Source organism: Thamnophis sirtalis, unplaced genomic scaffold (genome assembly GCF_051295495.1).
Source record: "Thamnophis sirtalis isolate CommonGarterSnake01/CBP01778 unplaced genomic scaffold, rThaSir2_p1.2 scaffold_1, whole genome shotgun sequence".
Classification (NCBI taxonomy): domain Eukaryota; kingdom Metazoa; phylum Chordata; class Lepidosauria; order Squamata; family Natricidae; genus Thamnophis; species Thamnophis sirtalis.
The window spans coordinates 154,612,598-154,756,776 of NW_028261381.1; the positions used below are offsets into that span (position 1 = coordinate 154,612,598).

General features: G+C 42.0%; 2 protein-coding genes across 2 annotated transcripts; one reads left to right on the forward strand and one right to left on the reverse strand.

The window, feature by feature from the left end:
* Window positions 1-2,256: 2,256 nt before the first annotated feature.
* RTRAF (RNA transcription, translation and transport factor) lies at window positions 2,257-14,573 on the forward strand. Its single transcript, XM_014058870.2, has 8 exons — window positions 2,257-2,442; window positions 4,863-4,990; window positions 7,913-8,012; window positions 9,234-9,320; window positions 9,412-9,500; window positions 11,144-11,212; window positions 12,990-13,038; window positions 14,211-14,573. The coding sequence occupies exons 1-8, from the start codon at window positions 2,382-2,384 to the stop codon at window positions 14,363-14,365; spliced, it is 738 nt and encodes a 245-aa protein (XP_013914345.1). The 5' UTR covers window positions 2,257-2,381; the 3' UTR covers window positions 14,366-14,573.
* A 664-nt stretch (window positions 14,574-15,237) lies between these two features.
* NID2 (nidogen 2) lies at window positions 15,238-96,070 on the reverse strand. Its single transcript, XM_087728419.1, has 21 exons — window positions 95,787-96,070; window positions 92,143-92,448; window positions 76,046-76,272; window positions 69,063-69,772; window positions 55,443-55,592; window positions 53,663-53,908; window positions 51,233-51,433; window positions 48,452-48,682; window positions 43,809-43,952; window positions 41,197-41,325; window positions 37,484-37,627; window positions 36,236-36,355; window positions 34,369-34,599; window positions 31,493-31,714; window positions 30,132-30,301; window positions 28,753-28,882; window positions 25,410-25,581; window positions 22,270-22,427; window positions 18,907-19,030; window positions 16,849-16,961; window positions 15,238-15,607 (listed from the first exon to the last, which is right to left on the reverse strand). Exons 1-21 carry the CDS (start codon window positions 95,985-95,987, stop codon window positions 15,597-15,599), a joined length of 4,140 nt encoding a protein of 1,379 aa, XP_087584545.1. The 5' UTR covers window positions 95,988-96,070; the 3' UTR covers window positions 15,238-15,596.
* Window positions 96,071-144,179: the final 48,109 nt, after the last annotated feature.

Genomic DNA, 144,179 nt, shown 5'->3' on the forward strand with positions numbered 1-144,179 from the left:
ACAATTGTACCTAGAGAGATCAGATTACTGTAGGACAAGCAATGGTATTCCTTGTGACACTTTATGGGAGACAAAGTTGGACTTGAAAGAACCATAATAGAAAGACTATTGGCTCTGTTGAAGTTTGATGGTGGAGAAGACTTCTGAGAAGTGTATGGACAGCCAAGAAAACAAACTGGTGGATCATGAAACAAATCAATCCAGAGTTCTCATTCAAGACACAATTGACTAGGCTCAAATTATTCTACTTTGGGTATACTATGCAAAGACCTAGCTTTTTTAGAAAAGGCTCTAATGATGGGAAAGGGGGAAGGGGGTGGGGAATGCTGACCAGTAGCAAGAGGGATGGACTTACCGGTAGTTATAGTAGCAATGGATGCATCATTTGAAGATCTGAAGGAACAGGATCATGAAAAAATATGTACATCATCACTAAAAGAAACCTGATTTCATAGCACATAACTGTAATATTTCATTTATTTGAATTTCTTCTGTAATACAGCCCTCTAATTCATTTTATTTATGTTGCTTTAAGTTCTTGGTATTTTTTAATGAATGTTCTAATTTGCATTTTCATATGAAATGCATCTTTACCCATTTAGGTGTCCAGAATAGGAATAACTAACAAGTAATTTTGGTGAGAAAACAGATAACAAAATAATTCTTCTGCTATTACAACATTTGTAAATTACTTTTAGGAAAGGAACACAACACATTGGAAAGTAAAATTCAATGATTAAATTAGAAAAGCACAGTAAAAAGTGAACCCTGCAATTAAGCAAGATAAGCACTAAAAAGAAAATACATATAACAGGTATAAAAAGCCTTCAGGGTATGTTTATATTATGTGTGTGTAAGTTAGTTTGCTTTTTTGTTATTGTTTTGTTTAACTAAAGACCAAGAAACAAACTAAGTTACAAATGTTTTTAATTAACTTTTGGGATTCTGATCATTTAGCTTTTAAAAATTAGCCAAAGGAAACTTAACACAGAGAAGTCACCCAGATTCTCACCTAAAAAATTCAGTGAGCAATAAATAGGAACACCATACAACTAATATGTTCATACCGGTGTAGCAAGTTAACCCCCACCCTTCCTAGAAAAATGAAATATCCTGGGAAATATTGAAAAGGCATTATATTTCCCTGGATCAGAAATGGAGAAACATGTTTTTAGGCAGGAAGAAGACTCACTCTTAATAGTCCCTTTGTCAATGGGCAAGTCTATTCTACATAACAAAGATCTTACCCCCCTTAACTCCAGGGTGATGGGATTAAGGCATGATAGTATTAGCCGTTTACCTATCTCACCACAGGGCACCTGGGAAGAAGCAATGTTCAACCAAACGTGGACTCATAGCCTACAGAGCTGCTTCTCCATGGCCCTATGGGAGTCTGACAACCAATCAGAATACAAGATCAAGATCAAAGGGCAGAGAGGGCATAAAACCAGGAACTTTCAGCATCTCGGTCTCTTTTCTTCTTCACCCAACATCTGGAAGCATGTGATCCCTCTTTTCTGTTCAGGAGCTCAAGCCATGTGGTCCTGTTCACCATTAAACCATCTTTCCAAGCAGCCACCATGTTTCCAGTGTCGTTTTCCCCAATTGGAATTGAACCCAGAAGGGCATTTCTTCCAACACTGGTACAACTCCCATTATTCTCCTGTATTATATAACCTATACTTAAATTTATTCAACAATTCGTCCCCATGCATTAACAAGTCTTCCTTCAAACTTGGCCACTTTTAAGACAAGCGGACTTCAATTCCCAGAATTCCCTAGCCAGCGTGCATTCTGGGAGCTGAAGTCCACGTGTCTTAAAAGTGGCCGAGTTTGAGAAAACATTGCATTCATATTTCGGACACAAGGCAGTAATAATCCACGGCTAACGTTTTTGCTCCCCGCATTTCTATTCTTTCCTGGGTTGGATTTCTTTTGAGTTTTTGCAAGAAAGGAGACGGCGTGCCGGGCTCTAATCATAGCTGAGTTGCAAATTCTGTAAGGCCAATTCTGGCCCAAAACAAAAGCTGCCCTAAGAACGGAAACACGCGTTAACAATCCCAGTTTTAAAAATCTCCTTTCCCTTCCTGTCCAAAGGCTTGCCTTCTTTCTTAACTGGCTACTGATGTTGTCAGTCAAATCGCTTAACCAATCATTTTCGCCTTTTTCCTCCCAGCGTATTAGTCCCGCTCACCAGCCGTGACGCGCACCCTTGAAATATAGTGATTGGCTACTGCCAACGCTCCCTCTAGTCCCGCAAGCGAGTCGCGCAGGCGCTCTTCCTTTCTCGAGTCTCCTCTAGCCGCTTGTTGGTGATATAGAACTGCTCCTTGATTCGACGACGACTCGGCTCGAAAGACTCTCGCCTAGAGAGCAACGCCATGTTCCGGCGGAAACTGACGGCGCTCGACTATCACAACCCAACTGGGTTCAACTGCCGAGGTGAGGGAAGCCGTTACCTATAGGCCGCGATACGTACCCACCGTCTCATTCATGGCTGTTGGCATTTTGATACGCATGCGCGAAGCGCCCCCTTCGCTTTCTGGATAAGATAATGGTTGCATTGACCACGCCCCTACGGCGGTTTTTTTCCCCGGCCCCTCCCCTTAAAGCTCCTTTCCTCTCATGATGCCCTCCAGGTATATGCAACTATAGTTCCCATCACTCTTAATTAAGCCAAGCTACGGGCGTTAGTTCATAAAGAAGAAGGCTGTAGATTTTGGGTCTGGCTAGTCTAAAGAAAAGTAGAATTGGGGGCCACATGATAACAGTATTGTAATATGTGAGGGGCTGCCACAAAGAAGAGAGGGTCAAATTATTCTACAAAGCACCAGAGGGCAGGACAAGAAACAATAGTTGGAGAGACGGATGAAAAAGAGAAGCAGCCTGGAATTAAGGAGAAACTTCCTAACAGTGAGGACAATTTACCAATGGAACAGCTTTTGCCTTCAGAAGTTGTGGGTGCTCCATCACTGGAGGCTTTTAAGAAGAGACTGAACAGCCACTTATCTGAGATTGTATAGGTTCTCCTGCCTGAGGCTGTCTAGGTTCTGCTTGAGGCTGGACTAGAAGACCTCCAAGGACCCTTCCAACTCTATTCTAATTCTTTGTAATCAGCCATATTTGGAGAGTACCAGCTGAAGAAGCGCTTTCTTAAGTGCTCACATTACCGCGAGTACAAAAGTTAGGATTGTATGGAACATAAGCATTTGGTACAGTATATCACAGAAGTGAGTACACCCCCCCCCTCACATTTTGTAAATATTTAAGTATATCTTTTCATGTGACAACACTGAAGAAATGACACTTGCCTACAATGTAAAGTAAAGTATATCAGTTTAAATGGGCTGTCCCCTCAAAATAACACAACATACAGCCATTAAGTCTAAACTGCTGGCAAACTATACTTAAATATTTACAAAATGTGAGGGTGTGTACTCACTTCTGTGATATACTATATTGCCAGGGTACCAGCCTGTGGTGGAGTTGAGTTTCCCCAAAGGAGGTTGAAATTAATTACTATAAACCCTGTAGTAGCAGCTCCTGAAACTACAGTGAACCCTCAGGGGAGCAATTCCATACTTTTCCTGCAGCTCCTTATGACTTCTTGGAGATCAAAGGAGAAGGAACTCTCATTTGGGAATGTATGACAGAGAAAACTGGAGCCGAAGTTGCTAAAGTCTTCTCTTTGAACTGGTATCACAGGCAAAATGGAGGTGGGAGAGAGATTTGATTTTGGTGGGGTTTTTTTTGTTACTTAACTATGTTGTGGTTATTTTAGAACATAGAGCGGGTGTTCAACCTTGGCAATTCTCCAGCCAGGTTACCAATACTGATTCTATATAGCTTACCAAACTCCATCTTTAAAGAAAGCTGTATAGAGATAGGATTCAAAATTGTAAGCTGCCTTACAGAACAATAATATGACTGCATTGCATGAATAGAATAGAATAGGAATAGAATTCTTTATTGACCAAGGGTGATTGGACACACAAGGAATTTGTCTCTGGTGCATAAGCTCTCAGTGTACATACAAGCAATAAGTGATAAATCATGATCATAGTCATTGTAAAAATACATTCATCATTTGTTTGCCATCCACCTCGCTGCAGTACTCCCCCATTGCCCCCCCCCCCCATGCCAACTGGCAGAGCCAGGTCTTCAGGCTCTTAGGGAAGGTTAGGTGGGGAGGGCTGATCTTGGGGGTGGGGGAGAAGTTCCAATTGCTGGAGTTATGACAGAAAAGGCTCTTCTGGATCCCACCAGCCAGAGTTCTTTGACTGGCAGGAAATGCAGCATGCATCTTCTGCCAGCATGGGGGAGTGACTGTCCCATCAGGGTGAGATGGTTCTTCAAGTAATCTAGACCCATGTCATCCATGCAGGGCTTTATAAGTAATAACCAAGCCTTGAATAGCACCCAAAAGCAAATCAGCCAGTGCAGTTCCCAGAACAGCAAAAAACCTGTCCATGTCAAATTTTCAGCAGTTATAGCTTCCAGTTGCTCTTCAAAGGTAGCTCCATTGCAGTAGTCCAAGCATGAGATGATCAGGGCTTGAATGACTATGTGCACAGAATTCTGATCCAGGAAAGACATACACTTGAGAGGTCAATGAAAAATTGAAGTAGAATTCTGCATTAAACCTTCTCTAAATAGATCAAGAAACCATTGGGTTAGGCTGTATGTGACATTATTTACAAAAATGCAGGAGGGTTTTTCAGAATTGAACTGATGATGATTGTTCTTAATTGTTGTTTCTTCTAGGTACTAGAGAGTGTGATCATACAAAACTTTTATAATGACTTTTAATTTAAGGAAAAGTCTTTTTTTATGATGTGACTTGTATTTATTTGTTATTGTAGATGAAACAGAATTCAGAAACTTTATTGTTTGGCTTGAAGACCAGAAAATCCGACACTATAAAATAGAAGACAGGGGGAACTTAAGAAACATCCATAATGCCACAGAATGGTCAAAGTCCTTTGAAAAGGTAGTGTTGTTTTTAAGTGCAATTTCTAAGCATGTGGATGGGATCTGTTTTACTTATAACAGCACATTACATGCTAATTAAGTTAGACTATCTAGGACTAGAGGATGAAAGCACAGAAAAGTAAAATTAAGGTATTTTCACTGGCTGTAGCATTTTTTTGGTACAAAATTATAAAAGTTGGACATACTAAATTGGTTTATACAACTACATTGTCAGTTATAATGTAGGTCTACAACATACTTAAAAAAAAATCAGTAGAATTTAGTGATAAGAAAAACTTATTTTCCCTGATATTGCTAGAATAATCCATATAATTACATAATATTTGCTTAATATGTGATTCTTCCAACAATTGGTAGTCTTCTACATTGCTGATTTTAAATTGGAATATTTCCGTATCATGTTACCTTTACTGTTAATAGCCATGAGAGTTGAGAATATTTTCATATTTGAGAACAATGCATGCGGTTTCTATAATCCAGCAGGAGTCTAGGAATCTTCTCTAAGTAATTTAATAATGCTTGTGCCTTAGAATTAAAGAAAAGTTTTAATAGAGTAAATAATGTTAACATATTGTAAGTCAGAGTCATTGTACATTATTTTCTAAAAATCTTGAAAGAAAGAAACCCCCAGTTTGCATTCATCACCTTCTCACAATTATAGATTTCTTCCTTTATTCATACACCTCTCTTGTTATAGGAAGATATTTAATTTTGTGATTTCGGTTAATTTAAATATTTTTTTATGCTATAGCAGTGATGATGAACCTTTTTTAGCTTGCGTGCCAAAAGCTGGAGGAGTGCAGGGGGGGGGTCGTGCGTGGGTGTGCCACACCTATAATGCAATGCATGACACACCCCAGCGGGCATGGGCGCATGACAGGCGCAACACCCCAATTTTTTGCATGGTTTTTTTTTCCCTCCCCAGGCTCTAGAGGCTTTAGAGGAGCTTGGGGAGGGTGAAAATAGCCTCTCCTGCCTCTCTCCCCCCCCCCCCCCCCAGGGAGGCTTCAGGAGCTTCCCTGAAGCCTCCGGAGTGCAAAAAATCCAGCCCTACAGGCAAACCAGAAATTCAGGGACCTTCCGGAGGCTTCCCTGAAGGCAAGCTCTTGAAGCCTGGGGGGTGGGGGGGGAGGCTATAAAGCTTCTGGAGCCTGGGGAGGGTAAAAAATGGCCTCAAAAAAGGGCTAAAGTCATCTGACAGGACAACGCCCGTGCCCTGACAAATGGCTCCTCATGCCACCTGTGGCACGCATGCCATAGGTTTGCCATCCTGGTGCTATAGGATAGATCAGTAAAAATTGTTTTCAGCATTAAGGCTAAAAAGGTCAACTTACAGAAATCATTAGCTCTACAGAAGAAACCCAGTTTATATTTTTCTTCCATCCAATATTTTCTTTTAATCAGTCTTGGAAGGAAACCACGAAAATAGTGGGTATAAATTGTAAAAATCCATTGTGAAGTAAGAAATGTGTGAGAGGGACCAACTAAGAATTCACTATGCTAACAAGTACCATATTTTTCGGAGTATACGACGCACCGAAGTATAAGATACAACAAGGTTTTGAAGAGGCAAATTTAAAAAAAATGTAGGTAGGGAGATAAAGGGATAGAGAGGGAGAGAAAGAGAGAAATAAAGTAGGTAGGGAGAGAGTAGTTAGGTAAGTAGATAAAGGGGTAGAGAGAGAGAAATAGAGAAATATAGAGTAATACAGTAGGTAGGGAGGGAGAGAGTGTAAGTAGGTAGAGGGATAGAGAGAGAGAAATATAGTAGGTAGGTAGGGAGAGAGAGTAGGTAGGTAGGTTGATGTTACCAGGTGTATTTATCCATGTGCTAAAGAAGGAAATCACTGACAATCTGCAGCACCTAAGGCTTTGTTTCTGCTGGCACAGCACTTCATCAATGTAATTCTAATCGATCAGTTAAAGAGCTTTCCAAAAAGGAAAAAAAAAAGTTTTTGCACTCTGCAAACCTCCCAAAAAATGGCCTGTTTTTTTTTTTTTTTCTTTTTGCGAAAACATCCTTTTTTTTTTTTAAAGGCCTTGGAGAGGCTTAAAGAGTGCTCCGGGGGGAGGGCAAAAATGAGCAAAAAAACAGCCCGTTTTTTGCGAAAACGGGCCATTTTGTCAAAAAAAATGCATGCATAGTCTTATGGAGGCTTATAGAATGCTGCTGGGGGGTGGGAAACGACCCTTTTTTGCTCATTTCTGCCCTCCCCAGCCCCCAGGAGCTCTCTGAAAGCCTTCGAAAAGCTATGCACGGCCATTTTGGTGAAGGAGGCTGGGCTTCGGGAGGCAAAAAATGCTGTATTTGATGTTTAAGACGCACCCAGATTTTCAGCCACTTTTTTGAGGAAAAAAGGTGTCATATATTCTGAAAAATACGGTAATTAGGAATTAGAATTGGGACCGATTTTGGAGGCACAGCAGTAATGAAAAAAAAATATTGTAGCAGAATTAGAATATAAACAACTGAGAGTTAAAAATAAGTATACTGCTTTGCTCCATGGCACTGTGAACATTTGGAACTGTGTTCAGGATCTTATTACCCAATGAAGCACACTTCATAGCTAAGAAAACATTAGATGAAAGGAATGAACTGTTCCTATTCATACTGCCTTTTTAATATTATGATTGTGGCATAAATAAGATCTCAAGGAAGTATTTTCCAAGCTATTTGATAATAGCTGGAAATAACTTTTATATATCAATAATAAAATTAGCTGCTCTTGATACAAAAAGTGCTTAAATGTCTCAGATCAAGTATGATAGCAACACGTTTTTGTTTTCCTAGAAGTTTCTTTCATGCTGAATTCATAATCCAGCGCTAGATTCTGTTAAGCTGTTCACCCAAGTGAAACCTATAGCTTTTAAGATTTGTTGTTAATTGAAATATTTAATTTAAAATTGCTTTTTTTAACAGTACCTTAAAGATGTGAATTGTCCTTTCACTATACAAGAACGGCAAGAAGCCATTGATTGGCTTTTGGGATTGGCAGTTAGGCTTGAGTATGGAGACAATGGTATGCTGGACTTTTTAATCTTCTCTTGCCTAAAATGTGATAGTTTATTCTTTAATTTAAAATTGCAATCATATTTTAAAAAGTGAGTAAGAAAGAGATTTACAGTTACGCTTCAATTAATTTCTTGATTTACACGTACTCTAATTTTAAGTACCTTAAAAACTAGAAGCTTGTATAATTAATATACATAGTAGAAAAATCTTTGTTTCTACCTGATTAATTCAAAGTTTGACTCCAGTATGACTTAACTGATATCTGAATGAAGCTGATTAACATCAAAGCATTAACCCAGGGGTGTCAAACTGGTGGGCTGGATACCCAGGCTACGCCCATCCCAACTCCACAAAGGAGGGAAACACAAAACTTAACAGCAACATGACGCACCAAGTTAGACATCCATGCATTAACTCAATCAACCTTTTAGAGTTGAGATGAGGCTGATTATGAAAATGCAATTAAGATGCAAGGATTTGTCCTTGAAACAGACACAGGTGAATTTAGATCCTAGCTTTCAGATACTAACAGTTTAAAGTGCTAAAGCAGTGATTTTCCACCTGGGCAACTTAAAGATGTATGGACTTCAATTCCCAGAATTCCCTAGCCATTGAAGTTCACACATTTTAAAGTTGCTCAGACTGGAAAACACCAGTCTACAATCAGGCATTTTGATCTGCCATTTCGCTACAGAAAGGTTAGATTGGGGAATACTTAATCCTGCCTCACTCATTTCTCTGCAACTGTTTCCCCATCAGCTCCCCCCACCCATGCTCAGAGGACAACTAACTAATAAACTGTAAAAGATAGATTAACAATTTCACTTCATACCTATTACTTTTTTGCTTCAAACAACTTATTCACCAATTTGCAATTATTTTGCAGATACTGTGAACCAGATTTCTATTAATGCTACAGTTTTGGCCTTTGATTTTTTTCTGAATTTGGACAGCTTGTTTAGTCTTTCTTGCTTTTTTACAAGGTTTTTTGCTGTCGCTGAACATGATGATAGATGCTATTTAGAATTCATTATTAGTAGCAATTAACAAGCATCTACAATGAAATTTTTGAACAATGTAGACAGCTGCTGCTGTTATGCACATGCTGTTCTCGGGAATTAGAAGAATGGCATAAGACTTATTTCTTTTGCTTTCTTTAATTTTAAGCTTGTTCTTTATATTGTGACCTATAATTATGCATTCAATGAACTGGCTTTTCTTTTAACAGCTGACAAATATAAGGACCCTACACCAGAAGGGTCTAAAAATGCAGATAACGCAGCCAAAAATGCAGAACCCCTGATAAACCTGGATGGTGAGTAAAGATACGGCTTAATTTTTTCTTAGTGTGAAATGTGCATCAAAAAAAAAAAAATCAACCTGTACTTATGTCCTTTATTTCACAGTGAATAATCCTGATTTTAAAGCTGGCGTGATGGCTTTGGCGAATCTTCTTCAGATTCAACGTCACGATGACTATTTGGTTATGCTTAAGGTTAGCTTATTAGAGTTATTCCACTAGTTCTCATTTAAATTCTTCTTTAAAAATGATTTGTGTAAATTTGCTTAAAGTTCCCTTGTCCATCACTTTTAGTATTTATTTGACAGCAATGAAAAGTTTGAGGTGGACATCGTAAGCCTATTGTCTAAATGCTGCCTTGAAACTTAATACCCTTCTGAAATACCTGCTGTTCAGAATATGTGTTTTTAGAAGTTTCTCCTTTTCTAGAATCTTTTTTTAGTTGTGTTTCCTGTATTTAACCTAAGCACGTTTCAATAACAGGATGATCATTTTTTCACTAGTTAGTTGTATCTAAGACTATATTCATAGTGTTGTTCTTTACTCTTTTTTTAATCCAGTTTCTGAAAAAAAGTTTAGCTCAAATATAGGAGAAAAACTACCAACTATAAGAGCAACTCAGTTGAATGACAGTTTCAGAAGACTCTCAATTAGCTCTTTAGAAGGAAAAAATAATGCATCTAGAGTCTAAGTAAATACACAGAGCTTGAATTTCAGTTCTAGAGTTGTGTGCTTTTGCCAGTCCCTGCTTTGGTGAAACTTACGCCTGCTTGTTGATTCATCTTGGTTAATGATTTGGCTTATTACATTCAATACAGGTTTTGCACTGATTTCAATTAAGAATGGTGGGCCTTTGCAACATGGCATCTTTGTTATGAAGGACACAAATTGTAGGGTTTTGAAGTATCTTTCACAGCTTCAATACTAGAATGTTGACTATTCCTACTCTACTAATATGTCTGTAATGATTCATCTATTGCTTTGGAATGAGGTAGATGGTCAAGAGTATTAGCTAGTGAGCCCGCAGTATAACAGACACAGTGGCGATCAAAAGTAATAACTCTCAGCATGTTCTTCAAGCACGATAGAGGAGTTGTTCAAGTACTGTAGAGAAAAAGCAGGTAGAGAAACATTAAATATGTTCCTACTAGATGTTTTATACCTGTTTCCCTACAGCATTAAAAGAGTTCCTATATATACTGTAGGTTCTATTAAACATGTGCTTACATTTGTTCAATGGGGTTTTTTATTATCTTCCTCCAGTATGCATGTTCTGAAATAGCAATAGCACTTATACACCTCTTTACACTCCTCTTTAAGTGGTTTTCAGAGTCAGCATATTGCCCCCAACAATCTGAATCCTCATTGTACCGACCTTAGAAGGATGGAAGACTGAGTCAACCTTCAGCCACTGCAGCTGCCATGTTGCTTTCCTACTCATGCAGAGCAAACATGCTATGCAGATAAATTAATTATGTCACTGGACTTAACCCACACATAGCACTTAGATCCAAGGTGCATTTCTATATGAAGTCTTATCTAACATTAAATGTTGAACTACAGTAAAAAAAAAAAAAACCCACCCCAAATAGAGCTGGAATCAAATGTGAATATACAATTGCTGACTCAGTTTCTACTTTATCTTAATAACGTACTTCTGCTTTTTCCATCCCTCCCTCTGCTGAATTCTAGTTCATAAGCTGCTTGAAGTTAGAAATGATGGTGTTTTCCTATATAAAATGCTCTATAGCAATATGTATGATTGCAGTGCTGTATAATTTGTGTATGTCACACTCACATAAGCACACCAGTACATCTACTTTTTTCCTATTTCTCAGGCAATTCGCATTTTGGTTCAAGAACGCTTAAGTCAGGATGCTGTTGCAAAAGCAAATCAGTCAAAAGAGGTATTTTATATTTTAAATGCAAGAAATTATGGTTTATTTCATTTCTTTAAGCAGGATGCTGATGGCTGCAAATCTTAAGGCTGTATAAAGCTTTGGAAGAATGTTTTGACTCAGCAAAGGTTTAAACAAAGCATCCTTTCAAAAAGAAATTTCAAAATGCACTTCCCTGTCCTCATTCTATCAGAAAGCAAATCATGTCTCTTCTGCATGCAAGATATGTTGTAGCTCATCAAGTAAAGAATAGCTGCCTTATACTAGCCCCTACTAAATTTTTTACAAGGATCAATATAGATTAAGAAGAGCAACAGTCCACACAAGCATATAGGAAAGCTATGGAATAGAATACAGGGCGGGGCATAACCTTTTCCTAGGGGGTCACAGCAACACTTGTAATAACAACACAAATAATTCATACACCATTCGAAAGCCCATCAAAAACTGAGTTTATTGACACGATTTAATAGTCAGTATGACCACCATTAGCCCTTCGAACAGCATTCAAACGAGGTGGATAAGAACACAACAAATCTTCAAACAGTTCCGTTCGATTTTCCAGATTTTTCAACACAGTTTCCAAATTCATTCTCAAAGTTTCAACCGAATATCGATTTTGACCTTGCTCCTGAATCATCAGAGCTTCCACTTCATCCTTAATCCTTAATTATGGCCCCAATGTTCTCTGCCGGATTGAGATCTGGTGAATTTCCCGGCCAGACGTCATTGCCCCAAAATTCGACATTGTTTTCCTTTAACAATTGCTGAGTCGCATTTGCATTTCCGAATCGAATTTTCCAGCCATTCTTAAAGCAAATTTAACATTTAATAGCTCATTCAATTCAGTTTTTTATGGGCTTTAAAATGAGGTGTCGTGGAAGTTGTAAACTGCTGTCGATCTTGCTGTGACCCCCTAGGAAAAGGTTATGCCCCGCCCTGTACTTCTGCAAAGGAAGCCTCGGTATTTGCTTAAACTCAAGTCTCCTTGTTTTAGAACAGGGGTCCCCAAACTGTGGGCCGTGGCCTAATCACCACTGGGCTGCATGAGTGGCCATCCAGTGCATGCACATCTCGCGTGCACCTCATTACGGGAGCTCGTGGCCCCCCATGCAAACCTTGTTGCGGGCGCTCATTGCCCCATTCATGTGAGACTCACGGGCTGTTGCTGGGGGCCCTCACATTGCCGGCAGTCGCAGCCCCATGCACAAGCATCACCATGAATGTCACAGGTGCACCCCCACACATGCACAAAAGAGAATGAGAAGCTTCTCAAAATTGAAGTAGAGAGATCAGAATGAGCCATATTTCTTTGTTTTCTCAATCTGAGAGCAAAAAATCTGTTTGATACCCAAAGACCAGGTTATAGGAAGATCATTTGGGCCATTGATCCACATGGATAATTTTATAAGTTCATTTAATTGAGTGATGAAAGATTATTTATGAGAGAGCGTTTTTGTGGAACAATTTTTTAAAAAATTTCTATGTATTTTATTTTGAATTTCTTAACATCTGAAGCTGTCCTGCCCACAGTATGTAGCTGGTATTGTTCAACTAAAGTTTTTGTAGGTGTGGATAGGAAAATCCATACAGGATGATCCAGGTACTTGGTAATTAGGAATGTTCTTTTGAAAGACACAATTTAAGCATAGCAAGTTACCTTCAGTGAAGATAATTACTGCAAAATCAGTAGGATGTGCCAGATTCAAATTATACAAAGTGATTTGTTTTCCACTTGTGCATAACATTTTGTTTCAGTGATGAGTTTCCCGTCTCTTTCTTTAAGGGTTTGCCTGTCACCTTAGATAAACATATTCTTGGCTTTGACACTGGAGGTAAGTGATCCTCTCCTTGCTTTCTCTCAAAGCTTTTTCCTCTGGCCTTCCAACCTGATCCCATTTACCATTTCATTTGTTCAGGACAATCCCTTCTTTTCTTCATGATTGTGCTTCTTTAGTAGGATGAGTTCCTTATGTGCAGAGGAAATAGGTTTTATTTTTAGGAAAATGTGCACATTTGCCAACAAGATTAAGGAATATTTATTGTGTCAGAAACTGTACCACATTTGCTTTTCAATTTACTGTGAACAATGTATTTAATTTAATGACTAATATACCATAATTTAGTCTGGCATTTCCCCATGAATTTTCATCATAATACTTCTCTGATGGGGAAACGATGGCTCAGCAATTAAAGCTGAGCCACCCAGGTTCAAGATCCATGACGGGGTGAGCTCTTGTTCTTGATCCAGCTGCTGCCCACCTAGCAATTTGAAAGGATGCAAATGTGAGTAGATAAACAGGTACCACTTTGGTGGGAAGGTAACAACATTCCATGTGCCTTGGCATAATCATATGGGAAGTGTTCTCAGACCATATTGGCTCCCTCAGCCAAGAATTAGAGATGTGCATCACCCCCTAGTGGTGGACGTGACTGGATAGGAAATTTTATCTTTATCTTTTATGCTTTACTGAGTACTGCCAGTAGAGATAAAATCAAGTAAAAACAAAGAACATTAAAGAAGAATTAAAATGTTGAACGAAAGAGATTTGTTTTCAAGGCCTTTTTAAACACAAAGTTAAACAACTGTATTAGAAACAGCATTCCAAAGAATTGGGTAATAATAAAGAAGGCAAGCCTATGGCAGCTGTAGGCAAACTGCAGGAACCTAATATATGTGTCATCACCTTAAAATTAGGGACATTTCATATCCCCATGGCAGGGGTGGAAATTCTGTGTGTTCTATGTAATCTTCAAGTCTTGTTTTTTTTTGTAGTTCCCCCATGACCTCACAGCATCAAAATCTCAAAACTGCTGAATAATAGCAAAACGAATCACATTTTACAGGATAGAAAACTAAAGTAAATTTATACACTAAGACACAATAGGTTTAAAGCATCTATAAAAGGATGCTTGTTACAAAGGGTTGTATATGAATTGACTGAGGTCCACCACTTAAAAGAGTTTTGAACTGAGCTCTGTTTGCCTTTTCTTACTTCCTCCTCAGATGCTGTCCTCAATGAAGCTGCTCAGATCCTCCGACTACTGCACATAGAAGAGCTCCGTGAGTTACAGACCAAGATAAATGAAGCCATCGTAGCTGTTCAAGCGATTATTGCGGATCCAAAAACTGATCATAGACTTGGCAAAGTCGGGAGATGAACAAAATTAAAAAAAAAAAAAGCTTTTGGCTCTCCTGTTGCTGGCATGCAGTTAAAGGACTCCTCCAGATCTAGCATGCAATTCCAAAAGGATACAATTCCCATGTTTGGAAAGAAACCAGGGCAACTGCCAGCACATCCACTAAATATTTTTCTTTGCATAAATAAAGCTTGGATTACCCCTCCTGTCATGGGAGGTTGTCAAGTACCACAGTGGCCATTTTCCCATTTTTTATTTGTTCATAAGAAATTGCACATGTCTACGAGTTTGTTTCTATGTGCTTTTTGGAGCTAGGGGGAAATTGTGTGTGTGTGTGTGTGTTTTAGTTAACCAGATTGCGGTACAGTTCCTCATGAATCTGAAGTGTTTTACCTGCACCTCCTCAGTTCAGTGGTTTATGCTTAGGAAAAGCATTCCTGGCAGATTGTCAAATACAAAAACTCAAGTGGCCTCATAAAAAAATTCAGCCTTTTTATTGAATTCATGGAATAGCCTATAAAACATTAGCTGTTACCGTCAGATATTAACACACACGCAAACAGTTACCATCAGATATTAACACACACGCAAATATTCTCATGCAGTCCCAGAATATGAAGAGTGGAAGGTAAATCTGAAACATTTCAGCATATTCTTACATAAATCTTAAAAAGTAATGCACCAAGTCAGAAACAACAAGAGGTGGCAGAACATTAAATTTTCTAAAATACTTTCAGCAATTTTGCATGACTCCTAAGAACAGGCAAAGAAACTCATTTTTTCCCCCATTCTGCTTCATATAGTGTTTCCAGAAGTCATTCTAGACTCTTCCCTGTTTGAGTTAAGATGGTTTATCCCCCCACCCCATTCCATTTTTTAAAAAGATTCCCCCCCCCCCCCCGGTAAAATAGTGATGGAGTAAGGCTATATTTATATGGTCATATTTCTTGTACAATGTTGCTCCAATCACCAGAAGAATATATTCCCCTGTCATAGCACCATTTCTTTTTGGCAATATATAAAATTGTTTTCATTGTGAAAAAAATACAGTAGTAAGGATTTGAGGTATAACTTAAAAATACTAGATAATTTTGTTCTAAGTTAAACCACTTAATTCCCTCCAATACATATTAACGGTCCCGATACAGCCGGAGGAGACTTTTGCATGGTGTGCAATAATGATAGGAAGTGGAACTCTTCTTCCAGCTGCCGTAGTGGAATTTATTTCCTCTCCTTCCCTCCACTTAATAGCTTATTTTCTTCCTGCGAAAATAAATAAATGTGATTTCATAAGGGCTGCTGCCGGCTGACAATGATGGATCACATAGACAATATGTGACCAATAACCAATAGTGCAGTTCTTGCTTGCCATTTCCTATTTGACCCATGAGCTTCCTTGTGCATAGACTGCAAAACAAATGTTTGGGTCTACAGGCACCAGCATCTCATCAAGGCTAGAAGGGACTCCATGAATGATAACAGACTACAGATAGTCCTCGACTTACAACCATTCATTTAGTGATCAAAATGTGTTTAAATCATCTTTAAAATTTGGACGCTTGGCAACTGGTTCATATTTATGGCATTTTTGTGGTCATGTGATCACCTTTTGTGACCTGACAAGCAAAATCAACTGGGAGGCCAGATTCACTTAACCATTTTATTAACCGCAGATAGTCATTTAACCACTGTGGCAAGAAGGGTTATTAAAGGGGGGTAGAATTGATTTAACTGTCTCGTTGGCAATACATTTTTTGGCTCAATTGTGGTTGTAAGTTGAGGACTATCTGTATTCTTTCTCAGCTGCTGTGTCCCGCTTGGAGCAGGTCAGGATTGGCATAAAAACAAGAAAAATAAGACAGTCTTGTATTCTAATCCATCTGTCTTTTCCTGTCAGGTGAATTAGAGACTTAAGAGACTCAGAATAATTCTCCAGTTTTTAAGTGTGCCTCCCGATAAAATAATCAGACATTTTCAAAGCACTAAGACAGCTTTTTGACAAGTGTTTATGAATGTTCTCCTTTTGCTATGAATTTGTCAAATGTTTAAAACAGTTCCAAGAGAAGAGGTTTGTTTTCACAGATTTAAGTGACGGACGTAAAATATTCAGACTCTCATCCTTTTCAATTGTAGAGATGCCATTTTCTCCATTACAAGGTAATCCTGGCCAGCCAGGGATCACAGGAATTGGAGCATCCCAAAACCACATAGCTGTTCAGGAGGCCATTTTGATTACTCTAAGCTTTCTAAACTGCAGGGAGGGAATGCCTATTACCAAGGCAACTAAGACATGGTTTTCAAATCCGGTAATGTTAGCTCAGACTATTGCAGATCAGCAAGATGAATAAATGCAGGGCTGTTTCCTATAACGCTAATGGTTCTGATGCACTCCTGAAAAGAAATTTCCATGAGCAAAGATGTGGGGCTATTAAGTTCTCCTGCTCCCTTCACCCTCCTCCCCTTAAATCCTGCCCTAACATTTACAGTTAATTCCTAATTTTTACCTCCTGGACAGTATGGATGAACTACAGTTATTCCATAGAGATGTGTCCGCTGATCTGGAAGATACTCGCCCGTAAAAGCACCATTATCTTTGTTCACAGCTATAACACCATCCCTGTTGAAAGAAATTGAATGGCACATGAGGTTTGTGTCAAAGCTAAGCAGAGTCAGACCTGTTTAATATTTGGGGAGGACAGCATCAGAGATTCCAAGGGCAGGAATGTTGGGGAGTGGGGGGGGGAAACTAGATGAAAGTGAATAAATCATATTGTTGTCAAGAAAGCTACATATCCTATCAGGTCACCAGGAAATCAATTTCATTTGTGGGTGGGGTTTTCTTTTTCTTTTTACCAACCTGAATTGCATTAAAGAAATGTGGCACTTGCCCAAATCAGAAGTGGATCGAATCCAAATCTAAATCTCTTTTGCAGATAGTTAGATATTCTTAATTCTGAGGGACACAGTAATAAATGCAATACTGTACACTTTCCTCCATCTTTGCCCCTTAAGCAGAATTCTAATATCTAAAGTATGAAGGGGTATAATTGACATACTGTATGGTTATAATTTTATGAGGTTTCTTTTTCTCACAGAGCCAATAAGCAAAAGCATAGGTCATTTGTTCCAACCACCTCGTCCTCTACATTTTGTAGGTTTCTTGCCCCCAATCTGTATGATACCCAGGACCAGTTTTAGAGAAAACATTTTTTTCACGGACTGGCAATGATTGGGGGGTGGGGGATGATTTCATGCATTACCTATATTTCACATATGCACGGATGAAACTTCGCTCACTTGTGTGGCCTGTTCCTAACAGGCACTAGACCAGTACCCGTCTGAGAACCAGGGGTTGGGATCCGTGCCTGATAGAATAGGTAGGTAGGTAGGTAGGTAGGTAGGTAGGTAGGTAGGTAGATGATAGATAGATAGATAGATAGATAGATAGATAGATGATGACAGATAGATGATAGATGATAGATAGATAGATAGATAGATAGATAGATAGATAGATGATAGATAGATAGATAGATAGATAGATAGATAGATAGATAGATAGATAGATAGATAGATATAGATGATAGATAGATAGATAGATAGATAGATAGATAGATAGATAGATAGATAGATAGATAGATAGATAGATAGATAGATGATAGATGGATGGATGGATGGATGGATGGATGGATGGATAGATAGATAGATAGATAGATAGATAGATAGATAGATAGATAGATAGATAGATAGATAGATAGATAGATAGATAGATATACAGTATATTATGATATACTAGCCAATAACCTGGCATTGCTTGGGTATTTATTTATAGGGGGAAAATGTCCAAACCAAATATAATTTCTAATGTTGAATTTTCCCCCTTACCAGACAGAGCCCCCTTGTGGAGCCCCCTTGTGGAGTACTGTAAAATCGTTACTCCACTGTGCTGTACAGTAGAAGCCATTTTATGGCAGTATAGTAGAAGTGATTTAAAGGCACAACAGGCTGCATCTTAACAGACCCTGAGGGGCGTTATGGGTGCCTTACCCTCACAGTATTTGTCTCCTGAGAGTAAGTCAACCGTGTACCAAGTTTGGTTGAAATTGCTAGAGGCGTTCCAGAGTTATGCTGGAATACACAAACACACACACACACACACACACACACACACACACACACACACACAGATGTATCTAGATGTGTCGTTTTTACATCAATCATAAAATAGAGATATGAGGGAGAGAAAGCCAATTGTTTCTATCACCCCACCCTTACCACCAAATTGAAATCTCTCCTTCCACAAAAAAAGGGAACAAACCCAAAATCCTAACCTATAATTTTGCAAATTTCTTCAGTAGGGTTACCTCAATTCTCTTTGTCCTGGCAGGACTACATTTTAAGGAACTGCTCACCCAATTATTTTCTATATATGGTTTCTGGGGAAAGCCCACTTTGTATGCAATTTTTCTTCTCTGAATACATTGCCCTCATAAGAACGATATCACACACTTGATGGAGTGGATTGCTAGATGTGTCTTTTAATTTGAAACTTTAGATGATCCTACCTTCTCCAATCTGTATGATAGAAGTGATTGACATAGCCGACGATGCTGAAGGGATAGTTGAGGTTATTCTGAATGACCCGCCTTCCTGTTCCATTGGGTGATACACACTCCAGTTTCTTGGTTCCTTTTCAAAGAAAGAGACATAGATCAGGAATCAAATTCTGTCTACATGTTTCTCTTACTTCAATGGATAATTGCAACTGCATCATCTTGATTATAGAATTAGGTTTATTATGTTGTGATGTTGTAAAGGAATGTCCAGAATGTGAACAGACATTCCTTTGGGAAAGGTCATTTGATCCATTTGTGGGCACTGTTGGAAGAGCAACCTTATGAGATTGAGGGTTGGCAATGGTCATCAATATCATCCTTTTCTAGAAGATGTGCTAGGAATCAATCCTTTTCTCACAAACAGAATGCTCATTCCCATATTAAAACTGACAATGGCAGTATCCGTTGTATTGCCAGCCCTTTGCATGCTATATAGTAATACTAGCTGGATACCTGTGCTTCCCGACAAAACTATGCAATTGGGCAATGCAGGAGAAATCCAGTTCACTTCGGTTAAATCCATTGGCTCAGTGGCAGTCAGTGATTGAAACACATAAGGGAATATCGCTCCCGCTGCCTTGAGTCTAGCAGCTTCCATAGGTGGAAGGTGTAGACATTTTGGTGAGGTACCAACGTTTAGTATGTAAGAAGCCCCAGACCGCTCCTGAGTGAAGGAGTGGAACATCTGCCAGTTTGAATTGAAGTAACGGAATGTGAGGCAACTGACAGTTGGATCAGAGATCTTTTCAGGTGGGGAGGGGGAGTAGAATTTCTAACTCCTTAGCATCAGACTGTGTTAATATAAAGAAACTGGCAGTTGGAACAGAGTTCTTTTCAGGTGGGGAGGGGGAGTAGAACTCCTTAGCATCAGAGCATGTTGAGATTGAGATTGAGAAGTTTATTTATATGCCGCCCTTTTCCCTGGGGGGACTCAGGGCGGCTTACAACTCGAAAAGGGGGGGGGGAACAAACATTTAACACGTAGGACAGTACGTCATTAAAAACACAACATTCATACCATTCGGGTGGGTTACAGTCTTTAGCCCCAGGCCTGACGGGATAGCCAGATTTTGAGGGCTGTGCGGAAGGTCTGGAGGGTGGTGAGGGTGCGAATCTCCACAGGGAGATCGTTCCATAGGGTCGGAGCTGCCACCGAGAAGGCTCTCCTCCGCGTGGTTGCCAGTCGACATTGACTGGCAGATGGGACTCGGAGGAGGCCTAATCTATGGGATCTAATAGGTCGAGTGGAGGTGATTGGCAGTAGGCAGTCTCTCAAGTACCATGTTAATTACTGTAGAAGAAATACTAATGATCTGATGGTCATTTTGAAAAATCCTTTCTTAGTGGGCACCTAGAAACCAAAAGGAACATACGTGCCAAATTTCAAGTTTGTAGGCTTTATGGTTCTGGAGATTTCATGATGAATGAGTGGTATTTGGCTTTTATACATATAGATCAGTGATGCCGAACCTATGGCACGCGTGCCACAGGTGGCACATGGAGCCATTTGTCAGGGCACGCGAGGCGCTGCCCTGTCAGCTGGCCAACGGGCATGCACGTGCTGGCCAGCTGAGTTCACCTCTTTTTAAAGCTATTTTTTGCCCTCCCCAGGCTCCAGAGACTTTATAGGAGCCTGGGGAGGGTGAAAAGAGCCTCCCCGCCCCCTTGCCCCCTGGAGGCTTCATGAGCTTCCCTGAAGCCTCCGGAGCGCAAAAAATCGGCCCTCCGGGCAAACCGGAAGTTCAGGAACGGACTTCCATTTTGCTCAGAGGGTTGTTTTGACTGCTCCAGAGGTTTCAGGGAAGCCTCCTGAAGGTCCCAGAGGGCTTCTGGGGTGGTGGGGAGGCTGTTTTCGCCCTCCCCAGGCTCCTATAAAGCCTCTGGAGCCTGGGGAGGGTGAAAAAGTATGCAAAAAATGGGGGGTAGCGCCTGTAGTGCGTGCATGCGCACTGGAGGGGGTCATACATTGCATTATGGGTGTGGCACACCCGCACACGACCCCCTCTGTGCTCCCCCCACTTATGGCACACAAGCCAAAAAAGGTTCACCTTCGCTGATATAGATTATGGTCTAAGACTCCCCAGGAAGCTTCTAAGGTTCTGTTACTTCAATTAGAAAGGCATCATGGTGGGCAAAAAAGGCTTTTTGGTACACTTTTAGCAAGCACTGCATATTGACCAAAACAGTTTGATCTTTTCTCCTTTTCAGAAAAAAGTATAACAACCTTTACACTTACATAGGCAGATTCTTATCTGTTTTCATTAAGATTTGCATCCAAGTAGCATCAGTGTGATTGCTGATCATGGGTACACAATCCAGCACAGATCTGATTTTGAAGCTATTCCAAGTTATATAAACAAAGATTGACAAAACTTTGATTCTAATTCAAAGTATTGAAAATAGTAGCAGAATAATGTTGATAACTCCTTTCAGTTTCTGATGCCAATATAGAGGGAACTGGAGCTGTTCAGTCACAACATTATATGTGGGTTCACACAACACATTACACTAAGGTAAAATAAGTGATTGCATTATGTATCAGGATATAGGATCCCAGTCATTGATTTACAAAGTTCTGAACCACTGGATTAAACCGACATATAGTTATTTGGTTTTACAGTTGAATAATCATACTCATTTTGATAATACAGATTTAGAACATCCTATTTCAGCTCAATTGGAAGTTAACATTTTTAAAAAGCAAAGTGTAAATTTGGGTTCTTCAGTGTAACTACAGGATGATGGTGGTGATTATAATTCTACAAACTAGGAAATGTGAATAGCTCTGTGCGTATGACTTTATGTTAATCTCTAACTGTCTTGGGTAAAAATGGAACATGTGAGATACAATTGTTTTGACTAAGGATGTCCAATTGCCTTAAATTTCTCATTTAGTGTTTCACACATGCACATTCCCTCTAGCATTTGATCTCAAGCCCACTTTTTATTCAGCTTCATTCTCCTGTACAAACTAAAGCATTAGACAAAGAGCTCCTTTGCATCGTGTCTTCCTGAAGAACACAAGTCCTTCACTCTGAAAACAAGGGAAAATGCTTGCACACAAAGCCTGTAAGAGAAAAGCCCTCCAAAGCTCCTTTTTGTCTCTACACTGGAGAAGACAAGCATAAAGGGCCAGGCACTGCAAAAAAAAGAGACTGGGCCCCTTGGGCTCGTGTCTGATTCAAAATATTGTCCACCTTTTCCATACAGCCATTGATTAGCCTTCAATTGATTTTTAAAAAAAACTAAAACAAGAAGTGGGATACTTTATGCAGAAATCCCGTTCCTTTATCTCAAGAAAATCCATGTTACCTGCATCTGCCCAGCAAATCAGTTTTGAAAAATGATCAAAGGTCAACCCATTTGGCAGCCCAATGTCTTGGTTGACCAAAATCCGTCTGTTTTCTCCAGTCACTGTTGATGTCTCGATTTTGGGAGCTTCCCGGTTCCAGTCTGTCCAATAAAGATTCCTAAAAGGCAACCAAGATTGGCCATGCTTTAAAAGCAGTTAAGCAAAGGGAGAAGAGAGAAAAACCACGTGGAATCTGACAACGACATGCCTCTTCCCAAGAGAACAATCTCATGTTTGGAGATAAGATAATTCACAAAAGTTGTCCTAGGCTACCATCTTGATTTACATGACACATCATCCATAAGGAGTATCCATAAGGAGAAGAATTTTTTCAGGAATAATTAGGAATTTCACATCAGTTACTTTGGGTTTGGTTTTAATTGTTTTTATTACTTAAGGCAACCTTCCCTAACCCAGTTCTTTCCAGAAGGGATGGACTGCAGATCATGTAAAGGAGATTGCTTTAGCATGATTTAGCCAAGGTGGCGCAGTGGTTAAATGCAGCACTGCAGGCTACTGCTAGATCAGCAGTTCAGCGGTTCAAATCTCACCGGCTCAGGGTTGACTCAGCCTTCCATCCTTCCGAGATGGGTAAAATGAGGACCCAGATTGTTGGGGGCAATATGCTGACTCTCTGTAAACCGCTTAGAGAGGGCTGAAAGCCCTATGAAGCGGTATATAAGTCTACTACTGCTATTACTTTTACAGAAATATTGTTTAAGTTTGTCCATGGCTCTAAATACGTACAAGATGAGTGGGAGAATGGAATGGAATTGTTAAAAAACAAACTTTTAATGATGTTCCCACCATGCTATTTATATCATCTGAGAACTTAATGCACTTCATTAGCATAATAGACAATTCTCAGTTTCAATCTGTCATCTCAGGCCCCCCTTTTAGATGACACAGTAATCATACTTGTCTATTTTAAGAACCTATGCTCATTATGAAATCATCCATAATCCTAAGGCATAATATGATTTGTTTGATGTTTAGCACAATGAATAAACTGGCCACTATTCAATTCAGCAGATTTGGACAATTTTCAACTGGTCTTTGGAAATATTGCTAAGGGGGCAATTGGCTTCCAGTTCTAGAGGGTTTTGGAAGAAACGGATTACTTGAATCCTTTTCAGTTGGAATTCAAGCAAAGGTACTTTACCAGGTCAGCACTGATCGCACGTAAGGATGATCTTGGGTGCAACTAGGTCCACCCTGACCTTCCTTGATCTCGCTGTGGTTTTTGACACATGATATATCCTTCTGGAGGAATCCACAGTGCTCCTCACTTTCTTTCAGGGCTGGTTCTATTCAATATAGAGTGAACCTATGGCATGCATGTCACAGGTGGCAGGCGCAACCATTTATTAGGGCACACGAGACATTGCCCTGTCAGATCCAGTGAGCATGTGTGTGCTGCCAGCTGAGTTTGGCCTTCTTTTAAGACCATTTTTTGCCTTAGCATGAAAAATCGGCCCTACGGGTTAGTTTGGGAAGTGACATCCGGTTTGCTCATAGAGCCATTTTTTTGCTCTCTGGAGCCTTCAGGGAAGCTCCTGAAGCCTCTGGAGGGCCTGGGGGGAGAGGCTGTTTTTGCCCTCTCCAGGCTTCTAGAAAGCCTCTGAAGCCTGAGGAGGGCAAAAAAGCATGTCAAAAGCGGAAGGGGGAGCGCTGGTCATACGCACATGCATGGGGGGGTCGCACATGTATGTGTGCTGGGGTCATGCACATCATGACCCCCCCTGCACTCCCCCCGCTTTTGGTACATGATCAAAAAAAGTTAGCCATCACTGGTATAGGGGGAAGAATGGTTTAGTCCTCGGCTACTGTTTGCTGGGTGCTGCAGAACTCTATTCTCTCACATTCCTCTTTTAACATCTACATCAGGGGTGTCAAACTGGAGGCCTGTGAGCCAGATGTGTCACAAGCAGGCCACGCCCACCCCAGCTCCATGAAGGGGTAAAAACATTGCAAAACGTCATGTGATGGCAACGTGATGCCGCAGGTTTGACACCAGTGATCTACATGAAGCCTCTGGGTGAGATCATCCGTCAGCACAGGGTGAAGAAGTATCATCAGTACATGACTGTGATTCACGAGGTTTTTTTTTTACTAGTTTCTGGCAAACATATCATTGCAGTGAATGGATTCATTTAACAATCTGTTGCATTTGCTTAATGACTGCCACCTTCACGTAACGGAGGCAAAAAAAAAAAGTCAGAAAAATACTTCCAGTCTCTGTTCTGATCTAGGCTTCCTGATACAGTAAAAAGCACACACTTAGACCCCAAAACCCTCTTTTTATTTCAAAGGCTGTGAATTATGTTCATTCACAGCCCGTAATGAGCCCCAAACAGTTGTAACGAGTCCTACAGTAAGATGCCAAAGTCTTTCGGGATAAGGCTGATAAGCATCCATCTTTATCTTCCTTGAAACGTTGCCAATGACTTAATTGGCAATTAGCTTGGCAAGGCTACATGGAGCAAAGAGTCAAAACGGAGCTTCAGAAGGTAAACTGATCAGCATGAATCAAGTTGCTTCCTGCAAAGGCTCATGTGCCTTTATGTCCTATGGGAGGGGCCAATCACCTCCAAGCCTTACTCCCGAGTCGTCCCTTCTGTCTTATTTTTCTTGCTTTCTGGCAGCTCTGTGCATGCACGCACTGGGAATGTAGGGAGCCTGTTCCTCTGCCTCGCTGCTGTCCGACTTTGGAGGCTCCAGAGGCAGCACATAACTCCAAGATGACCCAGGCCCCCTCTCTGCCTCCAATGCAGAGCCCTCGTCCGAGCCTTTCCCAGACTCCAGGACTGGCCCATGTTCCTCCTCAACCTCCTCACTGTCTGACTCAGCTGCCAGCTCTACAGGCTGCTGGCAGACCACAACAGTCTCATGGGTACCTCAACTTACAACAGTAATGACATGGCCAGATTTCTGGTTCTAACAGCATCTGTAAGTCAAGGACTACCAATAATGCCAACTATGTTCAGTTGATCCAAGATAGATGTACAGATAAATGGATATAAACTACTTTTTGTTTTGTTTTGTCTTTTCCTTCTTTGCCCAAAGCTGAGACATCATCAAGACAGACCCAGCCACTTACCCATGGATGGGATCCACTGCAATGGCACGGGGATTCACAAGGTCACTGGCAAAAAGCACTCGCCGTTCTGTGCCATCCAGCTTGGCACTCTCCACTTTGTCCAAGCCACTGTCCGTCCAAAACATGGTTCTTCGGAGATGGTCAATGGCAAGACCTTCTGGGCTAATCAGCCCTAAAGGAGGGGAAACAAGCAAAGCATTTACCAGACATTAGGAACATTAAATCATTGGGCTTGTTTAAATAAATCATTCAATAAAGAAATAATTTTGGCACAAGCTGCTATACAATTTACTGTATAGTTTCTTGTTCAGTGTGGTGTTTAATGCTCCTCACTCTTCACAGATCTTTGACTGTGGCTGCCAGTATGTGAGTGTATTGGATCTGTGTTTTCTCAAACCTGTCCTATGTGTAACATCCATAAATGCCTAAATCAGTGTTATGTGCTATTTAGGATGTTGGATTAGAACCAGAAAGACGTACAAGTCCATCCTTAGTCATAGAAGCTCAAAACACCTGTCTCTATGCCTCCTTTTGGCTGTGTTCATACAGCATGCTTCATCTATTCAACCATGAAAAAACAAAGCAAGGTTAAAATTAACCTCAACGTTAAATTGAGCAGGTTGTACATATGCAGTTGCTGGGTCTTCATCCTGATTACCTGCAAGATGTGAACACAGTGAATTATCTGTCACAATGATTCAAAAAGAATTTACAGAATAACAGAGTTGGAAGGGACCTTGGAGGTCTTCTAGTCCAGGGGTGTCAAACTCATGGCCCATGGGCCAGATGCATCACGTGCTGTCCCTGCCCCCAATTGGTTTAGCAAAGAGCAGGAAGTCCCGATATGCCACGTTATGCCGGTGTGATGACATGAGTTTGACACCCGTGTCCCAGGCCACCTTCCTGCTCAAGCAGGAGACTTTATACCATTCTGGATAAATGGTTGTCCAATCTCTTCTTAAAATTCTCCAATGATGGAGCACCCACAACCTTTGGAGGCAAGCAAGCCAACTGATTAATTGTTCTCACTGACAGGAAATTTCTCCTTAACGTTAGGTTGGATCTCTCTTTGACAGGTTTCCATCCATTACTTCTTGAACTGCCCTCAGATGCTTTAAGGAATAGGTGAACACTCCCCCCCCCATCCTCTCTGTGCTCAAATGTTGGGAAACTGCTATCACATCCCCCCTAGCCCTTCTTTTTGTTAGACTAGAATGCCTAACTGTTCATTGTCCAGTTCAGCCTTTAGTCCCCTAATCATCTTTGTTTCCCTTCTCTTTACTCTCAACATACAGATAAACTTTAATTGACTTTCCTGGTGTCTCAGAATGATTAGTTAGCAATTGCTTGTACTAATAATACTAGTAATAATGGTAAATCAGTAGGCCTGTTGATGAGCTGTTTTGTCAATAGTGTTTCCATTTTGTCTTGGCTGGTGGGTGACTGCCGAAAGTTGTAGAAAAAAATTAATAGGCATGAGTTATATTATGTTATAAAATATTAAATTCACTGATGCGTCATATGCAGAGCTCATCACCCCTGACCCCACTTTCTCTCTCTTCTTTTTAGGGAAGTGACTCACACTGAGATGCCAGATACCTGGAACAGCCCAAGACATTGTCAAAGGAGAAAGCCATCTCCATCAATTTCCTCCTCCAAGTTCCTAATTACTATTAAGTCAGCTGTCCTTTGGAAAAGAAATCAATCAGAAGCAGTCCTGGTCACCATTATCACATTATTTACACCTCCGGGTTTGGTTGGGAAGGGAGTGTTTGTGGCAGGCCAGAGACCCAAAAGAAAAGATGGCTGCAGACTTTGATTTACTTTGGGATGCTATTGGGAACCCTGACAGTTTGCTTGTACAAGACAGACAGGACTTGAGCAGAGCTCAAACACACTAAGTGGATTCGCTGAATAACCTCAGCATTTGCTTAACAGCCGTAACAAAAAAAGATTGTAAAATCAGGTCGGCCACGTGATTTATGACTCCAAGTGGTCCATTATGTTCACAAATTGAGGACTACTTGTAATGACAAGGAAGCTGTCTGTGGGTCTTCCTACGGAAGTTTGGCTTAGTGACAGCAGCACCTCACATAGAAAGTCCATACAGAGAGAAGTAAGGACAGCTGAGAAGATTATAGGAAGCTCACTTCCTGTCGTTCAGGATACTGCTTATAAGCGCTATGTGCTTAGAGCTCAAAGCATTGTTAAGGACCCCACACAGCGACTTTATGGTCTCTGTTGCTCTCCTCTGGGAGGAGGTTTTGAGGTATTTCTAGCAAGACTACCAGATTCTGTAACAGCTATGCCGTCCGTCTGGTAAATTTGCAAGGTTCGTTTTTCTTGCCACCTACATGTATACATCTGAACTAGACACAGAGGTGTTTCTCTGTGTCATAGAATATATGTGGATATATGCAGAATTTTGTATTTATTTGTTTGATTTGTCATGTCTCTGTAGTGTATATTGGAGGCGGTGACCTTTTGAGAGCTGTATGTAATGAAATTTCATTTTAATGTATGTCAATTAATATACATTTGTCTGAAACGGTATAAGGTTTCCTGCCTAGGCAGGGGGTTGGTCTAGAAGACCTCCAAGATCCCTTCCAACTCTGCTATTGTATTGTATTACATTTAAAGTGACAATAAAGTTATTCTAAGACGAAGTTCTACCAGAGGATCATCCCACGTGTCCCTACCTGTCATCTGATAAAGCAAACAACTTTACCTCAGCTTCTTGAATGGAAATAACAATATAAATAAATCTCATGAAAGTGTACATTTAATAACTGACTAGGGCTGTTTAATCTGTCTCTAGAAATGATTAACTAGAGGCCAAAAGACAATGAGACAAAAAGGCAATTCATATCATAATGGAGAAGGGTGCTTTTCTGTTTATTGCCCTTATTAGTGTGTTTAATTTGGGCACATGTAAACAAAAAAAAGCTACTCTACTATTATGAGTACACATGGCTAAACAAATATTTTTGCTTTGCCTCAGAGCAGAAATCCTCTGAATACATAAGGGTGGCTTAGAACCAATAGCGCCAATAAGCTGGCTGGCTGGCTGCTTTACAATGTATTTTCTGTTCTGCTACCCCAAAAAAATCTTTTCACAGAGTATGCGAGGTTGGCTTTTTGCCACAACACCTTTGCGTAGCTACTGCACGTGCTGAATCCTGGAGATGAATGCTTTCGTTGAGAAAATACACATACAGCTATATACAGGTTTTCTGTTGAAGCAGAATGGCAGAAACCGTGTCAATTTAATGTGGTTTGGGCTGAGAAAACTCCTTCACAATCCCAACTATGGATATTAATCCAGGGAATGTCCAATTCCTACCTGAACTAATGACAGTCTCTGGATCTGCACTCTGCTCCAAACTTGCCCGGCTAATAGTCCGTGCTGCAACATCTGTCCAGTAGATCATTTTCTCCCTGCAGTCATAGTCAATGCCTACCATGATGGAACCCTATAATGAAAAACACAAAACATATACGAAATAATGACCAGTTCTACAATTATCCCAATTGCCTGTTCATGGAAAAAAACGCTTTGCTCCTAATTATGCAATTTTGGATTATTATTATATTATCTGCTGTCTTCTTTTATGATTTTTGTAGATCTTAATGAGCAATGTAGCTGAAGACTATTTTGGACATAGTGGACTTCAGCTTTGTTTAAATTATAAATGCATCTGAAGTGTCATTTTGGGCACTTGGCAACCAGCTAAACTTTACAGTTGTTTGCAGTTGCAGTTGTTCATGTGACCACCATTTGTGATTGCTATAAAAATGGTCATAAGGGCAAGTCTGATCACATGATGTCTCTATTTACGACTATAACAATTTATGAACACAATTCCAGGCTTAATTATGGCTGTAAGTCAAGGACTATTTGTAATTTGAATTTCTTTGTGGAACAGAGCCAGTAGCTCCAATGGGCCCTTCCAACTGTATGACGATGTTAAATGTCACACAAATGGGCTGCATTTTGGGCTGGGGGCATCTGAGTTTGGAATAAAAGTGATAAAGGGTTTTTTCACTCCTATAGATCTATTTCAGGGGTGTCAAACACAAAGCCCGCCAGCTGGATTCGGCCCATGATGTGGTCAGATCCAGCCCGCAGGGCCGTCCTGGAAAATGTAAGAGGCCGGCCTGCATGGCTTCAGCCCAGTCTACCCAGTGCAAAGAGGAAACATGCCAGGAGTTTGGGGAATGGCATCAAGCTGGCCATGCCCACCCAGTCTGCCACACCCACCCAGTCCGCCATGACAGCCCTGATGCAGTGGTGGGTTTCCATTATTTTTACTACTGGTTCGCTCGTGCGCACGCATGCTCTCTCTCGCGCGATGCTTCTGCGCATGCAGAGAGGCGTCCGGGCGGGTGGGCGGAGCCTCCCACTGCTGTCACTACTGGTTTGCCCAATCTGGGCCGAACCAGGAGCAACCCGCCTCTGGCCCGATGCGACCCTCAATGAAATTGAGTTTGACATCCGTGATCGCTTGATTGCTATTTCCCACTTCAAAACAGCAGGAAACCATGGCACCCACTTTTAGCACCTGAAGTTGGAAGGAGGTCCAAGAGCCACAAAAAAGGAAGTTGGAGAACAAATTTCTCTTGGAGCCCCTGTTTCATTAATGGATCATAATTCCATCAACCTCCTTGACTAAAGCCCAGCCTCCTCCCAAGTCTGGTCCACCTTGCATAGAAATACATTACATGCAGTGAGAGAACCGTCTTCGCTGCCTCCTTCTTAAACCTTGTTCCATTCAGTGGCAAGGAACCGATTTGCTGGCCCTGAGCATAGAGCAAGAATGTCCCGGATCCAGGCAGAATTATCTCAGGACGCGGAGTCGGGCGGATGGTTGGAGGAGGGACGCTAGGAAGGCCTGTAGACAAAAGTGAGATATCACTGGGTCACAAGAATGAAAGGCCTGTTCCTCCACCCAAGGCCAGTCTGCCTGGCAATCTAGATCACCACATGAAACATCTGCCTTACTGCACATCTCCTTCTGAAGGATGATTGCTGAAAATATGCTGCTTTTCTCCAGCATATGAAGCTCTCTAAGCTAAGAAGTTCATTTCAATGGCACTTCCCCTTGGAGCTATTAAAGAGTGTGTTTTCTCAGTGCACTGCCTCCTGCTGATTGCCTTTGTGGGATCCCCTGATTTTATTCTTGGTTGAGTTTCTACATTCACTCATGAAACGGACAGGTTGTGCTCATTTAGCAACTGCCTTGTTCCCAGTTACAACAGCGATCAAAAAATAACTTCACAATCAATCCTTGCATTTACAATCTTTGCAGGTCTGTAAAGCAAAGGAAAGCTGGAGGAAATCAGAAGCAGAGCTGTAGTTTTACCTGGCTGCTTTGTTTACCGACTGAGTTGCCAGTCCCCATTGTGGCTGCTAAACAAGGAGAACTCTATAGACCAACTTTCCGCTAAGATAAAGGATTACCGTACGTCAGTACTACAGCTGCTTTTTAATAAGACTATGTAAGGGATTTTTAAATTTAAATTAAAAAGCTGCTTCAAGCATTACTCTGGAATTCGAAAGAGGTGTAAACATTCTTAAACTGTTACACAAACTACACTAAGTGTTTAACAAAAAAAACATTAATTTTTCTTTTTTTAAATGCCTTTAATTAATTAAAAAGGAGCACCAGTTTGGAATTGGATTTTACACACACATATATGTATTTCTAACAGTGTAACACGGGTCTACTGGTGCTTCTAAATCTATTCATCTCAAAATATATTTGCTGACTCCACTCACAAGGAATAGAAGATGCGTCTTCCAATATGTAAAGATAAAATATACTCTTCATTTCAGAACAATTGTTCTTGTCTTAATGCAGATTTAAATACCAAATAATTCAACTAGCAAACAACCTGAGATGATTAATTAACATATATTTGATTCAGCTTTTGATCCATCCCTGGTAATGTCACAATGTTATCCGACGAATCCCCTGATACCCCCAAGCTCAAAAAAGATTTTAAAAGATTCCCAGCTCAGCTGAAGATTCCCAGCTCCTCATTGCCCCATGGAGCCTTGTGACTCATTGTCATCCTCTTACATGCAGGGGGTACCCCAGGCTCCGATCGGGTGCCTTGAATTTCCCGGCCATGTTCATCCACACACCAGCAGTAGCCGCTATTTCCATGACACTGTAGTGGGTTAAAGTTGCCCAGAGGGTCGCATTGGGGCACATACTGGTCACCCTGTGGTCTGCCTCCATAATGTTCCAGCAGGCTCTGTCTCCAGCGTTCACACATCGTTTGTGGCCTCTGAGTTGGCTCTAAAGATAGAAAGAATTATAGGACTGAAGTTGATACCATTATATGAACTATGTGAAGCCTGAACTCTAAAAAGCTCTTTATTTACATATTCCCTCCCCCCAACTCACTCATGGCGGCTCTTAGCGGCTTTCAGAAATAAAACCATTTTTCAACCTGAATTTTGAAAGTTAATCTGAAGAATTCTTATTTCTTCTTACTGTGCAAAAGCACTGAATGGCAACCTTTACCAACTTATTATTTTCCAGATGTGCTAAACCACAGCAGTCGTCCAGGACAACTGGAGGGTATCAAAGTGGGGAAGACCAAATTAACATACAGCTCTCCCTCATATTTGTCAGATACTCGAGGACAAATGTTAATAGCTGAGTTTCGTTGTATTTATTTTATTTACAGAAAAATGTGTTCCTCATCATTCCAATGTTTGGATTACATCATCAATTCCAAGGAAAAGATATAATAAAAATAGGCAGATGCAAAGGATGTTTAAGTTCTTCTAATATGCTGTCCACAAAGGAAGAGAAAGAGTTGGCCCACAAAAAACAAGGAATTCGGAATTGCGGTTCTGAATTGCAACTGAGTTTAAAGAAGCCACTGATCTCATCCAGATCAGCCTACAAAAGAGAGGAAGCTTCCCCCACAGATTTTGTTCTCTCCACCTTCCAACCTCATAATTTGACCTACAGTGAAATGAAAGCCAAGAAAAGCTAGCCATATCTTTAAGCTATGCATTTAAAGACAGTGTAAATCAAAGTTAAATTAAGCTCTGGTCATTCTGCTGCATCCTACATTATTTGCTGGCAAATAAATAAATGTCAACACCATCTGTCTTTTCATCTGGGAAAAGAGTGTGTTGCCTTGTAGGATTTGATTTGGCTAGAACAGGGCTTTCCTAAATAGCAAAATGAGAAGTGAGCGAAGGACAATGCCGTAGTCCCAAATTCTTATTTTCCTGTTGGAGGAAAAAAATTAGTAATGGAAATTGAAGAGCTCTATGAACATGCTTTTCAGCCCCGCCCCACCCCCAGGTTCAAGATATATGAAACTCCTTTAGAGCAATATTTCTCAACCTTGCTGACATGTTGGTTTGTGAATTCTGGAAATAGATGCCTACTCATCTTAAAGGTGCCACAGTTGAGAGAAACAAAGTGGAGAGAGTTAGATTGTGCCAGATTAACTATATCGTAGCAATAACACTTAGACTTATATACAGCTTCATAGTGTTTTACAGCCCTCTCAGTATTTACAGAGTCAGCATATTGCCTCCAACATCTGGGTCCTCATTTTACTGACTTGGAAGGATGGAAGGCTGAGTCAACCTTTGAACCGGTCAGGATTGAACTCCTGGCATTGGGCAGAGTTAGCCTGCAATACTGCATTCTAACCACTGCACCACCACAGCTTCTATGGTACGTTTTGGCAAAAACATAACAAATCCACACTGCATAAGGCAACCTCCCCAAAAATCTTACTTTTTGCTTATAGAAAATAAAACAACTTACATTTTAAGAGCTATAATTGGTGTAAAAATAAGTGAAGCTAACAACAGAGCCAGAACAAGATAAAACCTCTGTTGATTGGAGAAGGGATAAATGTTCTGTGTGAATTCTTACCCCTTATCAAAGCCAGGGCAATAAAAAAATATTAAAAACTGCAAAATAAGCTATGCACGTTTAAAAAAATATACATAGTGAAAGTGAGGAAGGGGAACAGATGGACAGTTCAATGAATTATAACTGGGGATAATATGGAAGGGCAAAACTCAACTGTTAGCTTTTTCTTACCAGAAAGCCAAGTCTTCCCAGAGCTACGTCTGTTGTCAGGAGCCGAGGTGGCGCAGTGGTTAAATGCAGCACTGCAGGCTACTTCAGCTGACTGCAGTTCTGCAGTTCGGCTGTTCAAATCTCACCGGCTCAGGGTTGACTCAGCCTTCCATCCTTCCGGGGTGGGTAAAATGAGGACCCGGATTGTTGTTGGGGGCGATATGCTGACTCTGTAAACCGCTTAGAGAGGGCTGAAAGCCCTATGAAGCGGTATATAAGTCTAACTGCTATTGCTATTGCTATTGCTATTAGCTTTAGGTCTCAAACTACTAATCAAGAACTTTCAAAAGATGATGGCTACTCATCTTTTGTTATTAATCCATGAAAAACACATTGAGAAAAGGTGAGCAATCTCTCAGTTCTCAGTTCAGGTGGAGAACAAAGATGTTTCTTTCTCTGACTTTAGAGAAGACAAGTCATAGATTCTCTTTTGCAATTCACTACACCAAAGATTTGTTTAAATCTGGGATGTCCAACCTGGAGAACTTTAAAATTTGTAGACTTCAACTCCCAGAATTCCTCAGCTAGCATGGTCTGAATCAGGAGTCTCCACCCTTGGCAACTTTTAAGACTTGTGGACTTCAGCTCCCAAAGTTCCTAAGCCAGCTGGCTGAGGAATTCTGGGAGTTGAAGTCCACAAGTCTTAAAATTTCCAAGGGTGGAGATTCCTGGTCTAAATCATGTAGAAATGCCAAACGGTGCAGAGAAATAATGAACTAAGTCCTCTGTTTTAACCGTATTTTAACATTATGTGTTTTAAGTGCTTCTGTTGTTTTACTTTTTTGAAAGGGTTGTTAGCAACTTAAGGCTATACACATTTTTAAGAAACAAACCTGGAATTCTGCAACGTGGTGGAGCATCACCTGGAGGGATTCTGCTCCCAGGAATCTCCTGGCCATCAATATCAACACACCAACACTGCCCAGTGCTGCTGTGGCACTGCAGTGGCCGATAGTTTCCCTTTTCATCACATTCAGGCACATGAGGTCCTCCTGGAATGGGAGAACCTCTCTGGCTGGAATATAGTCGCTCATGTTGACAACGAGTCAATCCCGTCACACTTTCTGTGGGTCAGAAGGAAATGAGGTTGTAACCCTGGGGTCTTGGCAGCAAGAGTGAGCTTTCAAAAGGATCTCCCCTGGTGGACAGCCCAGGGCAAGAAACGCAGCCAGGAAGAATGGCCAGCAAACCTATCAACTCAGTTTGCAGAATTTCTGCAGAATTTCAATTATTACCAGTACTATGGTTTATAACAGTGATGACGAACCTTTTCGACACTGAGTGCCAAAAAGGGAGCACTTCGCGCTTGTCTGGGCCACGACCAGGAAGAGGAGTTGCCCCGGGGACATGCGCGCACCAGAAAATGAACTTCCAGTTTCCAGCACACACATACAGGCTGGTCAGCAAGTCTTCCGGTTACTGCCGCACATGTGCATGCACCGGTCAGATGGTTGGCATACATGCTCATGCCAGAAAACAAAAGATCAGCTTTTATGGTTTCCGGCACTGCCACATGCACAAAGGTCAGTTGATCATCGCATGTCATACACAGCAGTAACCGGAAGACTTGCTGGCCTGCACGCATGCATGTGCTGGAAACCGGAAGTTCATTTTCCGGAATGCCCATGTCCCCTGGGTGCTCTTCTTCCTGGTCCCAGAAGAGGAACAGGCAATATCACAGGTGCCAGGAGACATGGCTCCATGTGCCATTTCGGGCACGCATGTCATAGGTTCACCATCACGGGTATATAATATAGAACAAGAAGCAATGGGTGGAAACTAATCAAGGAGAGAAGCAACTTAGAACTGAGGAGAAATTTTCTGATAGTTAGAACAATTAATCAGTGGAACAACTTGCCTCCAGAAGTTGTGAATGCCCCAATATCGGAAGTCTTTAAGAAGATGTTGGATAACCATTTGTCTGAAATGGCATAGGGTTTCCTGCCTAGGCAGGGGGTTGGACTAGAAGACCTCCAAGGTCCCTTCCAACTCTGCTATTGTATTGTGTTGTATTAAGTATCAATAGTAATATTTTTGGCTGCTGGAATTCTTGGGCCATTGATGTTACCTCGTCTTATGGGAAGCTGCTGTGAAACCCAGTGGGAGACAAGAGCATATAGATATGATAGGAGGAAGAAGATGCACACGATTAGCACAACTTGGAAATCCACCCCCGGCTAACGAAACTTATACAGGTAGACTTACAAAAATCCATTTAGTGACCATTCAAAGTTACAAAGGCAGTGAAAAAAGTGACCTATGGCCATTTTCACACTTATGACCATTGCAGCATCCCCCGTGGTAGATCCAAATTAGGATGGTTGGCAACTGATGCATATTTATGATGGATTCCAGTGTCCGGGGATCATGTGATCACCTTTTGTATCCTTGAGATTAGCAAAGTCAATGGAGAAGCCAGATTCACTTAATAACCATCTTATTAACTTAACAACTGCAGTGATTCACTTAACAATCGTGGCAAAAACGGTTGTAAAAGGGGAAAAAACAAAACAAACAAACAAATTCAGGCACTAAACAAATGTCTCACTTAGCAATAGAAATTTTGGGCTCACTTGTGGTCGTAAGTCAACAACCTGTACTTTGATAACGGTACTTGGGGAGCTGAAGACCTTGCACTGGAAGATGGGGATGGATGGGCACTTGGATGGTTTTGTAACTATCCCACCTTTGGACCCGTACCTGGAGTGCACTGGAAACCGTCCCCCACATAGCCAGCCCGACAACTGCAGGAGAAGGAGCCGGGTGAATTGTGGCAAATGGCAGCTTGGTGGCATTTTCCTTCCTGGCATTCATCCACGTCTGTCAAAGAGGTAGAAAACATCAGGATTGGATTCAGTTTGGGTTCAATCTGAACCTGAGGCATACGCCAGAATGGTTTCCGCTATCTCAAGATTTTCTGGGAATTTTATCCAAGTTATATATGTTTGCTTTTTTCCAGTGGCTGTTCCCTCCCCCCGCAAAAAATAAGAAGCAGGGATTTCATGGTTCTCCCACATTCACAAATAAGGTGGCCCAAATCTTTCTGTTGATTGTGGATATTGAGATGAATGGGCTAAGCAAACACACACTCATTTGAAATTTTCTTCGATTTAGAATTAGAGCCAATTTTATTTAGTAGTTAAGGCATCCAGGCTACAAGCTACTAGATTGTGAGTTCTAGTCCCATTTTAGGCATGAAAGCTAGCGGGATAATTTTGGCCCAGCCATTCTCTCTCAGCCCATCTCAGCTCATAGGATGGTTGTTGAAGGAAGATAGGAGGACAAAGGAGTATTGTACATGTTTGCTGCCTTGAATTATCCATAAAAATAATAAAGGCAGGAAATATACAAACAAATTCCGGATTTTCCAATCCATCTCTCTGGTTTGGATACAGAGACATTTTTACCTCTGATCTAGCATCAATATTTTTTTAATAGACTGATGCTTGGGGGAGATTGGGGGAGAACTATATTTTCAGACTTGCAATATCCTGTCATAGCTTTGCAAAAAACTGGAATTGGTTCATGTGGATTCAGATTCCTATCTGACTCATCTGGTGAATCTGAAAGGATCATTCTCTGTAGCACTTCATTGATTTCATAAATGCAACACAGTATAGTTTTCTATACATAGCATAAAGGTAAAAAAGAATATATGCAGTGCTATCTTCATTTTAGATGTTAAAAGGGGTTTGTGGCTCCTGGTGGGTTTTTTTTTTTTCCTGTGGGAGACGGGTCCAAATGCCTCTTCGAGTGTTTAAGGTTGCCGACCCCTGTCCTTTACAGTCTGAGAAACTAGGGAGGGCCTTTTCTAGAGAGGATCTTTTCTGAGCCTGTTGCCCCTTCCACTATCCAGCTGCTGGTTGTCTCTTATTTGGCTATTCCCTTGGTAGCATCTCTTCATCCCAAGGTCTTTCCCACATGCCATTACAACTATCTGTCAATTACCTGTGCAGTTGTGTCCATTGCCAGCATAACCAGTTAGGCACAGGCAGCTGAATGAAACGCCTCCATGATAGACACATCGTGCCCGGTCAGCTGTATCACAGTTGTGAGTCCCTTTTTCACAAGGATTGGGTGGTGGACCAATAGCTGAAAAGGTTAAAATTGGGAGAGGAGAAGGAGAAGTCAATTCTGCACTGCAGTTCATTTTCCTTTCAAGGGAAGTGATGGGAAGCCCTAGAGCCCTTGATCTATGCTTGAGCCCATGTTATGTTATGTCATGTCATATATTATTATATTATGTTATATTATATTATATCACATCACATCACATCACATCACATCACATCACATCACATCACATCACATCACTATACTACACTACACTACACTACACTACACTACACTACATTACATATCAATCTTGTTTTTCTTAGAGTTTGCCCCGGAGGGTAGTATACAGGATCTGCTCAGAGGTGGGAATCACAGATGTTTACCACCGGTTCACAAATGTGACATGGCCACACTCGTATTCATGTGCACCTTCCGCACATGCGCATGGCCTTCCAACCTTCACACACACGGCATTGAAAACGAGGCTACATAGGACGTCATGGTGGGCAGATCGCCCACAGGTAGCCACTACCGGTTTGCCCGAACTGGTCCGAACTGACTGAATACCACCTCTGGGTCTGCTTGCTGTTGCAGGATGTGACAAAGTGTTTTTCAGCTGGCCTGTTAGAGAGTCTGACTGTACCGAATGATTGCTCAAGACCACTCAGCTGACTTCGATGGCTAAGGCAATATTTTGCCCACTGAAGGTGAAACATTTGCAGGATGAGAAAAGTATTGCCTTTTCTTAAAAATGAGAGCGAGAGAAAGTACTAAACATCTTCCCATTACTCCTTCCTTTACTCCAATTTATAACCGGTTCCTGGTGCTTTGCATCAAAATAACTCTACAGCTTCCCACTGATTTTAATCAGAGCTGAGCGTGAAAGCTTGCACTCACTGTGTATAAAATCTTTTTTTTCCCCATAGAAAGCATCGGAAATGGTACTGTAGAGAAATGTATGAGAAAAGAGGGGGAGGAGATCTAAACTTCTCATACAGTACTATGTCTCACCTGACACCAGAGCTAAAATTTACATGATTTATAAAGAATAAACAATAGGATTTCCCAAGAGAAAATTCATCCGCAGAATTTTCCAGTAACTTAAAGGTCTAGTTTATGACATATGAGAGTGGATTCATTCTGGAGTAACACAAAAGCACTGAAAAGAGACACTCCTTGCCAAATATAGCATTTGTTTTATTTAATGTATTTCACAGTTCGGATGTTTTAATCCTTATGGTCTAAATTTATGTGAAAAATACCAAGTAAAACCTCAAGCCTTAAAGCAGCAGGCTGGACTTTCCAAACAGATTCTCAGGTTTCTTCTCTTTCCCATCTACCTCCATTCTCCCAATTTCCAACCTCCCTGCCTTTTCTTGACAGCTTCTTAGTTGTCAGTGGAAAGTTAATTAAAAACAGGCTGGAAAACAAACATGCATTTCCCATTCAAATCAGAGAAATCCGTGACAAAAGAAAGGCCAAACATTGTGTTATTGGTTACACCTGCTAAAGTAATTCATGCATCCTTTTATATACATATACATACACATATATATATATATCTGTCATATGTCATCTCTGTCATATGACATACAACAAAGAATTCAAATTATCAAGATTGTGCAAGCATAGAGATCCAGCAGAATTTCTGCTTCCTGAGATTCTCATTTCTGAACAAGAAAATAAAAAGAGAATGTATTTATTATTTAAAAGATCTACAACTACAAAGCACATTAGCAATCTGCCCAAATTAGCAAACAATACAATGCAAATTAAAAATCAAGTATGAAAAACCGAAGACCCTACAACAATGATGGCTAGCCTTTCTGCCATCGCATGCCAAAAGCGGGGGAAGTGCAGGGGGGTCGTGCGTGGGCATGCCCACACCCATAATTCTATGCACGTGACACCACCCCCGTGCATATGCATGCATGACCTACCCATGAGCGTGCAACCCCTGCCCTCTCCCCACTTTGGGCGCGTGATGGACCCATTTTTCATCCTCCCCAGGCTCCAGAGGCTTTCTAGGAGCCTGGGGAGGGCGAAAATGGCTCCCCCCGGAGGCCCTCTAGGGGATGAAAAATGGCCCTACAAGCAACCCAGAAGTCCATCCCCAAACTTCCGGGTTGCCCCTAGGGCCATTTTTCAACCTCCGGAGGCTTCAGGATGCTTTGCTGAAGCCTCTGGGGGGAGAAAACAGCCCAATAAGCAAACTGGAGGTCTGTTCCTGAACTTCCGGTTTGTGCGTTGGATTGTTTTTCTCCTTTGTATGCCCTAACAAATGGCTATGCATGCCACCACAGCCCTACAACAAAACTAACATTTTCTGATGAACTTCTCTCATCAGAACTTTTCAGTTTCAACTCCAGCCAGAAACCAAATGGCAAACTGTGGGAAAGGTTGGTCTGATGATACAGAGAAGACCATAATGAGATGGAAATTTAGTGTATTTGATACCAGGTTGTTGATGTCAAGTGAGTGTAATTCTCTATATCACATGTGCCTTTTGGTTGATGAATACATTCCACAACAAGTGGCTTGAAGACTCCTATGGATGTCTCTGGATTAGGGAGACATTGGGTCTTGTACCAAATACAATGAATATGCTTGGGATAAAACTGGGTCTAATATCTATGGTGTACTGGCCTCAACATGCCTAATATGGCTGGAAATTCTTTTTTTTTTCTTTTCTTATGGCTGGAAATTCTGTGTACAACATACATATGATTGAGACTGGTTAACACTTCTGCATTTTACAACAAAGTGTTATATAACAGTCTTGTCTGCCTAAAGCCATGATCAATAGTAATAGATATCCCTAGTCTGTCGATGTGTTGTGAGATTAAAGAGATATGCTGGAGAGACATGAACAACAGAGAGACATGGAGTGATAGAGACAAAGTCAACCACAGTTTATCCTGGATCAAGATAAATTCAAAACCACTATGAAATTCTTGGAAGCTTGGTATTGAGACAAAGTCATCAACAGATACATAGAGATAAACCACATTTACACACCATTCAAGAGAAACAATAAAAAAGTTAAGAAAAAAGCAAAAAAGCAATACACATCCTTTCCATCAGTCAATAATTCAGATAAGCAGGGATTAACCCCAGACTAACAATCAAGCAGACAACAATACCCTAATTCAGGAATTACCAACCTAATTCAGGAAAAAAAAACATGCTTCTACCAACATCTTTCAGGGCAAGCTACTTTATAAACAGAGGGAAAACCCCACACTCACTAGTAACTAATGATGTTACCTAGTTTGGCAATGAAACATCTGCAAGCAAACAACCAAATTCAGACAGCACCAATAACTCCAAAAGAAAAATGAGTATGTTGTATGTTTCTGAGTAAGAGAAAGGAGGAGAACATAATAGATCTCAATGAAGAGGATCTGATTCTAAGAGATAATTATATTAATTGAGAATACTGATAATCATTAGACTTTGTACAATATGCTATTTTATCTCATGGCCTCTCCTTTTTTGCTCTCCTCTCCTCAGATGAGCCCCAAACTGTGATTTTGGCTAATTTTGCCAGGTCTTATATCCCCTCTGTTCAGAGCAAGCCCCCTCAAAATAAAGCAATCCCATACCTATGCAGGAAGCTCGGTCAGGTGCCAACTGGTATCCTCTGGGACATTCACATCGATAGGTGCCCGGTGTATTGATGCACAGAGCACCTTGGCTGCATCTGCTGAAGCCCTCAGTACATTCATTGACATCTGAGAAGGGGCAACAAGATTAATGGGACAAATCAATCTCCAGGCCTAAAGCAGGAAAGCTTCCATTAATATTTCCAGATGCTACAGCACATTTTATATTATAACCATTGATTCCCTGGTTTCTCATCTAGCTCATTCCAGTCAGGACATTCAACCTTGTTTCAGCTATGAAAACACAATTGGGGCCAAATGATTCCAGATGTTTGCAAGTGGGAAGTCCCAAAGCTTAATAATCTCTGAAATGTGTTGAAAACGCCAGTTCATCTCTAACCGATACCAGCAGATGGGTAGAAATGAACTTCCCTTTAATTTAGCACAGATCTGGAAACAAACACGGACCTCTGGTAAGTTTAGCCACTGCAGTTTGAAGTAAGTTTATCCTATCTCAGAATCAATGAACCATAGGGCTAGAGGAGGCCTTGGAGATCTTCTAGTCTAGGGGTACCCAACCCCAGGGCCATAACCCATTTGGAACCGAACTGTGCAAGCAGCGTGTATGCAGCTCCCCCTTGCATGAGTGGCGAGCACTTGCGTGTGAAGCTCCGCTTGTGCAAGCGACAAATGCACATAACCACTGCTTGTGCAAATGGAGCTGCGCAAGCTCTCACACACGCCTGTCACTTACACAAAACCATTCCCTCTCCCTCCCGTTGGGCTGCCAACCTGGAAAATTTGGGGACCGCTATTCTAGTCCAACTCCTTGCCCAAGGCTGAAATCCTTATATCATCCCAGACAGGAGAAATTGTATCATCCTGAACAGATAGTTGTCCAATTTTTCTTTGAAAACCTCCAGTGATGGACCACACCATTCCTAAGCAAGACATCATGTGACTGCATCTTGTGATTTTACTGCCAGCTTCTCCATCGACTCTGCTTGTCAGAAACCAGTTGTGAAGCATACAAACAGCAATCGTCTGAGTATGGAATGCTGCAACATTTGTAAGTGTGAGAACCAGTCATAAAGTTACTTTTTCAGCAATGTGGTTGACTTGAATGATTATCAAATATGGCAGTCATTAAGCGAGGACTACCTGCATTTGGGAAGAGAGCTAACAAAATAGTAAGCCACTGCTTTGTAGGTCCAAGTTCAGATCTCTGTATCCCTAGTAGGGTAAGAAATGGTTCAATCCAAATTCATAGAGATCCACTTGCAATTCAATCAGAAAAAGCACTTTGTGCTTCTCAGACTTTTTTTAATTAAGTGTTTTATTTTAATATATATATAAGTATTAAATACATGAACAGTGTGGCATCTGAGTATCAATAATTTTGGTACCAAATAACAGTGATGAGATTAACAATTTTGATAGCTTAATTATATCAATCATATTCACAACATTATAATAACATTGTACATAATACAATCATCTTTCAACTTTTAGTCCTGGGATGGCGAACCTATGGCACGTGTGCTAGTAGGGTCGTTTTTCATCCTCTGGAGCCATCAGGGAAGTCTCCTGAAGGTCCCTGAAGGCTCCGGAGGACTAAAAACGGTCCTACGGACAAACTGGAAGTGACTGGAAGTGACTTCCAGTTTGCTCATAGGGTCATTTTTTGCCCTCCAGAGCCTTCAGGGAAGCCACCAGAAGCCCCCTGAAGGCTCTGGAGGGCTAAAACTGGCCATACGAGCAAACTGGAGGTCCGTTCCAGAGCTTCCAGTTTCCTGTAGGGTTGGTTTCTTGCACTCTGGAGGCTTCAGGGAAGCTCCTGAAGCCTTCAGAGGGCCTCCATGGGGGAGGCTGTTTTCGCCCTCCCCAGGCTCCTATAAAGGAACATGCAAAAAAAAAGGGTCATGTGCGCATGTGCACTGGGGCCGTGCATTGCATTATGGGTGTGGCACGCCCATGCACGACCTCCCCTGCGCTCCCCCCGCTTTTGGCACATGAGCCAAAAAAGGTTCGCCATCAGTGTTCTAGTCCTTTCATCTACATACTAATTTTAGCATACCACATAGAAATATACATAATAATATTTACCCCTTTCTAATTTCTATCTCTATTCTATAACTTAATATCACAAATCTTTTATTGGTAGGTACTCTATTTCTATCCTTCATCACTTTTCGATTTTATTATTTCAGTTCTTATTCATTTTTCTTTTTTTCCTTTGGATAAATATTACAATTAACATTGTTTATTTTTTTAAAAAAAGCTTCTCAGATGTTGTTGAACTACAACCTTCCATAATACTGACGTAGTTTAATCCATGCTTTAATTTAGCAATTGCGTTCACATAAAACGCTGCCCCAGGCTAAAGACAAAACAGCTATACATTATTTTATCTGTTTTTCCCTAATATACTTTGTGAATTTACAAAAAATGGGCCAATTTAGTAATAAAGTGAAGCATCCTCTGCAAATAACAGTTACTACAGGTAGCTTCTGTTGTTCCCCAAAACAAATCTGTAAACTCACAGCAAACTCCTAGGACAAAATGTCAGAGCTTTGAGACAAGACAAGAAGTAAAAGATTTGTCCTACTCACCTACACACTCTTTGCCATCTCCCCAGTATCCAGCAGTGCACTCACAAAGGTAATCCAGACCAAGCCCTGGTTGGCATCGTGCCATTGTGTCACAAATGTGAGTGCCATCATAGCATGGGTTCACTGTAGTTGGCCCAGAACTATCTAAAACAGCAAGAAAATCAGTGAAAAGAGATCATTTGTATCTATATTCTGCCTTTCCCCTAAAGAACAACAACAACAATAATAATCTTTATTGTCATTGTACATATATACAATGAAGTTGATTTAGCCTCTACTGGTGCAATCCATAACAAAACACAAAACAACATGGATAATATAGAAAATGGTTCTTATGCAAGTAATTACAGAGAAACCAGCCATATTTTTCCATGGATGCATGGAGTGTTTTTAGTTGTATTTAGGATTTCTGACAGCCCATGGGTAAAAGCTGTTTTTAAACCTGTTTGTCTGGCTGGCTATACTTCTGTGTCTTCTGCCCGATGGTAAAAGTGAGAAAAGACACTGACCAGGATGTGAAGCGTCCCTAAGTGTCTTCCTTACTCTGCTGAAACAACGAGACCTGGAGATGTCAGGTGTTAGGGGACAACCAATGGTTTCTTGTGTCAAATTAATCACTCTCTGTAGTGCCTTCCTTTCCGCAGCCATTGAACCTTACATACCATACTGTTATACGGTATGTAGGATACTGTCAGGGTTCCAAATAGCATCCAAAATAAATCAGAGTCCAAGGCAAAGTATTGCTCAAAGTTCTATTTATTAAGAGAGCCATGTTGGCACACCTGGGAAAACCTGAATCTGAAAGCTTCCTGGATTTTCCCCACCTAGGTGAAAGTTCAAGATCTTCCCCCACACCCACAAGTCCATCACATGGTCCAATCTCCCACTGCCATGCTAGCAGTTCCACCCATCCAGTTCCGACCAGGTGCAGAGGTGCAGAGACAAAGGATGACCGTGGCTTTCCAGAAAGAATTTTGTTATGGCTACATAGTATGCAACTCCATACAACCCCCCTCCCACTTTCCCACAATAGAAAATGCATAGCAGAATAATAGAAACTGTGGCAGGCAAAAGAGTCAAAAGAAAAAATGGCTGCAGGCCTGACAGGTACTTTCTATCGTGGACAGATAGAAAGAAGTCATCAGCTGTTGTTCCATCTGATTTTCCGCAGGACTCTAAGGAAATGAAGTCTCTGTTGAGCCTTACTAACTACTCAGGACGTGTTGTTTTTACAGTTGAGATCTTGACTAATAAGCACCCCCAAGAATTTAAAAGAGGAAACCCCCTCCACACAGCCCCCCTCGATATACAGTGGGGCAGGTTCCTCTCTACCTACTTCAGAAAGCCTCTGTTGAGTTTTCACAACTTCCTTGTGCAAAAAAAAAACATGAGGAGAAAATATATTTCTCTTTGAAGAAGCTTCTGGGTGTCCTCCTGCACTAAGGAGGCTATTTTAAAACTAAATTTCCATGGGTGCAGCTTCCTCTATCTATGAAGCCATCACACCTTCTGTGAAAGAGCAATCATTCTGATCATTATCAAGAGCGCAGCCCAATCCAGGTATTCCCCTCAGGGAAAAGGGCGGCCTATAAATAATAAAACCATAAACCATAAAACCATTCCCACAACTACATTTCCCAGAATTCTAGATACCATCTTTGCTTGAAATTATAGTGTTTTCTCAACCTGGAGAACATCATGTTGTGGAAGACTGTCCTACGTGATGTTTCTAGCAATGGGTCCATCTGAAGAGAGCAATCATTTGCCCAGTTAGGTGTCTGAACTGCAGAGCTCCTGACTGCAAAGAACCAAATATTTTTTTCCTCCATAAAGAAACCAAACTCAAAATGCCAAAAAAAAGCACTCCCAGCAATTTACCATGTTAAAGGGAAGCACTCCAGTTACAGCTTCTAATCTTCTTTGTGCAGGATGTGTTGTCTGCTACAGTTTGGCTGCGGTTCTGGTTACAGTTTGGGTACCCATATTTCCAGTACAATTTATTTCCTCAGTGAAAATTAGCCAGAACGTTAGACTAAAATAAAGGAACTGGAGCATGTTTCACTGCCTATCATTTTTTGAGATAGAAATCCCTGAAGGCAGGAGATCATTAATGTTTGGAACATATTAGGGATGGCAGGTGATTGGGAGCTCAATTTTATCAGGGGAGATAGGCCAGTTATGTTAAATGATACAGAGTTATTTAGCTGTATATCTATGAAAGAAAAGCTGTGCTAACCCTCTATGTATGCAAAAAAAAATGACTTTTAAAAAGGATAAAAGGGATCTACCTCCCTAATAGAGGACTACTGATTAGCATGACTTCATCCCAACATGCAAAATTCTTTTCTATCTGGGAATAGAATAGAATAGAATAGAATAGAATAGAATAGAATAGAATATTTGGCCAAGTGTGATTAGACACACAAGGAATTTGTCTCTGGTGCAAAAGGTCTCAGTGTACATGGAAAGCAACAGAGCAATAATTATAGTAGTAATCATGCCAATAAGAGGGTTTCATTATTTGCAGTTATTGGCCTGTCGGTCAGAGGATGATGGGAAATGTAGTGCAACTTCTTAAGAGGTATCAACTTGAGGAAGAAAATCTAAATGTCAGACTTTCCAATTCAAACCTGGCAGTTGTTTGCTAGACATTTCAGCTATTGCACCAGAGGCAATTTTTGTGTGTCTAATTACGCTTTGTCAAATTATTCTATTCTATTCCATCCCATCCCATCCCAGTATTGCCTTCAAACACATCTGAAGGGGGTTTAAATGTTATGATAGCAACCAATAATTATTCCGCTCTCTTCCATAAATTTGTGGAATTTACTCATAGTTTCCTATTGCTTTCAAGTGGACTAGGTTTTCTCTATATACCGTCTCCAGGATTTACAGCTGGATAAACACTCATCCTTCAACTATGACTGTTTCCCTTTTTTTAACCTTAAATTTGGATTCTTAATCCTGAAATCTGGAACTCATTTACATACTTAAGAGTGGGAGCGGAAGACAACAAACTGTGCTTCTTGTTGTTAGGGAAGCCATGGACCGACCCCTCATCTTGGAAGGAGGCACTGTAAGTTTGCAGCCCACACGCTCTGAAATCTCTTTATCATTATCAGACAGGAAGTCTGGCTAATCCTCAATGATTGCTTCAGGAAGCGTAGCTTCACAAACTCAGGGAAGGGTGAAGGGGTGAAAAAGGCAGCAGAGAAGTTAAAAGGCATCTCAGTTTCCATCCCCCCCCCCCCCCCCCCACAAATTATCCCCTTAACTGAAGGACCATGAAAATGATGTTTGGAGAGTGATACAAAACAACTTGCATGCCGGTAGTTCTCTTACGATCACCATTGAGCCCCAAATTTTTGTTGCTAGGTGAGACATTTGTTAAGTGAGTCTTGCTCCATTTTACGTCCTTTCTTGCCAATGTTGTTAAGTGAATCACTGTAGTTGTTAAGTTAGTAACATGGTTGTTAAGCGAATCTGGCTTCCCCATTTTACAGAGTCCCTCGACTTACAACAGTTCATTAGGTGAGTGTTTAAAGTTACAATGGCACTGAAAAAAGTGACTTATGACCATTTTTCACACTTACAACCATTGTCAAGCCCTCATGGCCACATGGTCTTTGCTTGCCTGAAGGTCGCAAAAGATGATCATATGAACCCGGAACACTACAACCATCGTAATTGTAAGCCAGTTGTCAAGCATCCAAATTCTGACCATGTCACCATGAGGATTCCACAATGGTTGTAAGTGTGAAAAATGGTCATAAATCACTTTTTTCAGTGCCATTGTAACTTTAAACACTCACAAAATGAATAAATAAAGGAATGAATAAATACAGGACGCGGTGGCTCAGTGGCTAAGATGCTGAGATTGTCGATCAGAAGGTCGGCCATTCAGCTGTTCAAATGCCTAGCGCAGTATAACGGAGTGAGCTCCCGTTACTTGTCCCAGCTTCTGCCAACCTAGCAGTTCGAAAGCATGTACAAATGCAAGTAGAAAAAATAGGAACCACTTTTGGTGAGAAGGTAACAATGTTCCGTGCACCTTTGGTATTTAGTCATGATGTCTACATGACCATGGAGATGTCTTTGGACAGCTCTGGCTCTTCGGCTTTGAAATCGAGATGAGCACCACCCCCTAGAGTTGGGAATGACTAGCACATATGTGCGAGGGGAACCTTTCCCTTTAAATGAACTGCTGTAAGTTGAGATACTCCCTGTACTCTGAAGCAGCTTTTATTTTATTTTTAAAAAAACCCTCAAACTCACAATATGTTGACTGGCAATTCCATCTGCAAGTCTGTTTTTGAGGACATGTGACTTTTTCCTACTATGTTGGAAAAGCAATTCTGACTCCTCCTTAAAGCTCAGTATTCAGGAGAATCTGGCCGGAATGTCCATTATACCTTTGAAAGCAGAAATAAATGTTCCTTGCATTTCAAAGCAAATGGTTACTTCATCCTGGAAAATATTCAGTGCAGATATGCAGATTCTGCTTAGCCATTTATTGTAGGCACTAGTACATTATCATCTTAGAGATTGGCAGCCAAGACTTCAAAGGAATTTAAATGAGTGGAGAGAATGAAGCTGAAATGCAAAACTGCTCAAAAATCTCTCTCATCCCAATTCAAACTCACCTCCCAAGGGTCCAATTTGGTTGGTAATGGCATACCGAAGGATCCTTTCCTCCTCATTGTACAAAGCAAAGATCCTGTCCACCGTCAGCTGCTGGGTAGTTCGAAGAAACCTGAGATGGCGTGCATGTGGACATTTGTGGTAGGTTATATTCTGGTGCAGCTGGTAGGAGAAGCTTTGGTTGACGTTTCCAGAAATTAGGGAATATTCTCGATAAGAAGTGGATGTCACAACTATAAAAGTTTTTTAAAAAATAAAAACAAACAAAAGTGTCAGACTTGGTTAGAAGAAAGGTTCTCAAACTTCCTTGCTTCACAGAGCTCTTCAGGTTGTGAAGGCATGATGCTGCAAAACCCAACTTTAGAATAGAATAACAGAGTTGGAAGGGACCTGGGAGGTTTTCCAGTCCAACCCCCTGCTTAGGCAGAAAACCCTACACCACTTCAGACAAGTGGTTATGCAATCTCTTCTTAAAAACGTCTAGTGTATGCAATGACGTGCAGTCAGCTTTAGGGCTGGTGAGGCACTTTTTAGACTTGTGGACTTCAACTCCCAGAATTCCACAGCCAGGCATGCTCAGTTCCGATTTAAAGCGACAGCATTTTTCCCCCTTGCAAAATAAGTTTTCCCTTTTTTTTTCTTCTCCCTCCCCCTCCCTCTCTCCCTCCCTCCCTCACTCTCAAACAAACACAGAAGTTGGATTGGATATATTTTCCAAAGGCTTGAAAGCAGCTCCTCTGCCATACCCCCCTTCCCCTGCTGCCTTCCAATCAAACTTTTTGAATTCCTCCCCCCTCCCCACACAGGCACCTTTTTCCAGCTGTTTCAGATTTCAACTCTGCTTCTGCCTGCCCTGCCCTGCCCTGCCCTCCCCTCATGAAAGGCCAGAGCGCTGTCAGACTGAGCTAGTTGCTCCCAGAGAATTCTTAAAAGCCTCTAAAAATGGCCTCTACAGGAGGCGAGAGAATACGTGCCTCATTTGCATAAGGAATTCTTCGCATTTTAACCCTTTGTTATCTCTTAAAAGGCGAAAAATTCCTTATGCACAGGAGGCCTCTATTTCCCTGGCCTCCTCCTATGGTTAACACAAAGCACTGTTCCAAGTCACTGTGAATCTGGTAGCAACTACATTGGCTTTAATTATTTTTTAAAAATTCTTTAAAATTCTTTCCTTTTCCTCATGACTGGTGAGGCCACGCCTCCCCTGCCTCTAGTGACTGCACGTCCCTGAGTGTATGAGCCACGATGGCACAGCGGTTAGAGTGCAGTACTGCAGGGTACTTCTGCCTGCAATTTGGCAGTTCAAATCTCATCAGGCTTAAGGTTGACTCAGCCTTCCGTTCTTCTGAGGTGGGTAAAATGAGGACCCAAGTTGTTGGGGGCAATCTGCCAACTCTGTAAACCGCTTAGAGAGGGCTGTAAAGCACTGTAAAGCAGTATATAAGTCTATTGCTATTCACAACTTCTGGAGGCAAGTTGTTCCACTGATTAATTGTTCTAACTGTCAGGAAACTTCTCCTAAGTTGCTTCTCTCCTTGATTAGTTTCCATCCATTGCTTCTTGTCCTACCCTCAGGTGCTTTGGAGAATAGCTCAATTCTCTCTTCTTTGTGGCAGCCCTTGAAATATTGGAACACTGCTATCATGTCTCCCCTAGTCCTTTTTTTCATCAGACTAGAATAGACATACCCTGTTCCAGCAACCATTCTTTATATGTTTTATCCTCCAGTCCCCTAATCATCTTTGTTGCTCTTCTCTGCACTCTTTCTAGAGTCTCCACATCTTTTCTACATCGTGGCGACCAAAACTGAATGCAGTATATTCCAAGTGTGGCCTTACCAAAGCCTTATAAAGTGGTATTAACACTTCACGTGATCTTGATTCTATCCCTCTGTTTATGCAGCCTAGAACTTTGCCAATGGATATCACAAAAATGTAAAATACCTCATGGTGCCCCTGTTTGTTGCATTGCCCTAAGGTGTACATCAGTGGTAGTCAACCTGGTCCCTGCCGCTCACTAGTTGGCGTTCCAGCTTTCATGGTGGGTGGTAGGGGTTTGCTGTGACTCTGCTTTATACATTTTATAAAGTAAAGTTACTTCTCTACTTTATAAATCACCATTACTGTGGAACCGGTGGGTGGTTAGAAAATTTTACTACTAACAGAGATACAAAAGTGGGCGGTAGGTATAAAAAGGTTGACTACCCCTGGTGTCCATTACACAGTCCAGGCACTGCAATGTTAGAAGATCAAGGTAGTTTTTAAAAATGTGCATTAACTGTTGCAATCACACAGCAGTGTCTTTGACAGCATGAAAAAAAATGGGGACACTTAGAACTGAACTTACAGAACTAATGCCAATTCTTATCCTTTAAAAAAAATCATTCATGCTATTTATTTATAGAAATGCAACTTAACAAAAAAAAATGAAATGATAACAGTTTGCTACATAGCAGCTAATTTGCTTGATGGATGATGGAACTTTCATCATTTCAAATGTCCAGTTTAGAAAAGGGGAACTTTATTTATATCCTGTCTTTGTTATTTTTATAAATAACCCAAGACAGTGAACATACCTAGTACGCCTAACTCCTCCCTCCTCCTATTTGAACTCTTCTAAATGTTAACTACAGCTTTGAATATGTCAACCAACTTTCATGTCATAGGATTCTTGTCTAAAAAAAAAAATCTACCTTAATTGCAAGATTGTAAAGGCAGGTGGACATTGACAGCATGGCTTGCCTGCAAAGGACAAATGACTATTTATACAGCAATCACTCGTACCTGAATCAAAGTAATGGTATATCTCCTTATAAGGTGCTATGTGGACTGTAAAATTCTCAGGAATATAAGGCACTCGCCCTTGAATTTCAGTCCTAACACTGAGGTAATTTTCTGCATCCAGACCATCGGCTGTTTGCTGGATGAAAACTCTTTCTTCTCCTGGATAGAACGTAGCTTCCAGATTATGAGTGAATTTAGCCCCTGGGGAAGAGCGTTAAGGGAGAAAAACAATAAACATAATAAGTCCATCATGAACAGACAATTTTATGGCCCTGAAATACAGCATCAGCTAAAGTACAGCAGGGCCAGAGCCAGAAGAATGTGCTTCTAGTCTTTATAATAATAACTGGAAGAAAATACTTCACAGTTCATTCCATCTTCCTCTAATGAGCTGACATGAATAAGGAAGAAAACTAGGGAAATGTGTATAAACATAGAGGAAGTCCTCCATTTATGACCAAAATTGAGCCCAAACTTACGTTGCCCTATTTTACCTTTCTTGCCACAGTTGTTAAGTGAATAACATGCAGCTGTTAATTTAGTAACACAGTTATTAAGTGAATCTGGCTTCCCTATTAACTTTGCTCATCAGAAGGCTGCAAAAGAGACCACCCGTCTCTGGGACAGGGCCACTATCACAAATATGAGCCAATTGCCAAGCGTCCGGATTTGATCGTGTGACCATAGGGATGCTGCAACGGTGGTAAGTGTGAACGACAGTCATAAGTCACTTTTTCCCTGCAATTGTAGCTTTGAACAGTCACTAAACATATGGTTGTAAGTCAAGGATTACTTAGAGTTAGAGTTTAGTTTATTGATTAGCTCATAGGCCAGTGGTGGCTAACCATTTTGGCATGGAGTGCCAAAGCAGGAGCCCTGAAACCCGGAAGAGAGCAGCTGGCCAGTGCACATGTGCACCATCACTAGCTGCACTTCTGGGTTCCGTCGCACGCATGTATGAAGAACAGCTGGCTGGTGCACATGTGCGCGATGGAACCCAGGCGAGCATGGTTGGCCGGGCGCAAATGTGCACCAGATCAGCTGGCCGGCGTGCATGCGCGTGATAGAATCCGGAATTGTAGCTGGCGACGGCACGCGTGCCCACAGAGAGGGCTCTGCGTGTCACCTCTGGCACATGTGCCATAGGTTCGCCATCACAGCCATGGGCCATATTAAAGTGCAGAGTTCCAAACACAAATTATTATTAAAATCTGACAAAAACAATTTAAAATGAGATTGGAATAAAATACGAGAACTACCTGTACATTTAAGGCTTTCCTTGGGCACAAATTTGTTTGCATGGAAACCATATTCACACAGATGGGATTAGCCCGCCCCAATTGTGTCAGCAGGAGAGGCATGCTGTGGATTCATTCAGCTGAGGAATTTCAGCTAGAGTCCAGAAGAAGATTCTTTTCTGCCATAGCTCCCACCCTCTGGAACATCTTGCCCTCCCAGGTCAGATCTGCTCCCACCCTTCTGGCTTTCCGAAAGGCCTTGAAGAAATGTCTATGCCAAATTAGCCCAGGACCCTAATGGGGGTGCAGCATGTTGGAGGTCTCTAAGGGAGTGGAGAACATTCTTCTCCGTGCACACTTTGCATCCTCCCTTTCCATCCTGCTTAGTTTTATTTTAATTGAATATTTAAATTTAAGATCTTTATTTATTTTTTAAATTTGTATTCTGCATTTTATCCAATGTCTGTGAACCACCTAGAGTTGCCCCTAGCATGGTGGGCAACTTATAAGATAGATAGATAGATAGATAGATAGATAGATAGATAGATAGATAGATAGATAGATAGATAGATAGATAGATAGATAGATGATAGATGATAGATAGATAAGATAGATTAGATAGATAAGATAGATAGATAGATAGATAGATAGATAGATAGATAGATAGATAGATAGATAGATAGATAGATAGATAGATAGATAGATAGATACCGTATTTTTCAGAGTATAAGATGCACCGGAATATAAGACGTACCAAGATTTGAAGAGGCAAATGTTTTAAAAAAAGTTTTTGCCCTCTTCAGTCCTCCCCAAAATGACCTGTTTTTTGTCCAAAAAAAGACCATGCATAGCCTTTAAGAGGCTTGTAGAGTGCTCCTGGGGGCTGGGGGGGAAACAAGCAAAAAAGGACCAGTTTTTCGCTCATTTTTGCCCTCCCCAGCCCCCCAGGAGCACTCTGGAAGCCTCCTAAAGGCTATGCATGGCCATTTTTGCAAAGGGGACAGGGTTTGGGGAGTCCAAAAATGCTGTATTCAGTGTATAAGATGCACCCAGATTTTCACTCTCTTTTTTGAGGGAAAAGGGTGCGTCTTATACTCTGAAAAATACGGTAGATGATAGATAGGTAGATAGGTAAGTAAGCAAGTAAACAAATAGGCTTATCTGTTTGGCTGACGGGTCGTGTTTTACTCACCAGTGATACTGAAGCCATTTTCGTAGCCAGGTTTCTCCAGAGCAAAAAGCCAGCCAAACAGGCCCCCGATGGGTGCCAATGGCATCAGGGACGAGGCAGCTGGCTGTGGCACATGGCTGATAGCCGTGTATGCTCTTCCATCGTTGCCAACGATGTAAGCGTGTAGGTCTACTTCACTAAAACGTACCGGTATTTGTCCTACCAGGAGGTTTCCACTCACTTTGCCATTTAGACGATGAGCAGCCCCTAAGAAGCAAATGCATCATCAGCCAGCTAAGGACCAGAAGTTCCTAGAGACTACCATCATGAAAAATTTTACACAAGGAGGTTTCTTTCATGAGTTAATATCTATAGCAGTGTTTCTCAACCTTGGCAACTTGAAGATGTCCGGACTTCAACTCCCAGAATCCCCCAGCCAGCGAATGCTGGCTGGGGAATTCTGGGAGTTGAAGTCCGGACATCTTCAAGTTGCCAAGGTTGAGAAACACTGATCTATAGGACGGTGGAAGAAGAAGATTTAAAATTCCTAACTGGAAAATCTTCCATAGAAGGGTTCCCAAAACGTGCTAAACTCTTCAACTTAAGTCAATAAAACACCTACCGTGCTAGGCCCAAATAAATAAACCGGATTATGGCTTCATACCATAACCTGATTCACAGAACATTTTAAAACAATAGCTGTCTTCCAATAATACACTGATCCCCCAACTACCAATCCCGTTTTAGTTTAGTTTTATTCATTGCCCAGGTTCCCTCCAGATGTTTTCTTTAGGGGCTGGCCTGAAGCACAGAAAAGCAGGGGGGAATCACTTCAGAGAAGATTGTACAACGAAATACAGGACATTTGCACATTTCCTTGGCTTATCTGAAAGGGCACGAACACCATTTTCCAATTAGAACCTCACCAAAACCTCTTATCTTGTGTAAGAAATTGAAGGGGGGAAACCCCATATTGTTTGTCTGCGCAACACTGCACCTAAGCTTCAAAACAAACTTAAAATCACTTATTCGAGCTCTATAAGTCAGAGAATGTGCTTTATTTTTTTTTCTTTCTATACTAAAGAACCTGAGACCTGCTGGGTCATCATTTCAGGGATATTTTTTTACCTAATAGAGAAACAAAATAACCAAGGGCAAAAAAGCAGTGGGAACTGCTTCATGCTGCTTCTGGCTTCATGCTGAGTTGATTGCAGGCAATCACTCTCAGGCAGCTGATGGTGAGGCCACTCTATGCAGCTTCCAGAGGGATAGGATGAGACCCATCCTCTTGATTCTCAGTAACTGAAGGGGAGTGTCTACCAGGCCTCTAGTACAGGACTCTCCAACTTTGGCAACTTTAAGCCTGGAGGACTTCAACTCCCAGAATTCTGGGACTTGAAGTCCGCCAGGCTTAAAGTTGCCAAGGTTAGAGACCCCTGCGCTAGAAGACTAGGGAAGGATTGGCCTACGGAACCTCTGGGCGACAGGGTGGCTGGGCAGTATCCCTGAAGCATCCACACGTTTGACAAATTTCAATCCGACGAAAATCATGGGATCTGATTTTGGATGCATTTTGTAAGTTAGCCCACATGAGGTACCTTGGTTCAAAAATTTCATGCCCTATAATGCACTGTTTTGCCCAGTGAAAAGTTACAAATGGAAGAGTTTTAGTAGTAGATGGCAGAATTATTCACACTGCGGTTGCATACATCTGCCCAAGGAAATACAGAGCTGGTGCAGAGACATCTCAGTGACATCCCTGACACATTTCAGTGGCATCTAGAAATGTAAATGGACATACCTTCTGGCAAGCAGTGCTTGCCATTCCCATAGAACTTGGACTGACAGTGGCAGCAGAAACCGGTGCTATAATCGGTGCAGAATGCATTTTGGGAGCACTGGCTATGGTGATCCTCACACGTTTCCACATTGGCAGTGCTGTATGTGAATACTAAAGGAAAAACATATGGTTACAAGGGAACAAGGCATTCTTTTCTTGATCCAGTCCCACCAGTGGTTTGGAAGGACTCGCAGATTCCCAGCCAGCCTTCTTAGGTTGCACAAGGATGCTCTTCCACAGCATCCTGGCCTACCACACACCAGTCAATATTTGTCTCGCAATGTGGGTGAGCAACATTCTCAGTGGGCACACTTACATGGGCGAGGCCAACATTTTCCATGTTTCCTTCGCAACACACACCCTTCTCTTTGGAGAGTTTTCCTTAAAGTTTTAAAACACATTTGAAAGTTGTTCTTTTCATTGACTCTGAGGAATAGCAGCTTTTCACTGTTTGAGGAGCTCATTGTGGCGAGAGGCTTCCATGACTTTTATGTTTTATGTTGTATACGTTTTACCTAATAAATTATGTATTGTTAGTAGATTTTATGTGGTCTAGTTTATTTACTCCTTTACTCCATACAGTCAGTCAGATGTTCTGGCTGGATTTGGCATTTTTTTTTTTTTTTTTTAACAGAACTTTTTTTATTTTTCTTTAAAAAAAAAACACAAATATGTCATCATTTGTCAATCATTAAAACATTGAAGTACAATTTTTTTTTGTGTACCCCTCCCTCCCTCCACCCCCCCACCCCCCCTCCTCCTTCCCCCCCCCCGACTTCCCAGAACCCGTACACGGTATAGAATTTTAACTAACACAGTCTAAAATCTATTGAGAAAAAAGAAATAAAGAAATTAATGACATTCTAGATTGACCTTAGCTTCTTCTTACTGAACTAACTTTAAACAATTTAAATCATTTCTGATCTTAAGCATAGGCTAACTGGAATTTCTTAGTCCCGTATTTATTTTGTATATAATCAATCCATTTTTTCCAGTCTCGTTTATATCTCTCATTTGAATGATCTTTGAGATATGCCGATATTTTAGCCATTTCAGCTAAGTTTGTTACTTTCAATGTCCATTCTTGAATTGTAGGCAAGTCTTCCTTCTTCCAATATTGCGCCACCAACAGTCTTGCTGCAGTTATCAGGTGCAGAGTCAAATTGGTCTCTACCACTGTAAAGTCAGTACATATACCTAGTAAAAATAACTGAGGACTAAACTTTATCCTTCTTTTAAAAACATTTTGCATGACCCACCATATTTTTATCCAAAATGCTTTAACCTTTTGGCAGGTCCACCATATATGATAATATGTAGCATCGAGAGAACCACATCTCCAACATTTAGGCTGTACATTCGGATACATAGAAGCCAACTTTTTAGGATCTAAATGCCATCTATAGAACATCTTGTAAAAATTTTCTCTCAGATTTTGAGCTTGTGTAAATTTCACATTTCTTACCCAGATTCTTTCCCATGTATCCAACATTATTGGTTCCTCAATATTTTGAGCCCATTTTATCATACAATCTTTAACTAATTCTGTTTCCGAATCCATCTGTATCAATACATTATATATCCTCTTTATATGCATTAAGCTTTGATCTCTTATTTGTTTAAACAAATTATCCTCAACTTGAATAAAACCAATTTTTTGATCTATTTTCCACCTAGCCTGTAATTGCCCATACTGGAACCATGTTTGAACTACCTTCTCCTCTTTTAATACCTCTAAAGATTTTAATTGTAATACCCCCCTTTCCGAGGTAAGAAGCTGTCTGTAGGTAGTTCTGTCCTGTTTTTGTGCTGTATTCATATTTTCAATTGCGTGTCTAGGAATTGCCCACATGGGTATCTTGTCATTTAATTTATATTGATATTTCTTCCAGACCCGCAATAAAGCATTTCTTAAAATATGACTTTTAAAGTTCTTATCCAATTTTTTGTTGAATAACAGGTAAGCATGCCAACCAAATACCAGATCGTGTCCCTCAATGTTCAATATTCTATCATTGGTTAAGTGAATCCAGTCACTAATTACAGATAATACCACTGCATCATAATATATTTTTAAATTAGGTAGTTTCAGTCCTCCTCTCTCACGTACATCTTGCATTATTTTCATCTTTACCCTCGGCTTCTTTCCTGCCCACACAAATTTGTTGATACCCTTCTGCCATTCTAAAAGGTTCGCATCTTTTTTAAGTATAGGTAACATTTGGAAGAGAAATAAAAATTTTGGTAAAATGTTCATTTTCACTGCCGCTATCCTACCCAGCAAAGATAAGTGCAATTTCTCCCATTTTTTCATCTCTGTCTGTATGCTATGCCAAAGTGGTTCATAATTATGCTTATATAATTTCCCATTTGAAGTTAAAATGTTAACTCCAAGATATTTAACTTTTTTAACTACCTCACATCCTAGCATCACTCCTAATTCTTCCTTTTGTTTAATATTCATATTTATAGCTAATATTTTGGTTTTTCCTAAGTTTATTTTAAAGCCCGACACTTGACCATATTGATTAATCATATTCATTAAAACCATACTAGATTCCTGCGGTTGTTCCAATATTATGACCAAATCATCCGCAAAAGCGCGGACTCTATATTCTTGCTGCCTAATCTTGATCCCTTTTAAACCATCCAAGCCCCGTATTTTATTCAACAATACTTCCAAAGTTATAATAAACAATAATGGGGACAAAGGACAGCCCTGTCTTGTACCTTTTCCAATTTGAAAAGAGTCTGTTAGACTTCCATTGACTATAATTTGTGCTGTTTGCTGTTGGTATATTGCTTTAATTGACTGTAGAAAGTTATCTCCTATCTGCATTTTTTGCAGTATCTTCAACAGAAATTGCCAGTTAACTCGATCAAAGGCCTTCTCAGCATCCAAAAATATAAACGCAGCAGGGATCTGGTTGTTCTTTCCCAAATATTCTAATGCATTAATAATTAATCTAACATTACTTTTCATCTGTCTCCCTTGTATAAAACCTGTTTGGTCCGTGTGTATCAATTGTTGAATGACCAACATTAACCTATTTGCTAATATTTTAGTAAAAATTTTATAATCTACATTCAGTAATGAAATAGGTCTATAATTTTTGGGTTGAGTAGTATCTTGTTCTTCTTTGGGTATCAAAGATATAAACGCTGTCTTCCAAGATGGAGGGACTTTACCTTCCGTTTGAATCATATTAAATAATTCTCTAAGAGGTTCTACCATTTCTAACTGTAAGTTTTTATAGTAAACCGCTGTCAAGCCATCTGTACCTGGTGCTTTCCCTAACTTTAATTGCTTAATTACCTGCAGGATTTCCCCCGAGGTTATTGGTTGATTCAATTTTTGCCTGTGTTCTTCTCTAACTGAAGGTATTTTCTCTTTGTCTAAATATTTGTCTATGTCTAAACCATTAATTTTATCCCCTTTATACAGTTCTGTAAAAAATTCCCAGAAAGCCTTTTGAATCTCTTCCTGTTGAAACACCTCCTTCCCTCTGTAAAACAGTTTAGATATATTTCGAGTTTTCCTTTTTTTCCTAATCTGATAAGCTAACCATCTGCCAGGTTTGTTTGCATTACAAAAAGTATTGTGTTTTGCATATAATAGATTAGTAGCCACCTGATCAGAGATCAACATGTCAAATTGAGATTTTAATATGTTAATAGCTTCCTTAACCTTTGTATCGTCTGGGTTCATTGTTAACTCCAGCTCTTTTCTCTTAATTTCCTCTTCCAGTTCTGTTCGTTTTAACCCTTGCTTATTTCTATGTGTTTTATTTATATTCATCAAAACTCCTCTCATATACGCTTTGCTTGCATCCCATACAAATTCCATAGATGTACCCTTATTCATATTCAAAACAAAATATTCAGATAATAATTTTTTACAATCATTAATATACTTTTCATATCTAAATAAGTTTTCATTCAATCTCCAAGACCTTCTTGCCTGCACTACCCTTCCCAACTCCATCCAAACTGGATTATGGTCAGAAAGGACCCTAACTGCAATCTTTGTTTTCTTGACCCTAGAAAGCAAATCGTTAGTGGTTAGGATAAAATCAATCCTTGAAAGGGATTGATGCCTGTCCGAGAAGAAAGTGAAGTCATATTCCTCTGCATTTCTTTCTCGCCAAATATCTCTCAATTCAAAATCATCCATAATGTCAAAGAAAGATTTGGGTAACTTTGCTCGCATCTTGGTATTTAGGCGGGAAATCTTCTTATCTCTCTTAGTGTCTATCACTCCATTCCAGTCACCCAATAGTATACAGGAACTATAGTCCCACTGTACTAATTTAGCATGAAGATTTCTATAGAATCTATCTTGCTGTTGATTGGGAGCATAAATTCCCAAAAGTAATGTCTTTTTCCCTTCTAAGATTAAGTCTAAAGCAATATATCTTCCGAAGGGATCTGCTTCTATTAATTCAGCTTTCATATCTTTTCTTAAGTATACAACTATACCATTCTTCTTTTCCATAGCAGAAGCTGCAAAATGTTGACCAAGTTTTGAGTTGATCAAATATTTTTGATCAGTTGACTTGATATGAGTTTCTTGCAAACAAATTACATCGTTCTTAAACTGTTTGAGATAATGAAATATTTTCTTCCTCTTCTGTGGAGAGTTCAGTCCATTGACATTCCATGTTAAAATCTTAGTTGTCATTTTTGGTTGGTTGAAGCATTTTTAGAGCTTCCTGCACGGCCTGTTTAACCTTAGGTCTAGCTCCTCCCATTGCTTCCAGATTTGTTGTTGTAGATCCTTGATCGATGGCCGATGATTGTTGATGCTGTTGCTTTTTAGCTTGTTTCTCCATACGTCTAGTAGTCATGCGGCTAGGTCTTGGTTCCATAGCACCTTGCACTTCTAGAGAAGAAAGATGCTCCATCTTGTCTGATGGTTGTGTAGTTTGCTGTCTATCCTGTCTTTCTTGTGGTCTTTCTCTGGGTCCAGATGGTGCAGGGTGTCCGGCCTTCAATATATTATAATAAAAATCTCGGGCTTTCCATACAGAGTTGAGGCGGTACCTTTGCTTATCAAATGTAAATATGATGCCAAATGGTGCATCCCATCTATACTGTATCTGACGATTTCTGAGTTCTTCGACCAAAAAAGCGTAGTCTCTCCTGGCTCTTAACATTGGAGGTGGTATCTCTTTCAAAACAACCAGGTCTTGACCGCCAATTTGAAGCTTAGTGTTATAAGATGCTTGCAGTACCATATTTCTAAACTCTCTTGTAGTAAAATATATAACGATGTCTCGAGGAAGCTGCTTCTGCTTTGCCAGCCAGGAGTTGACGCGGTAAGCTTTGTCAATTTGCCAGCCTTGATTGGTCCCTGGTCTTCCCATCAGGCGGTCAAAAGCTTCCGATAGGATCTGTTTCAGGTTCTCCTGTTTCTCCTCACGCAGCCCCCTTACTCTTAATGCGAACTCCATTTGTCGGTACTGTATCATAATAATTTCTTTTTCAGCATTTTCCACTTTTTGTTCCACCACCTCTGTTTTCAATGTCAAGTTAGCATTGGCATCATTAAGAACCTCTAAAGTATCTTCCACTCCAGAAATATGTTCTGTTAATACAGTTACAAGACTCAGCATGTCGTCTCTAATTTTATCAACCTTAGCCTCAAATTTCTCATACAACTCCTGTTTAAGTCCTTTTATTTCACTTTTAATTTCATTTTTAATTTCTTCTTTCATTTCTTTTATTTCCTCTTTTCTCTCCTCTCTATTATCTCTAAATTTATCTTCCATTTTAATTGTCTGTGCATTAAGAGCCTCGCTTAGATTACTCAGAAAAAATTCTTTCGTTAACACATCCCCAGCAGGGGGCGTAGGAAGCGGAGGCTGCAGCTTTGTGCCAGGCACTGAGGATGTGCCCCTGGAAGTAGAGGGTGACGACTTCAAGTTAATATTTGGTTTTGAGGCCATTTCAAAATTTATCTGCCTGCAGTTAATAAAACTCTATTGCCTAAATAAGCAGCTTTAAAAAAAGAGGCTTTTATTTTGAAGTTTAAGGCTTGGCAAAACTTTCAGTGAGTAAACATTGTAACAAGACCATTCAGCAGATTCATCACCATTTAACTTCCAAATAAGCAAGGTTAATAAAGGAGTAAAATTCTTCTATTGTGAAACCAAAACAAATGATAAGCAATCTCTCTTGTTTTGAATTCTTTTGAGGATTTGCTTTGTCTAGCAAAAAGTGTTCGTTATTAACGGAGAAACCAGGCTGCTCGGCGCCATTTTAGAAGCCTCTGAGTAAATAATTTTTCGGAGGAGAAAAAGAAAAGAAGCTAAAATGTTGATAAGCAATTAATGTCCACAGTGAACGGATCCAGCTCGTGATAAGAATAAATTAAACAAAACTTTGATCAGAGTGGGAGAGACCTACTTTGTCCTGCACAAGGCAGTTTGAAGTTCCCAGCACGGACGGCCGTTCTGCCTTGGGCTAGCCCCCCTTTCCTTGCAAGCACAAAAGCTGCAAAAATCGAAGAGCATTTGCCAGCAAAACAGTTTCTTCTTTCCTTCTTGCCTGAAGGATAAGAAAACCTGATAAGACGTCAGATGGAAGATCCTCTAAACAGGTACGTAGCCAGGAATTCGGAGGCAGCTGATTTTTTGCTGCTTCCACCAGTAGGCTCCTCCCAGGAAGCCGCTGGATTTGGCATTTTTATCAATCTATTAAATCCTTTCCAAAGCAGATGCAGGTGTTTGTTGATATTACAGATATGGTTGCAAGATAGTTTTTATTTTATTTAAGAAGCAATGGGTGGAAACTAATCAAGGAGAGAGGCAACCTAGAACTAAGGAGAAATTTCCTGATAGTTAGAACAATTAATCAGTGGAACAACCTGCCTCCAGAAGTTGTAAATGCGCCAACACTGGACATTTTTGAGATTTGTCTGAAATGGTATAGGGCAGCGGTCACCAACTGGTGGTCCATGGACCACTGGTGGTCCATGAGAAAATTTTGGTGGTCCGCAGAAAAATTATTTGCATTTTTTATATTGCACTAAACCGAGGTCCTCAAACTACGGTCCCTGGGGCAATACATTCAATGAACGTTTGTGTTGCTGCAGAGAATCTACCCCTTCAGGGTCTTTTTGTAAGGGTCAGAGGGGGGCAGAAATTCTGACTTGGGGTCTGCTTCAAACTGCTGTTACGGGGCTTTGGCCGAAGGCTGGAGGGAAGTGCCGCTGGTGGCAAAGAGCAAGAGGGCCTTGTTCCAGTGGGACTGCATGGCCTGGAACCAGTGGTGGGATTCAAATAATTTAACAACCGGTTCTCTGTCCTAATGATTTCTTCTAAGAGCCACTTCACCAAACTGCTCAGAAAGTTAACAACCGGTTCTCCCAAAGTGGTGCAAACAGGCTGAATCCCATCACTGTCTGGAACTGGCTGACCATCTCAGCTTACTGAGCCTCCAGGAGCTGGTACCTGGCCTTGCACTCCCGCAGGTCTTTCCCCTGCTTGGAAAGCCTATGCTCGTAGTCTTCAATGAGGTGCTTCTGCTGAGCCTCCTTCTCAGTCAGATCCAATTTGAACTGAGGCAGCTGTTTTGGCAACTCTTTCTCATGGTGGCTGCTTAGCTCCAACAACTGCTTCCTGTTGGGGCCCTAAGGAGCCTGGGTGGGCAGGCGAGGAGTGGCTGGGACGGGAGAGGTGAGTAAAAGCTGGTGAAGGGCCCCTTGATGTGAGTGACATTGAGTTGGCCATGCCCATCCAGTCACATAATCACCTAGCCACGCGCACTCAGCTAGTCATTAGGCATATTATATTAGTGGTTTGCAGGATTTAAAATTATGAATTTAGTGGTCCTTGAGGTCCGAAAGGTTGGTGTCGCCTGGTATAGGGTTTCCTGCATAAGCAGGGGGTTGGACTAGAAGATCTCCAAGATCCCTTCCAACTTTGTTAGTCTATTCTATTCTATTCTTATGGTCCGTCATACAGTAAGCCAGATGTTCAGATTGGATTTGGCATCTTTATCCATGTATCAAGTCATTCCAAAGGATCTGGGATAGACAGAAGCTATTATTTGATGGTGTTAAAGGTATTGTAGGATGTAAGCTGTTCCAAGTAAAGATGCCTTTTGAAATTGACCGATGGCTGTATTCAAAATCAAAGCCAAAACATTATGAGTTTATACTTTCTAATCTGCTTTTTGGCAACTCAGACTATAAATTTCATCTAGAAAATCTCCATCAAGACTGTGACCTGTTATAGTTTATCCAGAATAAGAAGTACTGTACTTCTTGGGAAATATATTTTATTCTTTATAAAAGGAAACCCTGAAATGTTCCTGAACATATTCTGTAATGTTTTGATATTACAATAAATGTTTGAACTTAATTTGAAAAATAACTATTAAGCGAATGAACAACTGATGATACACTCCAGATACACTTGACTTTACTTCCTGTATCCCAAATCAGCTTAGGAATGATGTAAAATTTAGCCCAGCACTTCCCATCAATGAAATGGAAAAGCTAGAATAAGGTACTTTACCTAATCCATGCCATGCTTAAACTGAGCTGCTGTGTCTGTGTTTCCATCATTCATATTTCAATTCATATAAAACAAAGCTATAGATCAGTGGTTCTCAACCTGTGGCTCGTGACCCCTTTGGGGGTCGAACAACCTTTTCACAGGGGTTCTGTGAAAGACCATTGGAAAACACATATTTTCGAAAAAAATACGGAAAACATAAAAGAATTTTATCGTTGGGGGTCACCACAACATGAGGAACTGTATTAAAGGGTCATGGCATTAGGAAGGTTGAGACCCACTGCTATAGATGTTGCTAACTGGAATACCCATTAAAAAACATATCTTGCCCATATTTAAAGAGATGGCAACTCTTTCTGAACACCATGCAAAGTCTTATTCATTTCTACCCAGTTCATCCTTACTTGAGATCTGGATATTTGAGAAGAACCTTCTCCTTTAGAAGCCTGTCAAACCTTCTGAAGCCCAATTTAAGGATCTTGCCCTTACGTGAAATTAAGCTCTTCTCAGTTGTGACACCTCTTATATAAAGCTGCTCTAGATGTAATTTTGATAAGTTTTTGCTACTAAGCAAAACAGCCATTTTTTCTTTTGTTGTTGGTTCTGCAGTCCTTCATGGGCTTTTTTTTTGCCTTGCTTTAAAATTAATCTTATTTATGAATTTCTACAAAACATAGCAGAGCCTTCAGAGCTTTGCATTTGAACCTTACATTATAAACATATCAATACAAACATTTTATTCACTTATTTATATGACCTCAATCACTGGGTAATTCTATGTGGCTTATGCCACAGAGTTAAAAATGGAAAAATAACAGCTAACAACAAATAGTGGAGTCCAGAAAGGTAAATAGTACACATTGGTAAGGGACAAACACCTATCCCACCAAAAACTACTACTTGGGAGAACATCCCTATCCCAGGACCTGCAAAATGAAGAGATCTTTGTGGAAACCCAACAGGATCAGCTTTCTAGCATGTCAGGCCTACAGCTATCTTTCCTTTTGGATCTTTGGCCTGCCACACTTTCTATTATTATACTATGCCTTTTCTATTGTGGGAAAATGGGAGGGGGGATTGTATGGAGTTAGATGCCATGTAGCCAAAACAAAATTCCTTCTAGAAAGCCAAGGTCATCATTTGTCTCTGCACCTCTGTACCTGACCAGAACTGTATGGGTGGAACTGCCAACATGGCAGTGGGAGATTGGACCATGTGATGGACTTGTGGGTATGGGGGCAAGATCTTGAACGTTCAACTGGGTGGGTGGGTGGGGAACTCCGATTTAATTTTGGATGCTATTTGAGACCCTGACATACAGAATACAGGGAACAAACCATTCCACAGGATAGGCATGGCTCTCAATCTCTACTGGGACCCAAAAAATGACAAGGCTTGAAAGCCAAGACATGGAGCATGCCAACTTTTCCAGATGTTACCAGTCAGGCAGAAACAATATGAAAAAGATATTCTTGTGGATAACCAGGATTCAAACCATGAAAGGCTTTATATGGTAGATGACATCAGTCCTGTGAATTGTATCAGGCAGCCCATCAGTAACCCAATGCAGCTCACAGAGCAATGGTACCTATAAAATCTGTGCACCCTGAACCAGTAACTTCTAAGTGGTCTTCAAGAGTAACACCAAGTTCAGCATTACAATTATCTAAACGGGAGGTAATTAGGAGATGAATAGCTATCAACTAGACCCCTCACATCCTGGACATAAATTGCTTCAACCTCTACCCTCAAAAGGACACTATAGGGCTCTGCACACCAGACCAAGACACAAGGACAGTTTTGGCCCCCCAAATGCCACCACTCTGCTAAACAACTAATTCCCACAACACTGCCAAACTATTTACTAAGACTGTATTACTATTTATCTTCTCATCCTTCTCATCACTGCCAAACTATTTACTAAGACTGTATTACTATTTATCTTCTCATACCTACCTCTTCCCACTTATGATTATAATCATGTTGCTTGTATCTTTACAATTTATATGGTTTTATTTGTTTCCTAGTATGATTTGATTACTTATTAGTAACCTATTCTGTTCTATTCTATTCTATTCTATTCTATAAGAACCGCCTCCCAATCCAAGCAAAGACATAGTCAGCATACAAGATGGATCCCTACAAACAACTCACAGCTGTTCATTGAGCAGGAAGACAGTGGTAAAAAGCAGGTCCTTGAAACTAAAGCCAGTTTAGGCTTTATAGGGTTAGGCTTTAAGCCTGTTCCCATCCCCACCCCTCATCTACACCCTCACAGCATCTAAGCCCCAGGACAGGACAGCAACATTGTTTAACCCAAGACTGAAATGTAAAGCAGGGCATCATCTGATGTTATGCCAGCACATGACCTTGCCCAGTGGCCTGTTGAAAAAACAGATTAACAGTTCATTACAGCTTGTGGCCCGGAACTATTGTTCATGGTGACCTAAAGGAAGTGTCAAAGCTGTGTTGAACCATGCAGAAATTTATTTTCTCCATGCTTCGGGGTTTCATTGGACTGAGAGTGATCTCCTTGGGGAGAATCTTTGCTAAATGGAAATCTGCACCATTCATAAATAATCCAACAGCAAAAAAGTGTGGCCTGCTAAATGCTTGGCACCCCCAATGCTCAGATTCAGCTGGCGTTAAAAGCTGGAGGCTCACTGAGGTGGGTTTTTTTTTTTTTTTTTTTTTAGTAAGCCACCATTTGAAAACTCCCATCATCTCCCATCAATCATCTGTAGTGTAAAGCCTAGGCAGGAATGTCAAACTGGCAGCCCGGATGTGTGACGTGCAGGTCACAACCACCCCAGCTCCGTGATGGGGAGAAAAATATCATACATCACATGACAGCAATATGATGTCGCGAGTTTGACACCCATGGCCTAGAGCCGCGATGGTGAATCTATGACACATGTGCCAGAGGTGGAACGCAAACCCCTCTCTGCTGGCATGCATGCCGTCGCCCCAGGTCAGATCTCCGTGGTGTTTCTTTTGTGAGCTTCTCTTTCCCTACAAATGGTGAAACAGAAGCACACAAAAGAAAAAGATCTTAACTCTTGCCATGCTACCAGTGTGGGGAAGCCCAACCTCCCGCTGGCCAGCTGTCTTCAGGTCTCTGCTGCACATGCTTGCATATCTATGTGTGCGCATGTTTGCACGCACATGTTCATGTGTGTGCATGTTTGTGCATGCATACACACACTCACACATGTATGCATGTATGCACATGTGTGCACATTCACACACACAAGCCTTTCAACTTGGGCAGCAGTGGTGGGTTTCAAAATTTTTTAGAACCTCTTCTGTAGGTGTAGACTGCTTTGTGGGAGTGGTTTGCCGGCCATGTGACTGGATGGGAGTGGCTTGCCAGCCATGTGACCGGGTGGGAGTGCCTTGCCAGCCATGTGACTGCGTGGGCATGGCCAACTTGTAAAATGTGGTGAAACTCACTTAACAACGCTCTTGCTTAGCAACCAAAATGTTGGCTCAGAAACTGGCATTGAATTGTGCAAGTCTTAAAGCTGTCACGTTACAAGACCCTTGCACCCCTAACCCTTTAGAAAAAAAAACCAGGAGTGTTCAAACTTGACAGCTTTAAGACTTGTGGACTTCAACTCCCAGAATTCCTCCTCTCGCTCTTCATCTTGATGATGTGAGGACGGGTGGGGGGAGGGAGCTGGAACCGGTTCTAAACAGCATGGTAGATTTGTGGAACCTCTTCTATAGAAGAGGTTAGAACTGGCAGGGACCCATCCCTGTTGGGCATGCACGTTTGGGCATTCAGTGTCTAAAAGGTTCCCCATCACTGTCCTAAAGGGTGAAGAAGGGAGTTAACTGCAGTACATTAGTGAACCGATTGCATATAGAGCCGTTTTGGCACAGTGGTTAGAATGCAGTATTGCAGGCTAATTCTGTATTTCCACTGCCAAGAGTTTGACCCTGACGGGCTCAAAGCTGACTCAGCCTTCCATCCTTCCATGGTCAGTAAAATGAAGATCCAGATTGTTGGAGGCAAAAGGCTGACTCTGCAAGCCACTTAAAGAGGGCTGTAAAAGCACTATGAAGTAGTTATATAGGTCTACGCTATATAGCAATAGTTATTGCTAAGTGCTATTGCTATATAGAGGATATTCATGCATTAAGTTTCCAATATAACTATTTGTGCTACAGCATTTCCCAGCTGCTGGATGTCCTGTTTCATGATGCAAAGGGTTATAATCAACTTCCTCTCTCTAAATAAATAAATAATTTTCAACAGCCAACATGCTAAATATCATCAACCTGGCTTGTTCTATGTCCCCTTGGGCTGCTACTCTTGTCAGCAATTAGGACAGTTTGTTCATTTGCATATTTGCCTGGTCTCCTAGATCACTTTAGTACATGACTGACTTGTATCCCTAATATACATTAACACAGTTAAAACCATAACCATAGTAAGGACAATAGTTATTTCAAATCATACTGTGCCAAGGAACAATGGCCTAGGACAGCGATAGTGAACTTATGGCACACGTGCCACAGGTGGCATACAGAGCCACATTTGCTGGCACTCCAGCCATCAGCTCCAGCATGCAAGCTCATGCCCACCAACTGATTTTCAGCCTTCCAGAGGACTGGGGGAGACCATTTTCACCCCAGGCTTCAGGAAAGCCTCCGGAGCCTGCTGATGGCAAAAAACAGCCCCAACAGGCCAACCAGAAGTTTGGAAATGATTCATTTCCGGTTTCAAGAGGGCCTCCGGCGTGCCAGGGGAGGCCATTTTCACCCTCCCCAGGCTTCAGGAAAGCCTCCGGAGCCTGGGGAGGGGTCGTGTCTGCATGCACAGGTGGGTGGGGAGGATTGAATTGGTGTGGGCATGCGTGAATGCGCAATAGTGCATGTGCGCACAATTGTGGCATGCCATAAGAAAAAGCCATCACTGGCCTAGAATACGTAAGCCCTGAGAGATTTTGAAGATAACAGCCGCCACATAGAACTTCTTGTGGCATTAGCAGTAGTCCCAAACATAATTTAGAGTTCATGAGGACTAGGTTATTAGGAAGTCTTGTGAACTTACCATCTGGGTTGAAACTAATGTCCTCATTTATACCAATGACCTTTCTCCTGGGGCTGAAGGGAGGAGCGTGATCTGGGAAGCTTTCAAGGATAACTTCACCCTCTGGGTAGACAGGAAAGGGTTCTGGGTTTAAAGGGGAGCCTCTCTTATCTTCTTGAGGCGGTAGGGCACCGTCATTGCCAGGGCGTCTCAACAAGGTGGCAGTAACCGCCTCAATTGGGCTCTCATACACGGTAGATAAGAACAGAGTCCCTTCTTCAGAAGATGGTGCAGACGGTGCTTCCTCTAGTGGGAATAAGGAGATAGAATCCAGGACAGAATAAGATGGAGGATGTCTAGATGCCGGGTAATGAAGTGCAGATTCCAGATCAAATTCCTCTTCAGCACCAGAAGGCCTTAGCTTGCTATGATCTTCTAATTCACCGTGGAGATTTGGTCCAGTGCTGGCTCCCATTTCAGGAGCCAGCTTTGTGGGGCTTACAGGCAAGTACTCAAAGTCATCTTCAGTCCCATCATAGAAGGGATCTGCATAATCAAGTGTTAAGTCAGGGTATTCAGACTCCGAAGCACTATGATAAACAGAGCTGCTCTCTGTGTTTCTTGGAGGGGGAGAAAGCTTCCCACCCACTCCAGCTGGGACCACGTTATCCAATGGGGAGGTGCTGCCAATGTGGAAGGCCCATAGACCTGGGATCCCTGCATTGCTGATCCTGCATGAAGACAGAATAAAAGTTAGATCCAGACATGGCATGAAGTAATATTAAATTTACTAAAATAAATAATACCAGCTTTCCTTGCCCATTAAAAAAGAGAGGATTGTTTGGATTACAAAGAATATAGTACTGGGGTTCTGTCTAATCTTTTTTTCCAGAGGTGGAAAGGGAGAGTTCCAAATATAGTCCTCTTCCTAGCAGGAAAAAAAAAACATTATACTTTATGGATTGGCAATGCACACTGAAATAGAAAGGCAGCAGGCACACCAGAGGTGGATTGCTGCCGGTTCACTTTGATTCGGGTGAACTGGTTGTGGTATTTTGGCCTTGGTCTCTGACCCAGGCTGGCAGTGACCCAGGCTGGCCACGCCCCTAAACCAGTTCTTAAAAAAAGGATAAAGTTTACCCTCAGTTATTTTTGTTAGGTATAATTACTGATTGTACAGTTGTAGAGATTAACCTGATTTTGCATTTAATAACCGCAGTTAGATTGTTGGTGGCGCAATACTGGAAGAAGGAAGACTTGCCTACTATTCAAGAATGGACATTGAAAGTAACAAACCTAGCAGAGATGGCTAAAATATCTGCATATCTCAAGGACCATTCAAACGAGAGATATAAACTGGAGTGGAGAAGATGGATTGACTATACTCAAAATAAATATGGGACTAAGAAATTTCAGATAGCTTATGACTAAAGAAACAAGGAATGATATAATTTGTTTAGAGCTAGCCTAGCAAGGAGGAGTTAAAGCTCAAATGAAAGATTATATTAACTTTTTTAAAGTTTATTTTACAATGTTTTTGTTAAAGATTTATACCCTGTATTGGTTCTAGGAAGTTGGGGATGGGGGGGAAGGGTTGGGGGGGAGGGAAGTAAATATTTGTAAAAGTTTTTTTTTTCAAAATTTTCATTAAAAAAAATAAGTAAATTAAACCAGTTCCCGACATCTTTTAAAATAATTTTTAAATGTTCTGCCTATATAATTTATAGTCAACTGCGCATGTGCGTACAGCAAAGCGAGTTCAAAGTGAATCCGCAGCAATGCCGGTAGCAACCACCCCTGATGCACACAAACACAGACACAAATAACACACACACAAAATTTTCAGTCATTCACAGTAAGTTAAAATATCTAGAACTGCACCCTCCCCCCAAAGAAAGAGTAACAAGGGATGGGTGCGCAAATATCAAAAGGATCTAAGAGAAGAAGTGTGAAGGAACCAAATCATGGATGACCTAATCTTCCGTCTTATTTGCCCCAGGGGTCACCCAAATGTTATTGGGCACTGGAATGGGAAAATCTGGTTTATTTCTCATTAAGGGAAACTGCTAGCACAAATAAGGAACATCCTAATACACAAGGCTTCTATCTAATAAATTATGGTGCAAGCAGGAAGGGAAGTAAGGAACGAATAGGAAGACTAGACAACCAAAACATCTCTTTATGCTTGGAAGTGAAGTTCTGTCATATCGGTACAGTCCTGGAATGATAATCATGTTTATTTAATTTATTCATTCATTCATTTCAAAATTTAGAGCCAAGGTGGTGCAGTGGTTAAATGCAGCACTGCAGGCTACTTCAGCTGACTGCAGTTCTGCAGTTCGGCTGTTCAAATCTCACCGGCTCAGGGTTGACTCAGCCTTCCATCCTTCCGAGGTGGGTAAAATGAGGACCCGGATTGTTGTTGGGGGCAATATGCTGACTCTGTATATAAGTCTAACTGCTATTGCTAAATTTATAGATTCTCTACTTCCATAAAAATTTGCTGCAAAGAACAGACTTTTGAAGATGCCCCTGTTTAGAGAGGTCATGGTGTTGTCTCACATCATCCCCAAGCAAGAAAACTAATTTGTCCAAGAACTTTAGTTGATCCCTGTCCTCTTTTCTTTCAGAAGAATGAGGCACAGCTCTTTAGATTCAGCTTAAATCAAATGGGGATTTGATTATTATTTTAATAATGTTTCTAAATGTGCATCTTTACATCTTTATTTGTTTAGGCATTAACTTTTGTTCTTTTTGATGACTTTGAACATCGATTTGAGGTAGAAGACAAGGTACATATCAATGAATGCAAGCAGCGATTAACAATGAAAAGGAATGTAATGGACATTTCTCCATCTACAGACCTGGATCATATTACTGAACTACAGTAGTAGCTGCAGGCCTCATTAAGGAGAAATATTGGCATGGGAGGCAGCCATCTGATCTGGATTAGTCATGCAACTGAGCAACCATATAGCACAGATGCAACTGGATTCCAAACTGTAGAGAGGAATCTACATGAGTGTGTCCACTGATGTTTATTAGAGCATAGACTAGTTGAAGGCATTAAGTAGTGAAGAAGCAAAATATTTGCACTGGAGATGTGGAGAAAGAGAAATCACAGAAAGTTTAAAAAATCACCAGTCACCGAATTATCCAGGGAGAGGAGTGTTTGGGAAGGCAGGAAAGAGTTAAGGGAACATATGATATGGAGCCAAGGTCAGGAGAAATGTAACTAGAAATGTGGCCATTGCGGAAGGAAGAAATGTAGAGACACAAGGGCTGTTGGATTTACTACCCTTACTTGGGTTATGCAGATCTAATTAACTGCTAAAACATGGGTGGGTGGTATCAGCTAGAGAGACTGGCTTTGTATGTATTCGTAGTTGTTCCTTTTGTGCAAAAGTTGAACTAACATTTGTATCATAAAATAACTGGTTAAATATTTAGATATGAGCTCCTAGCTTATCTAAACAAATAAAATATCCTTTGTAAAAGTTTATTTAGCAGTCGCTCAGTTGCCATTATTTATGCAGACGCTTCTCAAGTCCGGCAGATCCAAGAGAGGGAACAGCTGGCTTTTGATAATGATAATTATATACGGCAGCTGTTCTTTTACAAGCTTGACTCCTTTGCAGTGGTCATGTTTCAGTGAAAAATCTAAACTTTCACACACACCCCTTCTCTCCTCAAGCACTTTATTGCTAACTTAGGCTTATGAAGTTCGAACTGCTAGAAAATATGTATTTCTTAATAAGATATTACAGTAGATTGCTTTGATCTTCCTTGTCCTGTTCCTGTCTTAACACTTTCCAGATATAATGGATTATTCCTAGCCATGATTAGTGATATGGAGCTGGAAATGAGAGAGAATCCAACATTTCAGAAGGGCACACCTTCAGAAGACTTTTTATTTTTATCCAATAGACCGATAGATAGAAAACCCGATAGATGTTATCCATTTCTCAATCTTGGTAACTCTCAGATGTGTGAATTTCAACTCCCAGAATTCCCAGCCAGCATGACAACATACATGCATCCTGATGGTCACCATGGATGGTGTGTGTGTTTTTTTTAACTCAGAGACAGAAGCCTAGAGCAAACCTGTTGCAAGTGGACAAGCAAATGTGGACAAATTTGCTCCTTTCCATAATATATTTTGCTTCTTCTAGACAGAGTAATAACTAGTTCATTTGTCAATGAAAAATCTTTAGATACTGGATCTTTACTCCATATCAATGTTTTGGATAACTTCTAATAATAATATCTCACCTGTGGATGATACCAAGGTATAGAAAATAATGAAAATTTACCAGGAAAGAAACAACTCTGTTTCTTTCTCGTAAAAGATTCACAATATGCAAAAAGTTTGAAAATGGTCATAGATGGTCAATTATCAGAGACAATCTATGATAATTTTGGTAATTTCCAGATATGCAGACTTCAAATCCCAAAAGTTCACAGTCAGCATGGCAATTAATGAGAACTGTGGAAATCCATACATTCTGGAAGTTCTCATAAGTTCTGGAAGCTGCCACAATTGGGAAACATTTCTAGCAGATTCTGCTAGGGATTTGGAATAGATAACTTCTATAAAGTTTCCAATTCCATGGTAAAAAGAACCTGGATGCCAGACTATATGAGCTTTAAGTCTGATCTAGTAAAATTCTTTTTATGATCTTTAGTCTATAAATCTTTTCCAAACCAGTTTGCTTGCTGAAAATCCCGTCTATAAAGGCAAAGGATCGCATGTGCACCAAATTTGCCTTTACTTTGGCTCTAAATCAAAAACATTCCTGTTTGCCCAGGGATTGTAAATATCACGCTGAATCTAAATAAATGTTGACCAGTTGATTGATTCTGTTTGCTGGTTTCACAGTCGTTATGCCTTATATTATTTTCATTACTGCTATTAACCTGTATTTGTATAATTTTATGAATGTCCTGGAATCCCTTGGGGATGATGAGGACACAGTATATAAACATATAGAGTAAATAAAAATAGAGGAATGAAGCAGAAGATTCTAGGATTCATAACGGATGATTAAACCATGGGTATTACATGTTGAACACAGTTGGCCTCATGTTTACTCTCCATGAATCAAAAATGTACTGAAACTTTCCAATGGCAGCACACTGCAAATGGCAGAGTGTTTCTTAGGACAGGTTTACCTTCATATATAGTTAGCATGTCAGAGCTACTTTTCCACAGCAGTAAATGTGGCAGGCCTGAAGATCCAAGGCCCAAGATGGCTTCCAGGCCTGACATAGCCACTACCACTGAACTGGTATAGTGCTTAAGATGTTAGGCTGGCAGCAGAGATTCAATTTCTAGTCCACTCTCAGCCATGGAAGCTCACTGGATGACTTTGAGCCAGACACATGCTGACACTTCAATCCACTCACAGGTTAAAGGGAAAAATATGAGTAGGGAGTGCTATGCACACTGCCCTTATCACCTGAACAAAAGGCAAAATTTAAATCTAAAAAACAAGCAAATAAACAAATCAAGGTTAAAGGGGCACAACATTTCAAATTGCAGATCTGAATGCTTCCCATCTAAAAAAAAAATACTATTGTTGGCAAAAGAAAAGAAAGGAAAGGTACCGGAGAAAATGCTACTCTGTTGTAAGAGATGCGATGAGACACTGGTAAAAATGAGAGTAATTGGCAGGTGTCAAAAAATTGCCTTTGTAGCAGCACAACTCACTTTCTTATATGGGCATACAATATCAGTGCATGAATAAAAAGGACAAGTTCTGATCATCACGCTGCTGTGACTGTCATCTTGTTTTCATGCACACACACTCACCAACACCATGTAGATACCACTGGTCCACCAGCTCATAAAGACTGCATAAAAGTCAATAAAAGGGAGCAAAGTACAGCTGGACATCCAGGCTTCCTGTTTTATTTAGCTGTTTGTTTATGAAATCTACATCCCACTTTATTATTCAAAGCAATCCCAAAGTGGTATCAAATCATTTCAGGCAACTCTCTTCTCACTTGGCCTCAGCCATCAGGAAGACTGTGCAAGGAGCAACTCATTTACTTTCACTGTAGGAGACAGAGGCCATTTTTAGACACCACAATCTACTCCTGGGTTTCAGCCAAAGGAGAGAGTTTTGCTCCATTTCCCCCAGAACCTTTCAGATCAAGACTGAGCTAAATGTTTCCTCTCCCATCTTGTTTCCTTTCACCATCCAAAACTTTAATGATATCAGTATATCCCCAAGTGGCAGACTATAGAAGCCGTGGAGATGACTTCATAGAAGGCAACCAGAAGCTGTTAGAAGAACAGCAGGTACAGAAGAAGCACATGTTAAGCTGGGAGGCGGAGAAAGAATATGGGAAAGAGATGGACATTTTCCTGACTCCTTAGGACAGGGCTGTCAAACTCAAGGCCCGCTGGCCAGATCCATCACCAGGGTGGGCTGCTACGGGTTCGCCCGGGTGTGAGAAAACCCGTAGCTAACATTATGGCCAGTTCGGAGAACCTCCAAATCCCACACCTGCTCACCCCACTCCTCCCACCATGCCCTGCCCTGCCCCTCCCAGGAGTCTCCACATGGCCCGTTTTGGATGCTAGGTAACTGCAGGACCTATGCAGAGGTTCGGGGAGGGGGCAGTTTTTGCCCTCCACCATGATGCAAGAGGCCAAGTAAGCCACGCCCACCATGGCCACACCCACCCAGCAACCGGGCAGAGAACCCATTGTTGAAATTTTTGGAGCCCGTCCCTGTGCGTCATGCATTGGCCACGCCCATGCCCAGTTTAGTGAAGGGGGGAAAGCTGCTATACATCACACGATGCTGCCGTGATGATGTGAGTTTGACACCCTTGCCTTAGGGTACAAGGGAGGGGGGAGGAAAAATGTAGGCAGATTTGCGAGATCCTTTTACTAGAGCCTATCTCAACCAGGGTAGAGTTCTAATGGAGCCTGTCTACCTTGTGCGACTGACACCAACAATGCTCAAATGGAAAGCCTCCCAGCAGCTACTTACTGATAGAGGTTTTTGACCGATTGTTCACTGCTGGTGATGCTGAGGTAAGGTCCTTCCCTCCGTTGGTAATCCCCTCTGCTGAAGCCAACTCGAGCGGGGAGCTCCAAGTGGACATTGTAAGACTCCTTGGGACGTGTTCCAAAGAACTGGAGCCCATCTTCAGGATAGAGGAAAAGGGCATAGGCGTCTGCTTCATTGTAGGCTAAGACAGCCTGGAAGGTGTTACGCTGCAAGGAAGGCATAAAAAAAGGAAAAAGAGGGGATCAAATTCTGACATCCCTAAGGCAGAACCATGGATAAATTAAACCTGGGTTAGCCCAAGAGGACAACATGTCCCAAAGGTTTTTTTTTTCAAAAGGCAACTGGACTTTGTTTGTCCTTGAAGATATTTCACTTATTACCCAAGAAGCTTCTTTAATTCGGACTGAAGTAGAATAGCAGCTTCTTGGATGGGAAGCGAAAAACGAGGGAAAACAAAGGAAGTCCAATTGCCTTTTGAAAAAACACTTTTCAGACAACCACGACCTGGATGACTGAGAATCTCCATAGACAAGAGGACAAACATCATTAAGGGAGCAAGACGTAATTTTGTGGTTGCAAGGAAACATCGAATTCAGATTTTTCTTTTCTCATCAACTCGCACCATGACCTACACACAAGGGAAATTATACTACCTCACTTCACAGGGCCATTGCAAAGATTTATGTGGAGGAAAGTTCATGCAGTCCTTTGAACTCTTTGTTTTTCAAAACATTTTAATAATTCTGCTCTCTGCCCCCATTTTAATTAAGGAATTAACCCGTTCCCTCTTTTTTTATCTGCAATTCTGTATTATGGGTTTTTTCCCCTTGCATTCTGTTTGTCCCTGGGAAGGCTAATATGAGCTACTGAAGTCACTCCTACACTTATCAATTAGTTCAATTTTCTAGGTTTGCACAACTCATTAAACTAATATGTCCTCTAGATGCAGCGGGACTACAGTTTCAAGTGTTTCCAGCTTGCATACTATACACCAGATTAAGAGAGGATACTATAAATGCTGAAAGTATTGAGAAGAAATACAATCGTTTATTTTAAAAAAATAATAATTAAGATCTCTGCAATTAATCATGAAGATTTCCCTTCCACTTTTTTTCACCCAGATTTCAAGCCCTTATAAAGCTGCCTTGCATCATTTATCTTTCTGTCCTCCTGCTTTATCTTCCTGGCCTTCAGTACATTTCTTTTTTCCCAGCTACAAGGGAAAAATATTTTCCTCTTTTTCATAATCACCCGCTTGGGAACCAGAAGAGAGATTTCGACTTCAGGGAGAGTTTCCATCCAGGCCAAAAGCAGAAGTGAAAGCTGCAATGCTTGATAACCAAAAAAGGGAGAAGACTTTCCGCATGTTTGCAGCATAAAAGTCACAGCCCAAATCCTCAGGTAGACACGGATTCTGTGACTGAATGAGGAGAAGCTAAACTTCAGGCTTTGCCCGGGTAACCATGGGCCTCACCATTGAGCCATGTCATTCCTAAATAAAGAGAAGCACTAAACAAGAACAACTAAACAATACTATGAACATGTGAAGAGCTTTATAAGGAACCACAGAACAGGTGAAATTTCTCAATGTATCTACCTATTGACTGCTACATCTTATCCAGACAGCCACGCAGGCCTTTATCCATTAGTATTGTAGGAAGTTAGCACCCACCCCTCTCCTAGGAAAAGGAAATATTTTGGGAAATATTTTAAAAGGGCAGAATATTTCCCCTAAAATGGAGGCAGAAAGTCACACACCGCCCCCCCCCCCCTTTGTTAATGGGCCATTAAGGCCTAGGCCACTCTATTCTACATAGCAAAGATCTACCTCCTTCAGGCAGAGCCATAGGAGGAATTGTCCAAAGGACCTTCATTACATCATCGCCAGTGGGGGTTTCAATTTATTTTACTACCGGTTCGCTCATGCGCATGCACAAAAGCATCTGGGCGGGTGGGCGGAGCCTCCTGCTGTCGCCACTACTTTCCACTACCAGTTCGCCCGATCCAGGGCGAACCAGCAGAAACCCACCTCTGATCATCATCCAGCAAGGCTCCACCAAGCCTGGGACACAGACAACCTACAAAGTTACCCATGGGAGTCTGACAACCAATCAGAATACAAGCTCAAATTCAAAAGCCCAGAGAGGGCATAAAACCCAGGCACTCTCAGCATCTCTTCCCTTTTTGCCCAGGACCTCAAACCATGTGGTTCTGTTCACCATTAAAAACCATCTTTCCAAACAGCCTCCATGTTTCCCGTGTCTTTCTTCCCACTTGGAACTGAACCAGGGGTGGGTTCCTGCCAGTTCTAACCTCTTCTATAGAAGAGGTTCCACAAATCTACAGTGCCATTGAGAACCGGTTTCCAGCTCCCTCCCCACTCCCGTCTGCACATCATCAAGATGAAGAGCGAGAGGAGGAATTCTGGGAGTTGAAGTCCACAAGTCTTAAAGCTGTCAAGTTTGAACACCCCTGGGGTTTTTTTCTAAAGAATTAGGGGTGCAAGGGTCTTGTAACTTGACAGCTATAAGACTTCCGTGCTTCAAATGCCAAAGTTTCTGAGCCAACATTTTGGTTGCTAAGCAAGAGCGTTGTTAAATGAGTTTCACCACATTTTACAAGTTCTCCACACCCATCCAGTCACATGGCTGACAAGCCACTCCCACCCGGTTACATGGCCGACAAGCCACTCCCACAAAGCAGGCCACACCTACAGAAGAGGGTCTAAAAAAATTTGAAACCCACCGCTGAACTGAACCCAGAATGACATTTCTTCCAACAGTATCTTATACGTTACAGAATAACTGTGTAACTCCTAATCTCCCCTAACAGCATGGTGAGGAATCTGGGCATTATAGTTCAGCATCCCTTGGGATTGTGGACCTTCTAACATCCCTGACAAGCAACTGTCAAGCTGCATTTAAAAATATACATCTGGAGACCTGGATGGCCCCCAAGAATACAGAAATTGGACATCCCTAATAAAATTAGGAAGCTTCTAGCCAAAATCTTTTTCGTTTTCTTCTCAAAACATTGCTTTATAAGTGCTAAGTAAATAAATAAAAAAGATAGTATCTCTTGACTTATCCAGGGACATGAATCCAAGGGCTGAACACAGCCCAAATTAAGCATTGAAAATCTAGCATCATTTTTAGAAAAAAGCTTTCTGTTCATGAAGGAGCAGATGCTGAACTCCATAGCAACCTCAGTCATATACATTATTTTTAGTATTTCATTTTCTCTAACAGCTATTTCTCTCTTGCCTCAAGTAGTCATAATTTTAAGGCATAAAAACCTGTCCAGGAAATGACAGACCGATCAGCTTGACATCACTAGCTGGAAAAAGCTGGCGGGAATTGCTAACATTTTTGGAAGATAGACTCAAGATTCAGAAGGATCTTGACCAGGGGTGGGTTCCTGCCAGTTCTTCTATAGAAGAGGTTCCACAAATCTACAGTGCCGTTTAGAACCGGTTCCAGCTCCCTTCCCGCGCCCGTCCGCACATCATCAAGATGAAGAGCAAGAGGAGGAATTCTGGGAGTTGAAGTCCATAAGTCTTAAAGCTGTCAAGTTTGAACACCCCTGGGGTTTTTTTTCTAGAGGGCTAGGGGTGCAAGGGTCTTGTAACTTGACAGCTTTAAGACTTGTGTGCTTCAAATGCCAGAGTTTCTGAGCCAACATTTTGGTTGCTAAGCAAGAGCGTTTTTAAGTGGGTTTCCACCACATTTTACAAGTTGACAACGCTCACCCAGTCATATGGCTAGCAAGCCATTCCCATCCAGTCACATGGCCGGCAAGCCACTCCCACCCAGTCACATGGCCAACAAGCCACTCCCACAAAGCAGGCCACATACAGAAGAGGTTCTAAAATATTTTGAAACCCACCACTGGTCTTGACAGACTTGAGCATTGGGACCTAGCCATCAAAATGCAGTTCAGTAGTGAAAAAAGTAAGGTCTTTACACTTAGTCAGGAGAAACCAAATACACAGATATAGAATAGCTCAGCAATAAGAAAGAGAGATGTAGATGTTGTAGAGCAGTGATGGCTAATCTTCTTTGGCTCGGGTGCGGAAAGCATGCCCGTGCGTGCAATAGCGCATATGTGTGTGCTCATATAGGCATGCATGAACACACGCACACACCCTCTTGCCCCCCCCCATGCATAATACCAACCTATCCCACCCTCCTGAAGCCTGGGAAGGGCAAAAACAGCCTCCCCTGCCCCCCCCCGGAGGCCCTCCAGAAGCCAGAAAGGGCCCGTTTCCAAACTTTCTGTAGGCATGGTAGGCCCATTTTTCACCCTCCCTATGCTTCAGAGGCTTTCCCAAAGCCTGGGGAGGGTGAAAACAGCCTCCTCCAGCCCTTTGGAGGCCTTTCGAAGGCTGAAAAACAGCTGGCTGGCATGCACATGCTTGCTGCAGCTGACCTACCGTGTTTCCCCGAAACTACAACATGTCCTGATAATAAGGCCATGCCACATTTTTCTATATAAGCCCTCCCCCGCAAATAAGACCCCTGGACAGAGCACCGCTCACCAACCTAGCAGTGTCCCGAAGGTGCCAAGCCACAGGAACCGGGGGGGGGGGGAGCCAAAAGTGATCGCATTGCTTGGCGCCTTCGGGATACCACTAGGTTGTTGAGCACCTCTGTGCCCAGCTGAAGAGGGGGGTTGCCGGGCGGCTACTTTCTTATGAGTGGGCTCCCAAAAAGCCAGGCACAGCCTCATGGGCGAATGGCAGCAGTGCAACACACAGCCATGAAGCAACCACACTCATGAGCAGACACCCGGCAAACCCCCTTTCCAGCTGGGCACAGCGCCATTCACTGACTTAGGGGTATTGCCAAGCCGCGTGAGCGCCTGTTCACTGTTGCCCGGCTCCCGCAACTTGGCACCTTTGAAATGCCAGTGAATGGCGCTCTGCATGGCTGGAGAGGGGGGTTGTGCAAGCAGCTGTGCCACTCCTGCTCGCGCACCTCCCAGCCTCACGATACCCTGGCCCAACTCTCCCTGCAGAGCCAGGGCACCTCTGCTGCCACCGCCGCTGCCATCCTAGCATGGCTTTTTCGGCAGCTTCCAAACCGAGTCTTCCAGCAATGGCTGCTCTGGGCATACGCTCTATGGTTGTACGGTCTGCCAGCAGCTGGCTCACAACCATAGAGCAGGGGTTTGAACTACAAGACATCCAAGGTCCCCTCCAGCCCTATGATTCTAAGTAACTAGGGAAAGCCATTTGATTCATTTAACCTCCGGAACAATATGTGAGAATCTTTCCAAGCCTTATTACCATCAATGATGGCAACTAGAGATTGTCAGAACATACTGACATTCAGAATATCGCGAACCATTAGCTCTATACTTCCAATGACAGAATTGAGATTGTCCAATATTCAAGCTCAAAACCTTTGCATTGAAGGATATCTTCTAATCCTTAGCTCACTCTTCTCAACCAGATGTTCTTCAGATTTCTTGAATTATTGTATAAGAGTTTTCCCATATGAAAGAATTCAGGAATGGGGACACTACCTAAAAATTATTACCATTTCTTTGCAAATTACCATGCCTGAGACTCCCAAAAGTCATACTGGATTCCCATTTCACAATACTATTTGTAACCGAAGACAATGCCTCTCTTATATATATAAAGGACACCAGTAATAAGATCATTCCCATATTATAATTTAGAAATTGAGTGCCTAATGGAACATGGATTCCTGAAGATTGTTTAGTTACCAAGGTATGTTTAAAGCAGTTTTTGCATCCCATTGCCTGCCAGCTCAAGAATTCCTCCAGATCAGTTTTTCTTCAAACTTGGCAACTTTAAGATGTGTGGACATCAACTCCCAATGCTTGCTGAGGAATTCTGGGAGTTGAAGTCCACACATCTTAAAGTTGCCAAGTTTGCTCCAAATTATCTAATGGTTGTACCTCAACATCCTAGGACAGTGATGGGGAATCTTTTAGGTACCGAGTGCCCAAACTGTGTGTGTGCATGCCCAACCTGAAAGGTGCGCATGCATGAGCATGCGTGGATGTTTGCAGGCATGCAGGGATGTGCACATACATGGATGTGGGCATGCGTGGGCATGGGCAGCAGAGACCCGAAGACCAGCGGGACGCGGGGCATCCAAACAGCAGCAGCACGGCAAGAAGAAAGGTTCTGTTTTGTCATTTGCAGGGAAATAGAAGCTCACAAAAGAAATGCCACGGAGATCTGATCTGGGACGACGGCGTGCATGCCAGCAGAGAGGGCTCTGCGTGCCACCTCTGGCATGCATTCCATAGGTTTGCCATCACAGTCCTAGGAAGTACTTGTCATTGTCCAACCAATTCTGGATCCATGTGCAAAAACCTATTGTGTACTTCAGCCCTAGCAGTGGAAACAATGCAAGAATCATCTCAGAAGACTAATGCCTGATGTATTTTCCTAGAGATGTGGCTGCCAAGGGAAACAGATGTCTCCCCTGTCCTCTGCTGGGAGGAGAACAGAGTAGAAGGAAACAGGCAGAGATACTGAATACAGCTTTATATGCGCCATATGGCTAATCTAGTCTGCATCTTATCTTGCCACCTCAAAAACACCTCCTTAAGAGTTAAAGCAAAGTTTAACCCTATCTCACCTCAACCCCACAATCCATGGCTGAATTGGCTTTTGGGCACAGAACCAAGACAAACTAGAGAAATCATCTGATACTTTTCATGGGCCAAAAATTATCTTGGGCCAGTTCAGCTTCTGACTATGGTTCCCATCATCCTAAGTCAAAACTATTTTCCATGGCACCTTGGAACCAAGGTTAAGTTCTCCTGAAGTCTCCTTCCCCTTTCAATCTTCCAGGACAGGACTATGATGTAGCTAACCCCTAAACTGATAAGGAAAAGTCTTCTACAGAGCAGCTCTTGGACATGTGGGGCTCAAGAGGTGGGCTGCCAATATTTTTACTACTGGTTTGGGTGTGATCCCGCGCATGTGCAGAAGAATCCAGGTGGGTGGGCGGAGCCGCTACTACCAGTTCAGCCGATCCGGGCCAAACTAGGAGCAACCCACCTCTGGTGGGGCTCAAACCCTGCATTTTCTCCATGCAAAGCACATACGCAACCACTGAAGGTTGGCTTCTCTCAAAAAAGCACTGGCTAGAGCCGTAATGACAAATCTATGGCAAGCGTGCAACAGATGGCACACAGAACCCTCTCTGCGGGCACGCCAGGCATCGCCCAGCCCAGCTCCATCGCACATGTGTGTGTGCCTCTGCTGGCCAGCTGGTATTCAGGTCTCTGCCACGCATGCATTTGGCCTTCACCGATCTCTGTAGATCGGGGAAAGAATGGGAGGCAGGAATGGAGGAGAAAGGCTGGGCGCACTGGGGAGAAACTCCAGAGATCTCGAGGCCCCCCCCCCATGCCCCATTTTGGGCTTGAAAAGCCTCCTGCTGGAAGCTAAAACAGGAGGCGGGCCCATGCACGGGGGGGGGGGGAGAATGCGCAGGGAATGCAGGCACATGTCTGTTGGGGCGCTTGTATTTTGGGGATTGGGACACACACACATGCATTCATGGGGGTGCACACACACTTTGGGCACTCAGCACCAAAAAGGTTAACCATCACTAGGCTAGAGTTCTTTTAATGCTGGGGTTTTTTTTCCCCCTAACAGGAACGGGATATTGTAAAGTCATGGAAAGAAGTTTGTGGGCCTCAGCCATTTGCTCTCAGCAGTATCCAGAGATCAGGGAGCGGCTCTCATTTCAGAGATTCTGAGCATTTTCAGATGGCAAGCCTTCACCACTCCTGCCAGGGTTATAAAGGAGGGATTGTTGTCCAGTGGCACATAGGCAGACCTACGGAACTGCTGAGCTGTGTAAACAGGGCTAATTTGGGGCGAGTTTGGGAGGGAGAGATCTGGGAAGGAAAAACACCAGGGAGTTGGAAACCTGGGCAAATAAGGCAGGGAGGGGAAAGGAGAGAATTTGGCATGAAGGCACTAAGACCAAGCAGGACATGATTCGGAGCCTGATCTGCTGGAGAAGCTCTGCAGAATTCTCTTTTGCCAAGAATGAAAAGCACGTAGGAATCCTGCCAGAATCCTCTGTAGCTCTGGTGTGCAGTAGTGCAGAGGAGACCTTCCCTCCCCCCACCCCATGGGTGGATCGTGCCCTTAGCAAACAAATGGAGGGTGAAAGAACAAACAAGGGTCACAAGGCAACTAATAGCTTGCTGAGAGCTTTAAAGGGGAAAATTGACAGATAAAAGGATCCAGGGGCTTAAGGGTCAAAGGGCAAGAGCAAAGGTCAGTTGGATGCTGATTTACAAAGCCACTCTCAATGGACCTTTGAGAATGCGTGACAAAAAGGGGACACATTCTATCACTCCTTCTGGACTAGAGGAACAACACTATGAAGTTAAGGGGAGCGAATGGGGACCAAAATTTGCCACCATACCCTGCTAGAAAACATTATATTCCTGGTTACCAATACCCCTCCTGCATCTTCTATTGCAAATGTGTCTTCTGGCTACTGCTCCCCTTCGTTCAACATACAAAGAGCCTCACGTTGGTCAGACCAAAGTATTTCTTGTTCCTGATTGCATTCTGGTTAATACCAGCCAGATTCAAGGGGAACCCACCAACAGGGCCCTAACTCTGAAGTTAAAATATAACCACCCTGATCAGAAGCTAATGATAAACTCCAGGAATGTTTCTAACCCTCTTTTAAAACAATGCACGTTGAAAAAATTCACTGAGATGCAGCAAAATGTTTTCTTTAACAGTAGAGTATTTTTGTCCATCTTCCACTATTCAGCTCTGCTGGATGGCCTGAGATTGGGCTAAAAATAAGCTTTTCCATAAGCCTACATTTACCGTAGATGCTTATCATGCATCATTGTTAATTCTCCTTCCAAACCAGAGGGACAGGCTACCGTACCAGGATCACATGCAACCTTAAACCCTTTGTCCGTTGCACTGCAAAAATTCACTTTCCTGCCAATTTGAGATAGGAAACATAAAAACCATTAGAGCAGATCTAAAATGAACATACTGTTGAAAACAAGCTTTCCTGTATACATCCCCCCATTTCAAAAAAAAACTCTAAAAGGCAATTCCACACACAGAGAGAATGCAATTCACTTTTCTATCTGCCTTTGCTTCTCTAAGATCTGTTGAAAACAAACTGTTTTCCCATCATTGCTTTAAAAACTCAGAAATCCCAAAGTCTTTCCTCATGGACCGGCATTCATTTCATGGATCATTTTTTGCCCTTTGTTACGTCTTTTCTGTTTGGACTGCAACGGTCTGATTCAGTGGTAAGTTGCCATTTTTTTACTACCTGTTCGTTCATGTGTGCGATGCTTCTTCATATGCCCAGAAGTGTCAGGGCAAGTGGGTGGAGCCCAGTGGTGGGTTTCAATTTTTTTTAGAATCTCTTCTGGAGGTGTAGCCTGCTTTGTGGGAGTGGCTTGCTGGCCATGTGACCAGGTGGGAGTGGCTTGCCAGCCATGTGACTGTGTGGGCATGGCCAACTTGCAAAATGTGATGAAACTCACTTAACAACGCTCTTGCTTAGCAACCAAACAGAAACTCTGGCATTTGAAGCACACAAGTCTTAAAGCTGTCAAGTTACAAGACCCTTGCACTCCTAACCCTTTAGAAAAAAACCCCAGGGGTGTTCAAACTTAACAGCTTTAAGACTTGTGGACTTCAACTCCCAGAATTCCTCCTCTCGCTCTTCATCTTGATGACATGCGGACAGGTGGGGGGGGGAGGGAGCTGGAACCAGTTCTAAATGGCAGTGTAGATTTGTGGAACCTCTTCTATAGAAGAGGTTAGAACTGGCAGGAACCCACCCCTGGTGGAGCCTCTTGCTGCTGCCATTACCGGTTCCCCCGATCCGGGCCGAACTGGGAACAACCCACCTCTGGTCTGATTGCACCACAGATAGAAGTGGGCTGCTGGGGGTTCATAGGGGTTCAGGAGAACCTCTAGCTAAGATTCTGTGCAGTTCAGAAAACCCCCAAATCCCATTCTTGGCCGCCCCCTCCCACCCCATCCCTCCCAGGAGTCCCCACATGACCCGTTTTGGATGCAGGAAAGTGCAGGATGCATGCAGAGACCTAGGGAGAGTGAAAAATGGGCCTACCCATTCAGGAAGGCCAGAAACAGATCTGTTTCCATCCTCCAGAGGATCTCCGGAGTCTGGGGAGACCGTTTTCGCCCTCCTGGAAGCCCGAGGGAAGCCGCTAGAGCCCAGGGAGGGCAAAAATGCACTTCCCTGCCATGGTGCAGGAGGCCGACTAGACCACACCCACCACGGCCATGCCACCCAGCAACCAGGCAGAGAACCCCTTGCTGAGATTTTGAAGCCTACTCCTGAGTCCACAGACCTATATAATGGCATTACACCATTATGACTACCATTTGTATTTATTTATTTGAGGTTTTTTTATTATCTTAATTTTTTAAAAATTTTGCAAAATGTTACAATCCTGTCATTGTGAGCCAGTCAGTTGTTTGAGTTGGGTAACTATAGAATTGAATGAATGAATTAGTTAGTGAATGAAGGAAGAAATAATGAATGAATGAATGAATGAATGAATGAATGAATGAATGACCAATTTTATTTCCAGCCCCTTTTAAAGTCCACCAATGTGAACACTGTGCTTCAATTGTGTCGATTGTGCACATTATCCTAACATTTATATTTACCTACTCAGCATTCTTTCTCTACATGCTTTACTAGCCAAAGTCCAAGCTCTCTTTCTGCTAGTGGTAAAGAAGCGATGATTGCAAGGTCACAGAAGGACTAGGCAGAAGACACTGCAGTTACTTAACACCATTTTCACCAGAGTTTGAAGATAACTTACACTTAAGTCTAAGAAGAAGGCCCACATTGTGTGTCCTCTCCTTAGACTTTGAAGGATGAAATGGGTTGAGAAAGATGTGAGCAAGCAAAGCTGCTTGTCAGGGATTATTCCCTTCTTCTGTATTCATAATTCGTCTCAGAGTCACTTCAAACACTCTCTGACAATGCAAACTTGAAGCTTCTACATCAACTACATAAGCATTTGAATGGCATCAGGGCATCAGGGCTTCTGGGGCTTGAACCTTTACCAAGGAATCTCTTTTCAACACCAAATCTAAAACTGGAATATAGAAAATAAAAATAAAAATGAAGAGGATCCTAAGCAGGTGGAGAATGTCTATGGAGAGTCTCAGTTATCCAGGTCAGGGTTGTCCCAAAGGTGTTTTTTTTCAAGAGGCAACTGGACTTTCTGTTTTTTCTTTGGAGACGTTTCACTTCTCATCCAAGAAGCTTTGGGGAAACAAAACAACCACTTCATAAGTGCATGGCACAAGATAGGAGAACAAACACATCAGGACTAGATTCATCAGTCCACCTGCATTTAAAAGACACAGACCATTCTTTTGAAGACAACAAAGTCCACATTTTGGACAGAGGGGACTGCTGGTTTGTAAGAGGGGTCAAAGAGGCCATCTACTGTATGTTAAAATTGAACAGCCTTCTCTTAAAAGGGGAGGAGGGATACAACATCATCTATCTCCAATCTACAACACAGTCCTTTCAACAGTTCCAAGAAAGCTCCACACCCATTTGCACCACTCAGGTTACCCTGATGACACAGATAAACCTCCAGGTGCAAATGACCAGCTGTCTGCAAGGAGTATAAGTCCTTCCATTCTCTCTGGAAGTGTCAGAGCTGAAGCAGCTTCTTGGATGAGAAGTGAAACATCTTCAAAAAAAAAACAACAACCAAAAAGTCCAGTTGCCTCTTGAAAAAGCACCTTTGAGAAAAACAGATGCAGAGTTCATTTTTCTGGAGAGAGTCATTAGATTCTCATTAGAGCATCCTATACTCAGAGGCTCAGATGGATGGGCTTCTGAAACAGCAAATTTCTTTTGCAAAGATGCTACAGCCTCACCACCACCTTTTTCTCAAGCCTTGAAACACTATTGCTTGTTTCCAAGCATTTCGGAACATTTATGCACAAAAACCAACGTGCGTCTCTGGCATGTATCCACCATGTTTTTGGAGACATGCATTCTCCCCTTTTCACCTTTTGTGAAATTGCTGTAGCAGACTTTAGCCAGTTTGAAGCCTCCAAATAAAGTGTGAAGCAGCTCATAGTGTGATTAATTCAAAATCTCTTTCCAGGACAGTCAGTTCTTTGGAAACTGGAAAGAGAGCACAGAACATCCCATGTTCAAATTCAAAAACTGAAAAGACATGAATGCAGGGCTTGATCAGAGATAATCCACAGCAATAGATGTGAGCAAAGAAGACAGATTTGGATGCAAAAGGGCCACAGTTCAATTCTAGCCATTTCAAGTTAGGTCAGGAACAGAGAAGATTCCGTCTGTTGCAGGCATAAAATGCTCTTAATCTTCCCTACTGGTTTGGAACTGGGAGCATGCTCGCATGCAGCACTTCTGCACATGCGCAGAACCTTCTGTGCATGTGCAGAGTGTCCATGATGATGTCTGGGCGGGTGGGCAGAGCCTCCTGTGCCACCATTACCAGTTCACCCGAACCGGGGTGAACCAGAAGAATACCACCTCTGGTCTGTTGATTTAATCTTGCTTGCAAAATCAGATATCCAGTCTACTTAGCAATAGCAATAGCAGTTAGACTTATATACCGCTTCATTTCAGCCCTCTCTAAGCGGTTTACAGAGTCAGCATATTGCCCCCACAATCTGGGTCCTCATTTTACCCACCTCGGAAGGATGGAAGGCTCAGTCAACCTTGAGCCGGTGAGATTTGAACTGCCGAACTGCAGCTAGCAGTCAGCTGAAGTGGCTGCAGTACTGCACTCTACCCACTGCGCCACCTCGGCCCTAAATCACTTCCCAAATCACTCTAGGCTTCACAACATAGCACATTTCCCTCTGTATGACCTGATCGCTTCCATGTAAGAAGAGGCAAAAGGCCATTATTCTCTACTTTCTCTTGCAGCTATGATGAACCTGATTGCACAACTTACAGCCTCATAGATGTGGCTGAACCACTATGCTCAAGAGCCCTAGCCACAATGGTTAAGGACTAAGGTGGTAGCTGCATTTCAACAACATCTGGAAGGACGTAGCTTCACAAGCTCAGGGATGGAGCTTCTGCAAAGGAGGGAGAACTTTACATCCAAGCTTCCACCCTTGGATTTTCTCACGTTTCCCAGAGTGATGGTGACCTAAATGTAGGCTCTGAACCAAGAATCAGTTTATCATTTACAAGACTTATTGTCTTTTTATTTCTTCTCTTTGGGTGTTTTCCAGGTACCATGTTTGTTTCCCAATCCACTTGAGATAGAGGAATGAGAACTAGCCTTAAGCTACAGAGGGACATGGTATAAGGAGCTGAAAGGCAGGTTCATAAGAACTGCATATACCTACAGTACTAATAATGGGAACCAAGAGATCTTTTTTTTAAAAAAAACTGACCTTTTCAGATGTTTCTCCACATTTTAAAAACAAAGCCAGCTCTCCATGGATAGGAATGGCTTGGTCTTACTTTCTTTCTCCCTTTTTTAATGTGGGCGAGTCCATGTTGAAAACAAAAAACAACAAAATGCATACCCATCCCATTATAGGAATGTTATTGGTGTCTCTTTTTTCCAAGTGCTACGGAAAATATGAAATGGGCGATTCCCTGCTGACATACAATTGCATTGTTTGGAGCAATCCACCCACCATCCTCAACTAAAAACATTTAAGGCAGCAAGTTTTAAAAATAGGAAATTATCTCCACTTCCTCCCCCAAAGGGTCGTCTATGCTGGCTGAAAAATGTGAGAATAGTCCTATTCTTTTCAGACAAGCATGCATGCCTTTAAGGTCATGAACCAACGAAGACAGGAAAGTCATCCTTACAAGTGAGGTACTACATCTACGTACATGGGAATGATATTTACCCAAAATTAATTTTAACAAATCCTTATTTTATCATAGCTTGTTTAGTCCTGGGCCAGGGGTGGGTTTCAAAAATTCGAGGGGGGGGCATGGCTAGATCAGGGGCCATGTGACTGAGTGGGCATGGCCAACTTGACATCACTCACGCACATTCAGTCACATGACACCCTCCCTCACCAAGCCACGCCCACTGAAACAGTGGCAAAAAGTTTTGACGGGGGTGGGTGGGTGGGTCTCCAGCCTCGCTGGAGCTAAGGGAACACCTGCAAACTACCCAGTAAGAAAAAAAGTTTTTGTCCTCCCCAGGAACACTCACGTTTTCGTGAAAAATGGGTAGAAAATGGGCCATTTTTCGCAAAACCGAAGGCATTTTCCCCTTCCCCCAGCCCTGCTGAAGCCTGCACAGTGCTTCTGGAAGCTGGGGGAAAGCAGAAACGCCTCCATTTTTGCAAAAAAAACCAGCTCATCTCTGGAACCTCTTTGGGACTGCCATGCGCACACCATTAAAAAAGGGAAAAATTACATTTTTTTCAATGAAGATTGTTCTGTGCGTGTGCAGAACAGAAAATAAAGATGGTGGCACCCAGGATAGAACCAGGACGGTCATGTGTCCGGCCAAGTTACTACCTATTCAGCCGAACTGGTAGGAACCCACCTCTGTCCTGGGCCCTCCTCCTTTGAGAGCCATCACTAGAATGCGGCATAAAGCTTAGTGGTCTAAAGTAAAGACCTCTTATTTTGAAAATGCTATAAATGCAAACTTTTGCTGCATGAGAACTTCTTTCCATGCTACATGGAAAAATCTGAAAATCTGTTTTTGTGCACAGGTATACTTTGACTAGGCCACTCAACATCTCCATTTATCAGCTTCAACTTCAGAAATAGGTTTACACTGAGATCACATTATTTGTCCAGCCAGTTTAATCCTGTCTTAAAGCACTTTTTCAGGATCTTCATTTCCTACACTAAAATCTTCTATTGACTCTATTGAGACTCTAGAAAGAGTGCAGAGAAGAGCAACAAAGATGATTAGGGGACTGGAGGCTAAAACATATGAAGAACGGTTGCAGGAACTGGGTATGTCTAGTTTGATGAAAAGAAGGACTAGGGGAGACATGAAAGCAGTGTTCCAATATCTCAGGGATTGCCACAAAGAGGGAGTCAACCTATTTTCCAAAGCACCAGAAGGCAATACAAGAAACAATGGATGGAAACCAATCAAAGAGAGAAGCAACCTAGAACTAAAGAGAAATTTCCTAAGGGTGAGAACAATTAACCAGTGGAATGGCTTGCCTCCAGAAATTGTAAATACTCCAACACTGGAAGTTTTTAAGAAGACTTCTTTTGTGAAGAATCTCTGCAATGAAATCAGAGATTTTCAGTATATATAATATATGCTCTTTTTTAAAAAGTCATATCATGGGGCTCACAGCTTTTGAAGTCCCATTCAGGACATTCCATCTTACTTCTATGGTTTCATCTGGAATTTCAAATTTTCAGGATTATCTATGCAACTTCAAAAGAAATACTTACTTGCTTGCTTCCTTCCTTCCTTCCTTCCTTCCCTTCCTCGTAAAAAATGATTATCAGCTGTTTTCTGGGCCCAGGGATTCTCTACCCCAACAAACTTTAAGATATGTGGATTTCAACTCCCATAATTCCCCAGGTCAGCATGCTGAGTCCCCATCCTGGCTGGAAAATTCCACCCATTTTAAAGTTGCTGATGTGGAAAAACACTGATTTAATCCCATACTTGCACAGCCTATTAACATAATACATAGAATGTCCTTATCTCATTCCAAGCAAAATCCAAGAGTCTTGTTGGCAGGACAAAGACATCTATTGACATCAAATTTCTCACTCGATTTCTATCTCAGCCTTTCAGAGGGAGATTCTGGAGTCTTGTTCTCTCTGTCCCCCTTTCCCCGTGGCCACTGTCTATCTTACGAGGACACAAGTGTTCTTGTTCAAATGTCCCACGTGACATCAACTTCTAACCTCCTCCCAAATAACAATTGTAACAATCAGCTTTCTATGTCTGATATTTCCCCTCATTTTTTGAAGGTTTCATGGCATCCTAACAACTTGGCCCAATGGCTAAAACATTATCTCTGTTCAGCACGCCATGGACAGACATCACAGGAAAGATATCACAAAGCATCAACTCACCTGTTTGGAGGGTGCAGAGCTCCGGGTGACCTCTTCATAGGCTCCTACATCCTTCCAGGTGACAATGAAGGTATGGTGCGGGACAAAGTTGGTGGCTGTGGGAAATCCAGCTTGGATAAACTGAGCCGCCTGCTCCAGGACTTCTCTGGAATCATCCAGCCGGTAATAGATTTTACCTCGTCCGTGGCTGGTGTCAATGTCTGAGAGAAATGGAGCAATGGCAGGGAAATCTGTAGGGAGGTCATCGTCCACATACTGGGTCTCTCTGGGGAAGTCCTGAGTTGAAATGATCCCATTGGTTCCAACCTGTCACAGCAGTCAATGAAAGTATAGTGAGATAAATCACATCCACCTTTGAATGGTAAATGAATAATTTGGTCAATCCATTAAATAGCACATAGATTTATATACTGTGCTTTTACAGCCCTCTCTAAGTGGTTTACAAAGTCAGCCTGTTGCCCCCAACAATCTGGGTCCTCATTTTACCCACCTTGGAAGGATGGAAGGCGGAGTCAACCTTGAGCCTGGTGGGATTTGAACTGCTAAATTGCAGTCAGTCAGCAGTCAGCAGAAGTAGCCTGCAGTACTGCACTCTAACCACTGTGCCACCGAGGCTAAAGAAAGTTATCCCATGCAGAAAGAGCATCCCCCAAGCGTTTTCAAATCAAACAGTGAATAGTGAAAGACTGATTATTCCAACCGTCCAATCCAGTGGTGTTCTAACTGGGCTTTCTCAGAAGATTCCATTAGGAGAACTTTATCAAGGAGATGACTAATAGTGCCCAAACATCATGGTTGCAGCGAAAAGGGAGCATTAGCTTTGTTCTATGATACTTTTTCATTTCATAAAGGGCAGTTATTCTCAGATATCCTGGATGATAACCTCCATTACTCCCAACCTGACCTACGACCAAGAGTGAGGTTGAATGTATCCCTGTCTCACCCCAGAAGAAGTTACAAAATTTCTCATAAAACACAGCAATCACCTGCAACATTTGTTTATGTTCCACCTGTATGGTTTTTATAAAGAATTCAAGATGACAAACATATCTAATATTCCTTCCTCCTCCTATTTTCCCCATAACAGCAACTCTGTAAGGTGAGTTGGGCTGAAAAAGAGGGATTGGCCCAAAGCCACCAAGCTGGCTTTCATGTCTAAGGTGAGACCAGAATTCACAGCCTCCTTGTGATTGGCCCAAGGTCACCCAATTGGCTTTCAAGTCTAGGGTAGAACTAGAACTCACACTCTCCTCGTGATTGGACAAGGCACTCATGCCTAAGGTGGGACTAGAACTTACAGCTTCCTGCTACCTGAGAGACCGCCTCCTGCCGATTACCTCTCTCAGAGCAATTAGATCTCACAGGTTAGGTCTCCTCCGGATTCCATCTGCCAGCCAATATCGGCTGGCGACTCCCCGGGGGGAGAGCCTTCTCTGTTGCAGCTCCGGCCCTCTGGAACGAGCTCCCTGTCGAGATGTGGACCCTTACTACCCTCCCGGCCTTCCGCAAAGCCACCAAGTCCTGGCTGTTCCAGCAGGCTGGGGAGGTCTGAGAAACATCTACCTCCACGGAAATTGTGAATGTTGGTTTTGTTTTTAATATGTTGTCTTTGTCTCGTTCCCCCTTTCCCTTGTCTTTTGTGAGCCGCCCGGAGTCCTCCGGGAGTGGGTGGCATACAAGACAAATAAATAATAATAATAATAATACCTAGCCTGAAGTCTTAACCACAACTTGCACAGCTCTTATCCAAAAACAGCCTTAATATGAGAATTGCCAAACAGGCAGAGGAGAAGCCTTTCATTTTCTGCTCTAGCTGATACAACAAATAATTCTTTACAACTAACTATAACTATTGATGAAATTACCTCCCTGCGATACTATGCAAAATAAGGAGATTGTGCTAATGGGCCATTGTCCCACAGGGCTTTACCAGCAGGTCACTTTAACAATAGACAGCAGCCATGAAAACCTGAACTTTATGAATATATAAAAATAATCGACCACTAAATCTTAGGCTGGGTTCACCCAACATACTAGATTAAGCTAACATGAGTGTGATAATCTATGATTCAGCATGCTGTGGGAACCAAGTGATTGTCTTGGTATATTGTGTGACCAGGGCCATTATTCAAGGCATCTTCAGTTTATTTATGTATTTATTAGGTAAATAACATGCCTTTTGTCAGGAACTCAAGGCAGTGTGTGTAGTACTCCCTCCTCTCATTTTTCCCACCTCCCAATGAGGTTAGGTTAAGGGAGAGAGTGACTGGCCCAGTTGCCCACTGACCTTCTGTGGCTAACGGGATTCAAACTTGGCTCTCTCCCCAATGACAGCCCATTGCCTTATAATGAAGAGTTTCTCCACCTCAGCAATTTAAGAAGGGTGGCGTTCAGATTTTTTATTTATTAAAAACAATTTTAAAAATCTGCTTTAAAAAAAAAGGGAGGTCTACCTCACACACAAAAAGAAGAAGAAGAAGAAGAAGAAGAAGAAGAAGAAGTAGTAGTAGTAGTAGTAGTAGTAGTAGTAGTAGTAGTAGTAGTAGTAGTAGTGTGGAGTTCAACTCCCAGGATTCCCCAGCCAGCATCGCTAAGTACTTTTCACCTAACACGAACATGGAAGCAATAAGAAGCAATGTATAAAACAACTCAAGGTTAGACAAAGGTTGTACAAAATGCTGGTGTAAAAGGGAGCAAGAGAAGACAGTGCTAAAAATGGTTGAAACAAACTTCAGGTGAAACTGGCTGGGATTTTAGCAAGGGGAGGCTTTGAGGCAGTCTATAATACCCTCCTAGGATTCCCTGACTCAATTCTAGCCTATTGTTTCCCCCCCCCCCCCACTCCCATCTTTGGAGTTCTCTGCCATCGAAATCTTAACAATACCATAATTGACTTTAAGCCTGAAGCGCAACTAGATGTTTCCTTCCCAATATACCACAAAAGGAAAGCTGGAGAACTTCAGAAATCTATTCATCCTATGAGGAGAAACTGGTTTTTCATGCCTTATACAGAGCTGTGTTCCTTGCCTGGTTTTTTATTCTCTCCCTCCCTCCCCAATTTACCAGGCAAGGAGCAAAAATTGTAAGCGCTAATAATCCACGTTTCTGGTTGTGCTAAAAAGGCTTGTTCTAAGGCTTTAGAGACCCAGGAATATTGCCAGCCTTCAGGCATCTGAAGCCAACCACGAGACATCTGCCATCATGTGGCAACGTGCGCCAAAATTCAAAGCCAGGGAGACTGGAAGGGATGGCCCAGCCAGCGGTTAGGCTGCTAACTTTTGGGACGCTCTAATTCGCCAACCACGTTGGGCCTCCTAGAAAGAACTTGGCGAGCGTAAAAGAGGAGCTATTGATGTCAGTTGACTGAGCATCAGACTGGAAAGAAATCTCCCAGCGAAAACAGTGCCTTATTAAGTACCCAGGAAATTATTGGGCTCGCACCTCAGGCTGAGCAGAGAAGGCTCGCCTTTAAGAGCACCGCTGGGCTGCCTTGCCCGGGCTGTTCTCTCCCTCGCGCACTCTTGCATGGATCGCACATTTGTTGAGGGAGGGGAGGGCACTGTTTTTTCTTTCTCTCTCCCTCCCCAGCCCCGATCCTCCAGATCCCTCCGAGGGCCAGAGATTGACCCTGCCTGGGCACTTACGTAAAGCTGACTGAAGTGGGTCTCGTAGAAAAGCAGCGGGCTGGGCAAGGGCACGGGCACCGAGGTCTCGTCGTCTCCTTCGGGCAGCTCCTGGTCCCCTGAGGATCCCCCAAAGAGGAAGAGCTGCGAGCGGGGCAGGGCAGCCCCCCAGCCCAAAAGCCGCAGCAAGAGCAGAGAGAGGAGCGGAGATCTCCCGAGCATGCTGGTGCTTGGCCCTTGCGATGGACTTGCTCCTCCCGGGTTGGCGTGGAGTGGGAACCACAAGTCCCAGCCCCGGGAGCCGCCTCCGCATCCCACCCCTGAGTTCCCAGGACTGGCCTTGGGCGGGGCCGGAGGCGTCTCCCGCGCTTCTCCATTGGTTGCCCTCCGCCTGGGCGATGACCAATCTCTCCCAACGAGCAGCTCCCCGCGAACATCTGGATCTCGTTAACCGCTCCTCTGACACAGCGACGCCTTTCCGAAGGCCCTCTGGAAGTCTCGGAGTTGGGCAACTACTTCAAGGGGTCCCGTTCCTTTGGCGCCTCTGAATTCCGCTTCTCATTGGCTGGACTGCGTCGAGCCCCTTCCAAAAATAGGCAACCAGACCTGGGCTGCAAAAAAAATAAATCCGTAAGACGACCAACTGGGTGGCCGGAAGCGTTTTTTCTGCACCTCTTTTACTACGCCCAATGGAACATAAAGAAATCTGCCTTGAAGAGACAGATTAACAGAGTTGGAAGGGACCTTATAGGTCATCTAGTCCAACCCCTTCCACCCTTCCCACCCTCAAGCAGGAGACCCTAACACCATTTCTGACAAATGGCAGTCCAATCTCTTCTTGAAAATCTCAAGTAATGAAGCTCCCACAACTTCCGAAGGCAACTTCTGTTCCATTGGTTGATTGTTCTGTCAGAAAGTTCCTCCTTATTTCTAGGTTGAGTCTCTCCTTGATCAGTTCCCATCCATTATTCCTTGTCTGGCCTTCAGGTGCTTTGGAGAAAAGCTTGACTCCCTCTTCTTTGTGGCAGCCCCTGAGATATTGGAACACTGCTATCATGTCTCCCCTAGTCCTTTTTTTCATCAGACTAGAATAGACATATACTGTTCCAGCAACCATTCTTTATATGTTTTATCCTCCAGTCCCCTAATCATCTTTGTTGCTCTCCTCTGCACTCTTTATAGAGTCAATAGAAGATTTTACTGTAGGAAATGAAGGTCCTGAAAAAGTGCTTTAAGACAGGATTAAACTGGCTGGATAAATAATGTGATCTCAATGTAACCTATTTACATCATCCTGGTTGCTCTTCTCTGCACTTTTTCTATAGTCTCAACATCTTTTTTATATAAAACTGGATGCAGTACTCTAGTGTGGTCTTACTAGGGCTTTATAGAGTGATGTTAGTACCTCACTTGATCTTGATTGTATCCCCCTGTTAATGCAATTGCATTGGTTTTTTTGGCTGCTGCTGCACACTGCTGGCTCATATTTAGCTGGTTGTCCACTAAGACTCCAAGATCCCTCTCACAGTCATGGCTATTAAGCCTGGTCTCACCCAGTCATGGTGAGCCATGCAAAAGGTGATATTTCCATTTCTTATAAAAGAGCATTCGTTCATTAACTAGTTTCAGATGTTAATTTACTACATTTCTAGTAATTGACAGTTTGGACAATTAAGGAACTTCACCAGCTGTTGGGAGACAGGTTTAAACTTCAGTGAGGTGTCAGCAAGCCACTACGTACATGGCTATTCCTTAATCCATATTCTGAGACCGAGTAGAATTAGCTCAAATCTCCCCAGCCAGGCCTCTCCAAATGGGTTGAGCTACATCATCTGTTCCTCTGCCACTGGCATAAAGCTGGAGAGAACTTTGAAGGCTATTCCCACATTTGTTCATGGTAAATTCATTTAAGCACAAATTAAAAAGAAATATTTCATAGCTGTTAAGAAACAGCTACATCAAAAATTGTGGAAGAGGAAGGAACCCCCTTGGAGAGAGACGGGATATTTAGCATCATGCAGGATTTTGCCAAATATGGTATCTTCTGGATGTGTCATCCATGCTGGTTGGAGACTGTGGGAGTAAGATCCATTGCACATAGATGCTGGGAAAAGTTACATACGTCCAGATGTTACTTCTGATAGTGGCTGGCCCCAGAGTGGGGTGGGAATGGAGATTTTGCAGTATCTTTCCCCTGCCACACCCACCAAACCACTCCCATCAAGCCACACCACGACCACCAAGCCATGCCCACAGAACTCGTAGTAAAAAAAATTGCATTTCATCACTGAGAGCAGGTATATCTGATCTCTTCTGTAAAGAGAGGTTGCTACATATAAAAATAAGAGCAAGCCTCACTCCCTGCAAGAAAACCACCAAACTCACAGCACTAAAAACCTTAAACAAAAAGCATTCTCATTCCCCACCCTCTTTCAGGGTTGGGGGTGGGGAGGCGCTTTCAGCATCTCCAATTAAGACAAATGGATGGGATGAATTGATTGGATGTGTCATCCATGCTGGTTGGAGACTGTGGGAGTAAGATCCATTACACATAGATGCTGGGAAAAGTTACATACGTCCAGATGTTACTTCTGATAGTGGATGTGTGGCTGAATTCACATACTGTGCTATGTCATTATTGGTTTTCACTCAGTGTAACTGAAAGTGTTTAAGAAGATGTTGGATAACCATTTGTCTGAAATGGTATAGGGTTTCCTGTGTAGGCAGGGGGTTGGACTAGAAAACCTCCAAGGTCCCTTCCAACTCTTTATTCTAGTCTAATATGTAATTGAAGGGCTCAGTGGCTAAGACGCTGAACTTGTTGATCAGAAATTTTGGCGGTTCAAATCCCTAGCGCCGCGTAATGGAGTGAGCTCCCATTACTTGTCCCAGCTTCTGCCAACCTAGCAGTTCAAAAGCACATAAAAAATGCAAGTAGAAAAATAGGAAGCACCTTTGGTGGAAAGTAACAGCGTTCCATGCACCTTTAGCTTTTAGTCATACCGGCCACATGACCAGGGAGACATCTTCGGACAGCGCTGGCTCTTCGGCCTTGAAACAAAGATGAGCACCGCCCCCTAGAGTTGGGAACGAATAGCACATTTGTGCGAGGGGAACTTTTACCTTTAATGTGTAAGCTCAACTTTTGCATCATTTAAAGTAAAGTATGCTTATAACAAAACAAATGTTATATAATATTATAAAATAAACTATGATTATAACAAAAATGTATGAAACCAATCTTTCTCTCTGTGTACATTTTTTTCTCCAGTCTGGTATCTCTAGATATGTTGCAACTCTGACCCCCAATATTCTCAGCCTTTGTTATGCGAAACCAGTCACTGGTAACTTCTAGTCATATTCTCAACAATCTGGAATGTACCAAGTTTGGGAAGGCTGGCATGAAAAGGAGATAAAAACCAAAAACAAAAGCTCAAACTGTTCCAGAAATGTACACTGCCAATTCCTAGTGGTTTGCAAGAAAGTTAAGAATTAAATCCATGAAAATCAATGAAAACATACCCTCACCCAAAAATCCAGCATCCCATAAACAACCTCTCTTTACATAAGAGATCAGATTTACTGACGACTTTTAAGGAAGGTGCCATTCAGATCTCTAGAGGCAGAGTAGCTCACAGTATCAGGGCATAACTGGAAATAAAAGTATTGACAGAAGAGAATGCAGTATTTATTGCCCAGGGTTGAATTGTGGTGTTCTTTGAGCTTGGTGATTTTCTTGCAGACGTTTCATTGCCAAATTAGGTAACACTGTCAGTGCTAGAAGGGAGTGGGGTTTGCTCTTAAATTTATATGTATAAAATATGTATATGTAAAAAAACAACCCCACTCTCTTCTAGCACTGATGACGTTACCTAGTTTGGTAATGAAACATCTGCAAGAAAGCACAAGCTCAGAGAGCACCACAGACACCCCAATTCAACCTTGGCAACAAATACTGTGTTGTCTTCTACCAATACTTTTATTTCCAGTTATGCCCAGATACTGTGAACTACTCTGCCTCTAGAGATCTGAATGGTACCTTCCCTAACGGTCTTCAGGAGATCAGGCAGGGGTGAAATCCAGCAGGTTCTGATAGGTTCTGGAGAACCGATAGCAGAAATTTTGAGTAGTTCAGAGAACCGGTAGCGGAAATTTTGAGTAGTTCGAAGAACCAGCAAATGCCACCTCTGGCTGGCCCCAGAGTGGGGTGGGAATGGAGATTTTGCAGTATCTTTCCCCTGCCACACCCACCAAGCCACTCCCATCAGGATTAGGATTAGGATTTATTTCATTTATATGCCGCCCTTTTCCTCGAAGGGGACTCAGGGCGGCTCACAACTCAGTCAAGGGAAAAGAAGTACAAACAGGGGATAAAGACAAACAAACAATACATAATTTAAAAACACACAACAACCATACCATTCGAGAAGGGGGGGCAGAAGCTCTTTAGCCCCAGGCCTGCCGGAATAGCCAGGTTTTGAGGGCTTTGCGGAAGGCCTGGAGGGTGGTGAGGGTTCGAATCTCCACGGGGAGTTCGTTCCAGAGGGTCGGAGCGGCCACAGAGAAGGCTCTCCTCCGGGTAGTCGCCAGTCGGCATTGGCCGGCGGATGGAATTCGGAGGAGGCCTAATCTGTGGGATCTAATCGGTCTATTGGAGGTAATTGGCAGCAGGCGGTCTCTCAAGTACATCAAGCCACATCATGACCACCAAGCCATGCCCATAGAACTCGTAGTAAAAAAAATTGCATTTCATCACTGACAGCAGGTATATCTGATCTCTTCTGTAAAGAGAGGTTGCTTACTTATAAAAATAAGAGTAAGCCTCACTCCTTTCTAGCACTGATGATGTTGCCTAGTTTGATAATGAAACATCTGCAAGAAAACCACCAAACTCACAGCACTAAAAACCTTACACAAAAAGCATTCTCATTCCCCACCCTCTTTCAGGGTTGAGGGTGGGGAGGCGCTTTCAACATCTCCAATTAAGACAAATGGATGGGATGAATTGATTGAAGTGGATCAGCCTACAGATACAGATAAAAGATATTGGTGCATAGAGCTTGGTGTAGCCCAAGGATGCAGTAGGATTCAAAACTCCAGTGTTTTGTCCTTTGCTATATGATTTGACTATTTGTGGTAAGTAAGGGAAGACACACTTGCCAGAATCTTCTGCCTCCCCCCCCCCACACCAAAAGTTCTTATACTCTTGCATAAAGACATTTTAATAGATATTTAGGAATGATCCAAAAAGTGTTAGGGGGAGGGAGGAAAGCTTGAATTCTGCATTCAGGGAATTGAGTTTGTAGCATATAAGATGGTAAGTAAATGACCTCAGCCACAATGGGAATGAAAGAGTGAGAACTAGTATGTTGACTGTCTGTCTACCCTCACGTCTTGGAATAATTTGGGGAAGAGCATTTAGAAAAGTTGGGAAGGGGGCTCAGACTCTTTGTTGAAATGCACACTATGTCTTTTTCCCACATAGTTCACTTATTACTGCAATTCTGTGCATGTTTAACCTATGGACGTCTGTAAGGTCCAATGGGACTTATTGTTACATAGGTAAAGTATGCATAGTCCTGAAGCTTAAGTGTTCTTACTGGATGAGAAAAGTAGGTCATTTCAACTTGTTTGGTATTAGTCATACCAGATTAGCTCTGTCTTTTTGACCAATGATACTTTAATTCTAGAAAAGCAGTTGCTTTTACTGTCACTTATTAATCAATTCTGTGCACATCTACTCACAAGTAAATCTGACTGGGGTCATAGAGACTTATTCGCAGGTGAATGAGAACAATGTTGAAGGTTTTATGGGCTATAAAATAGTCCTTTGGCCAATGACAGCTGAAACCCCAAGGCTAATCCCAGCTGTCTCCTAGTGAAACAAAGAACACCCTTTTGTAATTATAAAAAAAGGAACTCTTGTTCAATCATTTGATATCCATTTAAAATACCCCAGGGAGAAATGCAACATTTCCTGTTACTTCATTTTTGCAGAGCATTTAATTAATTCTTTTAGGGTGCAAAGGCCAGGGGCACAGGCAGGGAGAGCAGACATAGGCCTGCATTTACTAAAAATAAATGAGGAAAATTTGAATTCCTGATTAGAGTGAAGCAGGCATAAGCTAGTGTTTCTCAACCTCAGCAATTTTAAGATATGTGGACAATTCCCAGAACTCCCCAGCTAGTCCATGACCTGTGCCAAAGTTCTGATGAGAGATACTTTATAAATTTCCAGTGAATGAATCCTTAAGATGAGCAGAGATGCTTCCTTTTCCATGCTGCAAAGGTCCCTCTGAAGAAGCTTCTTGGATGAGAAGCAAAACGTCTTCAAAGAAAAACCAGAAAGTCCAATTGCTTCTTGGAAAAGCACCTTTGGGGCAACCATGACCTGGATGGCTGAGAATCCCCATAGACATCAGTTTTCCCTGATTAATAACATCCCACCTTCTCAACACAAATAAATATCATTTCAAATTGAGCTTGATTTCTATAAGAACTTTATTTTTTTTAATAGCTGTGTCAAATTTGGGGGAAGGATTATTGCAAGCTCACCTGGTTGACATCTTCTAAGGAACTCAAGCACAGTGAAGGACTCTAACTAATCCAGAGAGACAGCAAAAACACCAAAACTTCCCAGTTTAGTCAGCCTTTGTAGGCCAAATGAGAAGATGTCACTGTATCCTTAGACTTGGGCATCAGAACTCAGCACCTTGGACAGCTGCTAGGGCCCCAACAGGATCTATTAAACCAGCGTTTCTCAACCTTGGCAACTTTTAAGATGGTTGGGCTTCAATTTCTAGAATTCTCCAGCCACAGGCTGGCTGGAGAATTCTGGGAGATGAAGTCCACCCATCTTAACAATTTCCTCATCTAAGAAACACTGCATCAAACTGACAACTGCAGTAGGCAGCAGGATCTTTGAGCCACCTATAGTATTGCGAGCCATTTTTTTTTGTTATGTTATGCAATGTTGTGTTGCGAGCAATGCAAAAATAGAACTGGACTTTGGGATCATTGTCCAGTGGCCAATGGCTAAAAGAGTAGCACTGAGGAAAACAGTGACAAATAGATTCTACATCAGGGTTGTCAACTTGATTTCATGGTTGTGTTTGATCTCAGGGGGCTGGGGTGGGCGTGGCCAGGGTGGGCATGGTCAGCTCGATGTCACTCCTGTCAGGGGTGCCTGTGGTGGCCCCAGAGTTCTGTCCAGGGGTGGGTTCCAGCTTCTGTTACTGCCGGTTCGCTCAGGGCCGCACTTTGTGTGCGTGCGTGCTTGATGCGCGCTAAGCACGCATGTGCAGTAGTAAAAAAATTACTTCAGGATGGCGGTGCCTATGGCAGTGCCGATAGAACTGGTTCAGGGGTGTGGCCAGCTGAGTTACTACCTACTCAACCAAACCGGTCCAAACCAGTAGGAGCCCACAAAAATGGGCCCATGCTTCCCTCCCAAGCTCTGTTTTCACTGGCAGAGTGTTGCAGGAGGCTGTGGCAATAGAAAGCAGAGCTCAGGAGCCCGTTTTCACTGGAAGAAGCATCGTGGGCCGGTCCTTCGCTGTTTCCAGGGAGACCCTGCGGGCCAGATCTAAGTAACCCATGGGTCGGATCTGGCCCCCAGGCCTTGAGTTTGACACCCCTGGTCTACATCAATTCTTTGGCTGATATAACATGCCTACTGAAATTAACACTATTCATCAATACATTCTTATTAAGAAGACATCAAACGTAGACTCAGGAAGTAGGTAGCAAAATGTAGTGGGTCAGTTTTATTGTTTTTTAAAATTTTCAATTTAAAATACACCATCTGTTTTGGTGCTGACATGCTATCTATTCTCAAATCAGACACATGACCATCTAAAACTTCACCTTTCTAGGGAAAGCATTTATATCTGGTATTCTCCAACTTTACAATTGCTCCATTTAGCTGCTGTGGAACTTTAAATGCAACCTAGAACTAAGAACTTAAGAACTGCAGTGATTCACTTAACCACTGGGGCAAGAAAGGTCGTAAAATGGAACAAAACTCACTTAACAAAGTCAAGGACTATGTGGAACTGGGTATGTCTAGTCTAAGGAAAAGAAGGACTAGAGGAGACATGATAGCAGTGTTCCGATATCTCAGGAGCTGCCACAAAGAAGAGGGAGTCAAGCTATTCTCCAAAGCACCTCAGGGCAGGACAAGAAGCAATGGGTGGAAACTAATCAAGGAGAGAAGCAACTTAGAACTGAGGAGAAATTTCCTGACAGTTAGAACAATTAATCAGCGGAACAGCTTGTTTCCAGAAGTTGTAAATGCTCCAACACTGGAAGCTTTTAAGAAGAGATTGGACAACCATTTGTCTGAAATAGTATATATGGTTGCTTCCTAAGCAGGGGGTTGGACTAGAAGACCTCCAAGGTCCCTTCCAACTCTGTTACTCTATTCTATTCTAAATCGGGGGCTCATGTTTGCTCAATAGGCCTCTTCGCACAGAGGGGATGGGGCAGAGAGTTGGGGGGCTACATCCATGCCCAAGGAAATACCTGTGAACCACAGAAGCAATTCCATCTTTGCATCAGTACAGAATAGCACATTGACAGTGATAAGAAGGCAGTACATTATATGCTGGGGCACAATTCAACTGGTATGTCCAGTGTGATATTTCAGCAGGCCTTTTGGCCAAATCTGCAGAAATAGTGTCAAAGAAGAAAGGCCATTGAGCAAGTGTGTAGAACAGCCATTCCTGATACAAAGAGCAGTGTAGAGTCAAAGGCAGCAGCATTGAAGCTATTGTCTAGCTTCCTCCCCAATTAATCTCTTAGCTTTCCAATCCAGGCACTGCAGCTGCTTGAGTCTCCCACAGTGCCAACAATCATCTGTTTTATCTTCTCAAGGTTTCTGTAATCTTTCAAGGAGAAGGTTGTTCAATTGCTCTTCAGCAAAATCTGCCTGTTTCATTCCACCTCCAGCTTGGGCTATTTAACAAGGAGCCGTTTTTTTAAATATCCTGCAAGAAGGCAATTAAGATCCACAGACTGTTTTGTGAGATCTGTTCATTTAAAGATCAGTAAGGTGGCTCAGTGGCCAAGACGCTGAGCTTGTCAATCAGAAAGATCGGCTGTTTGGCATTTCAAATCCCTAGTGCTGCATAATGGAGTGAGCTCTTGTTACTTGTCCCAGCTTCTGCCAACTTAGCAGTTCGAAAGCATGTAAAAACGCAAGTAGAAAAATAGGGACCACTTTGGTGGGAAGGTAACAGCGTTCCATGCGCCTTAGGCGTTTAGTCATGCTGGCCCCCATGACCATGGAGACATCTTCGGGCAGTGCTGGCTCTTTGGCTTTGAAATGGAGATGAGCACTGCCCCCTACAGTCAGGAATGACTAGCACATATGTGCTAGGGGAACCTTTACCTTCATCGTTACCTTTAAGGTAAGGATGGGAAACAGACAAGCATATTGGAAACAGGCAGGAAAATTTGAAAAAAATAGCATTATAGATGTTGTTAAGTAAGCTCCCCGTTGGGAGAACGAGTACGTTCAGCGAAGCATTGTGAGAGTTGTGTTGGAGAACACACAAACCAGCATACAGAGACACTGCAGTTTAAATAGGCTTTTACTTTTGTGGAAATAGAGATATCAGAGTCCATCAAACAGTCCAAGTCATACACAGATAAGTCAGTCAATCATCAATGTCTTTCAGTTAAGAGATAATCTAAATAACATAGTCCAGTATCATATAATCAGTTCGGTACACAAAGTTTGCTAACAGTTGCAAAACTTACAATAGCTCACGGCACTCAGATCAGATCAGCCCAGCATCTAACCAACAGAGAGAGAGCTAACAGGCATTCTGGCTCCCTCTTATCGCCAATTGAGGAATACAGCACCCAATGACATTTTACAGTATGATTTAAAGAAACAGTTACAACATTGTTACATGATTTATATATTGCCAACCCAACCGTTAGATTATATTCCTAACAGATGTCCCTGGAAACAGGAAGCTAGTTTTTAAAAGCAGCTTCAGGTCTTTCTTGACAGTTGCTCCCCACCAAGAGTGCCTAAATACCACTCAAAACATGCCCATTCCAATTCCTTCTTACCGGCCTGCCACAAAATGTCTGCCTTTGGGGTTGGTATGTTCCAATTGTCAAACTTCATTCCTCAACCTTCAGCCTAATAGGTAAGATGTTGGTAGAGGTAGATGCTGCTGATTAGTCTTCAAGTCTCTTTTTTAATTTAAAAAAAAATCCTAAGTTTTAAAATTAAATTTAAAAATTAAGTTACATTTAAATTTAATTAAAATTAAATTTAGTATAAAGAAATGGCATCTCTTTTTCAGGACTGCATGTCACTGGATGTGAGATAGGCAGCAAATGAATTTTATAAATAAATATATAATATTGTCATTGATCCAACGTCAGCCCGATTGCCAATTTTTAATTGACTATATAACAATACAGCATAGTTACTCTGGAGTAGGGGGCATCAAACTCAATTTCATTGAGGGCCACATCAGGGTTGTGTTTGACCGGGGGGCACAGTGGGCATGGCCAGGGTAGCCGTGGCCAGCTCAACGTCACTTGTCTTGCGGGCACCTGTGGTGGCCAGAGAAAACGGACTCCTGAGCTCTGTTTTCAGCTGGGATGGCCTCCTGCAATCCTCTGCCAGTGAAAATGGAGCTCAGGAGGGCCTCTGTTTTTGCCGGCGGGGGAACTGTGGGCCGATCCTTCATTGTTTCCAGAGCGGCCCTACGGGCCAGATCTAAGCACCCTGCAGGCCAGATCCAGCCCCCAGGCCTTCAGTTTGACACATCTCCCCTGGAGGAAGCTCCACTGAACTTGGTGATCCCTCTGACAGCCTAAGTTCAACTTGTAAATGCCTTGAGCTTCAATAACAGATCATCACACAACCTATTCCACAGCATTTAATTTTTAATTAGCAGCACAACTTTGGAAATAAAGGTTATCATTTAAACAGAGCCAAAGGAAAGGAGCATGGTGTCTTCACTTTTGTTTCCTGTTGTTGTTGTTGTTGTTGTTGTTGTTCTCTGAATTCCTCCATGTTAACCTCTCAGCATAATTTGAAAGCCTTGTTATCTGCTCTTTCACTTACCAGAGCAATTACTAAAGCATTCTGGCAGATGATAACATGTCCCTGCTCTAAAGATAGTCCTGGAGTTGAATAGCAATAGCAATAGCAGTTAGACTTATACACCACTTCATAGGGCTTTCAGCCCTCTCTAAGCGGTTTACAGAGTCAACATATTGCCCCCAACAATCCGGGTCCTCATTTCACCCACCTCGGAAGGATGGAAGGCTGAGTCAACCTTGAGCCGGTGAGATTTGAACAGCCGAACTGCAGAACTGCAGTCAGCTGAAGTAGCCTGCAGTGCTGCACTCTAACCACTGCGCCACCTCGGCTCTATATCCCCTTCCACAGACCATTCCTCTGCAAACAACAAGAGAAATGCAGGGGGAATCTGTGAAATGAAGAGTGGAAATGCTGGAGCTTTAGAGGGATGATCTAGGAAGTTCTTATGGAATCTGATGACTGCCTTCGCTAGACCAAGTACCAAACTAGCATCACTGAGTTATGGAGAAAATGTTTCATCCAGAAAATTGCATTTCTTCAAATTTAATCTCTCCTTTTTAACTAGGGCAATGCCATTGGTACATCCCTATCTCAAACAATTATAGACCTGGTGGTGAGCCCAACCTGGTCTAATTAAATGGAAGTCACAACTGACCTATGGACTTTAACTCCCAGAAGTCCCCAGCTAGCCATAATGGGATAGACTGGGAGAGAGAGAGACAGAGACAGAGAGAGACAGAGAGAGACACAGACCGAGACAGAGAGACAGAGAGACAGAGACAGACAGAGACAGAGAAGGCAAATAAACTACATTTTGGGAATAGAATAGAATAGAATAGAACAGAACAGAACAGAATAGAATTCTTCATTGGCCAAGTGTGATTGGACACACAAGGAATTTGTCTTTGGTGCATAAACTCTCAGTGTACATAAGTAGAATAAAAATACATTCATCAAGAATAAAAAGATACAACACTTAGTGATAGTCAAGGTTACTAATAAGCTATCAAATGGTACTAGGAAGCAAATAAAAACCACATAAATTGAAAGATACAAGCAATGTGGCTATAGTCATAAGTGGGAGAGATAGATACTAGGAAGGAGGAGAAGAATAATAGTAATACATTCTTAATAAATTATTGACAGTGTTGTGGGAATTAGTTGTTAAGCAAAGTGATGACATTTGGGTAAAAAAACTGTCCTTGTTTCTGGTTGTTCTGGTGTGGTATATGATATGATGATATAATACATAATATGATATATGAGATGAGATGAGATATATGATATGATATGATTGATATGATATGATGATATGATATGATATGATATGATATGATATGATATGATATGATATGATATGATATGATATCCCAGAATGTCTGGCTGAGGAATTCTGGGAGTTATATACAAACCTTCCTGAAGCATTATTCTACAAGCCCACCCACTAAAGAATGCTACCTTCATCTCCTGATTACATTGCACAAAGCTACCTTTTGCCAGCTGAATGCAGGATAAAACCCAGGGGTGGGTTTCAACTGGTTCGCGGCAGTCCCCGCGAACCGGTTGGTCGGCGAACCCGGAAGTAAGTAACTTCCGGGAACGGCGAAGTGCCCACCCGACCGACCGTGCTCCTTACCCGGTTTTGATGAGTTCTGCGCTTCCACGCATGCGCAGGACACATACAGCGCCTGCGCGATCCTCCAGGAGCAGCTGGAGCATCGCACAGACGCTAGAACGCATGCGTGCACTGCACACGTGCACGAGGACGCCGCCAGCCCCGTTCCAACCGAACCGGTTGGAACGGGGCGAGAAACCCACCCCTGATAAAACCTCATTTTAGAACCATTTTTTAATGCCTTAATGCAGACTTCTGGAAACTACCCTGAGTAATCCTTGCAATTTGTCAGATTTCAGAAGTGATTTGCCATTGCTTCCTTCCTAGGGCTGTGAGGGTATGACTGGCCCAAAGTCACCCAGCTGGCTTTGTGCCGAAGGCAGGACTAAAACTTACGGTCTCCTGGTTCTAGCCTGGTGCCTTCACTGCTATACCAAAATAGCTCTACTTTTAGAAACTAGGTTTTTTTTAAAAAAAAAAAAATAATAGCAAGGATTAATCCCTGCTGCCCCAGAGCTGGGAGTCACAAAGCACTCAGGTTTCAGGGCCATCCATCATTCCCTAGCTCCACTTGCACTACACCTGAAAACTTTCTTCTGCAACATATAGAATATCGATATAGAACTTGAGTGACTTCCTTGGCGCTGCTCTTCGCTGAAAGTTTGACAAGAGGAAGCAGCAATGGGAAATTCTTAGAACGTGGCTAATTTTTCATCGGATGCAAATAACTATAATTAACAGAAGGTCCCTGACGTGCGCAAGAGCAGCGTCCAAAGAACGGAGCCTTTGTCTGTGAAAGAGAGTTATTATCAGGCTGCAAACCACCATCGGTCCCCCTAGCCTGTGGATGGGAATGATTTGCTCTCCATCCCACTCATTTTCCATGCTATTGTGGCAGCTGCTATGAGAATGGGAGGCTGAGCTCCTACTGTAATTAGCTCTCCTCCTTGTTGTCCCTAGGGCTCGGACTAATCCTTTTGGAGGAAGGATCTGGAATTCTTTATCAGTTCTCATGATTGCAAAAATAAAACAAAGAACAGGCCCCAGCAACACAACACGGCCACTTTTGCTTCATATTTTTTGTTTCCTAATTGCATTGGACTTTCTTTTTCTAAATACAGACACACACATGCAAAGAAGCAGATTTTTGTTCTGAAGGCAGAGAGATAATAGGACCATACACATGAATGTATATAATTTTAAACCTCCTTTTTTAGCTGTCAGTTTTGGGCTCAGTTTACAAGCTCCAGAGGTGCTGTTTTCTAGAAGCAAAGCTAGGCTGCCCCCTGTATTTTCAGATGAAAGCCACATGGGGAAAGAAATGTGTGAGTAGCAACTGCCTGTCAGCCTCTGCTTTGCTGTTGCTTCGGTTGCCATGAAATGGGGAGGGAGGGCATGGTATTTGGGAGGGGTTACTAATTGTGCTGGAGGAAGGTTCTGGAGCTCAGCTGCCTGTCGGACTACGCATGCATGGGAGATTCCCGCCAGGACTAACGGCACCAACATTCCATCTTCGTGATGCCTTTTGAAGTTATCTCACACCTGACACTTGAGGGAATTATGATTGGACTGTAACTGTGATGCCAAGGGGTGGGGAATGGGTTATTCTATATATCAATCGCTTTCGCGCCTAAATAATCAGACTTCGCTTCGCTATGCCTTTAATCATTTATAATTAGTAAAAGTACACGATTTCTACTCATGGAGTCTCGTGGTCTTCTTTCCTAATTATCTAATGGAGAGGATCTGACACTGCCCCAATAATAATAATAATAAAAATAACCCTACACAACTTTAAATGAGTAAGGAAGGGTTCCAGTTTTCATGATCAAGCAGAGGGACAAAGGCTTTTAAATCAGGGATATATTATATATAACATGTCAACCACATAGGTTCTCCCACCCCTACCTGGCAAGCTCATTGTGCTGCCCAGTTTTAATAGCACAACACTGATTGTTCCAAAGGTGCTTTTCAAAAGGCAACTGGACTTTGTTGGTTTTAGCTTCTTAGATGAGAAGTGAAATGTTTTCAAGGAAAACAAAAACAAAAAAGTTCAGTTGCCTTTTGAAAAGCACCTTTGGGATAACCATGAGCTGGATGATTGAGAATCTCCAGAGAGACACAACATTGATTTTTACTATCATTACTTGTATCACTTTATGTGGAGCCAAAAATTAGAATAAGTGTTCTACTGCTTGCCAAATAAGCCCCTCTATATTCCTCCATGGCTCTTCATTTTTTTTAAAAAAATGACCTAAATGAAAATGTTTTTCCCTCTAGTGTCTTCCTCTTCTGGTCTGGTATTTCCTCAGAATGGCTAGACACCACTTACACAAATAGTTGTGAGCAGATAATTCTAAATTGTTTCTTGGGGTAAAGTTCAGGGCAAAAAGGAATGCTCTACTCCAGTTCCAGTCACTCTTCACCTACTCCAGCTCCAGCACCAGTCTTAGTTGTAGTTCTTTGGTTGTCCCAGCTTTGTGGCAGCCATCTTTAGGCTGTCTCTTCTCCCTGTCGTGGCTAAGAGGGAAAAAGAGCCCTGGGCCAGACAGGAGAGCTGCGTCTCTCCTTGACCTCACAAAGGCCTCCTCTTTGCTTCACCAACTCTGCAGGGCAGCTTTGGCTCCTTTTGGAGCCCACTAGCTGGGGGGGGGAAGGGGTTATGTCAGCACAGAAAATGCAGAGACTGGTTCCCTGTGTCTGATATTGCCATGACTTCAACTGGAAGTCACCTGAAAATGTGTTTCCCAATACCACAACCATCATCACTGAGCAGCATATAAATTTAATAAATAATAGAAACAAAAATAATCCTGAGGTAAACTTCCTCTCCTTAACCTGGTGCCATTTTTTTATTTCTAATATGCTTTAATGGTTGAGCCATGCCTTCAGCTGGCTATTTGCCAGTGGATTGAAAGCTGTGGCTCACTTCCTGAAAGAGGACGTTTTTACCTGTTGAAAGAACCAGTTTTAATTTCCAGCATCTCCACTGATTGCTGCCAATCATTGTTAAAGAAGTTGCTAAGTTAAACGTTCAAATCTGGAAACAGTTTAAGAGATTTCTCATATTCCCGTGAGGGTAGCCCCTGTTTTAAACTCTTGCAAAACTCCTGCCATAGCTCAGCCTTTGTCCTGGTTGAATCTTGTCCTAGGTGAATCTCCCCTGATTGCCCTTCTGATTGGCTAACAAGGTACACTGTCATTATTGGAGGTACATTTGGAAAGATAATGTTTTAAGGATACTACGGTAATTGGCTAATGAACAGACAATAAGAGGTATTTTATGTCCTATAGGTACCTATCTCCCCAGGAATCTACCATTAATCAATCATGGTTGTGATGATCACAGAAAATGCAAGTAGTAATTTTGGAGGCTAAGATTTTGTACAACTGCATATTAACCTAACAATGTGATTAGCCTTTTGGGACAACCATGACCTGGATGACTGAAATTCTCCATAGACATTCAATAGACAGGCAGGCAGGCAGGCAGGCAGGCAGGCAGGCAGGCATACACACACACACACAGGTAGGTAGGTAGATAGGTAGATAGGTAGATAGGTAGGTAGGTAGGTAGATAGGTAGATAGGTAGATAGGTAGATAGGTAGATAGGTAGATAGGTAGATAGGTAGATAGGTAGATAGGTAGATAGATAGATGATAGATGATAGATGATAGATAGATAGATGATAGATAGATGATAGATAGATAGATAGATAGATAGATAGATAGATAGATAGATAGATTATCCTAAAGTTTAAGCTATTTAGTGATTAGCCTGTGTTGCAAAAAACTGAAAACTGGATTCATAGAATTAGCCACGAGAAAGTGTGTTATGGGAATCCATCCTACAAGTAAAACTTTGTGAATGTGAATGATAGCATGCTTTCAAAGGAAAAATAATTGCTATAATTTTGGAAAGCTGTTTTGTTCTCAAATGAAATTCCTCCAGCTGGATACCCTCACTGCTTTGTACCATAGTTCCCAATATTGACATCTGAAGCACACAAGGCTGGAGAAGTTTCACCTTAAGTTGAGTGTGTCCTACAATTGCCCTCCACTGACCCACCTGCTCTGCCTCTTGCATCTGACTTATCCAAATAGCACATTCAGGATCTGAAGCAACAACAGCTACAAGATGATTTCATTTTGGGTGAGCTTCATTTCTCCATGTCAAGTAGGGACATTTCCTGTCTTGGCAGCGTAGGATGATTTCTGACGGAATCTAGTCTTGTCAAGATTTCTCTTTGGGAATAACAAATGTTGCACCATATCAGAAAGAAGATATGTTTTTCTATGTACTGTAAGATTAGAATTAGGAATTCCCATCAGCGTAACATTTTTATTACATCTGGTAATAGATATTGGAAGACAGGATAAGTTTTCCTGAATTTGAGGGGCTGTCACAGAGAAGAGGGGATTGACTTATTCTCCAAAGCAACCAGAGGGCAGGAAAAGAAGAAATGAGTGGAAGCTTATAAAAGTGAGATCCAATTTAGAAGTAAGGAGAAATTTTCTGAGAGTTGAGAACAATTAATCAGGGGAATATCTTGCCTCCCAGAATTATGGATCCTCCATGATTGAAGGTAGACTAGACTAGACCACCATTTGACCAGGTTGGCATAATGTCTCCTTCCTTGAGAAGGATGGACTAGAAGACCTCTGAGGTCTTCCAGCCCTATGTTCTCTATGATGTAAAACTTATCTACATAGGTTTCCTTCTTTTTAAAGATACATTTTACAAGGAGGATTTTGTAAGGGAGCACAAGCAAAAGATTGAACACACATGAGCCATGGTGACACAGTGGTTAGAGTACAGTACTGCGGGCTACTTCTGCTGACTGCCAGCTGACTGCAATTTGGCAAATCTCACCAGGCTCAAGGTTAACTCAGCCTTCCATCCTTCCGAGATCAGTAAAATGAGGGTTTTAAAAAGGTAAAATGGAATTGTTGGGGGAAATATGCTGACTCTGTGAACCGCTTAGAGAGGGCTAGAAAGCACTGTAGCGTGAAGTATAAGTCTAACTATTGCTATTTTATCCCAATTCTTATCCAGATATATCTTGAATATTTTCATCCTAGCTAGAGTTTTACATTCAAAATGTAGATTTATTTACTCCCTGGGATTTACAGTGTTGCATAGAGTGCATTCTGGCCCTTCAGATATGCTACAATATGGCCAGCAATGGTCTATTATTGTTGTGCCCAAGGGAGAAGATGGCTATTTCATTACAACAAAATACTAAGACATAATTTGGTTTATTTATTTATTACTATCATTCCTACGGCATTCAACTCCCAAGAGCAGCAGACATAGAAAAACCAAAAGATTAAAAACAACACAATGATAAAAAGAAATCTTTATACTGGCACTCACTGTGGAGATAAATATCCTCCCAAAAGCTCTTCTCCAGAGCCAAATTTTTATTTCTTTACAGAAACATATTAGGAAAGAGACAGTTCACATAAATAAGGGCAAGAAGTCTTTTGTACATGGGATCCTTAGCACGTGATTAGTATGGTTTAGCATGTTGTATGAACTCAGCCAACTGCAATTTATTCAATTAACCAAACCTAAACAAAACATGCAATGAAATGTTTTTACTGTGTCATTATCTCAAGGAATAAGTGGAATTTCTGTTTTGGAAACTATTTATGTTTTACCAAGCGGAAAGGTTAAACATATTGAAGCTTCTTTAAGGGTGTGGTGGGGGGAGAGAAAGCAAATTAATGGGAAGATAATAGATACGTTTGAAAAGATGTTGGTGTGGAACAAATGAACAAAAATCCCCCTCCCATTTTTTCATAATAATATCAGAAAATGTGGGTGTACCTAGTGACGTGAATGGTTGGAGAGTTAAAACAAATGGAAATATGTCTTCATCTATTGCCTCGTTCATTAAACTCTGGCATTTACAAGGCCATGTAGCACTTTGGATCTGACCTCTGTTTTTATTATAAACCCTCGGAGATGCTTCACCAGAGGAAGTGGTATGTAATATTTATAAGCCCCAATGGCTGGTTTATATCAGCTAGGCTTTATATAAACAAGCTCTTTTATGGCTTACAGAGAAGAGTAAATCCAGCCTCCCACACATCGACCCTCCTGCCAAGTAGATCAGGAACATATGCAGCAGGAGTGGCAAAGAAATTCAAGATGGCCGCCTCAACTATGTGACTGAAGCCCTGCCTCTTTTGTCTGCGAACCAAATTGTTAGGAATATAATTCTAACGTTTGGGTTGGCAATATATAAATCATGTAACAATGTTGTATCTGTTTCTTTAAAGCATACTGTAAAACGTGATTGGTTGCTGTTTTCCTCAATCGGCCATAAGAGGGAGCCAGAATGCCTGTTAGTTCTCTCTCTGTGTTGTTAGATGCTGGGCTGATCTGGAAGTGCCGTGAGCTATTGTAAGTTTTGTAACTGTTAGCAAACTTTGTGTGCTGAACTGATTGAATGATTACTGAACTATGCTATTTGGCTTATCCCTTAACTGAAAGACATTGATGACTGACTGTCTTATCCATGTATGACTTGGACTGTTTGTTGGACTCTGATATCTCTATTTCCATGAAAGTAAAAGCCTATTTAAACTGCAGTGTCTCTGTATGCTGGTTTGTGTGTTCTCCAACACAACTCTCACAACGCTTCTCTGAACGCACTCGCTCTCCCAACAGGGAGCTTACCTAACACAAATGCACAACACGCATGAAAGGGGAAGGACTTACAATTCACAGTGGTCAGGTTAACTTTTCGACTTCCCTTGGCAAATGTTTCTGAATACAATGTAGAACACCTATATTGTCAGGGTAATAACATTCCAATAGCTGACCAGCTGCTGTAAGTGGGATTCAATTTTTTTATGACTGGTTCTGTGGGCGTGGCTTGGTGGGCGTGGCATGGCTTGGTGGGCATGGCTTAGTGGGTGTGGCAGGGGAAGGATACTGTAAAATCTTCATTCCCGACCCACTCCATGGGAAGGTTACTGCAAAATCCCCATTCTCTCCCGATCAGCTGGGATTTGGGAGGCAGAGAATAGATGGGGGTGGGGCCAGTCAGAGGTGGTATTTACCAGTTCTCCAAACTACTCAAAATTTCCCCTACCGGTTCTCCAGAACTGGTCAGAACCTGCTGAATACCATCTCTGCTGTAAACCGAGATGATGACATGAGGATGAGTCAGCAGGGTTGCTGCCACTTTAAGAAGCTGTATATATAAGGGAGGCCATGTGAGGGCGTCTCTCTCTCTCTCTCCTCGTGTATCTTTCTCCTCGTGTTCTATCTCCATTGTGGTTCCCCATGTACAGTTGAAGATTGATTGATTGCCTGGTATTTGCCTAACACATCTATCTATGTATATATAAGTCTTGTATATAAACCACTGTTTGAAAGACAAATCCTTTGTGTGCTGTATTTTACTCCTGGGTTGTCTCAAAATAGTAGTCACACTATGAGTATATATGCACTCTGACATATATGAATTTTTCTGGGCATCCAGATGAAAAGAGGAGACCCACCTTAGCATCCTTTGGTCAAGTGTGCAGGAGAAGAAGACTCCCAAGAAACAGAATGAACTCTCTTGGCAGATGCAGTTTATACCACTCTGTCTGTAGATGAAGGAGTCGCAGAACCTGGGGGTGAAGTTAAAAGAAGGATCACCCTAGAATCCCTACATAGCCACAAGTGGACTACGTCTGACTGTTCTTTTAACTCTGCCCCCTGGTTCTGCCACTCCTTCTCCTACATTCCCCTTCCATAAAAATAAAATGCTATCACTTCAGCCAGACCTTAGGAATGAAATTTGCCATTTGGGACTCAGGAAGGAACAGCTTCAACACAATTTTCATGGATCTCTGAGGCAGGGGTGGGAATTCTCCCGATCATCTGGGACTCAGGAGGCAGAGAATAGATGGGGGCGGGGCCAGTCAGAGGTTGTATTTACCAGTTCTCTGAACTACTCAGAATTTCTGCTACCAGTTCTCCAGAACTGGTCAGAACCTGCTGAATACCACCTCTGCTCTGAGGAAAGCAAGACAGTACCTGAGCTACAGACATACAAAGTATTGTTGGACTGTTGGCTAGACTGGGAAGCTAAAGCAAAGGCAGCAGCAAACCATTTCCACAACATTACAAGTAGTCCTCAATTTATGACTGTAATGGAGCTTGCCCATAACGGTCATAATTTCTGACAGCTGTAAACTAGGTTAGAACTGAACCAAGTCTCACAGCCTTTTTTGTGGCAGTTCTTAAGGGAATACCAGAGTCCATTAAGTGAACCAATGGTTTACTATGGGCGTTGTTAGGAATATAATCTAACAGTTGGGTTGGCAATATATAAATCATGTAACAATGTTGTACCTGTTTCTTTAAATCACGCGGTAAAATGTGATTGGCTGTTGTTTTCCTCAATCGGCCATAAGAGGGAGCCAGAATGATTGTTAGCTCTCTGTTCATTAGATGCTGGGCTGATCTGATCTGAGTGTTTTGGAAGCTGGCTGTTAGAAAGTGTTGTGAGCTATTGTAAGTTTTGCAACTGCTAGCAAACTTTGAGTACCAGACTGTTTGTATGATTATGGACTATGTTATTTGGATTATCCCTTAACTGAAAGACATTGATGACTGACAGTCTTATCCGTGTATGACTTGGACTGTTTGATGGACTCTGATACCTCTATTTCCACAAAAGTAAAAGCCTATTTAAACTGCAGTGTCTCTGTTTACTGGTTTGTGTGTTCTCCAACACAACTCTCACAACGCTTCTCTGAACATACTCGCTCTCCCAACGGGGAGCTTACCTAACAGGTGTGGTTTTGGCAAAAGCATCATAAAACGTGGTCACAGGCCTGAAGGACACCGCCAATGGCTGCAAATGCTGCTGTGTTGCCAGCTGAGTGACTTTGGGCCAGTCACTGTCTCCCTCAGCCCACGGGCTTGAACAACAAATTGGTAGGTCAATTCCTGTCACAACCAATGAATCAAGATTCTGTTGATTCGAAAAAGCAGAGTCTGCTTTTGTGGGAAAATGTCAGGGAGGGAAAAATAAAGACAAGCTACAGATGGCCCCACATTCCTTGAGACTTTTTCTTTAAGGACCCAATGGTTTGCTATGAATGTTGGTCAGATTGTTTTATGCAATGCAGAGACAGGTCTAAAAAGAGATGCATCAAAAATGATGCTACTGATTGGCCTGGAAAATGAAGTACATGAGCGCAAGCCAGGGGTGAAATCCAGCAGGTTCTGACAGGTTCTGGAGAACCGGTAACGGATATTTTCAGTAGTTCAGAGAACTGGCAAATGCCACCTATTGCTGGCTCCAGAGTGGAGTGCAAATGGAGATTTTGCAGTATCCTTTCCCCTGCCACTCCCACTAAACCACACCACACCACGCCCACCAAACCACGCCCACAGAACCAATAGTAAAAAAAATTGAATTTCACCACTGGCGCAAATGGTGGAAAACTAGAGCAAGTAAACGATTCGGTATGCTTTTATAGAATGTTTGCTAATGATGGCGATATTTTGAGATATACCAGCAGATGCTGGTAGAAAATTACTATTGTAAAGAAGAAATGTTTGTTGAAAGAAAGGAAAATTATTTTGTGTAAGGCCACACTTCTACTATGTGTTATCTCAAAATGGAAGCTTAACGTTTCACAAGTAACACACGAATTTTTATGTTACAGCCTATTTTATTTTATTTTTGTGTTACAGCAAAGTTCATATGTTGGATAGAGAGGACCGCTGGTTTGAAAGAGGGGTCAAAGAGGCCATCTATCTCAAAATTGAACAGCCCTCTCTCAACAGAGGGGAAGGGATACGACATCATCTATCTCCAGGCTACAACACAGTCCTTTCAGCAGTTATTATATTGTCTTTCCTTCTTAAAAGTCTATGACATTTTGGAGACAACCTATTCTCCAAAGCACCTGAAGGCAGAACAAAAAGCAACAGATGAAAAGTCACCAAAGTGAGATCCAGCCTAGAAACAAGAAATTTCCTGAGAGTGAGAACAATTTAACAGTGGAACAGCTTGCTTCCAGAAGTTGTGGGTGCTGGAGGTTTTTAAGAAGAGACTGGACACTATTTGTCAGACATGGTATAAGATCTCTTGCTTGAACAGGGGGTTGGACTAGAAGACCTCCAAGGTTCCTCCCAATTCTGATATTCTGTCTTTTGCAAAAAGATGGAAGAGGAAGAGGGGGAGAGGAAGAGGAGGAGGAGGAGGAGTTCTTCTTGATAAATCATTTGAAAGGTTTCTATATCAGTGTTTTTCAACCTTTTTGTGCAAAGGCACACTTTTTTCATGAAAAAAATCACGAGGCACACCACCATTAGAAAATGTTAAAATTTTTTAACTCTGTGCCTATATTGACTATATATAAAGTAATTTTCCCACGGCACACCTTACACTATATCACGGCACACTAGTGTGCCACGGCACAGTGGTTGAAAAACACTGCTATATAGTATCTCCTTCTACAGACCAAGGAGGGAATCTCCACATATCTTTTTCCTCCTAAGATTTTTGGACCCTGGTTTAGTTTCCTACGCTATGTCTCAAATTGTTTATTTTTATTTCAGTTTAAAATAATAATTTTAGGAAAGAAAGAAAGGCTGAAATCGCACCAAAGAATTGAGGCCTTTGAGCTATGGTCCTGGAGAAGACTCCTGCGAGTCACTTGGACTGCAAGGCGATCAAACCGGTCAGTCCTAGAGGAGATCAATCCTGACTGCTCTTTAGAAGGCCAGATCCTGAAGATGAAACTCAAATACTTTGGCCACCTATTGAGAAGGAAGGACTCACTGGAGAAGAGCCTCATGCTGGGAAAGATTGAGGGCAAAAGAAGAAAGGGATGACAGAGAATGAGGTGGCTGGATGGAGTCACTGAAGCAGTCGGCTTGAGCTTAAATGGACTCCAGAGGATGGTAGAGGACAGGAAGGCCTGGAGGAACGTTGTCCATGGGGTCAAGATGGGTTGGACACAACTTCACAATTAACAACAATAACTATCTACCAAGGCTGATAAACGTTGTCCATGGGGTTGTGATGGGTCAGACATGACTATAACTAACAACAACAAAAATAATAATAAATAGTAAAAATAATTGCCCATCTCCATTTTCTGCCCTTCAATGCATTAACAAAAATGCATTTCTAAGGCCTTCTTGTCATGCCTGCTGCATGTAGGCCCTTTCCTGATTAACATAGACCCAGCTTTCTTCTTGCTCCTATAAGACTAAAAATGCCTGGGAACCCATCCTGAATTCCCCCACCCCAGCACCATTCTTTGCATTTTTATGCAGATATTGAACAGTGTGGATAAAATGCTTGAGTAGCAGATGAACTTGACAAAGGCAGCTTTCTGGAAGAAAGCTGATCAGATTTCCAAAAGCCTCAGTTTGCCTTTAATAAGAACATCTAAGAAAACTCCTGCTGGGGTTGACCAAAAGTTTTGTTTTCAGCATCCTGTTTCCCACAGCGGCCAACCAGATGTTTCTCTGAAGAATCCACCAGCAGGAAATGAATTCCAAACAGCTAATATTGTATAATCTGGTAGACTTGCTCTCTAACTGGAGGTTCCATCCCCCTCAGTGGTGGGTTTCAAAAATTGTTGGAACCTACTCTGTGGGTGTGGCCTCCTTTGTGGGAGTGGCTTGCCACCCATATGACCGGATATGAAATTATGAATTAGTACTTAGATCGGTCCAAGTAGCTATTCAGAAACTCTGGCATTGAAGCATGCAAGTCTTAAAGCTGTCAAGTTACAAGATCCTCCCCCTCTATATTCACCTGGTCTTATTGGAAAGGCATTATTATCGTTTTAACAGCTCCTGCAAAATCTCCTCCTCACAGAGAATCATGCAAATCAATTTCGGTTTGATTTTGGAGTACTTTTGGATTCATGGCTTTAAAAAAAAAGAGGGGGGGAAATGGCCAGATTCCTTCTATACATATGGATTTAAAATACAGATAGTCCTCAACTTACAACAGTTCATTTAGTGACTGTTTGAAGTTACAACAGCACTTAAAACATTACTTAGGACCATGTTTCATACTAGAGACCCTTGCAGCCTCTCCATGGTCACATGATCAAAATTCAGATGCTTGGCAACTGACTTGTACTTATGACAGTTGCAGTCCTCTTTTGTAACCTCCTGACAAGCAAAGTCAATGGGGAAGCCAAGTTCACTTAACAACCGTGTTACTAACTTAAGAACTGCAGTGATTCACTTAACTACCGTGGCAAGAAAGGTCATAAAATGGAGCAAAACTCACTTAACAAAGTCAAGGACTACCTGGAACTGGGTATGTCTAGTTTAATGAAAAGAAGGACTAGGGGAGATATGATAGCAGTGTTTCAATATCTCAGGGGTTGCCACAAAGAAGAGGGAGTCAAAGCACAAGAAGCAATGGGTAGAAACTAATCAAGGAGAGAAGCAACTTAAAACTGAGGAGAAATTTCCTGACAGTTAGAACAATTAATCAGTGGAACAGCTTGCCTCCAGAAATTGTGAATGCCCCAACACTGGAAATCTTTAAGAAGATGTTGGATAGCCATTTGTCTGAAACGGTATAGGGTTTCCTGCCTAGGCAGGGGGTTGGACTAGAAGACCTCCAAGGTCCCTTCCAACTCTGCTATTCCATTCTATTTGATTCTGTATGTCTCTTGTTTAGCACTGTGAAAAGTAAAGTGATAACAAGCAAACATTGTTTACAAGATGCTGAAATACATTTAAAACAATGTTAAACAAAACAAGGGAATGGGGTAAGTGAGAAAAATGCAGCTGGTGAAGGAAGCGGGTCCAAAGGAAGCTTCAAATGGTCATTGTTTTGTTTTAGGAATAATCCCAAAATCTGCAGAGGAGCCCCTACAGTAGTGTTTCTCAATCTTGGCAACTTTCAGATGGGTGGACTTCAACTTCCAGAATTCATGACTGCCTGGGGAATTCTGGGAGTTGAAGTCCACCCATCTGAAAAGTGCCAAGGTTGAGAAACACTGCTCTATAGGCAGAGTGTCCTCAAATGAGCCACAGTAGGGCAGTGCTTAGAGTGCAGTGCTGAAGACTACTTCTGCTGCCTGCCTGCCAGCTGCCTGCAATTTGGCAGTTCAAATCCCACCAGGCTCAAGGTTGACTCAGCTTTCCATCCTTCTGAGATGGGTAAAACGAGGAACCAGATTGTCGGGAGCAATATGCTGACTCTGTAAATGGTTTAGAAAGGGGCTGTAAAGCACTGTGAAGCAGTATATAAGTTTCAGCTCTAAAAGAGCTTCACCTCTCTATTAACCTCCAGGCAGATTGAAGCAAGACAGACCTTCCTCATGAGGTTAAGCCCTCAATGGCTACAACTTGAAAGGACGTTTTAAAAAGTTAACTCTTTGAAGTGCACCAGTTGGCAAACTTCTGGTTCTTTGAACAGAGGGAATACCAGGTAAGTTTAATTTCCTGCTCAAGCAGGAGACTCTATACTGTTAGGGACAAATGGTTGTCCAATCTCTTCTTAAAAACTTCCAGTGATGAGCACCCACAACTTCTGCAGGCTGAGCCACTCCACTGTTCTGATTGTCAGGGAATTTCTCCTCAGTTCTAGCTTGTGGTCCTGCCCTCACCTGCTTTGGAGAATAAATTGGCTCCTCCTTCTCTGTGACGGTCCCTCAAATATTGGAAGCCTGCCATCATGTCACTCCTTCTCTTCATGTTGATTGGCTAGAAAACACCTTGAGGTCCTAACTCTTATAGAAAATACAGGACTTGTGCATTAAAATTCCTTAAAGCGCTTTGTAACTTTTGCGATAAAGCTAGATTAGCCGAATGCTTTTCCACATTCTTTCTAGACTGATATGTACGTGACAATGGCGCCCTCCAGTGGGCAATTGTTTTTGCCCCGCTGTTTCATTCCTTTTTTTGGTGGTTCTTTTACAGGGCAAAGGAAAGAGTTTGGTGTTGTGGTTAAAAGGGACTGGTTTGCACTCCATGAGTTCTAATCTTACCTGAGATATGAAGCCATCTGGATGACCTTAAGCCTCTAGGTCAGAGGCAATGGCAAACCATTTCGGAAAATGTTCCAAAAAAACTGCAGGAGCTATTTTAGATGGTTGCCAGGAGTCAACACTGATTCAAAGGTAGGAGAGGAAGGCTGGAAGACGAAGGGGGGGAGGTAATGGAGGAGGAGGAAGGTGGGAAGGGAGGGGAGAGAGGAGAAGGGAGAGGGGAGGAGGGGGGGAGGAGGAGGAGGAGGGGAGAAGGATAAAGGGAGAGGGGGAAGAGGAAGGGGAGGAGGAGGAAGAGAAGGAAGAAGAAAAGGAGGAGGAGGGGGAGAGGAGGAGGAAGAGGAGGGGGAAAAGAAAGAAGAAGAGGAGGAGGGGGAGGGGAGGAGGAAGAAGAGGAGGGGGAGAAGGAAGAAGAAGGGTTTGGGGGGAAGAAGAGGAAGGGGAGGAGGAGGAAGAAGAAGGGGGAGGGGGAGAAGAAGAAGAGGAGGAGGAGAAAGAAGAGGAGGGGGAGGAAGAAGAAGGGGAGGGGAGGAGGGGAAGGAAGAGGGAGAGGAGGAGGAAGAAGAGGAGAGGGAGAAGGAAGAGGAATAGGAGGGGGAGAAGGAGGAAGAAGAAGGGGGAGGAGGGAGTGGGGGAGAAGAAGAAGAGGAAGAGGAGGAGAAAGAAGAGGAGGGGAGAGGAAGAAGAAGGTGGAGGGGAGGAGGGGGAAGAAAAGAAGAAGGAGGAGGAGGAGGAAGGGGGAGGAGGAGGAAGAAGAGGAGAGGGAGAAGGAAGAAGGGGAGGGGGTGGAGGGGGAGAAGAGGAGGAGGAAGGGGGAGGAGGAGGAGGAGTCCACTTTTAAAATTAAGGACCACATTTCTACCAAGGGAAGCCTCGGGACTTTCAGCAACAGGATTGTGTGCAACCCTCCCATCCACATCACTCATTCAGCCTCATCTGCGGTCAAAGCAGAACAGCCTCTAAACTGGAAAATGTCAAGGAAGAAACGAAAACATTCAACATTCCTCACTGCTTAGTTGGGGTGGAGACTGTGAGATGGGTGAGAGATTGCAGGGAAGGAATCCCTCCAGCCTCCTGGGAGGTCTGGAAGTGGGAACACCTACACACCCAGGGGCAGCCTTCATGCCTGACACGCACAGGCCTCTGTGGAGGAGCACAGAATGACACCAGCATTAAGCCATCACCATGCAAACTCCATTTTGGCAGGTGTTGTGTGCCATTGCATAAATTGATAAAATGAGCAACACTGGTAAAAATCTATAGCAAGAGACTGTTTTTATTTCAACAAAAGCTTTTGATCCTGAGGACAACTCTGCTTACTCTACATGTCATCCAGAATCTTCCTCTTTAGGCCGTATAATATTAGGAATGCAGCTACTTCTTTTAAACTAAACCTAAACTTTGGTTTATCTCATATCTCATCACAAAGGAATGTTAAATCACATTCATCTTGACTTGTATAAATATATATATTGTTTGAAACATGGTTAGATAATCAGTGGTCTACAGGCACCTTTGGGGTGCTCAGCTTGGCAATTATGAGCAGGGTTGTTGTTGTTGTTTTGCATTTATTTATAGCATTTATGTACTAGTTAAAAGTACTCCTCTCATGCAGAAAAGAATGTTCAGTTCAACATTTCCCCAATAGATGGAAGTATGGTATTGCTGAATTCAGGAAGGCTTTCCCACTATGTAGTATTCCTTAATTCTCAAGAAAGTCACTCTCCAGAATGGTTTTTAATAGGGGATAAAGGTCAGAAACCTTTTAAAGCCAGGGATGCCCAAGTTAACAGTCTTATTCCAAAACTGAAGAAGGGCAAGATACATCCTGGAGAGAGTTAAGCATTGCATGGGTGCCTCAGGTACCTGCAAGCACTTTCCTCTTTTCCCCAAAAACCTCATACTTCAATATTTCTTCACTCATTCAGAAAACTCTGAATGAGACGATAAGTTGATGAGATGCACACAACCCCATGGTTCCATTGGAGGGGGGGGGTTCCTTTGCCTTCTTTGCCAATTACCTCCTCTCGACCAATCAGATCCCATAGATTAGGCCTCCTCCGAGTTCCATCGGCCGGTCAGTGTCGACTGGCAACCACGCGGAGGAGAGCCTTCTCGGTGGCAGCTCCGACCCTATGGAACGATCTCCCCATGGAGATTCGTACCCTCACCACCCTCCAGACCTTCCGCATAGCCCTCAAAACCTGGCTGTCCCAACAGGCCTGGGACTAAAGACTTCAACCCACCCGAATTGTATGAATGTTGTGTTTTTAACGATGTACTGTCTTATGTGTTTAATTTGTATGTCCTCCCTTCCTTTTGAACTGTAAGCCGCCCTGAGTCCCCCCAGGGAAAAGGGCGGCATATAAATAAAACTACCTACCTACCTACCTACCTACCTTCTTCAAATGGCCACAGTGAGTATAGTAATGAGAGGGAGGCCATCTAACACTTATCAGGATTACATAGGTTTGGATAGGATTATGGAAGTTCTATTTCAACAATATCTAAGATTGCTAGATGGGAGAGAGGCTTGCATGTAAGAAGAGCAGTTGAATGTGAGTGGACGGTCTGAAGAGACCATTCCATTACAGGATAGGAAGCAACAGCCATAGAGTCACTGGCTTAAAATGGGCAGCTATAGAAATGGAATAGCAATAGCAAAAGCACTTAGACATATATATATATATATATCTTTACAGCCATTTCTGAGCAGTTTACAGAGTCACCATATTGCACCCCCAACAATCTGAGACATTTTACCCACCTCGGAAGGATGGAAAGCTGAGTCAACCTTGAGCCTGGTGAGATTTGAATTGCCAAATTGAAGGCAATCAGCAGAAGTAGCCTGCAGTACTGCACTCTAGCCACTGCACCACCGTGGCTCACCGTGAAATGAATGAATGAATGAATGAATGAACGAATGAACGAATGAACGAATGAACGAATGAACGAATGAACGAATGAACGAATGAACGAATGAACGAATGAACGAATGAACGAATGAACGAATGAACGACGCAGTTTGCTTGATTTGAACGTATGTTTTATGGAGCCATGCTGCTAGTAAGCCACGAGTTAGCTTTTATCTAACCCCCTCCCCTCATTTTATGTAAGCCGCCCTGAGTCCCCTCAGGGAAAAGGGCGGCCTATAAGTATTAATAAATACTCTAAATACTCTAAAATCTAATGTTTACTCCAACATCCTGGTTATTTTGACGTCTCAATCATCCAGAATCATGATTGTCCCAAAGATGCTTTTTTTAAAAGGCAAATCAGAGAGCTAAGAACCAGTTGACTGCAAAGAATGTAAATCCTTCCATTCCCCGCCAGTCAGTTAGAACTGAAAAAGCTTCTTGGATGAGAAAAGAAACATTTTCAAAGAAAAACAAATCCATGAAGTCCAGTTAACTTTTGAAAAAAGCATCTTTGGGGTAGTCACTTCAATCTTTTTTAAAAAAAATCTCCAGCTGCTGGAGTTCAACCCAGCTCTACTTCATTCAATGTTGCTAGAGGTTTATTTGGATAAAAATGTTGTGAGAACCCTGTTGGTAATTCATGGTTTGTGGCTTACAGTATTGTGTGCTTATCTCTATTCTTTGTCCAACTTCCTGTCACTCTGTCTTTTTTTCACCTTCAGCTGTTTTAGATTAATTCAGCTCTGTTTCATTGAAATGCTGCTAAAAACAGTCCCACTTTTTGTAAAATACATCACAACCTGTCTTAAGTAGTCCTTATTCTTCATTTGATTTCATCAGTCACCAATTGTGGACAAAATTGCTGAGCTAGATGCTAACCTAGGACTATGCATTACGTTTATATGCATTTTTATTGAATTTTATGAACCTATTTATCTAGGGGGGTTATATTTCTATTTGGAATGCACTTTCATTGATAGATGATAAACCATTCCTTCAATATAGTTGTGGCTTAATCAATAAACCATGATTGAAGCATAGCCTGTGCTGAATATGTTACATGATTCAATCAGCGACTGATCAGACTCTTACTGAATTTTCAGAATTGTAATCCAATACATCTGGAAATAACCAGGCCAGAGAAAATAGACTAGGTAGCTGGGCAGAGATTGAGGGTCCCAACTTATTTAGTGCTTTACAGACTAACAAAGTAGAAATAAATTATCTTCTGTCAGTTAACAGGAGCACTAAGGCAGTGTTTCTCAACCTTGGCAACTTGAAGATGTCTGGACTTCAACTCCCAGAATTCCCCAGCCAGCGAACGCTGGCTGGGGAATTCTGGGAGTTGAAGTCCAGACATCTTCAAGTTGCCAAGGTTGAGAAACACTGCACTAAAGGGTACTGTGAGACTATATTGTTTAGTGACAGCAGTTCCAGTAGTCGGGTTGTGGTCGGATAGGATAGGAACAGGATAGGAACTCACCATCCTTAGGCAAGGACCTACATTTCTCTTGCTGTGCCACATTTGCCTCCACTTCAGTTGGGTCTAGGACAACTCGCCATGGCCAACTCACCGCAGGACCAGTTCAATGCTGAATTACTCATTTGATTCAGTTACTTTTATTATCGGTGACCATTTTTCCGTAGAAATTATTGCAACTCTTGTTTTTCCAGGTTGACTTTCTTATTTTATTATTGTTGGCCACAGTTCCGTTGAAATTAATTTAACTTTTTCTATTTGTTGAATTGTCCTATCGCGGGTTGGCTCACTCCGACTTCAATTGCTCCATCTCTGCCCTCTTGGCTGCCTGCATTCCATCCTGTACCACCACCACCCCTTCCACTCCAATGCTGTTCCTGCTTCAAGAAAGCCTTGTGCAACCTATGGAAAGCCTTGCATGGCAAGCAGCTGATTCACAAAGGGGGCAGGCAGGTCATGCCTTATCAACAGAAAGAGGGAGAAGACAACAGAGGTCAGTTGGGGTGGCAGAGTGCAGGGAAGTGGAAGACAGTGCAGACAAAAGGGCAGAAATAGGGCAGGTGGGAAGAGTTGAAATGCACTCTGTGGTCATAAATGCAAGCAGGGTAAAGGTAAAGGTTCCCCTTGCACATATGTGCTAGTCGTTCCCGACTCTAGGAGGCAGTGCTCATCTCTGTTTCAAAGCCGAAGAGCCAGCACTGTCCGAAGATGTCTCTGTGAACATGTGGCCGGCATGACTAAATGCCGAAGGCACACAGAACGCTTTTACCAAAGGTGGTTCCTATTTTTCTACTTGCATTTTTACATCCTTTCGAACTGCTAGGTTGGCAGAAGCTGGGACACGTAATGGGAGCTCACTCCATTATGCGGTGCTAGGGATTCGAACCGCCCAACTGCCGACCTTTCTGATCAACAAGCTCAGCATCTTAGCCACTGAGCCATCGCATCCCTCACAAGCAGCCAACACCCAAATTTTGTTCACATGATTGCAGAAGTGCTGCAACAGCCATAACTTTGAGGACCTTCTGTAAGCATCATTCATTCAGTGCCATTGTAACTTTGGACAGCTGTTGTCAGGCTAAGCCCAAGAACGTAGAACAACCTAACATGACTTCAGTTCTTTATTTGCTTACACACAGTGGGCAGAATCTTGCCAGATTAAACACTCACTAAGACTGATTTAGCTCATTTTAGCCAGAGAAAACCAAGTTTTGTTGGAAAACTTTCAAGTTTCTGTCTCTTGGGACTCTCATTTTTGGGCCTCACATCCTGGCTCTAAAATTCCTGGAAGGCTACAGGAGAACATGTAGCATCCTACAGGAGAGCAGCATTGGAAATGAAGCTGAAACTTCTCCCTATTGTGAACAGATTAAATAGACTGCACTAACTCCCCTTTTCCTGTTGCAGATAGATTAACTAGAAAATTTTGCATGCTTAATTATCAGACTTATCAGTTAGAGACAGAAGGAGGAGGGCTGTAGATTTTTAGTAATGAACCCACCTTCTGGGAGGACCATCCTCTCTCAGGGATGTGTGAATTCTTCATTGTGTGTTACCTATTGCTTACTAATGATTGTGTGCCTTTGTTTTCAAAGAATATTTAAATGCTCATTTGTGTATTGGGACTCTCAATTTGTCCAGAGACTTTTTGCTCTCTACAGAAAAAACAGGTTGCAATTTCCCACCTTTACAGATTAACAAAGTTGGAAAGGGACTTTGTAGGTCATCTAGTCCAACCTCTCACCCCACCCAAGCAGAATCTATGACATTTTTGACAGATGGCAGTCCAGCCTCTTCTTGAAAGCTTCCAGTGATGAAGCTCTCACAACTTCTGAAGGCAAGCTGTTCCATTGGTTGATTGCCGTGTCAGAAATTTATCCATATTTCCAGGTTGTATCCTCCTTGTTCGGTTTCTATCCATTATTCCTTTCTTGCCTTTGGGTACTTTGGAAAATAGCTTGACCCCCTTCCTCTCTGTGGCAGCCCCTCAAATATTTGAACACTGCTATCATGTCTCCCCTCGTCCTTCTCTTCACTAGACTAGCCATGCCGAGTTCTTGCAACCGCTCTACATATGTTTTAGCCTCCAGTCCCCTAATCATCCTGGTTGCTCTTCTCTGCACTCTTTCTAGAGTCTCAACATCTTTCTTATAGTGTGGTAACCAAAACTGGATGCTGTACTCTAGGTGTGGTCTTACTAAGGCTTTATAGAGTGGTATTAGTATCTCACTTGTTCTTGATTGTATCCTTCTGTTAACACTCTTGCAGGCTTCATACATACCTAGCATTTTGGACCCAACGTAATGGAGAGGCACTAGTTTAAAAGCCTGCCCAGCCAGGTTGCCTTATTACAAGACAGTCACTGGATGATGTGAGTTACTTGTGTTGGTGCCGTTCGAGCTATTGGATTTCAATGGGCCTGTCCTTTCTAGGAGTTGGGGTTCAGTGTGGCCTTCAAGTGCTTTGGACTCCCTCCTCTCTGTGGCAGCCCCTCAAATACCGGGACACTGCTATCATGTCTCCCTTGGTCCTCCTCTTCACTAGACTAGCCAGGCCCAGTTCCTGCAACCTTGTGTGATTATTGGCTACTTCGCAACAGGGTAGGATAATCTTCTATATTTGGCAGGGTTTGTGGTTCATAGTTTTTCCATCACTGACAAATATACCTGAGAGATTCTGAGAGGGGTTATTCTGCTTCTCTTTCTCTGCCTCCTAGCTTGCTCCAGATTGTTTTACCTTTACACACACACACACACTTTCTGCAATGTGTTCCTTCTTTCATGGGAAACTGCTACTTCATGTAGTCCATCACACCTGCTACCCTCCTCTCTCACAGTCATTGAATAAATGGTCATTCAGCAAGAACTGTCATTCCGCAAGATACTGGAGTGGTTACCATTTCCTTTTCCAGTGGATCATGTTTTGTCAGCACTCTCTGCTATGACCTGTCTGTCTTGGGCGGCCCTGCACAGCATAGTTCTTAGCTTCATTGAACTACGCAAGCCCTTTCACCACGGCAAGGCAGTAATTCATGAAGGGAATAGGGACTACAGCCAAGAAATTAAAAGAATGCTTGCTCCTGGGGAGGAAAGCTATGGCAAATCTAGACAGCATACTAAAAAGCCTTGACTATACGCACTTTTGCCAACAAAAGTGCCTATAGTCAAGGCTATGATTTTCCCAGTTGCAATGGATGGCTGTGAAAGTTGAACCATAAGAAAGGCTGAGTGCCAAGGAATTGAGGTCTTTGAACTATGGTGCTGGAGAAGACTCCTGCGAGTCCCTTGGACTGCAAGGCTATCAAACTGGTCAGTCCTAGAGGAGATCAACCCTGACTGCTCTTTAGAAGGCCAGATCCTGAAGATGAAACTCAAATACTTTGGCCACCTAATGAGAAGGAAGGACTCACTGGAGAAGAGCCTCATGCTGGGAAAGATTGAGGGCAAAAGAAGAAGGGGGCGACAGAGAATGAGGTGGCTGGATGGAGTCACCGAAGCAGTAGGCTTGATCTTGAATGGACTCCAGAGGATGGTAGAGAACAGGAAGGCCTGGAGGAACATTGTTCATATCCATGGGGGGAGCTGAGAAGCATCTACCTCCATAGAAATTGTGAATGTTGGTTTTGTTTTTAATATGTTGTCTTTGTCTTGTTCCCCCCTTTCCCTTGTCTTTTGTAAGCCGCCCGGAGTCCTCTGGGAGTGGGTGGCATACAAGACAAATAAATAATAAAATAATAATAATAATAATAACATTGTCGTGATGGGTCAGACATGGCTTCACAATTAACAACAACAGCAAGAACTATCTATACCAGGGCTGACAAACTCATGGCCCACAGGCGAGATGCGTCATGCGCTGGTCATGCTCATGCCTGATTTAAAGAAGGAAAAAAAAGTTGTGATACATCATGTGATACTGCCGTGATGCCACGGGTTTGACACCCCTGATCTATAGTTTGTTGCTTCCACACTAATACGGTTCCACCACAAAACCGCAGAGGACAAAATCGCGCTTGACGAAAGCGCGCATTTGACGTCATCACAGCGCGACGAAAACATCGCGCTGTGATCGAAAAATGTAAAAATAAAGCGAAAACCTTACCCTAACCCCCCCAAACCTAACCCTAAACCTAACCCTAAACCTAACCCTTAACCTAAGCCTAAATCTAACCCTAAACCTAACTGTTAACGTAACGCTAAACCTAACGCTAACCCTTAACCTAACACTAAACGTAACCCTAACACTCTAAACCTAACCCTAACCATAAACCTAACCCTAACCCTAACCCTAAACCTAAACCTAACCCTTACCTTTATGTGAATCGGCTTGCTTTAATTTTAATTTTATTTCAATTTTTAATTTTTTTCATCGCGCTGTGATGATGTCACATGCGCGCTTTCGTCGACCGCGATTTTGTCCTCCACGGTTTTGACGGGTCACGCACTAATACTCCTCTACCAGCTGTCTCCCACTGACTGACTTAAGAAAAAAACTTTAATGTTTAGTAACCTACTGACTTGGCAAGAAATATTGGTCACCTGGAAGGAAGAGGCTGTTGATCCTATTTAAGGACAAGCAGATGGCTTACTTGCTCTTAGAACTAACAGAGTTCTGCAAACTACAGATCAGAGTTTAATTATTGTCTATGTCTATTGTCTATGGCTTGGTAGCTGACGACCCCAGCACCAGTACTGACAGCAACTAACTTCTGGTGAGATTTAACCACCATGTTAAACCTAGGTAATAAAATATAGAACCTTTCTTCACATAACAGTTTTTGTTTAAACAAATCATATTATAGATTAGATATTTTGTTTAAACAAATCATATTATAGATGGTTTTCTGGTTCACACAATTGTAATAAGTGTTTGGGATCTGAATTCAGCAAAAGCCAATGTCAGAGGATGTGCCCTTGAGCATAACAGATTGCTGAAAGAATACTGAGTTAATATAAAGTAGCTGCAGTTCCCATTAAAAAAAGAACAAATAAAATGATCCTAATATAACATCGAATGTTGGCAGACATTGCATAAATAAAAGATACGAAATACATCATTTAGGAAAGTCTCGCTTCTATCCAAATTACATCTTGAAAACACTGAAGGTGTTTTAAGATGAGATTGGACAACCATTTATCTGAAATGGTACAGGGTTTCCTACTTGGGCAGGGGGTTGGACTAGAAGATCTCTAAGGTCCCTTCCAACTCTTGTTATTCTCTTATTCTGAAAAGAGAGAAAGGTAAGATTGCGGGAGAGAAACAGAAAGTTTCCTTTTTGCTTCTTAAGTCAGAAACTCTTACCAAACTATAGACCAGGTGAGGGAAACTACGGGGTGTTTCTCACTACTCTTTTATCTGCCTTACCCCCCTTTGTCCTAGCAGCTGGTCAAAACAGCTCATCAATGTCAAAATATTGTGCAGACTCCAACCCTGTTTGGATCAGTGATGAAATTTATTTTTTTTACTACTGGTTCTGTGGGCGTGGCTTGGTGGGTGTGGCAGGGGAAAGTTACTACAAAATCCCCATTTCTTCCCGATCAGCTGGGATTCGGGAGGCAGAGAATAGATGGAGGCGGGGCCAGTCAGAGGCGGTATTTGCCGGTTCTCCGAACTACTCAAAATTTCAGCTACCGTTTCTCTGGAACCTGTCAGAACCTGCTGAATTTCACCGCTGGTTTGGCTCCTTAATATGTTACATCGCAAACCATCCAACTTCCTTTTAGCCTAGTTTAGTCCATTTGTGAACTTAAGTTCTGTATTTGTAAAAACTCCTCCCAACTGAATTGGACCTGGTGTTTCAACTACAATGGTCAACAGCCATGGGAGTTATAATCCAACCATCTGGAAAACATTCATCTGCAGCAGCCTGTTCTTGGTGCATCTATGACCAATCAAAGGATAGTTGAGGGAAGTTGCTAGGGCGTTCAGGTGATTGTGCTGGTTTTCTCACTGAGATACTTTGCTGACGTCCGTATGTTTAATGTTCTCTTTCAATAAACCTTTCGTTAATTGTGTTTTCCTTTTCCAGATGCGAGAGACAGGTTTACTGCTTCATTTATTGTGTAAATTGTTGTGTTCCAATTATGCACATAGGAACTTTATCACAGAACCAATCTAGTTTGATGTCTGTTATTTTCTGTATTATGAATAAAATCAGTTGAGCTTCATCTGCCTCCAATAAAACCTATCATTTAGGCTTTTGAGTGCACCTCCCAGGGAATTTTGTTTTTACAGGTTGCAGATGGTGTAGCATCCAAAATTGGTGACATGTGCTTAAAGCCATGGAGGATATTGCAACATTAAATGAAATTGGCAGGGGGGGGAGGGAAGGAGGAAAATGAGAAACCAGCCAATTTTGGTCAAAGTGGCCTCTCAGCAAGTATATTTATTTGTCATGGAGAAGAACATGGAGGTTATCATTACAGATAGTCCTTGACTTACAACTTTAGTGACTGTTCAAAGTTACAACAGCACTGAAAAAGTGACTTATGACTGTTTTTCACACTTACAACCATTGTAGCATCCCCATAGTCACCTGATCCAAATTAAGATGCTTGGCAATGGATTCACAGTTATGACAGTTGCAATGTCCCAGGGTCATGTGGTCACTCTTTGCAACCTTCTGACAAGCAAAATCAATGGGAAAGCCAGATTCACTTAACAATCGTGTTACTAACTTAACAATTTCACTGATTCACTTAACAACTGTAGCAAGAAAGGTCGTAAAAAGGGGCAAAACTCACTTAACAAATGTCTCACTTAGCAAGAGAAATTTTGGGCTCATTTGAGTTTGTAAGCCGAGGACCACCTGTATTGCAATTTTTGTAAAATATCTATTGTTCTCTTTTGATTAGGATAGAATTTGGTGGGTTATTTCGCTCCCCACGCACACTCCACAAGAAATGGCATTTTTGTGACTACTGGAATTCCCAGATTGTATAAATGGGTTGAATATGAATATGAACCCACCAAAGAGGATGCCACCGAGTTTGTTGTTCTGATCTTTTCCTAGACCAATTCTTGAATACAGCTCATCTGTCTGGAATCTATGCTGCATATCTGATATAAATACAATCGAGCAAGTCTAGAGATATTTCACGAGAAAAACCCTCCGTTCCTCTGCTCACAACAGAATACCTTATGCCACGGGACTTCCTGGGAGGAGCTTGCTGATGGTGGCAGCTTAAAATAGCTGCCCCCGAATTCCTGGTCATGTATCTGTTTAGATGATCATCTATCTGACGTCTATCAGGTTTCTTATCCTTCAGGCAAGAAGGGAAGAAGATATAGTTTTGCTGGCAAATGCCCTTCGATTTTTGCAGCTTCTGTGTCTGCAGAGAGAGGGGGGCCAGCCCAAGGCAGAATGGCGTCCGTGCTGGGAACTTCAAACTGCCTTGTGCAGTACAAAGTAAGATCTCTCCCACTCAGTCCACAGCTTTGATTTATTTGATTTTAATACGAGCTGAATCCGTTTACGAGGACATTAATTGTTTACCAAGATCCTAGCTTCTCTTTTTTTTATAAGATCTTCTTCTGAAAATCTATTTACTTAGAGGCTTTTAAAATGGCGCCGAGCCGGCTGGATTCTCCTGTAACAATGATTATTTTCTTAATCTCCTTGTTAAACGCTACAGAATCTTAAAACTTCAAAGGAGTGACTCATCACCCTGCCTCACAATCGGCTAGCAGAAACTTTTTAATTAGTTTCATTTTTACAAGACTTTCTTTCTCTCATTAATCTTGCTTATCTGGAATTTAAATGGTGATGAATCTGCTGAACTGTCTTGTTACAATGCTTATTTTCTGAAATCCTTGGTAAAGCTTTGTCAAGCCTCAAATTTCAAAACAAAGGGAGAAATTCAGCATCTCTTCTTATAGCTGCACAGTCAGCCAGTAGAGTTTTATTAACTGCTGGAAGATAAAATTTGGAATGGCCTCAAAACCAAGTCCTAATCTGAAACCGTCGCCCTCTATTCCCAGGGGCACATCCCCAGTGCCTGGCACAAGGTTGCAGCCTCCGCTCCCTACGCCCCCTGCTGGAGATTTGTTAACGAAAGAATTCTTCTTGAGTGAATTAAGTGTGGCTCTCAACACTCAGACAATTAAAATGGAAGATAAACTTAGAGATCTTAAAGAGGAGATAAAACAGGAGATAAAACAGGAGGGAAAAGAAGAAATAAAAGAAATAAAAGGGGAAATAAAAGAATTTAAACAGGAGTTGCATGATAAAATCGATGCCAGGGTTGTTAAAATTAAAGATGAAATGCTGGGACTTGTAACTGTATTGACAGAACATGTTTCCGGAATTGAAGATAGTCTAGAGGATCTTAAATGAGGCTAATACCAACTTGACACTGAAAACAGAAGTGGTGGAACAAAAAGTTGAAAATGCTGAAAAAGAAATTATTATGATACAGTATAGACAAATGGAACTGGCATTAAAAGTAAGGGGGCTGCGTGAGGAGAAACAGGAGAACCTGAAACAGATCCTATCAGAAGCCTTTGACCGTCTGGTGGGAAGACCAGGGACTAAGCTCGACTGGCAGATCAACAAAGTTTATCGCGTTAACTCCTGGGTGGCAAAGCAGAAACAGCTTCCTCGAGACATCGTTATATACTTCACTACAAGAGAGCTTAGAAACATGATACTACAAGAGTCTTATAACACTAAGCTCCAAATTGGCAGTCAAGACCTAATTGTTTTGAAAGAGATACCACCTCAAATGTTAAGAGCCAGAAGAGACTACGCTTTTTTAGTCAAAGAACTCAGAAACCATCAGATACAGTATAGATGGGACGCACCATTTGGTATTATACTTACATTTGATAGGCAAAGATATCGCCTCAACTCTGTATGGAAAGCCCGAGATTTTTACCATAATATTTTGAAGGCTGGATATCCTGCATCATCTGGACCTGGAGAAAGACCACAAGAAGGACAGGACAGACAGCAAACTACACAACTATCAGATAAGATGGAGCATCTCTCTCTTCTAAAAGCGCAAGGTGTTATGGAACAAAGACCTAGCCGTATGATTACTAGACGAATGGAGAAACAAGCTAAAAGGCAACAACCTCAACAATCACCGGCCATCGATCAAGGAGCTACAGTAACAAGTCTAGAAGCAGTGGGAGGAGCTAGGCCTAAGGTTAAACAGGCCATGCAGGAAGCTCTAAAAAAGCTTCAGCCAACCAAAGATGACAACTAAGATCTTAACATGGAATGTCAATGGATTGAATTCTCCACAGAAGAAAAAGAAAATACTTCACTATCTCAAACAGTTTAAGAATGACATAATTTGTTTGCAAGAAACTCACATCAAATCAACTGATCAAAAATATCTGATTAACTCAAAACTTGGTCAACATTTTGTAGCTTCTGCTATGGAAAAGAAGAATGGTATAGTTGTATACTTAAGAAAAGACACGAAAGCTGAATTAATTGAAGCAGATCCCTTCAGAAGATATATCGCGTTAGACCTAATCCTAGAAGGGGAAAAGACATTACTTTTGGGAATTTATGCTCCTAATCAACAGCAAGACAGATTCTATAGAAATCTTCATGCCAAATTAGTACAGTGGGACTATAGGTCCTGTATACTATTGGGTGATTGGAATGGTGTGATAGGCACTAAGAGAGATAAGAAGACTTCTCACCCAAATACTAAGATGCGAGCAAAGCTACCCAAACCTTTTTTTGACATGATGGATGACTTTGAATTGAGAGATATTTGGCAAGAAAGAAACGCAGAGGAATATGATTTCACTTTCTTCTCTGATAAACATCAATCCCTTTCAAGGATTGATTTTATACTAATCACTAATGATTTGCTTTCTAGGGTCAAGAAGACAAAGATTGCAGCTAGGGTCCTTTCAGATCATAACCCAGTTTGGATGGAATTGGGAAGGGTAGTGCAGGCAAGAAGGTCTTGGAGATTGAATGAAAACTTATTTAGATATGAAAAGTATATTAATGATTGTAAAAAATTGTTATCTGAATATTTTGTTTTGAATATGAATAAGGGTACATCTATGGAATTCGTATGGGATGCAAGCAAAGCGTATATGAGAGGAGTGCTGATGAATATAAATAAAACACATAGATATAAACAAGGGCTAAAACGAACAGAATTGGAAGAGGAAATTAAGAGAAAAGAGTTGGAGTTAACAATGAATCCAGGCGACACAAAGGTTAAGGAAGCTATCACCATATTAAAATCTCAATTTGACATGCTGATCTCTGACCAGGTAGCCACTAATTTATTATATGCAAAACACAATACCTTTTGTAATGCAAACAAACCTGGCAGATGGTTAGCTTATCAGATTAGGAAAAAAGGAAAACTCAAAATATATCTAAACTGATTTACAGAGGGAAGAAGGTGTTTCAACAGGAAGAGATTCAAAAGGCATTTCGGGAATTTTTTACAGAATTGTATAAAGGGGATAAAATTAATGGTCTAGATATAGACAAATATTTAGATAAAGAGAAAATACCCTCAGTTAGAGAAGAGCATAGGCAAAAATTGAATCAGCCAATAACCTCGTGGGAAATTTCGCAGGTAATTAAGCAATTAAAGTTAGGGAAAGCACCAGGTACAGACGGTTTGACAGCGGTTTACTATAAAAATTTACAGTTAGAAATGGTAGAACCTCTTAGAGAATTATTTAATAAGATTCAAATGGAAGATAAAGTGCCTCCATCTTGGAAGACAGCGTTTATATCTTTGATACCCAAAGAAGATCAAGATACTACCCAACCAAAAAATTATAGACCTATCTCATTACTTAATGTAGATTATAAAATTTTTACTAAAATACTAGCAAATAGGTTAATGCTGGTTATTCAACAATTGATACACACTGACCAAACAGGTTTTATACAGGGGAGACAGATGAAAAGTAATGTCAGATTAATTATTAATGCATTAGAATATTTGGGAAAGAACAACCAGATCCCTGCTGCGTTTATATTTTTGGATGCTGAGAAGGCCTTTGATCAAGTTAACTGGCAATTTCTGTTGAAGATATTGCAAAAAATGCAAATAGGAGATAATTTTTTACAGTCAATTAAAGCAATATACCAACAGCAAACAGCACAAATCATAGTCAATGGAAGTTTAACAGACTCTTTTCAAATTGGAAAAGGTACAAGACAGGGCTGTCCTTTGTCCCCACTATTGTTTATTATAACTTTGGAAGTATTGTTGAATAAAATACGGGGCTTGGATGGTCTAAAAGGGATCAAGATTAGGCAGCAAGAATACAGAGTGCGCGCTTTTGCGGATGACTTGGTCATAATATTGGAACAACCGCAGGAATCCAGTATGGTTTTAATGAATACAATTAATCAATATGGTCAAGTATCTGGTTTTAAAATAAATTTAGGAAAAACCAAAATATTAGCTATAAATATGAATACTAAACAAAAGGAAGAACTAGGAGGGATGGTAGGATGTAAGGTAGTCAAAAAAGTCAAATATCTTGGAGTTAATATTTTAACCTCAAACGGGAAATTATATAAGCATAATTATGAACCACTTTGGCATAGTATACAGATAGAGATGAAAAAATGGGAGAAATTGCACTTATCTTTGCTGGGCAGGATAGCGGCAGTGAAAATGAGCATTTTACCAAAAATTTTATTTCTCTTCCAAATGTTACCTATACTTAAAAAAGATGCAAATCTTTTAGAATGGCAGAAGGGTATCAACAAATTTGTATGGGCAGGAAAGAAGCCAAGGGTAAAGATGAAAATAATGCAAGATGTACGTGAGAGAGGAGGCTTGAAATTACCTAACCTAAAACTATATTATGATGCAGTGGCGCTATCTGTAATTAGTGATTGGACTTATTTAACTAATGATAGAATACTGAATATCGAGGGACACGATCTGGTATATGGTTGGCATGCTTACCTGTTATTCAACAAAAAATTGGATAAGAAGTTTAAATGTCATATTTTAAGAAATGCTTTACTGCGGGTCTGGAAAAAATACCAATATAAATTAAATGACAAGATACCCATGTGGGCAATTCCTAGACATGCAATTGAAAATATGAACATAGCACAAAAACAGGATAGAACTACCTATAGACAGCTTCTCATTTTGGAAAGGGGGGTACTACAACTAAAATCTTTAGAGGTATTAAAAGAGGAGAAGGTAGTTCAAACATGGTTTCAGTATGGGCAATTACAGGCCAGGTGGAAAATAGATTAAAAAATTGGTTTTATCCAAGCTGAAGATAATTTGTTTAAACAAATAAGAGATCAAAGCTTAATGCATATAAAGAGGATATATAATGTATTAATACAGATGGATTCGGAAAGAGAATTAGTTAAAGATTGTATGATAAAGTGGGCTCAAAATATTGAAGAACCAATAATGTTGGATACGTGGGAAAGAATACGGGTAAGAAATGTGAAATTTACACAAGCTCAAAACCTGAGAGAAAATTTTTATAAGATGTTCTATAGATGGCATTTAGATCCTAAGAAGCTGGCTTCTATGTATCCGAATGTACAGCCTAAATGTTGGAGGTGTGGTTCTCTCGATGCTACATATTTTCATATATGGTGGACCTGCCAAAAGGTTAAGGCATTTTGGATAAAAATATGGTGGATTACGCAAAATATCTTTAAAAGAAGGATAAAGTTTACTCCTCAGTTATTCTTACTAGGTATATGTACTGACTTTACAGTGGTAGAGACTAACTTGATTCTGCATCTAATAACGGCAGCAAGACTGTTGGTGGCGCAATACTGGAAGAAGGAAGACTTGCCTACAATTCAAGAATGGACATTGAAAGTTACAAACTTAGCCGAGATGGCTAAAATATCGGCATATCTTAAAGATCACTCAAATGAGAGATATAAACGAGACTGGAAAAAATGGATTGACTATATACAAAATAAATACGGGACCAAGAAATTCCAGTTAGCCTATGCTTAAGATCACAAATGATTTAAATTGTTTAAAGTTAGCTCAGCAAGAAGAAGCTAAGATCAATGTAGAGATGTCATTAATTTCTTAATTTCTTTTTTCTCAATAGATTTTAGACTGTGTTTGTTAAAAATCCATACCGTGTACACGTTCTGGGAAGTCGGGAGGGAGGAGGAGGGGGGGTTGGAAGGGAGGGTGGAGGGAGGGAGGGGTATACATTAGGCTAGACAAGAATTTGGTGGTAAACTAGAACTATTTTGACACACAAAAAAATTGTACTCCGATGTCTTACTGATTGAGGAATGATGAAATGCTTGTTTTAAAAGAAAATAAAACTTTTGAACTAAGAAGAATACCTTATGCCACCAGGCTTGAAATTTTGGGCTTAGACAACTTCGCCGCCTTTGAGCCAACCTAAGCCTAGTACATAAAATTATCTGCTACAATGTCCTACCTGTCACTGGCTACTTCAGCTTCAACCACAACAACACACAAGCTCACAATAGATACAAACTTGAGGTAAACCGCTCCAAACTCGATTGCAGAAAATACGACTTCGACAACAGAGTGGTCAATGCCTGGAATGCACTACCTGACTCTGTGGTTTCTTCCCCCCAAACCCCCAAAACTTTAATCTTAGACTGTCTACTGTTGACCTCACCCCGTTCCTAAGAGGTCTTTAAGGGGCATGCATAAGCGCACCAGCGTGCCTAACGTCCTTGTCCTGATATTCCCTTGTATTCGTATTCATTTCATGTATTCATAATCATATCTATACTTATGTCTTATATCTGTTATCTAGTTCATGCGTGACAAAATAAAATAAATCTTCCCTTCTGCTTCTGCCACGAATGTCTCAGCATCACATACAGCACCACAGGATCACCCAGTTCAAAAACAGGAAAACAAGATTCCCTGATACTAGATGCAAGATTACCAGCAAGATTCACACTGACAAAAAGGCTTGCTATTATAAACTCTTTTAAAAAGTGTAAGAAGTCCCATGTAAACATAAAGGATGCAGGATTGTAGTGGTAAAGAGGATGACCTTGACAAATATAAGGGAGATCTGTTACCAAGGCAATGGATAGAGAAATATTATGGCGGCCCAGAAGACAGTGGAAGGGGGTGGAAATATGAAAATCTCCCTGCCTCTCCCACCTCCCTCTTTCCCTCTCTCTCTGCCTCTCTTTCTCTCCCCTCCCTCCCTCCATCTTTCTCTCTGTCTCTCCCCTCTCCCTCCCTCTTTCCCTCTCTCTCTGTCTCTCCTCCCTCCCTCTTTCCCTCTCTCTCTGCCTCTCTCTCCCCCTCCCTCCCTCTCTCTTTCCCTCTCTCTCTGCCTCTCTCCCCCCTCCCTCCCTCTTTCCCTCTCTCTCTCTGCCTCTCTCCCTCCCTCCCTCCCTCTCTCTTTCCCTCTCTTTCTGCCTCTCTCTCCCCCTCCCTCCCTCTTTCCCTCTCTCTCTCTGCCTCTCTCTCCCCTCCCTCCCTCTTTCCCTCTCTCTCTCTGCCCCTCTCCCTCCCTCCCTCTCTCTTTCCCTCTCTCTCTGCCTCTCTCTCCCTCCCTCCCTCTCTCTTTCCCTCTCTTTCTGCCTCTCTCTCCCCCTCCCTCCCTCTTTCCCTTTCTCTTTCCCTCTCTTTCTGCCTCTCTCTCCCCCTCCCTCCCTCTTTCCCTCTCTCTCTCTGCCTCTCTCTCCCCCCTCCCTCCCTCCATCTTTCTCTCTGTCTCTCCCCTCTCCCTCCCTCTTTCCCTCTCTCTCTGTCTCTCCTCCCTCCCTCCCTCTTTCCCTCTCTCTCTGCCTCTCTCTCCCCCTCCCTCCCTCTCTCTTTCCCTCTCTCTCTGCCTCTCTCCCCTCCCTCCCTCTTTCCCCCTCTCTCTCTCTGCCTCTCTCCCTCCCTCCCTCTCTCTTTCCCTCTCTTTCTGCCTCTCTCTCCCCCTCCCTCCCTCTTTCCCTCTCTCTCTCTCTGCCTCTCTCCCTCCCTCTCTCTTTCCCTCTCTCTCTGCCTCTCTCCCCCTCCCTCCCTCTTTCCCTCTCTCTCTGCCTCTCCCTCTCCCTCTCGCCCCCCCTCTCTCTCTCACACACACACACACACTGAAATTCAAATGAAGTTAAAAGAGGAGGAAAAGCACATTCAGACTTACAAGATTCTGCTATTAATATAACCAGTGTAAATAAAAGAAGTTTCAGGCACAGGTGGCTCCTGTTTCTTGGTCTGGCTTATCTTGTAGGCCCAGGATGGATCTCATTCAAAGATGGGGCCAGCCCTCCTACTAGGCAGAGAGAAGCAGCTATTGTATCTTAGTGAAGTGATGCTGGGGCAGGAAATGACATGCAATCAAGTGGCTTGTTTGTATGGGTTTTTCAATTACCAACACCACTGCTGTCAGATGCAGTGTGGAAAATATCCATCCAGCAGTGTTGAAAGGAGATTCAGCTACTTTTCCTTGGTTACCATACAAGGAACTGAGCATGGCTCATCTTCACCATGTTTGAGCCAGCCCTGATGGCCTTTTGTGCAGGAACGTTTAATGTATTATATACAGATCGGGTAAATTTGGACTTTTAGGAAAATGAACCAAACAAATCTGTGTTTAATCTAGTATTTCTGCCTTCCTAAATCATTTTTGGCAAGGACAAAGGATTCTATGTGGGAAGCTTGCTCTGAAATAATTTATGAGCTTCTTCCTTTCAGTTTTGGTTCCCGATGTTGTAATTTTAAACATTTTAGATGCTAATTCTATCTATCTGTCTTTAGAGGGAGGTGTTAAAAATGTTCCTGGAGTGAGTCTCTTATCTCACAGAGCTAGAGCATCATTATGTACAGTTATGGCTGGCCATAAATTTAAGACACAGCCAAGGGCATCCATGAAGTGCTCTTTTAAATGTATTACATGCACAATGCACATTAGCAAAGGGCACGTTGGTACACTCACAGCCGTCATTCCCCAATCCAGGGATGACAGAATCCAATCCTTTATTTATTGCTTACACCTAACAGACAGAATCTTGCCAAACTAAAGCTACAACTTTCTAACCTACCCAAAATAGCCAGAAAGATTCTAGGGTGGGATTACCCTGAGCCTCTACCCAACTTCTCCATCCAGCTTGAAACTGCACATTCCCTTTCTCCAGGCCCCTTTCTGAGAAAGCTCTGGGTTTTTAGAAGTCTCCTCCTCCTCTTCTCCAAGTTCACATCCCATCCCATCAACCTCCTGTCTACTGGTTCTTAGCCCTGTTCGTTCTGGCATTAGTGAGGAGTAAGGGTTTTGTTGCTGTTCTTGTTTGGAAAGAAATTTTTGAAGATACAGTAACAATTGCCTGGGATGCCCAATATGGAGTTAGGTGAGATGGACATGCTTCAAGGTCCTATTGATTAAGCAACAACCATTGTGAAAAGTAAGGAAGATGATCTTGATGAAAATATGCTGGAACGTAATGGTTACCATATTTAATTAGCTGCCATGATCTCAGCAAAAGGGGCTGAAACATTTTTTTTAAAGTCCAGAACAATGAGATAACATTCAGAAGCAGCTCAGCCAGACATCTCCCTGATTCACTGGAACATAATAAATTGGAGGAGGTATAGTATAGTCAGACTTGTTAGTTTCTTTTTTTTAATTTTAATTTTTTTTTATTACAAACACTTATAGACATTGACAAAAACATATACAACACTTACAAATAACATCGGAACTGCACATTCCTTCTTACAGCAGACATCTATCGGTGCATCTTTACAAACACTATTTCCCTCTCAATGCATCTCTATGTTGTTTTACACTTATAATCCTATTATTTCTTACTCTTTTGCTTATCAATCTATGTTTGGATATTTGTACCAGGCAGTCTTTGTTGTTCTTCTACTAATATATAACTTTTCCTACTTTAATAAATCCTACTTTTCCTACATTCTTTTTTTATATAAAAAGTTTTTTTTATGTTTTGTTCTCTATATACAATTATAGGTATACATTCACATAATTATTATTCTTTTTTTCCTTTGCAATCATGGTTCTTTTACATTTATCATTCCATATATAGGGTTAAACTATTCCATTTGGGTTGCTTTGTTTACCATCCCTCGCCTGTTTTGACACCACCTTCTTCTCCCTTTCTTTTCTCCCTCCCTCCCTTCTCTACTTCCTTCCTTTCTCCTTCCCCTTCTTCCCTTGCCTCTCCCCTCCTCCTCTCTTCCTCTTCACCTTCCTACCCCCTATTCTTCTCTCTTTCTCTTCTTCTTCCTTCCATCTTCCTCTCCTCCTCTCTATGTTCCTTTCCTCCTCTTCCTCTCATTTCATCTCCTCTCTTCCTTTCTCTCCCTCCCTTCTCTACTTTCTTCTTTCCTCCTCTCCTTTCCCTTCCTTCTAACCTTGCCTCCCCTCTCTACCTCTC

What these genes read in the sequence shown, in the direction of transcription:
- NID2 (XM_087728419.1), bottom strand. Translation starts at nt 95,987, where the DNA reads ATGCTCGGGAGATCTCCGCTCCTCTCTCTGCTCTTGCTGCGGCTTTTG. An exon ending in CAAGCACTGCTTGCCAGAAG is followed by an intron (nt 53,909 to 55,442) that starts GTATGTCCATTT and finishes TTTGCTTCTTAG; the next exon opens with GGGCTGCTCATCGTCTAAAT. An exon ending in CAATGGACACAACTGCACAG is followed by an intron (nt 36,356 to 37,483) that starts GTAATTGACAGA and finishes CCTCTTTGACAG; the next exon opens with ACGTGGATGAATGCCAGGAA.
- RTRAF (XM_014058870.2), top strand. Translation starts at nt 2,382, where the DNA reads ATGTTCCGGCGGAAACTGACGGCGCTCGACTATCACAACCCAACTGGG. An exon ending in ACTATTTGGTTATGCTTAAG is followed by an intron (nt 9,501 to 11,143) that starts GTTAGCTTATTA and finishes CCTATTTCTCAG; the next exon opens with GCAATTCGCATTTTGGTTCA. An exon ending in TCTTGGCTTTGACACTGGAG is followed by an intron (nt 13,039 to 14,210) that starts GTAAGTGATCCT and finishes CTTCCTCCTCAG; the next exon opens with ATGCTGTCCTCAATGAAGCT.